The sequence below is a fragment of the Pelobates fuscus genome, chromosome 1, assembly GCF_036172605.1.
Source record: "Pelobates fuscus isolate aPelFus1 chromosome 1, aPelFus1.pri, whole genome shotgun sequence".
NCBI classification, from domain to species: domain Eukaryota; kingdom Metazoa; phylum Chordata; class Amphibia; order Anura; family Pelobatidae; genus Pelobates; species Pelobates fuscus.
In genome coordinates, this window is record NC_086317.1 from 474,319,141 (window position 1) to 474,463,319 (window position 144,179).

Here is a 144,179-nt window from a genome sequence, read left to right on the forward strand (position 1 = left end):
CGTGCGTTATATCAGAGCTAGGTTCTAGCTCTGAAAAGTGTGAGTAAGACTACTTTTATTTTATTTTATTTACCATTTTATTCATCTATATACTGTGCCATTGGAGTTCCTCTTGTTTTTTTCTTCACATATTACCTCCCTGGATTGCAAGTACCCATTTGTGAAGACACACCCCATTTTACGCCTCAGGATCCCTGTTCTTATACACGGCATCTACCATTATGGACTTATGATAAGTGCTTTGGACTATTGCCAATTATCCATTTATATTTCATTTAATATTTAATATTAAATTGTATTATTTTATATTATTTATTATATACACTCTTATATGTTTTACTGTATATTTTAGGCGCAACCTTTTTTTGTTCTATTTTGCATCATTTCTTATCATTAGGGGATTATAGGGGACTCCCCTTTAAGGATTGCAGCCTTACTATTATTTTCTTGTGTGGCAATCTAGCGCTGATTTTTTCTCTTTCCATTGTACAACATGTTAGCCTACAAAATCTCCTGAAATATAATTTGTGGTGGAATACATCATCTTAGCATTTGGAAAGAAACTTTGTCTCCACAGACATTCTGTGTAAGAATGCAGGTGAGCTATAGAACCAATATCCAATTCTCTGTTCAATCTGATCTCATTCCACGTGCATTACGGCTATGGTAACCACATTTTCATAAACAAAACCGGAGACATTTAATATATTTATAGAACTGTAGTGATGTTATAATTTAATGAAATAAAATCTAAACAGTATTTTCTCTAACATTCCTGATCTAGTGGTAACGATGTTTAGACGGCCCCTTTAACTGTCAAATAGTCAAAAAGACCATTTCACTCTAAATTTTGCAGTTCTGTTTTCCCTTTGCTACATTTTTGAGTTGATGAAAGGAAAGCAGCAGTTGAGGGGACAAACAGGCCGACAAGGACAGGAACACAGGTGAAGAATCAGGCCAAGGACAGACAGTGCGATCAATAAAGAGAATCCCAGAATTTGAATATATTGTTGAACTGAGATATTTATGAAGTTGACCAATTTATATACCCTCGGATAGACCCCAGCCCAAAATGATTCTTCTTGACATTTCAGTTTTATTTGTAACTAGAGATTTTATATTCAGTAGGCTTGTGAACTACAATTTTTTTGGGGATACAGGAATTTCAGCCAAATGTCAATTTGACTCGGCTGAATTTAGGATATAAGATGCTGATTTGGAAATTAATCAGAACAAAAAAAATGGCACAAAAATGGGTCAACGATTGTACTACAAAATATATACATACAGGTGGTCCTCACTTTACGACCTACCTGTTTTAAGACGGCCCGCACTTATGACCAGCTCTCTAGTGTTGGGATTCAAGGGATTCCCCACGTTAGACAGCTGGTCTATATTCGGGGAATTTTCCCCAAACATTGATTAGAGGGATTCTCTGCTCTGCTGCATTTGTCTATGTTCGGGGAAATTTCGCTAGTGCGCATGCTCTGTAGCACAACCTCACTTACCGACCAATTTGATTTATGACCGAGTCATAAGAATGGAACCCAGTCGGTAAGTGAGGAGTAGCTGTAATCGAATATAGTCAAAACATTGTTAAACACAGTTCTGCACACCAGTCAAGCCATAAGACTTGCTTTTCACATAGGAATATAAAATTTGCAGTGATGTTACTACTGCAAGGGATTCTGGGTGGGCATATGCACATTAGTTCAACAAAGAATCCCCTTTTTGCTTCATTCCATTTTAAACATGGATTCCTTGGCGTTCATGTTTGCTGTATAAAACAGCGCTAAAACAAAATTCAGGAAGAGAAACAAAGCCAGTGAACCACTTATGCTTTGTATCTATTCCCGAGTTGTGTTTCTAAACTGTTGTATACAGCAAACATGAACTCCAAGGAATCCATGTTTAAAATGGATTAATGAGGCAAAAATGTGATTCTTTGTTGAACTAATTTGCATATGTTCATCCAGAATCCCTTGCAGTAGTAACATCACGGCAGATTTGTGATTTCTGTGAGAATAGCAAGTCTTATGGCTTGACTGGTGTGCAGATATGTGTTTAACAATGTATTGACTAACCACTGACTTCAGGTGAAAGGGGTTTTCAATCACAACTTTTCCCCACCATACCTTTCTTAGTTTCTGTTAATTTAATATAGATGATTATATATTTTGCATTAAACAGATTTTCCTACCATTTGGTTCATAAACCAAGTCAGAAAAAGTAACCGATGCTCCTCTTTGTTCTCCTCTCCTGCTCACGTCTCTCTTAATCTGTGAATAAAAGCAACATTTAATGACTATACCCTATCCATTAATCATTTCTTTAATTGTCTCCATTGGAGGAATCCAAAATCACGTAATAAAACAAATTGATCGTTTCTCTTGGCTCCTGATTTGGCTACATTTTGGCTCCGAGTTCATGAATTCGACTGACCACCTGATCAGTTCAAATTCAGAGGAATTTCAGTTCAGACTGAAACAAATCTCCAAGTCTAATAGTCAGGACTGTCCTTAAACATTCAGGAGGTATCTTCCCTATAATTCAAAGATTAGTCCTTAATGCAGGCTTCTATAAAAAAGGTTTAATTACTACTCGCCATTCAAAAGTGACAATCCAACGTGCTGATTAATTCAGATCATACTCTGCCTTAGCATGTTCTCCACAAACATGTCATGTTCCATGCGCGAGAACAGATTCCCACACTATGAGCTGCTATTACTTGGTTATTGTCTGCGTGGAGAGATCAGGGGTCATGTTTAATTTAGTCCCGAGGTGGCTGCTCAGACAGGGGTTGTTAAAATGAAAAATGGTGCATACGTGTTAACCTCTGGTTTCCAATTAGTCATTGCACCTATTATACACAAAGGTTACTATAACTGCTTCTCGATACATTGCATATTCCCTGAATATGGCTGCTCACTGTTTAACAGACATGCCCCTACTCGCGGTAGAGAGTAGGGGCATCATTTACTAATACTAAGTAATCTTTACTTAGTATTAGTAAATTTGGCTTAAAGACCAATTTAGGTCTTTCAGCCTATTAGTAGATAGCTCCCTAATACCGTGGGAATTAGGGAGTTATCTACTTATTCATTCCTGTCATTACACTGACTGGCTTAGTAACTTACATTTTATATGAATGTATGTTACTTGATTGTTGTAAGTGTTGCAAATGCTTACTGCTGAATCCTAGCTATGTTTGTATACTTTTTATTTAAAATTGTATACAATGTAACAATCTTCTTCTTTCACTGGGTAACTTAGGCAATACTTCACTGAGTACTTAGGCAATACTGTGCTTCGGAACTTCGGCACTTTGGCACTTTGACCCTTTGACACTTTGACCCTTTGACACTAAGGTAACTTCGGGATCTCGGCAATTCAGCACTTCGGCAATTCGGACATTCGGAAGTACCCGAATGTCCGAATTGCCCGAAATTCGGCCGAATTCATATTCGGACCAAAACGAATTGCACATGTCTATTAAAATTATAGAATAGGGATATTTGACAACAATATATAAAGAACCAACGTTAAGACTAGGGATAATAGAGAGGGTTAAGATTAAAGAGAGGTAGAATAGATGACAACTAGCAAAGAATGAATGGAGAATAGAAAGGGCCTGGAACAAAATCTTAGTATCTCTCACTACACTCTGTGCTGTTACAATATTAGTATCTCTCACTATACTCTGTGCTGTTACAATCTTAGTATCTCTCATTATACTCTGTGCTGTTACAATCTTAGTATCTCTCACTACACTCTGTGCTGTTACAATATTAGTATCTCTCACTATACTCTGTGCTGTTACAATATTAGTATCTCTCATTATACTCTGTGCTGTTACAATCTTATTATCTCTCATTATACTCTGTGCTGTTACAATCTTAGTATCTCTCATTATACTCTGTGCTGTTACAATCTTAGTATCTCTCATTATACTCTGTGCTGTTACAATCTTAGTATCTCTCATTATATTCTGTGCTGTTACAATCTTAGTATCTCTCACTATACTCTGTGCTGTTACAGTCTTAGTATCTCTCATTATACTCTGTGCTGTTACAATCTTTGTATCTCTCATTATACTCTGTGCTGTTACAATCTTAGTATCTCTCATTATACTCTGTGCTGTTACAATCTTAGTATCTCTCATTATACTCTGTGCTGTTACAATCTTAGTATCTCTCACTATACTCTGTGCTGTTACAGTCTTAGTATCTCTCATTATACTCTGTGCTGTTACAATCTTAGTATCTCTCATTATACTCTGTGCTGTTACAATCTTAGTATCTCTCATACTCTGTGCTGTTACAATCTTAGTATCTCTCATTATACTCTGTGCTGTTACAATCTTAGTATCTCTCATTATACTCTGTGCTGTTACAATCTTAGTATCTCTCATTATACTCTGTGCTGTTACAATCTTAGTATCTCTCACTATACTCTGTGCTGTTACAATCTTAGTATCTCTCATTATACTCTGTGCTGTTACAATCTTAGTATCTCTCATTATACTCTGCGCTGTTACAATCTTAGTATCTCTCACTATACTCTGCGCTGTTACAATCTTAGTATCTCTCACTATACTCTGCGCTGTTACAATCTTAGTATCTCTCACTATACTCTGCGCTGTTACAATCTTGGTATCTCTCATTATACTCTGTGCTGTTACAATCTTAGTATCTCTCATTATACTCTGCGCTGTTACAATCTTAGTACCTCTCATTATACTCTGTGCTGTTACAATCTTAGTATCTCTCACTATACTCTGTGCTGTTACAATCTTAGTATCTCTCATTATACTCTGTGCTGTTACAATCTTAGTATCTCTCATTATACTCTGTGCTGTTACAATCTTAGTATCTCTCATTATACTCTGTGCTGTTACAATCTTAGTATCTCTCATTATACTCTGTGCTGTTACAATCTTAGTATCTCTCACTATACTCTGTGCTGTTACAATCTTAGTATCTCTCATACTCTGTGCTGTTACAATCTTAGTATCTCTCATTATACTCTGTGCTGTTACAATCTTAGTATATCTCATTATACTCTGTGCTGTTACAATATTAGTATTGTAACGAAACCAATCTCGCCACATTGTATTGGAGGAGCCTGGTTGCCCGCCTGCTGCCTTTGGATTATGGACCGGCAGCTAAAGGGTTAATTTTACTGTGCAGAAGGATTTATTTCTCCCTTTCAGCACAGCAGTTCGGTAGATTTCATATACCGAACAAACAGCCGTTCACCAACCTCCCCAGAGCCGTGGGAAGCCGGCCGGCGTTGTTAATTGGCCACCCAGAAGCTGGAGTGTGCCTCCTATTTACCTCCCTGAAGCTGCGGTTAACCGCAGCTTAATTGCTTGTTAACGTTGTGCCTGCTGTTACACTTTGCGGCCGCTAGGTGGCGGTGTTCTGGAGCTCCCCGGGCAGCCAGCGCTTTTCTGCCCGGCTTTCATGCACCAAAATCGGACACTTTTACATGCAGGCACCGCTGAACCTCCAGCCCCTGGTTCTAATTCGTATGGATTTGGCGAATGCAGGGAAATTCGGTAGTTTGTTTTATGTGAACTGTAGTAACCCAGATAGCCTGCCATGGAGCCTGTTCGTGGAATTAAAGACTTTGGCTCCATGGCAATTAAAATGTATTTGTGTGATCTGGGTGCCATTCACCTAATAATGTGCACCCAGACCTGAGCTATCTGGGGATATGTTACATGTCTGTGTTTTGTGTATAAAATGTGTCTGTATGTATTTTAAAGTGATAGTCTGTTTCTGTGTCACCATGTGCATAATGGAGTCTGGCCTTTGTCCTGGGAGATAATTGAATTACTTCCTTAATTATCTCCAGGGCAGAGAGGAGGAAACCAAGATGCATGGTGGGAAAGTATTGTGGCTGTGTGTACGAAAATGATACATGTCTGTCTGATGTTTCAGTCTTCCATCTGGTCCCCTAGGGGAGTGTCCACCAGGTGGGAGACCTGCATAAATACAGGGGCAGGTAGCCCTGAATAAACAGACCACTGCTTGACTCTCAACACGGAGCCTTGTCTCGTTCTTGGGGGGATTCACTGTATGCTGATAGGGACTGACTGCCAGGAGTATAAGCCGCTTGGGAGCTTTTCCTGTTCGTCTGCTAGCAGCAATTCGTGAGGTTCCAGTTCGGGAGTTTGGAGTGCTACCTTATTCCCTTGTATGCAGTTCGGGAGTTTGGTGCATTCACCTATATCCAATTCGTGAGTTTTGGTGATTTTACAGTAGCTGTGCCTGTCTGTGAAAAGGGGATTATTGCCTAAACGGATTTTAACCCCTTGTCTGCTGAAACGGTCTGTTACAAGTATCTCATTATACTCTGTGCTGTTACAATCTTAGTATCTCTCATTATATTCTGTGCTGTTACAATCTTAGTATCTCTCATTATACTCTGTGCTGTTACAATCTTAGTATCTCTCATTATACTCTGCGCTGTTACAATCTTAGTACCTCTCATTATACTCTGTGCTGTTACAATCTTAGTATCTCTCACTATACTCTGTGCTGTTACAATCTTAGTATCTCTCATTATACTCTGTGCTGTTACAATCTTAGTATCTCTCATTATACTCTGTGCTGTTACAATCTTAGTATCTCTCACTATACTCTGTGCTGTTACAATCTTAGTATCTCTCACTGTGACGAAGTGCCCTTCGCCACTTTGTCCTGGAGAGGCCTGCTTGCCTGCCTCCTCCCCTGCGACTATGGTCCTGGACTATAGTGCACTGCAAACCCTGTATTCAGGCATATGGACTTGTATTAGACTGTCTTTTTCCCTTTATCTATGCTGTAGGTTTGGACTGCTAATATAACCTAACAGCCAGGGGATTTAGGCGAATATATTACATGAGAATGCCATTACTGGAGAATACAGCCGTTCGTATGATTTCATGCGAATTCTTTGTGCTCTGAATAGGTGGCCGCCATTTCGGGACTTTTCCACGTGTTCGCGGCCATCTTGCGTGCGAACAGCGGTGTTTGCCTGTGAACGCATGGAACTGAAAACGGAAGCACAAACAGGCGAATACCGCTAAGACCTCCAGACATCCAGAACTTCGCACGGAAACTACCGAACGACCGGCCGTTCGGTAGTTATACTTAACTTAGTATGGGGATTCTAGCGACCACAAAGATGCGAATGGATGGCAAGAATTTCGTCTATTTTACTGTGCGAACGGAGACCGACCGCAAGGCCAAAACTCATGGAACTATTTTCGGCTAGTTGGTCTGTGCGGTCGGTCAAAACTTTGGAGCCCTGTATCTCCCGAACCATCCATCCGAATGGGCTGATTTTTGGACAGACTGTTCCCCTGAACAAGGGCTATTTGGGGATACCAGATTTAAAGCTGTACCCCCTGGTTTTGGGGTACATCCAGAACTTGGGTAAAATAATGTATGTTTTAATTGGGTTATGTGCTTATCTGAGGGGAGGAGACGTGGGGGTGTTACCATGCATGTGATTGGTCAATTTCATCCTCCCCCTGGGAGTGTCCGGTATGTACCTGATCCTAATAAAAAGCAGGCTGGGTGTTCCAGTCCTCAGACCTCTTCTGACCCTCAATACGTAGCCGTGTCTCGTTATTGGAGGGAACTGCTATATCATACTGGGGATTGCTATGCTCTGCATATTCCCCTGAGCTCTTAATCACTTAGCTCTTTTAAGAGCTTGTTCCGGATACGCTCTCCTGGAGGAGAGGTCTTCCCCACACGGTCCTGGAGGACAGAAGCCGATCCAGGGTGGAAGGAAGACGGCGCGGCTCCAGTTAAGCTACGGCGGTTGTGGAGCCTGCGGTGGTTGTGGTGTCGTCTGCAGTGCTTGGAGTCCTCTGAGAGCGCTAGGAGCATCCATCAACGGAGGGTACTCGGTCGGAGTACACGGAGCTCCGTTACAGTGGTGGCAGCGGTGGGATGGCGTCCTAGTGCGAGGAGAAGCAGCTCAGAGACACGGGTAACGTTTGGAGTTACAATTGAGGGCAACGCTAGCCATTGGGCAGCGCCCCTGGCTACAACAGGATGGCTTCCCTAGGGCGAGGAACAGCATCCTGGGAACACCCAGCAAAACTGGACTATTGGTATAGTCACGTACAGTTTGACGCTATGCTGAAGCGGCGGTTGGATATCTACGGGTCCCTTCTAACCGAGGAAATGGTACCAAGAATAAGGAGAGAACTGGCGGAGTATCTGCAGATGGAAGCAGAATATCGGGCATTGAGGGCAAAGTATTCCGTCCCTGCGCCCCAACAACAGCGTGAGTTACAGGGGGCCGAAGGGGCCGTCCTTCCCCCCCAGCAGCCGTGTGTCCTACAGAGAGCAGAGACAGTTGGTCCCTCTCTACAGCAACAGGACCATGGTAAGGGAGTGGAGACAGGCGGTCTCCCTCTCCAGCGGCAGTGTGTACCCCAGGGGGCCGAAGGTGCCGTCCTTCCCCCCCAGCAGCAGTATGTCCTACAGAGAGCAGAGACAGTTGGTCCCTCTCTACAGCAACAGGACCATGGTAAGGGAGCGGAGACAGGCGGTCTCCCTCTCCAGCGGCAGTGTGTACCCCAGGGGGCCGAAGGTGCCGTCCTTTCCCCCCAGCAGCAGTGTGTCCTACAGAGAGCAGAGACAGTTGGTCCCTCTCTACAGCAACAGGACCATGGTAAGGGAGCGGAGACAGGCGGTCTCCCTCTCCAGCGGCAGTGTGTACCCCAGGGGGCCGAAGGTGCCGTCCTTTCCCCCCAGCAGCAGTGTGTCCTACAGAGAGCAGAGACAGTTGGTCCCTCTCTACAGCAACAGGACCATGGTAAGGGAGCGGAGACAGGCGGTCTCCCTCTCCAGCGGCAGTGTGTACCCCAGGGGGCCGAAGGTGCCGTCCTTTCCCCCCAGCAGCAGTGTGTCCTACAGAGAGCAGAGACAGTTGGTCCCTCTCTACAGCAACAGGACCATGGTAAGGGAGTGGAGACAGGCGGTCTCCCTCTCCAGCGGCAGCCTGTGTTTCCAGGAAAGGAGCACAGCACCCCCTCTCTCCAGCGGCAGCTTCCCCCAACAAGGGGAGACACCAATCCTCCAGACGGCGCAGATGGGACCGTGGTCTCTGTGCCTGACCTACAGGGATGCTGGACAGCCTTTCCAGATCCCCAACTACCCTCACCGGGACACCCAGAGGAGGGGGTAAGTACAAATTCCCCTCCCCAGCTAACTCCTAGCGTAGCACCAGGGTTAACGGAGGCGATGCTAACCCCTCCTGACGTCCATGTTCCCTTGACTACTGAGCCGGACTATGGTCTCAGTACCCCAGCGGAAGAGCTGGCAGCTGGACAGAGCGCAGTCGGCCTCTGCCCTACCTTTGTCCCTGATCCAGAGCCTGATGTCCTGCAGGCTACCCCAGCAGAAGAGCTGGCATCTGGGCAGAGTGCAGTTGGCCTCTGCCCTTCAAGTACCCTCGGCATGTGGCCTCATTACCACAGCCAAATACCCAGGTGCAGTAACTGTGTGTTGTGGGTAGGCTGTTCCTGTACTTTGATGTTGTGGGGGGGCCACTCGGACATCTGTTTATTGTGGGTTGGTGGATCGACTAACGGAGGCACTGACCGACAGAAGGTCAGGTGCCTGGTTAGTCTTCCCCCCAAAGGGGAGATGTGTGACGAAGTGCCCTTCGCCACTTTGTCCTGGAGAGGCCTGCTTGCCTGCCTCCTCCCCTGCGACTATGGTCCTGGACTATAGTGCACTGCAAACCCTGTATTCAGGCATATGGACTTGTATTAGACTGTCTTTTTCCCTTTATCTATGCTGTAGGTTTGGACTGCTAATATAACCTAACAGCCAGGGGATTTAGGCGAATATATTACATGAGAATGCCATTACTGGAGAATACAGCCGTTCGTATGATTTCATGCGAATTCTTTGTGCTCTGAATAGGTGGCCGCCATTTCGGGACTTTTCCACGTGTTCGCGGCCATCTTGCGTGCGAACAGCGGTGTTTGCCTGTGAACGCATGGAACTGAAAACGGAAGCACAAACAGGCGAATACCGCTAAGACCTCCAGACATCCAGAACTTCGCACGGAAACTACCGAACGACCGGCCGTTCGGTAGTTATACTTAACTTAGTATGGGGATTCTAGCGACCACAAAGATGCGAATGGATGGCAAGAATTTCGTCTATTTTACTGTGCGAACGGAGACCGACCGCAAGGCCAAAACTCATGGAACTATTTTCGGCTAGTTGGTCTGTGCGGTCGGTCAAAACTTTGGAGCCCTGTATCTCCCGAACCATCCATCCGAATGGGCTGATTTTTGGACAGACTGTTCCCCTGAACAAGGGCTATTTGGGGATACCAGATTTAAAGCTGTACCCCCTGGTTTTGGGGTACATCCAGAACTTGGGTAAAATAATGTATGTTTTAATTGGGTTATGTGCTTATCTGAGGGGAGGAGACGTGGGGGTGTTACCATGCATGTGATTGGTCAATTTCATCCTCCCCCTGGGAGTGTCCGGTATGTACCTGATCCTAATAAAAAGCAGGCTGGGTGTTCCAGTCCTCAGACCTCTTCTGACCCTCAATACGTAGCCGTGTCTCGTTATTGGAGGGAACTGCTATATCATACTGGGGATTGCTATGCTCTGCATATTCCCCTGAGCTCTTAATCACTTAGCTCTTTTAAGAGCTTGTTCCGGATACGCTCTCCTGGAGGAGAGGTCTTCCCCACACGGTCCTGGAGGACAGAAGCCGATCCAGGGTGGAAGGAAGACGGCGCGGCTCCAGTTAAGCTACGGCGGTTGTGGAGCCTGCGGTGGTTGTGGTGTCGTCTGCAGTGCTTGGAGTCCTCTGAGAGCGCTAGGAGCATCCATCAACGGAGGGTACTCGGTCGGAGTACACGGAGCTCCGTTACACTCACTATACTCTGTGCTGTTACAATCTTAGTATCTCTCACTATACTCTGTGCTGTTACAATCTTAGTATCTCTCACTATACTCTGTGCTGTTACAATCTTAGTATCTCATTATACTCTGTGCTGTTACAATCTTAGTATCTCTCACTATACTCTGTGCTGTTACAATCTTAGTATCTCTAAATATACTCTGTGCTGTTACAATCTTAGTATCTCTCACTATACTCTGTGCTGTTACAATATTAGTATCTCATTATACTCTGTGCTGTTACAATCTTAGTATCTCTCATTATACTCTGTGCTGTTACAGTCTTAGTATCTCTCATTATACTCTGTGCTGTTATAATCTTAGTATCTCTCACTATACTCTGTGCTGTTACAATATTAGTATCTCATTATACTCTGTGCTGTTACAGTCTTAGTATCTCTCATTATACTCTGTGCTGTTACAATCTTAGTATCTCTCATTATACTCTGTGCTGTTACAATCTTAGTATCTCTCATTATACTCTGTGCTGTTACAATCTTAGTATCTCTCACTATACTCTGTGCTGTTACAATATTAGTATCTCTCATTATACTCTGTGCTGTTACAGTCTTAGTATCTCATTATACTCTGTGCTGTTACAACCTTAGTATCTCTCATTATACTCTGTGCTGTTACAATCTTAGTATCTCTCATTATACTCTGTGCTGTTACAGTCTTAGTATCTCTCATTATACTCTGTGCTGTTACAATCTTAGTATCTCTCACTATACTCTGTGCTGTTACAGTCTTAGTATCTCTCACTATACTCTGTGCTGTTACAATCTTAGTATCTCTCATTATACTCTGTGCTGTTACAATCTTAGTATCTCTCATTATACTCTGTGCTGTTACAATCTTAGTATCTCTCACTATACTCTGTGCTGTTACAATCTTAGTATCTCTCATTATACTCTGTGCTGTTACAGTCTTAGTATCTCTCATTATACTCTGTGCTGTTACAATCTTAGTATCTCTCAGTATACTCTGTGCTGTTACAATCTTAGTATCTCTCATTATACTCTGTGCTGTTACAGTCTTAGTATCTCTCATTATACTCTGTGCTGTTACAATCTTAGTATCTCTCATTATACTCTGTGCTGTTACAATCTTAGTATCTCTCAGTATACTCTGTGCTGTTACATTCTTAGCATCTCTCATTATACTCTGTGCTGTTACAATCTTAGTATCTCTCATTATACTCTGTGCTGTTACAGTCTTAGTATCTCTCATTATACTCTGTGCTGTTACAATCTTAGTACCTCTCACGCTATATTTCGCTCGATTTGATACCTTTAATGTCTTATTACTTTTGCCTTCTGTCTCTGGTTTAGTAGGAAATGAAGTCTAGACCTTTAATAATATAGCCCATGGGATTGGAGGGGTGGTTTTAACCTTTTAGCGATCTAAAATCAGACTGGGGTGAAGACCAATCTAATCATTGAGAACTGTACTGCGATGCTGAAAGAGTTAATCATTTCTATTTCTTTTTTAAATACACCTCAAACATTTTATCCTTAAAAAGCACATGAAATAAGCAGTGTTGCAAGATATCACCATGCTCAGTGACCATGATCACCATTATAACCGATGTCACCGGTCCATGGTATATGTTGGTGCTTTATGAAGGAATCTCTTGTGGTTATTGGAAAAGGCCAATCTCCCACCAGAGGTGCTTTGTGGATGTGCAGCAGGCTGTGGTCTGGAAAGGGTTAATCCCAGGACAGGATTCTTGCATTCCCCTAAAGGAGGTGCCTTTGGTGATAGTCTGCTGTGTGCTGCCCTCCTTGGGAAGCTGCTGGGAAGCTGTACTACAAATCTTGACGTAGTTGTGTCATGCTGATTTTCACACTCTCTCTCTCCAGCTTTATAGCTGTGGGACGCAGCTCCTGAAGCCAGCAAGTACTGCTACCCCTGGGGCTGGAAACATGTTCCGTGAAGCCAGAGAAGTTCGCTTTCTCCTGGGATTTTCTGTGCTTTTCATCGCCTCTCACACAGAAGCCAAGACGAAAGTTCGTAAGTAGCACAAAACCCATTCACGTGGGAAATTGGGGAACCACGATAAGACGCTGTCATTGATCTTCACACAGCGAGACTTTTTCTGGTGCCTAACATGTCACAGACAGGTCTGTAGAAAGCCTGAAACACGAGCGCAACAAGTGGGCAAAACATGATAACAGCAGGTTTTGGCATGTAACATGATCGCGCTAGTGTAAATGTTACACCACAGAGGGCAAGACGTGTTAGACGGATTGGTTACGGTGATAATGAATGTAAGCAGTGCTGGGGACAGCTGGACAGTTAGACTTGGACATGGGACGATAAGGCAGCGGAGCTCTCAGGTGCAGGATGGGAGTGTGACAGCTGGAGGAATATCAGGGATTAGAGGGCATCAGGAATAAAGAGACAGAGAGATGAGAGACAGAGAGGTGAGGGCATCAGGAATAAAGAGACAAAGAGGTGAGGGTATCAGGAATAAAGAGACAGATAGGTGAGGGCATCAGGAATAAAGAGACAGAGAGGTGAGGGCATCAGGAATAAAAAGACAGAGAGGTGAGAGACAGATAGGTGAGGGCATCAGGAATAAAGAGACAGAGAGGTGAGGGCATCAGGAATAAAGAGACAGAGAGGTGAGAGACAGATAGGTGAGGGCATCAGGAATACAGAGACAGAGAGGTGAGGGCATCAGGAATAAAGAGACAGAGAGGTGAGGGCATCAGGAATAAAGAGACAGAGAGGTGAGGGCATCAGGAATAAAAAGACAGAGAGGTGAGAGACAGAGAGGTGAGGGTATCAGGAATAAAGAGACAGAGAGGTGAGAGACAGAGAGGTGAGGGTATCAGGAATGAAGAGACAGATAGGTGAGGGCATCAGGAATAAAGAGACAGAGAGGTGAGGGCATCAGGAATAAAGAGACAGAGAGGTGAGAGACAGAGAGGTGAGGGTATCAGGAATAAAGAGACAGAGAGGTGAGGGTATCAGGAATAAAGAGACAGAGAGGTGAGGGTATCAGGAATAAAGAGACAGAGAGGCGATGGCATCAGGAATAAAGAGACCGAGAGGTGAGGGTATCAGGAATAAAGAGACAGAGAGGTGAGGGCATCAGGTATGAAGAGACAGAGAGGTGAGGGTATCAGGTATGAAGAGACAGAGAGGTGAGGGCATCAGGAATAAAGAGACAGAGAGGTGAGAGACAGAGAGGTGAGGGCATCAGGAATACAGAGACAGAGAGGTGAGGGCATCAGGAATAAAGAGACAGAGAGGTGAGGGCATCAGGAATAAAGAGACAGAGAGGTGAGGGCATCAGGAATAAAAAGACAGAGAGGTGAGAGACAGAGAGGTGAGGGTATCAGGAATAAAGAGACAGAGAGGTGAGGGTATCAGGAATGAAGAGACAGATAGGTGAGGGCATCAGGAATAAAGAGACAGAGAGGTGAGGGCATCAGGAATAAAGAGACAGAGAGGTGAGAGACAGAGAGGTGAGGGTATCAGGAATAAAGAGACAGAGAGGTGAGGGTATCAGGAATAAAGAGACAGAGAGGTGAGGGTATCAGGAATAAAGAGACAGAGAGGCGATGGCATCAGGAATAAAGAGACCGAGAGGTGAGGGTATCAGGAATAAAGAGACAGAGAGGTGAGGGCATCAGGTATGAAGAGACAGAGAGGTGAGGGTATCAGGTATGAAGAGACAGAGAGGTGAGGGCATCAGGAATAAAGAGACAGAGAGGTGAGAGACAGAGAGGTGAGGGCATCAGGAATAAAGAGACAGAGAGGTGAGGGTATCAGGTATGAAGAGACAGAGAGGTGAGGGCATCAGGAATAAAGAGACAGAGAGGTGAGAGACAGAGAGGTGAGGGCATCAGGAATAAAGAGACAGAGAGGTGAGGGCATCGGGAATAAAGAGACAGAGAGGTGAGGGTAATGGGAATAAAGAGACAGAGAGGTAAGGGTATCAGGAATAAAGAGACAGAGAGGTGAGGGTATCAGGAATAAAGAGACAGAGAGGTGAGGGTATCAGGAATAAAGAGACAGAGAGGTGAGGGTATCAGGAATAAAGAGACAGAGAGGTGAGGGTATCAGGAATAAAGAGACAGAGAGGCGATGGCATCAGGAATAAAGAGACCGAGAGGTGAGGGTATCAGGAATAAAGAGACAGAGGCGAGGGTATCAGGAATAAAGAGACAGAGAGGTGAGGGCATCAGGAATAAAGAGACAGAGAGGTGAAGGCATCAGGAATAAAGAGACAGAGAGGTGAGGGCATCAGGAATTAAGAGACAGTGAGGGCATCAGGAATAAAGGGACAGAGAGGCGAAGGCATGAGGCAATACATGGAGCAAGGAGATAGGGTATCAAGTAATATAGAAGGCAAGAGGTGAGAGTATTAGGGAATAGATACAGCGATGGCTGAGAGTATTAGGGAATAGATACAGCGATGGCTGAGAGTATTAGGGAATAGATACAGCGATGGCTGAGAGTATTAGGGAATAGATACAGAGATGGCTGAGAGTATTAGGGAATATATACTGCGATGGCTGAGAGTATTAGGGAATAGATACAGAGATGGCTGAGAGTATTAGGGAATAGATACAGCGATGGCTGAGAGTATTAGGGAATAGATACTGTGATGGCTGAGAGTATTAGGGAATAGATACAGAGATGGCTGAGAGTATTAGGGAATAGATACAGAGATGGCTGAGAGTATTAGGGAATAGATACAGCGATGGCTGAGAGTATTAGGGAATAGATACATCGATGACTGAGAGTATTGGGGAATAGATACATTGATGGCTGAGAGTATTGGGGAATAGATACAGCGATGGCTGAGAGTATTGGGGAATAGATACAGCGATAGCTGAGAGTATTGGGGAATAGATACATCGATGGCTGAGAGTATTAGGGAATAGATACAGCGATAGCTGAGAGTGTTGGGGAATAGATACATCGATGGCTGAGAGTATTAGGGAATAGATGCTACGATGGCTGAGAGTATTAGGGAATAGATACATCGATGGCTGAGAGTATTAGGGAGCAGATACAGTGAGAGGTTACTGTATTGAATAGAGAGAATAAGAGGTGATGGTATAACCCTGTAGAGATAATCAGAGGAGATTAAGTAACAGAAACAATGAAACAATGGGATCGGAGACAGTTAGATTGTTGGGTAACAGATACAGTAAGAGTAGTAGGTATTAGAATTTGGTAACATATAGAAAGAAGAGAGGGGTAATGAGATGTAAATATAAACGACAATAGAGACTGAGATTTCTGAGGGTCTTAGGAAGTAGAGGGACCCAGAAGAGATTAGAGACAGTAAGGATTGAGGGCATTAGGTAATAGAGACAGTGATATGTGATGGTATTACACTATAAGAATAGTAAGATGTGGGGATTAGGTAATACAAATAATAAGATTCATAGGGAAAAGAGACAGTAAGAATATTAGGATTTAGAGACAATGAGACAACAGAGACACTTAGAGAAGGAAGGGTATTAGGTGATACAGACACTAAGTGCTGAGGGTATTAGGTGATATAGACAGTATGAGCTGAGGGTATTTGGTGATACAGACAGGAAGTGCTGAGGGTATTAGGTGATACAGACACTAAGTGCTGAGGGTATTAGGTGATATAGACAGTATGAGCTGAGGGTATTGTGTGATATAGACAGTATGAGCTGAGGGTATTTGGTGATACAGACAGTAAGAGCTGAGGGTATTAGGTGATATAGACAGTAAGTGCTGAGGGTATTAGGTGATATAGACAGTAAGTGCTGAGGGTATTAGGTGATATAGACAGTAAGTGCTGAGGGTATTAGGTGATATAGACAGTAAGTGCTGAGGGTATTAGGTGATATAGACAGTATGAGCTGAGGGTATTTGGTGATACAGACAGGAAGTGCTGAGGGTATTAGGTGATATAGACAGTATGAGCTGAGGGTATTTGGTGATATAGACAGTATGAGCTGAGGGTATTTGGTGATATAGACAGTATGAGCTGAGGGTATTTGGTGATACAGACAGTAAGAGCTGAGGGTATTAGGTGATACAGACACTAAGTGCTGAGGGTATTAGGTGATACAGACAGTGAGAGCTGAGGGTATTAGGTGATACAGACAGTGAGAGCTGAGGGTATTAGGTGATACAGACAGTAAGTGCTGAGGGTATTAGGTGATACAGACAGTGAGAGCTGAGGGTATTAGGTGATACAGACAGTGACAGCTGAGGATATTAGGTGATACAGACAGTAAGTGCTGAGGGTATTTGGTGATACAGACAGTAAGAGCTGAGGGTATTTGGTGATATAGACAGTATGAGCTGAGGGTATTTGGTGATATAGACAGTATGAGCTGAGGGTATTTGGTGATATAGACAGCAAGAGCTGAGGGTATTAGGTAATATAGACAGTAAGAGGTATTAGGTGATATAGACAATGAGAGGTGAGAGTATTAGGTGATATAGACAGTGAGAGGTGAGGGCATTAGGTAATATAGACAGTGACGGGTGAGGGTATTAGGTAATATAGACAGTGAGAGCTGAGGGTATTAGGTGATATAGACAGTAAGAGGTGAGTGTATTAGATTATATAGACAGTGAGATGTGAGGGTATTAGGTAACAGAGACCATGAGAGGTGAGGGTATTAGGTGATATAGACAGTAAGATGTAAGGGTATTAGGTGATATAGACAGCAAGAGCTGAGGGTATTAGGTAATATAGACCGTAAGAGGTATTAGGTAACAGAGACCATGAGAGGTGAGGGTATTAGGTGTTATAGACAGTGAGAGTGAGGGTGTTAGATAATATAGACAGTAAGAGCTGAGTGTATTGGGTAATAATGACAATGAGAGTTGAGGCTATTAGCTGATGTGGAGAATGATAGCTGAGGGTATTAGATAATATAGACAGTGAAAGATGAGGGTATTTGGTAATATAGATAACGAGAGATGAGGTTATTCGGTAATATATACCGTGAGCGGTGAGGGTATTAAATGCTCTAGACCAGTGGTTCTCAACCCAGTCCTCAAGTACACCCCACCAGGCCAGAATTTAGGGATTACTCTGTTGTGTCAATAGTGTTTTTTTTTTCTTTCTACAAACATCTTAGACACAACTGGGTAATCCATAAATCCTGGACTGTTAGGGGTACTTGAGGACTGGGTTGGGAACCACTGCGAGTCTAGACAGTGAGTGTTGAGGGTATTTGGTAATATAGACAGTTAGAGCTGAGGTTATTAGGTGATATAGACAGTGCGAGGTGAAGGTATTAGGAGATATAGACAGAGTGAGGTGAGGGTATTAGGTGGTATAGGCAGAGCTGGGGGTATTAGGAGAAATAGACAGTGAGAGGTGAGGGTATTGGGTAACAGACAGTGATGAGAGGTGAGGGTATCGGGTGATATAGACAGTGAGGGTATTAGGTGATATAGACAGCAAGAGGTGAGGGTATTAGGTGATATAGACAGTAAGAGCTGAGGTTATTAGGTTATATAGACAGTAAGAGGTGAGAGTATAAGGTAACAGAGCTGAGGGTATTAGGTGATATAGACAGGAAGAGGTGAGGGTATAAGGTAACAGAGCTGAGGGTATTAGGTGATATAGACAGGAAGAAGTGAGGGTATTAGGTGATATAGACAGTAAGAGGTGAGGGTATTAGGTGATTTAGACAGTAAGAGGTGAGGGTATTAGGTGATTTAGACAGTAAGATGTGAGGGTATTAGGTGATATAGACAGTAAGAGGTGAGGGTATAAGGTAACAGAGCTGAGGGTATTAGGTGATATAAACAGTAAGAGGTGAGGGTATAAGGTAACAGAGCTGAGGGTATTAGGTGATGTAGACAGTAAGAGGTGAGGGTATTAGGCGATATAGACAGTAAGAGGTGAGGGTATTCAGTGATATAGATTGTGAGAGGTGAGAGCATTAGGTGATACAGACAGTAAGAGGTGAGGGTATTAGGTGATATAGACAGTAAGAGGTGAGGGTATTAGGTGATATAGACAGTAAGAGGTGAGGGTATTAGGTGATATAGACAGTAAGAGGTGAGGGTATAAGGTAACAGAGCTGAGGGTATTAGGTGATGTAGACAGTAAGAGGTGAGGGTATTCGGTGATATAGATTGTGAGAGGTGAGAGCATTAGGTGATACAGACAGTAAGAGGTGAGGGCATTAGGTAACCGAGCTACTGAGAGGTGAGGGTAACATAGACAGTGAGAGTGGTAATAGGTAATATAGACAGTGAGAGTAAGGGTGTTAGGTTATATAGACAGTGAGAGGTGACAGTATTCAATATTATAGTCTGTAAGAGGTGAGGGTATTCTATATTATAGACAGTGATGACAGATGAGGGTATTAGGTGATATAGACAGTAAGAGGTGATAGAGTTCATGTGATAGTGATATAAGTAATAGAGACAGTGAGAGATTAAATCAATGCAATATTTTTATAAACTGGATATGGTTTGAGTATTTTCTAAGGTTTGATCACTTAATAGTTTGCACTCCTAGTGAGCAATGTTAAGGATGAAAAACACAGGAACGAATTTCATAAATAAGTAGTTTTTTTTTTACATCACAAATCATGGGTTTAATAACACATGCAATCTGATGTTATATCATAAATAATGGGTTATTACATCACAGGTAATCTGCTATTATATCATAAATAATGGGTTATTACATAACAGGTAATCTGCTGTTACATAATAAATAATGGGTTATTACATCACAGGTAATCTGCTGTTATATCATAAATAATGGGTTATTACATCACAGGTAATCTGCTATTATATCATAAATAATGGGTATTCCATCACAGGTAATCTGCTGTTATATCATAAATAATGGGTATTACACCATAGGTAATCTGCTGTTATATCATAAATAATGGGTTATTACATCATAGGTAATCTGCTGTTATATCATAAATAATGGGTATTACATCACAGGTAATCTGCTGTTATATCATAAATAATGGGTATTACACCATAGGTAATCTGCTGTTATATCATAAATAATGGGTATTACACCATAGGTAATCTGCTGTTATATCATAAATAATGGGTTATTACATCACAGGTAATCTGCTGTTATATCATAAATAATGGGTATTACACCATAGGTAATCTGCTGTTATATCATAAATAATGGGTATTACACCATAGGTAATCTGCTGTTATATCATAAATAATGGGTATTACATCACAGGTAATCTGCTGTTATATCATAAATAATGGGTATTACATCACAGGTAATCTGCTGTTATATCATAAATAATGGGTATTACACCATAGGTAATCTGCTGTTATATCATAAATAATGGGTATTACACCATAGGTAATCTGCTGTTATATCATAAATAATGGGTTATTACATCACAGGTAATCTGCTGTTATATCATAAATAATGGGTATTACACCATAGGTAATCTGCTGTTATATCATAAATAATGGGTATTACACCATAGGTAATCTGCTGTTATATCATAAATAATGGGTTATTACATAACAGGTAATCTGCTGTTATATCATAAATAATGGGTATTACATCACAGGTAATCTGCTGTTATATCATAAATAATGGGTTATTACATAACAGGTAATCTGCTAGTATATCATAAATAATGGGTATTACACCATAGGTAATCTGCTGTTATATAATAAATAATGGGTATTACATCACAGGTAATCTGCTGTTATATCATAAATAATGGGTATTACACCATAGGTAATCTGCTGTTATATCATAAATAATGGGTATTACACCATAGGTAATCTGCTGTTATATCATAAATAATGGGTATTACATCACAGGTAATCTGCTGTTATATCATAAATAATGGGTATTACATCACAGGTAATCTGCTGTTATATCATAAATAATGGGTATTACATCACAGGTAATCTGCTGTTATATCATAAATAATGGGTATTACATCACAGGTAATCTGCTGTTATATCATAAATAATGGGTATTACATCACAGGTAATCTGCTGTTATATCATAAATAATGGGTATTACATCACAGGTAATCTGCTGTTATATCATAAATAATGGGTATTACATCACAGGTAATCTGCTGTTATATCATAAATAATGGGTATTACATCACAGGTAATCTGCTGTTATATCATAAATAATGGGTATTACATCACAGGTAATCTGCTGTTATATCATAAATAATGGGTATTACATCACAGGTAATCTGCTGTTATATCATAAATAATGGGTATTACACCATAGGTAATCTGCTGTTATATCATAAATAATGGGTTATTACATAACAGGTAATCTGCTAGTATATAATAAATAATGGGTTATTACATAACAGGTAATCTGCTATTATATCATAAATAATGGGTATTACATCATAGGTAATCTGCTGTTATATAATAAATAATGGGTATTACATCACAGGTAATCTGCTGTTATGTCATAAATAATGGGTATTACATCACAGGTAATCTGCTGTTATATCATAAATAATGGGTATTACACCATAGGTAATCTGCTGTTATATCATAAATAATGGGTATTACATCATAGGTAATCTGCTGTTATATCATAAATAATGGGTATGACATCATAGGTAATCTGCTAGTATATAATAAATAATGGGTATTACATCATAGGTAATCTGCTGTTATATCATAAATAATGGATATTACACCATAGGTAATCTGCTGTTATATCATAAATAATGGGTATTACATCATAGGTAATCTGCTGTTATATCATAAATAATGGGTTATTACATCACAGGTAATCTGCTGTTATATCATAAATAATGGGTATTACACCATAGGTAATCTGCTGTTATATCATAAATAATGGGTATTACACCATAGGTAATCTGCTGTTATATCATAAATAATGGGTATTACATCATAGGAAATCTGCTGTAATATCATAAATAATGGGTATTACACCATAGGTAATCTGCTGTTATATCATAAATAATGGGTATTACATCACAGGTAATTTGCTGTTATATCATAAATAATGGGTATTACATCACAGGTAATCTGCTGTTATATCATAAATAATGGGTTATTACATCACAGGTAATCTGCTGTTATATCATAAATAATGGGTATTACATCACAGGTAATCTGCTGTTATATCATAAATAATGGGTTATTACATCACAGGTAATCTGCTGTTATATCATAAATAATGGGTATTACATCACAGGTAATCTGCTGTTATATCATAAATAATGGGTATTACATCATAGGTAATCTGCTGTTATATCATAAATAATGGGCGTTACATCACAGGTAATCTGCTGTTATATCATAAATAATGGGTATTACATCACAGGTAATCTGCTGTTATATCATAAATAATGGGTATTACATCACAGGTAATCTGCTGTTATATCATAAATAATGGGCGTTACATCACAGGTAATCTGCTGTTATATCATAAATAATGGGCGTTACATCATAGGTAATCTGCTGTTATATCATAAATAATGGGTATTACATCACAGGTAATCTGCTGTTATATCATAAATAATGGGTATTACATCATAGGAAATCTGCTGTTATATCATAAATAATGGGTATTACACCATAGGTAATCTGCTGTTATATAATAAATAATGGGCGTTACATCACAGGTAATCTGCTGTTATATCATAAATAATGGGTATTACACCATAGGTAATCTGCTGTTATATCATAAATAATGGGTTATTACATAACAGGTAATCTGCTAGTATATAATAAATAATGGGTTATTACATAACAGGTAATCTGCTATTATATCATAAATAATGGGTATTACATCATAGGTAATCTGCTGTTATATCATAAATAATGGGTATTACATCACAGGTAATCTGCTGTTATATCATAAATAATGGGTATTACACCATAGGTAATCTGCTGTTATATCATAAATAATGGGTATTACATCATAGGTAATCTGCTGTTATATTATATAACAGGTAGCAGAGTGTTATGTCACATATAGCATGTGTATAATTAAGAAATTAGAAATATGTTTCCAGCACATTCAGGAAAATATTGTTAGCGGAGAGCAATGGCGTAACATAGTGCTGCTAGATTTATTGTGAATGCACGTACTCCATACTGACCCAAAGTCCAGCTTTATAGGTAAAATTATGATAAAATACCAGAAGCTACATTTTGCTCTCTGATCAGGAGAAATAAAAATAAAACGACACAAACTGCCTGGCCGCTAAAAAACGGACTCTGATAGTGCGGAAACAAAGAACGGAAAAGGGAAAGCCTTGAATATATGTAGCATCCTTACTATTACGTGGCAGTACATTCGGTACATTGTATCCATCTTCCCAATGGAATTGTAATCACACCTTGCTTTTGTAGCTGAGATTTCAGCTGCTTTTACAGTTTCTGATGCTGCAGGCTCTGAGATCGTGAACCTTCAGATTGCTTGAACCGTGGGCTGGTTTTAAAAGAATTGTTGACATTAAAATGTCAGCTTTTCAATGGTGGGTGTCATTATTGTCACAATATAATGGTGCTACACTCATAAGAATGCAGTGTATTTATATCGTGTTTATAGCATTTTACCTCATCATTGTAATTGTGTGTCATTATAGTGCAATTAAAGGTCTTAGGGCTAGAGTTTGGGGGGACATTAGATTAGGGTTTGGGGGTGTCTGCCTTCAAGATGCTGTGTCCTAGAATTTAAATGGAGAATTCAAAGTTCATTTCACATGTAAGACCAAAGCAGCTGAAGGCAGAGCATAACTTGAAGCAGCTGAAGGCAGAGCAATTACTTTTTCAAGTTGACGATATTGACCTTAAAGGGGTACTCCAAGCACCATGACCACTTAAAGGGACTCTCCAGTGCCAGGAAAACATTTCCGTTTTGATGGCACCGCAGAATCCTGCAGTGCCCCTCTCCCTCCCACACCCCTTCAGTGACTTACCTGATTCCAGCGCCGATATCCCTCGGTGCTGGGTCAGGTTCCACCCACGCTCCTCCCCCCCGCCGACAGGAGAGACCTGATGCGCATGCGGAGCAATGGCCGCGCTCGTGCATTAGATCTCCCCATAGGAAAGCATTAATTAATGCTTTCCTATGGAAATCCCGTTATGCTGGAGGTCCTCATGCATAGTGACACTTTTTGTGTTCTAAGAACACGGAAGTCCCTCTAGTGGCTGTCTGATAGACAACCACTAGAGGAGGACTTATCCCTGCAAGGTAATTATGGCAGTTTATAAAAACTGCCATAATTATACTTGCAGGGTTAAAGGTGGTGGGAGTTGACACCCAGACCACTCCAATGGGCAGAAGTGGTTTGGGTGCCTGGAGTGTCCCTTTAAGTCCCTGTATGTGCAGCGTTTTGCTTTGAGATCCAGCACATACCCAGTTTAACCCCTCTGGTGCCGGAGGTGTAACCCCACCTCTGGCAGCGTTATTTGTGCGTCATGATCCCGGATATTTTCCTATACACAGGATTGCATTCATTGGCTGATAGCAGTCAGCTGACACTCTCAGCCATTGAATGGCTGGTGCGATCGACTTCCAGTCCAGCAGCCCATAGAAGACCCTTGGAGCTTGGCACGGACCCAGTTAAGGGGGCAAACTAATAGAAAATGGGCCAGGTACATTATGACTACTACAGTGGGCAGAGTACCCCTTTAAATATGAAATTCACTTTGAATTCTCACTTGTAATATAAACTTAAAGAGACAATATGCAAGGTAATCACTATAGCTTAAAGTAGTGGTTATGGTGCAAGGAGTATGTGATTGCAGCCGCTTCAGTGTGTCAAACTGTTTTCAAGTTGTTTGACAATAACTGGGATTGTCTCCAGTCTCTCCATCTCCTGATGTCATAACAAGGAATTTCACTTCCTTGTCATCCGTACAAATATCTTCTCTACATTCTGTGCTCAGACTGTGCGATGACACGCTTTAAGTGCTTCAACTGTGCAAAACGTACAGTGCCTAAACACGGCAACACTGTGCTGTCAAATCTCAGTCAATTGTTTTACTCATGCAAATATTGTACTCATAAAAAGGAAGTGCCGTGTCTCACAATGGCAATGTAGGCAGACAATGCGGCCTTTCCAATTGTGAAATTGTTAAAGAACTATCCCAAATCCCTATGCACATTTAAACAACTGGAGGTTTTTAATATCACTCCATGGCCATTCAAGTATAAGCTTACCTGCCACGTCAAGGCAAACCTTGAGTCCTATGGTAACAATCCACCTCGCTTCCTTCAGCTTCAGGTAAAAAAATCTCAAATGAGACATTTGAGGGGTATTTTTCTAAACCCGTACACACTTATTATTGACTTGACGCAGCAAGGTGAAAGGTTAGCGGAGGATTCACCTTGATGTGCCGTTACGTGGCAGGTCAGCTTACATTTGAATGGTCATTGGAGTGACACTAAAAAACCTCCAGTTATTTAAATGAACATATGGATTTGGGATAATGCGCAAGTGACTTTTTTCTTAGTTTTTTTATTGTGTGGATTGGGGCTAATGAGTACTATAGTCCAGAAGTACTAACCACCCAGAAGAAGTGGGGGTTTAAGGACATTTGAATAACAAAATCAATACTAAAATCTATTCCTAAAATAAACGCCTTTTGATTTTTGTCCTTGTGGTTTTCCCAGTGAATTTACAATTTTATGCCAAAATAGCCAAACTGGAAACATGGTTATGTTGAATAAGTTTCCAGTCTAACGGAACTCTCCAATTACTGCTGTAGTGGTTATGATGACAGGAGTGTCCTGGCACCATCACCATTTTTGTTTCCACGACTAACGCTGGATAGCCGGAAGTTCTTAAGCAGGAACTTCTGAATGCACTCTTGAGCTAAGCTGTCAAGTCCAGGTCTTAGCTCATTGGCTGTGAGCAATCTAAGTTGGTGGTTAGGATCTTTGATTGGTTTAGATTTGTGGTTATGATTTGGTGGTAGTGCGTGTTTGGTTACAAGTTTGTGGTTAGAAACTTTTGGTTTAGATTTGTGGTTACGATTTGGCGGCAGTGAGTGTTTGGTTAGAAGTTTGTGGTTAGAATCTTTGGTTTAGAATTGTGGTTACGATTTGGCGTCCGTGAGTGTTAGGGACTGGAGCTAACCAAAAACGCACTGCTGCCAAATCATAACCACAAATCTAAACTAATCAAAAATTCTAACCACAAACTTCTAACCAAACACGCACTAATGGCAGCAGTGCGTTTTTGGTTAGCTCCAGTGTGTGTGGTTGGAGGTTAGGAACTGACTGTATGTGCAGTTAGGTACTATGCATGTTAGGTGGCAGCAATTGGTTGGGGTATTTAACAGAGATGTCTGTTAGAGTTAAGTGGGAATTGTTGGGAATTCTAAGTAAATTTTACATTTGAAGAAAAAATAGCAAAAGTGACAACATGGTTTAAAATGGATAATTTTTAAATTTGGCTATATTAATCTCATATTTGAAATTTGCTTTAAATGTGTACTGCCATCAATTCACACTATGAATAGCCCTGTGCTGTGAGTGGTCAGTGGTAATGTGTGCGGTTAGTAACTTGGTACTGGCATTGTGTTTAGTGACCATGAGTGGTTTGTGGCAATGTGTGAGGTTAGTGACTGGGTTCTGGCAGTGTGTGAGGTTAGTGACTGGGTTCTGGCAGTGTGTGAGGTTAGTGACTGGGTTCTGGCAGTGTGTGAGGTTAGTGACTGGGTTCTGGCAGTGTGGGGTTAGTGACTGGGATCTGGCAGTGTGTGAGGTTAGTGACTATAAGTGGTTAGTGGTAATGTGTGTGGTTAGTGACTATGAGTGGTTAGTGGTAATGTGTGTGGTTAGTAACTCGGTACTGGCATTGTGTTTAGTGACTAATAGTGGTTAGTGGCAATGTGTGAGGTTAGTGACTGGCTTTTGGCATTATGTGGTTAGTGACTGGAATCTGGTAGTGTGTGAGGTTAGTGATTGGTGTAAAGTATCCTGCAATCCGTGCAGTGCTGATCCTTGTAGCGTCTCCCGAAATCCAAGCTGAGAAGAGTGAAGTAGTGATTAGAGCTCCCAATCCCCCAAACATGATTCGAGACTTTATGAAGGGGTGAACAATCTGATTTATTGATGGCCAAACTCAGCCCTTTTATGATGGTCTTCCAGCAAGGGAACTCCCACATGGGACCTTGTGGAAGACTGTGACAAAATATACAGCACCAATCAGTGTACAGTACAATTAGTAAACACACCCACAGTAACAGTGTAACCCCTCCTCTCTATCCTGGAGATAATTAACTTAAGTGGTTGCAGAGAACCTAATATCTCCAGGTAGAGAAAAACATGTCCTTTTTATATTTTACAAAACTGTATTAAAATCTATAACTTATATTTAACCGAACATATTCCCCCTGTTCCACATACCCCAAGATGTCTTGGATCAGAGCGCATATTATAGGCGAATAGCGCTCAAATCCCACGAACACAGTTCTCAATATCGTCGCGTAAAGTTTAAGTTCACCAGTTGTTTGGGAAATTCAATCCGAAAAGAGTTCCATAATTGTAGCTACCTGGGGTCGGTATGTGAAAGGAAAGTCCCGAACGGCAAAGTGATTAACGTGTTCTGGAAATATTAACCGTATGAACGAGGACTTGGTACTTATCAGCGGTGTGTGGTGGAATAAGTGTCCGAAAATAGTTCCAGAGGATTGCTGCCTTTCCACCGCTGAGCGTTCGACGACTTTAAAATGGCGACTGCCACGTGTTCGTCAAACGAACGAGGACCACCATGCCTTTCGTCAATTGCCTTGTGGTTAACCGCAAGGTCTGGGAGGTAAATGAGCGGCACACGACCTCAGTGGGAGGTCGGGTGCTTCGGTAGTTTGTTCGGTTCTTTGGAACTGCACGAAATAGGCGTACATACACATGTTTAAACGAAATGCTGTTCCTCTGAGGCTTGTTAAAACAGGGATTTCATTACAATTGGGATCTGGCAGTGTGTGTGGTTAGTGACTATGAGTGGTTAGTGGCAATGTGTGAGGTTAGTGACTGGATTTTGGCAGTGTGTGTGGTTAGTGACTATGAGTGGTTAGTGGCAATGTGTGAGGTTAGTGACTGGATTTTGGCAGTGTGTGTGGTTAGTGACTATGAGTGGTTAGTGGCAATGTGTGAGGTTAGTGACTGGATTTTGGCAGTGTGTGTGGTTAGTGACTATGAGTGGTTAGTGGCAATGTGTGAGGTTAGTGACTGGATTTTGGCAGTGTGTGTGGTTAGTGACTATGAGTGGTTAGTAGCAATGTGTGAGGTTAGTGACTGGGTTTTGGCAGTGTGTGAGGTTATTGACTGGATTTTGGCAGTGTGTGAGGTTAGTGACTATGAGTGGTTAGTGGCAATGTGTGAGGTTAGTGACTGGTTTTGGCACTGTGTGTGGTTAGTGACTATGAGTGGTCAGTGGCAATGTGTGAGGTTAGTGACTGGATTTTGGCACTGTGTGTGGTTAGTGACTATGAGTGGTTAGTGGCAATGTGTGAGGTTAGTGACTGGGTTTTGGCAGTGTGTGAGGTTAGTGACTATGAGTGGTTAGTGGCAATGTGTGAGGTTAGTAACTGGGATTTGGCAGTGTGTGAGGTTAGTGACTTGGTTTTGGCAATGTGTGAGGTTAGTGACTGGGTTTTGGCAGTGTGTGAGGTTAGTGACTATGAGTGGTTAGTGGCAATGTGTGAGGTTTGTGACTGGATTTTGGCAGTGTGTGTGGTTAGTGACTATGAGTGGTTAGTGGCAATGTGTGAGGTTAGTGACTGGGTTTTGGCAGTGTGTGAGGTTAGTGACTATGAGTGGTTAGTGGCAATGTGTGAGGTTAGTGACTGGGATTTGGCAATGTGTGAGGTTAGTGACTATGAGTGGTTAGTGGCAATGTGTGAGGTTAGTGACTGGGTTTTGGCAGTGTGTGAGGTTAGTGACTATGAGTGGTTAGTGGCAATGTGTGAGGTTAGTGACTGGGATTTGACAATGTGTTAGGTTAGTGACTGGGTTTTGGCAGTGTGTGAGGTTAGTGACTATGAGTGGTTAGTGGCAATGTGTGAGGTTAGTGACTGGGATTTGGCAATGTGTGAGGTTAGTGACTATGAGTGGTTAGTGGCAATGTGTGAGGTTAGTGACTGGGTTTTGGCAGTGTGTGAGGTTAGTGACTATGAGTGGTTAGTGGCAATGTGTGAGGTTAGTGACTGGGATTTGACAATGTGTTAGGTTAGTGACTGGGTTTTGGCAGTGTGTGAGGTTAGTGACTATGAGTGGTTAGTGGCAATGTGTGAGGTTAGTGACTGGGATTTGGCAATGTGTGAGGTTAGTGACTATGAGTGGTTAGTGGCAATGTGTGAGGTTAGTGACTGGGTTTTGGCAGTGTGTGAGGTTAGTGACTATGAGTTGTTAGTGGCAATGTGTGAGGTTAGTGATTGGGTTTTGGCAGTGTGTGAGGTTAGTGACTATGAGTGGTTAGTGGCAATGTGTGAGGTTAGTGACTGGGTTTTGGCAGTGTGTGAGGTTAGTGACTATGAGTGGTTAGTGGCAATGTGTGAGGTTAGTGACTGGGATTTGGCAATGTGTGAGGTTAGTGACTATGAGTGGTTAGTGGCAATGTGTGAGGTTAGTGACTGGGTTTTGGCAGTGTGTGAGGTTAGTGACTATGAGTGGTTAGTGGCAATGTGTGAGGTTAGTGACTGGGATTTGACAATGTGTTAGGTTAGTGACTGGGTTTTGGCAGTGTGTGAGGTTAGTGACTATGAGTGGTTAGTGGCAATGTGTGAGGTTAGTGACTGGATTTTGGCAGTGTGTGTGGTTAGTGACTATGAGTGGTTAGTGGCAGTGTGTGAGGTTAGTGACTGGGTTTTGGCAGTGTGTGAGGTTAGTGACTGGGTTTTGGCAGTGTGTGAGGTTAGTGACTATGAGTGGTTAGTGGCAATGTGTGAGGTTAGTGACTGAGTTTTGGCAGTGTTTGAGGTTAGTGACTATGAGTGGTTAGTGGCAATGTGTGAGGTTAGTGACTGGGTTTTGGCAGTGTGTGAGGTTAGTGACTGGGTTTTGGTAGTGTGTGAGGTTGATGACTCTGGCAGTGTGTGTTACAGAGTGTGTGGTTGGAGGTTAGCATGTTAGCTGTAATAACCCCTAATAAGTTTTTATACCCCTCCCCCCCAGCACTCCCAATTTAAATTCCATGTTAACACAAACACCTGTTTGAGCCCATTTAACACAATGCTGGGATGGCCTCACCAGCTGCTTCAAGGCAGCGGATATATTGCAGCTGCTGGTCTCTCCTTGCCTGGAGAATGTCCGCAGCCACTGAAAAAAGAGATGTATTAGTGTAAGTGGGTTATAGGGTCGCACAATTAATCAGCTAGAGAGAACTTTTCTCATATCATGGCATGTTAGTAAATATATGAGCTCGGAATGTTTAGATGCTGCGGATACTGTCTGGCATTGACAACCTCTTGGCAAGTGATTGGCATTGAACAAACCGCCTGTCACTTCTCACATCATTCATTAGTCTGAGTTCAGCAGCTGCACCGAGCGGGGACTCACAAGTGCGATGTAAATAAACATTTCTCAATAGGTCTATTACTGCCTTCCTATAAGGCTTTCCATGAGGCAGCACACATAGTGGCTTATGCACTAAACAAAGATTTGCAAAAATCAGGCACAATAAGCTGAGGTAGAAAATGTCTATAATTCACCTATTTTTATAATCCCAATATTTGGCATTACAATTCCTTTGTGATTTCATGCAACAATTAATATAAAACATGGGAGGGCTGGCAACTTGTTCCCTGGATGGCAAAAACTATTTAATGGCACATAGTTCAATTGATTAACTTCAGCAATAGGCGAAGGACACAAAAGATATGTTGATAGACATACAAGATAATTTAATAGAAACAATAAAGTGTGCTCCCAAGAACCTGCCATTGCCAGTCTCTCTGTGCCATTCCCAGACTGGACAAACTTGACAAATAACCAGTGGGCCGTGATGGCTGTAGGCAGAGGTCAACGAGAGAGGTCAGAGGATCTCCCCTGCTGGTCCATGCAGGGCTGGCACTATCCAGGTCTCCATCTGCTCCCCCACCCCCACACAATATAGACCTATACCTCCAAACACATTCACTGCGTCCCTTATACACTGCATCCCACACTGCACCTTTCACACACACACGTTGCATCCCTTACACACACTGCATCCTTTTCACACACTGCACCCCTCACATATACACACTGCACCCTTCACACACATTGCACCCCTCACGTACACTGCATCCATATTATACACTGCACCCCTCACACGCAGTGCACCCCTCTTACACACACACACTGCACTGATAACACACACTTGACACTCCTCCCACACACATTACAATGCATCCTCACACAAACATACACAATGCAATCCTCACACAAACCTTATACACACACTACACCACTTACACACATTACAATCTAGACACACACTACATCCCCTTATACACACTCTGGATCCCTTACACACACTAGATCCCTTACACACACTCTGGATGCTCTACACAGACTAGATCCCCTATGCACATTCTGGATCCTATATACACACACTCTCTATAGCCTTTATACGCACTCTGGATCTCCTATAGACACACACTGCATCAACTACACACACACACTTCATTTCTGACATATGCACTCTGGATCCCCTATGCACACACTAGATCACCTGTATGCAAACACATTCCTTAAACACACACTCTCTACAGCCCCTATCCATACACTCGCTACATCCGCTATACAAACTATGCCCCCTATACATACACTCTCTCACTTTCTACAGCTACACATATTACACAACAACACAACACACCTTTGTCAATAGGCCATGTGATTAACAAATACCCGGGGCCAAATTATTTACCCAGTCCGGCCCTGCTCTGTGCCATCTATCTGCCCCCAGCTTCTCTGTGCCATCTCAGCTTGATTACATCCCCAGCTCTGCACCCTGATACCTGGCATCCACTGCACATACACCAAATGGCATTCCCTGCCCTTACAGGACCCAGGTGGCATCCACAGGACCTCCCTGGTGTCTGGTGGGAGGCTGTGCAATGCCTGTGTATGTGTACAGACATCCTGTTTTTTTGTGCTCTCCACACTTTTGGTAAAGTCAGAGGTTTTGGGTCACGTGGCTCTCAAACTCTGACCCAAAATACACTCAGAGCGCGAGAGGCAGACAGCCAGGATGTAGACTGTGCACAAACACAGTGCACAGGCACCTCGCTGCCCTCTGCCATTGGCTAGCTGCCATACCCAAAATATACTTGCTGCCGGTATATTCCTAATGTGGCACCAGCAGGACTACTGAGGGCTGGTGCAAAGAATTTTGGCAAAGCTCTATTTTGCCGCCCCTTTTTATTTATCACTGTGTAAGTAAGTTACAATAAACCTTGCTCCCCAAACACATGCTGAAATGTCTGCACCAGTGTTTGTGGCTATAGAGCCACTCATCCAGTCCTGTGGCCCCAGATAGGAGCATTTCACCAGAAAACTTCCTGGTGGGCGACCCCGGCAGGTTAAAACCCCCCAGGTGAATGCCTAACTCGCATAAAGGTAGCACTGGCCCAAGGATTACTGGGCAGGTGAAAACCTGGCCACTTTTGCTAGAATTTTATTACCTCTCGGTCCAGCCCGCGTGTATAAACCACTTTGACAAAACTCGATTTATTGTTGCCTTCAGCATAACTAAAGTGCCTCATAGAATATTAGTCGTCGTTTTGGCATTGAATGTTACTGAGAAATGGACATTATGGCCTTGCAAATCACCCTTTTATTATCGCAATAAGAACAGAATGCATGACACAGGAAAGTGGGGAATGTGGATGGGACATTGCGCAAATCCTCCTTACATCTAGATTATAAACTCGTTGTGCGGAGTAAGGAATAAGGAGAGGCAGGATCATGGTCATAAAAGGGATCCAGTCATATACCCCCCAAGTGTCCCTATTTTAGGAGGAACAGTTCATATTTTGAGTCCAATCCCCTCGGTCCCACTTTTCTATCCTTACAACTCTCCTTTCTAGGAGCTTCACATTGATGGAGTGCATAACAGAGCTCCACAACAAAACTGTCTAAAACTGTTACTATACTCATTTACAAATATACAAATTATTCACATATACAAATTTATTTTTTTTTCCTGTTTTTTTTTTTTGTAATGTATCAAAACAATCTGTCTTTTTGCCACATTTTTTTCCTCAGATTTTTTGCTCCCTCTTTTTTCCCCCTGGAAATGTTAACACTGATCACGTTAAAAAAAACAAGACAAATGAGTACTATTACAAAGACTCTCAATTTGAAGAACTTTTTATTCGTGAAAGAAAAAGACTATAAAAGCTGTTATGTTTTGGGGGTTTTTTTTGCAAAAAACTGAAGGTGATGGAAAGATTTGTCAGAAAAAAAGTGCATTCTTGCACCTCATTTTTAAACACCATCAGCGCCACAATTTAAAATAACTAAACTGGTGCAGGACAAAACTGTTGGGAAATGTACAAACAGAAAAAGATTGGAACAGACAGTGACACATATTGGCAGAAACGGAAGAATGAAAAATGGAGGCACGAAATCACTTTTTATCACTCACCCATATCAGATTTATTTACTAAACTAAGAATTAATAATATAACTAATATTTATATAGCGCCTTCTCTAAGTGAGACTCAACGCACTTTTCAGCACACGCTCTCGGAATTAACTGAATCGGCAGCTGAATAATAGTAGAAGTTCTAATTCCCCAACTGATGGAACTCACTTTATCGACCTCAGAACAATGAAGGGCTGAGTTGACGCTGCCAGGATTTGGACCTGTGACTTTGTGTTTTTTGAGCAGACTCTGTAGTCAGGGAATTTACCAACTGATCTACCTCACCGGCTACTTCAGAGTGAATTGCAAATTCAAGGACCGAGCAGCTGAACTGCAAGCACAGCTGACCAACAATTTTTCTGGTTTGGCTACTTTGACCTGAAATTTGAAATTCCATTTGAATTCACCTTGAATGCTCACTTTATCGAATAACCCTGCCTGTGTCATTCTTTGAAAAGAACGGGGAAGCTTTAGTTTAGTAATTTCTATGAAGTCAGATAATGGGCCCTTCAAGATTAGATAAGGAAAAAAAGGCAGTTTTGGAATCAGATCTGTATAGTGATTGTAGAAAATTTCCCATAAAATATTACATGATGGATGGATGCATGAATGGACGGACAAACAGACAATCTTGACGGGAACGTTGCAGTGAGTGTCAACTGAGAAAAAAATGCTTAAATATACCTACTGCTGGAGAAGCATTTTGGGCTCCTTGTCTTGGGAGCTCACAGTCTTTTCAGTCTTTGTAAGTGGCTCCTTTTTGATTTGTCTTGGCGCACTGACTGCTTTTTTAAAATAATATTTAAAGGTATAGCGAGGTTTAGTACATCTCAGGGACATGATAGGATGTTGTGGCTGAGCGTGATAAGCATTAGTACCCTAAGGGCAAGTTTGACAGTTAATTGCAGTACATTTGGATCACAGCAGATAAATTATTTTGCACAGATAATGAAGTAACAAACTTACTCATAATGACATCGCTAGCCGAGGGGGAGATCCCCCATGCTGTGTCAAAATATCCTAGGACCATAACCATTACAGTGAGCTAAAGTGGTTATGGTTTTACACTGACTTACATGAACTCATCTAATTGATTTAAAGAGGTTTTTTTTTTTTTTTTTTTTTTAGCTAATTTTAACTTAAAGGCCAGAGATTTTTTACAATATGGCTATTTTGACCTTGAATTTGAAATGTGCTTTGAATTCAACTAGAATTCTCTCGATATTGAATAGCCCTGATCATTTTTTGATGCTCCTGGGAGTTTAGGAGTCAGCACACATGCGTACATATGATATGAGAGCCGGTACATCAGCTTCACGGACAGGCACTCGTAATTTAATTCATATAAATATATCCTATTAACTTCCTGATTGGTCTCATTCGTTTCATTTTAGTTTTAATTTTAATTAATAAAATGTTTGCAGCAGCTGAGCTAAATATCCCACATAGGATAAACTGAAAAAGATGGAGTGGGGGGATTGTCCATGAAGCTGCCATTTCCTGGTCTGTGCAGATACAAAGAATTTGGAATTTCACAAGTACATTTTTGTAAAAAAATGTTTTATTTTTTTATTGCATACATTAACTTCATAGATTAAGACAAGCGACAGAACTCCTGTAGAGTAATTTTAAAAAAAACTTTTTTTTTTTTTACATCATTTAAGTTCCCATCCATTAAAAAAGTTAATGTGTTTTGTCATTATCATATTTATTAACCCCTTGTCTCCTGGCATGTAAACTTTTGTTGTGAATTGCAGTCCATGAAGCACCACTTAGCCCTACTCTCCTTGTCCGCTTTAATCTGTAGAGCAATCTGACTGTCAAATTTGTAAATTTCAATCACCTTCGTTCTAAAGAACTAACAAAAATCACTTAACTGATATAAAACTGATCTATCAAATTTGAGATTTTTTTGTAGCTACCATATTCCTTATAGTTTTTCACACATACTGGTTTTGGTGACAACAGAAATAGAATGGGACTATATTCCTCTGCAAAACCTCGCTATCCATGTTTTGTCTCAAATGTTGCATATTTATACTTTTTTCTTGTGTATTCTTCTAAAATATCCAGGAGAAAATATGATGGATTCTTCCAATAAGGTGAGGATTTGGTAAAGAAACAGGTGCTCTTAAACAAGATTAAGATGTGAATGCCTGTTTGTATGAGATTCGTTTTAAGAAAGGCCAGGCCTTTAATGTATAAACCAGAATTGTCTATAGTTTTTACTTTAATCCCAAGCCAAATCTTCATGTTAAACAGAACTCCAGAGAGATTAGGGAGGAATCTTAATGCTACTTGCAAATCCAGGTTCCATTAAGAGGGGACTCGCTTATCCCCATGAAAATACTTAATTTTAATCAACAACATCCATCTCTTTAATCCAAATTATCCATCACTTGTCTGATTATGGACAGAGGTTCAGAATCTTTTTGTTTTAGATCTTTTTCTGTGACAGCAATGAAAAATCCAATGTCAGGCTTGGATTACGATAAAGAAAAACAGATATTATATTGTGTTTTGATCTCAAAGTATAATGTATTTCAGTTTTGTTACGACACTCACCGCCAGATAGATGAAGCCGCCGTTTAGTAAATAATCCCCTTCTCCCGGAACGCAGGTTCTGTACAGCCGACCGTCAAACTGCCGAACGGAAGATACGTGAATGCGGCAACTCCCAACCATAAAATCAGCTGAACTCCTTTCACAGCTAGAAATAACGAAAAGCGCTTTCCCAGTAATAGTTCCCCCCACAAACGAGACCAAGCTCCATCTTGAGGGTCAAAAATAGAATCTCCTTTAATGGGGCTACCTGCCCGGTATTTATGCAGGTCTCCCACAAGGTGGACACCTCCCTAGGGGACCTTGTGGAAGACTGTAACACATATAGGACAGTAGCCAATCGCAGTGGCTTAAGTGTAAGCCCTCCCCATTTTACCCATAAATCCTTCCTCTCTATCCCAGAGATAATTGGGAAGAAACCTAATTATCTCCAAGGATAGAAGCAAATCACCATTTTAAATACAGTATGAAAAATACATTAAAATACATAAATGAGGAAATTTCTACCGAATAGCGCTCAGATCCGATGTACACAGTTCAACCGCCATGGAGTCAAAGTCTCTCGCAAGTCTTTCGGTATACGATTGACTCCATGGGACGGCTATCTGGGTGAAGTCTATACGTACGTTACAAAACTCCCGAACGGACCGGTGTTCGTATGCCTCGACGAAATAGAAGGCGGGCGGCAGCTTCCAGCGGTGTTCGGTAGATAAAGTGTCCGCTTTTAGTTCCATAGAATCGACACCAAACACCGCTGATCTTCCTCGTGTCCCAAAATGGCCGCCGCCTCGTGGTCGGCATACGAATGACGACCACCCATACGGATGGAATGGAGAGGTGTCTGCGGTTAACCACAACATTCTAATTGGGGCCAAAAGGTTAACCAGCAGCACACTCCTCTCCTGGGTGGCCATCCGTTAGGTAATTTCAATCGGTATTCCGGAAGCACACGAACAGGGGCATACGGACAGGAAATCCAACGAAATAAAGGCAAACAGACGAACCAGCAATACTAGTCTGTACAGAGGGATCTGTCACAAGTTTTTTCCAGCTTTGACCATATATTACTGTAGCGGACCGTGGGTAACCAGACTGGTTGCCTCCACTATAAATAAATGAAGAGGCCCATTTTCCCCAGTAACTGGACGACACACAGTTCCAGGGGTACAACAACACTTTATTGGCCATACTCTGCTTTATACTTTCCCCATGCAAGGGGTGGAACACACACAACGACAATGTCCCCTCCTAGGGTCCTCCCCTTCCTAGGGGTCAGTGCGTGTGACAGGAACTCTATTCTCTTTGTCCCCAGTTCCCGCCACCTATCCTGTGACTCTCCGCCACAGAAAGTCCGCCAAAACGGCATTGTCCCCAAGGAAGGTCCCCACCAGTCTGTCATGTATTCATCCGCATATAAAGATGTAATTAATGACATTTACTGTTCTGACAGGAAAAGTTGTGCCGAGCAGCAATCAAATCCACAGGAGGGTTTGTGCTGAGAAGCAATTATGCAAATGGAAACCTGGTAACTGCCTTAAGGGTCAAATGCCAATTACAGCCTATCAGATCCAAAGGAGGGGTATTTAGGCCCAGGTCTCATCCTGCTCAGTGCCCTGTCGTGGTTTCCCTAGTGGTTGTCCGAGAGCGCATTCCTGATTCAAGTTTCTTCTGGTTTTTGACTTTGGCTTTGATTTTGACTTCCCTGAAAATAGCAAGATGAAAGTAGAGAAGAAAGAGCTTGAGAGATCCCTGTGAGTCTTCATCTTGCAAACAATGTTCACTTTTTTTAATTCTAGAGAAAGGTAACCCTTCTTCTGCCTGTTATGTCTGGCTATTCATTGCTAGATAGCACCTCGGTGTGAAACAGGTTCCACCTGCAGTAGAATCACTGTACTGATTGCAGAAGTCACATCCGTATATAGGCCTGGTTTAGACTAGTCAGTTAACATCACTCCTATATTACTAGTCAACTCACAAAATGAGCGCAACTTAACCCATGAGCTCAGATAAAAAAAAAATCATGAGACTTTCTTAATTTACTTCTGGTATAGAACCCTTTCCACTGCTGCAAGTGAAGTCACTTTTCCTCGACTTAGTGTATGATCTTGTGTCCTTTGTACAATACTGTTAAAGAACAGATCACAACTAAGATTTAGTTTTGTAGTTAATAAAGTTTTATCGACAAAGAAGTCTCTTTTGTAACATTAACAATTTCCTTTCTTCAGAACTAAAATCGTCCATTCCCTTCATTCATCATATTTCTTTCCCAATTACCCGGCCTACCTTTTGAGAACCAGTGCTACAATTTTCAATTATTAGGTAAGCAACTTTGTAAATGTTTGTTTCATCGAGGTTTCTTGCACTGAACTGGTTGGAATCACTCTCATTTCATTCTGTAAAAACTCCTAGAAAACTGCAAGAATTTTCATACCGGAGCTTATGGGTCAGGTAGTGAGACACTTGTTGCCTTACAAGACTTGCGGTTTTGGAGAGGCTCTGAGCCAGTCATCTAGCCATTACTCTTTGGCCCTTTTCAAAGTCACTCCCTTGCCCATTTTTCTGCAACACATTAAACTCGAGAACTGACTGTTCACTTGCTGTCCAATATATCTCATCCCTTGACAGATGCCATTGTACGATATAATCAATGCTATTCACGTCACCTGTCAGTGGTTTTAATGCTGTGGTTGATGTTGGTTTTAGACCTTTAGAAATCACAAACGGGCTTATCTCATTGCACTGAAACAAGAATGAAAGATACTTATAAACAGAAAGTGCGAAGAAAATCTGAACTGTCCACATTGTGCAGTCTGTCCTGCATCAGGGCTGTTTGTTGTTTGATTCTTGTGTCTTTTAAACATACTTTTAAAATATATTCTCATTTAATCGTCATCATGGCAACACAATAATGGTACTGCTATGAGAGCTCTTTATAGTGGTTCTTGTATTATGGTGTGCACTGATTCATCCCCTAACCCTTAAAAACACAGGAAATGTTGTAGACTGTGGTCACTTCTGAGGTCACTACTGCGCCAGTAGGATTACAATTTTTCTCTTTGGAGAGACTTCCAGCATTTTGAGAAGAATGTAAGTTATTGCACTATTTACAAGAAAGTCATAGCACACCCTAACGATTAATCCCTCTTTGCAGCAGAAATACTTAGCCTCCACACTGTATTTATTCGGAGGGACTGCCAAACAGCCGAGGCGGTCCCACTCCAGCCAATCCTGGCTATCTGCGTCATGTAATCGCGATGACACAAAGATCACATGACTCAGATCGGCCCGATGTGTGTGGACGCCTACCCAAAATCCAATGAGAGCACTATTAAAGTGAGATTTCTGTGGGAAAAACAAGTCTTATGGCGTGTGTGTGTGTTGAAAAGAGGAAAGCCCTATATTTGACCCTTTAAGTTTCCAAACCCCATAAAACCTGTACATGGGGAGTAGTATTGTACTCATGAGACATGGCTGAATACAAATGTGTGTATTTTATTGCAGTTAAAGCTTAAAAGTATTATGACATTCACAGTTAAAATGCCATGCAGAACTTGGAAAATAACTTTTTTTTACATTTCTTACACTTTTTAGATTTTATTTATATTTAATCATGTTTTATATGTGAATATTTTAAGTGAAATGAAAGCCCTGTTTCTCCTGAACAAAATTATATATAATAAGTGTGGGTAATACAAAAGGGCAACATTGAGCAGACATGTAGCTCAAATTCCAGTTTTTTTGGGGGATCAGTACTTCTATAATTGACCCCCTTACGCACCATGATTATAGCCGTTACCCCGCACCGTGAGTCGAGTCTACATGTAGGAGTAAAACAGAACTGGCTTTATTGCAGCTCTGCAGAGGTATAATTCTTTTTTTTTCGCTCTATTTTGTCCGTACAATTCAAGCAAACTGAAACAACAAAGGCTCCTTGTAAAATACTACCCAAACAAGAGGAACTGCTACCCTGCAACCCTGGATCCATGATATTTACCAATATTTTTTTTTCTAGTCCTCTCTCCTGAGCCCCTTTTACATTTCTTTCCTTTAAATACATGTAACTAGAGTGCTACTTTGTTACTCTAACTAATGGGCTGCATACAGGAGTCATTTCACACATGTGTGGGAGAAATAGCGGGGAGGTATAAGTTAGGGGTCTCGAGCTAGTCATCAGTGCAATGTCAGAGGTTAAAAGACCAATAATTCCTTGCTTTGTTCTATCTTTTCTAATTTACATTGGAGAGTCTCATCTCACTTGAAATGCTTAAATCACCCTAGCTCGCTGTAACCGCAATACGAGTTATACAGGAAAGGTGGTGGGTGCCTTTAATACTTTTCCAGTAGTGGCAGTGGATTGAAGCTAATACAAAAGAGCTGTCCTTAATTAGAGTAGTGGGCCCATGTGTGCAATAAAAATTAGGAAAATAGCGGTTTGACTTTTCCCAATTACTTACTCAATGATAGAGGAGAATAGAGGACCTGATGAGCATGCACGGTGAGGGCTACATGTGTAGCCAGGGTTTAACTGATAGAACCCCACCTTCAGGCTCCCAGGTTACAATTCCAATAATTATATCGTATTTTATGACTTTTATTCAGCATTGAGATTGCTTGGGGCAATCACATCTGACATTTGTTTAAATTACGGAATAGACTGAGGAATCATTAGAATTATCATCTGACAACAACTGGCCGTTCCCCGATCTGTCTCTATTACATGCTCAAACAGAGATTCCAAGTGATATTTGACAATCTAACAAGATTTCAGTTTGGGATTAGCCATTTTTTGCGATTTATTATTATGGTTATTGATAACTTGAGAATTATGGGGAATTCCAAGTGAAACAATCAAACTGGAAGCATAGTTGGCGTGACGCATTTCTCCAGCTTGACTAGTTTGGCCTTAAATCGGAAATTCACGTGCAATTCACTGTGAATTCCCAACAATTCTCACCTTAGTGAATAACCCTGCAATCTGCATATAATAATGCTCTCTGAGAATTCCAAGTGAATTTCAATTTGAAGATCAAAATAGACAAATTGGGAAAATTCAGTAAGTCAGTTATATTTCAAGGTCGGCCTTAAATGTGAAATTCACTTTGTGTTAAATTTAAATTCTTACTTTAGTGAATAAATCTGTGTAGTCTATTAAGTGCCCTTTGCGTGTTTTATCGTACCCTAGACTCTTTTTTATAGCTTGTGCCCCAAGTCTTGCAGTTAAGGCCATATGCAGTGGTAGCAGTTCAACCTGCAGAGATGCTACCACGTAGCTGAACGCTGCTGGAGCAAGTCTTGCACGTTGTCATTCTCCGTTACAAAATCATCTTGTGCTCATATGGTGCAGCCCTCACCACAATCCTACTTTTTCTCTCTCATGAGTTCATGCTCCAACAATCCCAGGCGTTTCTTTGATACCTTCAACTCTCTTCTTTGTCCTGCCAAGGCCATCCCACCAAACTAACCTTTCAGCTGATAGGTTTGCATGCTATGTTCCTGACAATATTAACCAGTTAAGGAAATAATTCTTTCCCCTTTGCTCCTCAACCATATGAAGACCATGCCTTTCCTACCTTTCAGGCCTTCTCCCTGGCTACGGAACTGGAGGTGTGCTTCTTCTTTCCACTCTCCCCACTACTTGTCTGCTTGATCCCATCGCATCTCACCCTATCAGGTCTCCGCTTGTTTTGTACAGTCTTTAATGCATATCTTCATTTGCTCTCTTTCTCCTGGCATTGTTCTATTGACCCTTCTAACTGCCATCCCATATCCCTTTCACTTTTCCCCCAACTTATCTGCAACAACTTAACTGTACTCATCTGGCATGCTTTCTCAATTCCAACTTTCTTTTCGATCTGCTGCCTTTGACTCTGTTGATCATGTCTTTCATCAAACTTTTCAGTCCCTGTGTATCTGTGACACTGACCTTTCGTGGGTCTCATCCTATCTCTCCCAATATTTATTCAGTGTCTCCTTCTTTAATAACAAATCCTCCCCTCATCCTGAACGCATCATCGGTTGCCTTTCTTCCATTTCAGAATAGGTGTCTTCCTGCTTTTCTGCTCATCTCACACCTCACCCCTCTGTCAATCCTTACATTGGCTTCCTGTACCCTATAAGAGTCAATTGAAATGACTAACCTTTATCTATAAAGCTCTAAACAACTCTAGCCCCTGTTACATTCTTCACTACTTTGTTGGTACTCTCCGCTCTGCCGGTGACCTTCTCCTGTCCGCTGCTCACACCCATACTGGTATCCCATGCTTGCAGGACTTCTTTCAGGTGGCTCCTTTCCTTTTGAACAGCCTGTCTACCCTATCAGACTCTCCCCTAGTCCTCAGTCATTTAAGAAGTCCTTCAAAACCCATCTCTTGAAATAAGCTTATGGCCTCCCAGATTAATGTCTATGTCACAAACCTGTCTCTTGCTCACTCCTAAAGGGCCACACTCCACTCTCACCTTCCAGTTATGCTACTTTCCCACGTGTTTGCTATCACTCACGTTGTCCTTCCACCTTATCTAGACTGTATGGTCGTCTGAGCAGGGTCCTCATCATCCTGTAACATTTTGTAATTGTCTCATTTATTATTACATTGCCCACCCTTTATAATATAATATAATATGTAAAGTGCTGTGGAATAAGTTGGCACTATATAAATTCCAAAAATAAAAATTATAATGTGCCAACATATTCTGCATTGATGTTCAATAGATAAACCAAGACAAATGATTAATTCTGACAAAACACATTTAACACACAGGAACAGTAGGTGAAGATAGCTCTGTCCAAGCAAACTTACAATGTATTTGAAAAAGTAGAAGAGAAACAATGAAGTCACAAAATAAAATAAGATAACATTATTTTTATATTAACTTAGCCACACTCTGTGCTTTATGTATTGTGTGTCTATAATTTATTATAGTCTACTATTATTAATTTATTATAGTCTACTACTATGTTATTTGCAATTCCTTTATTACTCTGTCACGCTCTAGGCCAGTGATGGCGAACCTTTTTGAGCCCGAGTGCCCAAACCGCAATACATGTCAACTTTTTTTCCCTTAAAGTGCCAACACGGCAATTGCGTGTGTGTGGGGGGGTGCGTGTGTGTGTGTGTGTGGGGGGGCGGGGGGGGTGCGTGTGTGTGGGGGTGTTGTGTGTGTGTGTATGAGGGGTTCTGTGTAAGTGTGTGGGGGGTGCTGTGTGTGTGGGGGGGGGTGCTGTGTGGGTGTGTGTGTGTGAGAGGGGTGCTGTATGTGTGTGTGTATGAGGGGTAATGTGTGTGTGAGAGGGGTGCTGTGTGGGGGGTAGGGGTACTGCTGGGGGGTATGGATACTGCTGGGGGGTAGGGGTACTGCTGGGGGGGTAGGGGTACTGCTGGGGGGGTAGGGGTACTGTGTGGGGGGTAGGGTTACTGCTGTGGGGGGTAGGGGTGCATGTTGGGGGGTAGGGGTACTGCTGGGGGAGTAGGGGTACTGCTGGAGGGGTAGGGGTACTGTGTGGGGGGGGTAGGGGTACTGCTGGGGGGTATGGGTACTGCTGGGGGTTAAGGGTACTGCTGGTGGTGGTAGGGGTACTGCTGGAGGGGTAGGGGTACTGTGTGTGGGGGGGTAGGGGTACTGCTGGGGGGTATGGGTACTGCTGGGGGTTACGGGTACTGCTGGTGGTGGTAGGGGTACTGCTGGGGAGGGTAGGGGTACTGTTGTGGGGGTAGGGGTACTGCTGTAGGGGGGTAGGGGTACTGTTGTGGGGGGTAGGGGTACTGCTGTGCGGGGGTAGGGGTACGGCTGGGGGGAAGGGGTTCTGCTGGGGGGAAGGGGTTCTGCTGGGGGGAAGGGGTACTGCTGGGGGGAAGGGGTACTGCGGGGGTAGGGGTACTGCTGTGGGGGGTAGGGGTACTGCTGGGGGGTAGGGGTACTGTTGTGGGGGGGTAGGGGTACTGCTGTGGGGGAGTAGGGGTACTGCTGGGGGGAAAGGGGTGCTGCTGGGGGTGGTAGGGGTACTGCTGGGGGGGTAGGGGTACTTCTGGGGTGGTAGGGGTACTTCTGGGGGGGGGGGGGGTAGGAGTACTGCTGGGGGGATAGGGGTACTTCTGGGGGGTAGGGGTACTGTTATGGGGGGTAGGGGTACTGCTGTGGGGGGAAGGGGTACTGCTGGGGGGTAGGGGTACTGTGTGTGGGGGGGTAGGGGTACTGCTGGGGGGGAAGGGGTACTGCTGGGGGTGGTAGGGGTACTGCTGGGGGGATAGGGGTACTTCTGGGGGGGTAGGGGTACTGTTGTGTGGGGTAGGGGTACTTCTGGGGGGTAGGGGTGCTGGGGGTAGGGGTACTGCTGTGGGGGGAGTAGGGGTACTGCTGGGGGGGGTAGGGGTACTGCTGGGGAGTAGGGGTACTGCTGGGGCAAGGGGTACTGCTGGGGGGATAGGGGTACTGCTGGGGGGTAGGGGTACTGTTGTGGGGGGTAGGGGTACTGCTGGGGGCAAGGGATACTGCTGGGGGTGGTAGGGGTACTTCTGGGGGGGTAGGGGTACTGCGGGGGGGATAGGGGTGCTGGGGGGATAGGGGTGCTGGGGGGTTAGGGGTACTGCTGTGGGGGAGTAGGGGTACTGCTGTGGGGGGGGGAAAGGGGTACTGCTGGGGGGATAGGGGTGTTTGGTGGGTAGGGGTACTGTTGTGGGGGATAGGGGTGCTGTGTAAAGTAGGGGGGGCGGCACAGCCATCCTTGGTGGTCCGGTGGTGGTAAGCACTGCAGGGGGAGGGATCTGTGAATCAGCTCCCCTGTCGTCCCGCGCGATGCTGTGTGGAGCGTTGCCATGGTAACGCTCGGCAACGCTCCACACAGCATCGCGCGGGAGGACAGGGGAGCTGCATCACAGATCCCTCCCCCTGCCTCCCGACCCGGAAGCAGAGTAGGCGCCTGCCGTTTCGGGCAGGCAGGTGCCTACTCTGCATTGATGGTGAACCTATGGCCGCGTGCCCACAGAGAGGGCCCGGCGTGCCACCTGTGGCACGCATGCCACAGGTTCGCCATCACTGCTCTAGGCTATAGACAAATAAAAGTGGATGATGTAGCTAAAGTTACAAAGACCCTTTTGTCTACGAGACATTCTGCGAAAATTAGCAAATAACCAACATGTTCATGTGAGAAGCATGTGTCCTCAGCTCAGCCAGCAGGGGGCTCTGTTACACACCATTCTATCAGCTGGATTTAGCTCTAACCACCTGTCTGTTCACACACACACTGAATTTGCTTTGAGAAAAGACACGGGACGCTATTCACTAACAGCAGAATTTGCTATTGGAAATTAAGTCACTTTCATTCAGCCCATTTCTTGTTAATTTGATTAATAAAATCCCTTCCAGTTTCACTTAATTCATTATCAACCAACATTAAACTAACTTGAGCCTGATAGATCTGTGTTATATTCAGATGCATCTCATTGGAGCAGTGAAATTAAAATAGCTGTACCCAAGTGTAACCACATTTTAACCCAGTGGCTGCCAAACGTCCCTATTTTATGAAAAGAAACCACAACGTTAAGATCATAGCTTGGAAGCTTTGGAGTATTTATCGGGTAAGGGAGGGCTATGTAGTGTTAGGGCAGGGCTGCCACTACAACACTTGGGGCACCTTACAACCCCAATAACCTGGCCTTCACTTATATACACACACACACACACTCCTTAATGTAAATCCCGGCTCCCCGCGATTCTGTGTCTTATTCTCTGGCTCTCCCTGCCTCTCTGCATATACCTAACATGTTTCATGTATCACGACTGAAACCCCTTATCTGTAACAGGTATACCACCCCTTCTGACCCTCCCCTTCCTTTGGTTGTTTCTGGACAGAAGGAGTACAAAGTCTCCTCTATACTCTACTCCAGATTTTCTCCAGGGTCTTTGCAGTATTTGGTTGATTGGAAGAGTTATGGGCCTGCCAATCGTTCTTGGGTTTCTGCTTCAGACATACATTCGGGCCACAAAATCCATTCCTTCCATGCCAAATTTCCCCTCAAGCCTGGTCCTGCCAACCAGGTGGGTGCTCTTCAAGTGGGGGTTACTGTCATGGCTCTTCGCGATTCTGTCAGCGTAGCTGTGAAGAAACATAGCGGCTACACCGACAAAAAAAATCAAATACTTACCTTGGTCGCGGCAAACCGCACTAACCGTACTTGCCAGTCTCCAGCGAGTACGGCGTTCCTAGAGACGCTGCAGTTCCGGTTTTAAGAGGAGACTTACCTCCGCACACATCAAAGATGGCACCGACGTGCGTGAGACGTCACATCATAGATGCGCGTGCACGTTTTGGGGTCAGAGGTCATAAACAGCCAATTACAGCCTAAGGAGGGTTATTTAAACCCAAATTACCTTTTTGTCAGTGCCCTGTCGTGGTTTCCACTAGCCGGTTATCTGAGAGTATGTTCCTGATTGCGTTTTTCTGGTATTTTGACTTTGGCTTCGTTTTAACTTCCCTGATTTCTGGTATCCTTGACTTCTGGCTTTCCTCATCGCTGTGTCTCGTTCTGTGTCCCTGACCTGGGCAGGTATTTTGACTATTAAGTCCGGCCATTCTATGGTCCAGTTAAATGTTATCCTTAGTCCTAGGTGTGATACTATTCTGCGTGCTGGATCAACTATAATCCTTACACACACGTAGGAATCCCATAAACACAGAGATAAACACTCACAACACGCAGAGATACTGATACACAATGCCAGACATACACTCAAAGATACTGACTGCCAGATATACACTCTCAGATAGACACATCTACAAACACAGATACACAATTCCACACCACACATATTCCCATAAACAATGTCAAAGAACACAAATACACACTCACTTACACTGCAAGACACATACATTCAAAATGATATGTTTTAAGACAATCTCCTGGCTGTCTTTATCTTGTACCAGGAGGGTGGCGTCCCTAAGTGTCTAGATGTGTTCCATCTGCAAACATCAACACACAATTCTGTGCCTTCTTCACATGCTCGGTGGATGTTGTGTGTTATCACTTCCTCTTGGCACTATCGCACTGGAGGAGAATGGGGGCAGTCAGCACACCTTCGTTAAGGGTCCGAGTTCTGCCATACAGTCTGTGTAGGGGAGAGAGTTCTATCTCCTCATCTGTACTGCATATCTGTACAGGGCATCATGCAGGCCCTATGGTACACTTTATTGCGCAAGGTACAGTGGTTTTTATTGGATAGATATTTTTACTTGACATGTACAAGTTTATCCATTACAAAATTACGTGTATTGGGGGCTAAGTAGTTCTAAGTACTAGAGGTACTATGGTATGAGGTAAGGCCAGCTAACACTGACACTGAGAATATATTTTTTAATATTGTATTTTTTATTAATCGCTACTGTAGTTTTGATCAAAGGCCAACTGCGTTGTCCTTGTATGTTCATTGTACAGTGATAATAAAATGTAATCTGAATCTGTATGTGAGAGAGTGAATTTTAGTAACTGGAGTTTTATCTGAGTACGTGTATTTCAGTAAAGTGAGTTACAGGTATGTACATGTTCATTTATGTGAGTTGGCGCTTATAAACAAAAAAGACAGATTTGTGTGGATTTGATGCCCACAGGGTACAGGGGGTACAGGGGTTTTGTGGGAGGTGCAAGGGAGTACTGGTACCATAACCACTACAATATTGATTATTCTGGTCTATAATGTGCAATTCCTTTGCCATCTGTCCACAATTCCCAGTGAAGTATATGTGGTTTTCATGATACAGTGGAACCTCGGAACTCGAACCTAATCCGTTCCACAAGACTGTTCGAGTTCCGATTTGTTCGAGAACCGAATCAACATTTCCCATTGGAATTAATGTAAAATTGATTAATCCGTTCCAGACCCCAAAAATTACAGCATTTTACATGGGCAGACATGGAATACAGCATTCAACAGTGTTTCAGTTCCAATGCAAGATATAAAAGTAATAAATTGTTATTTTAGCAATGTATGCTACGGAGTCATAAAGCCACTGTGGGATATACTCTTGTTTTTCCGTTTTTTTACAGATAGCCACATTTTTATATTTACTTTACATATTGCCATTTCTAATTGTCCCTTGTTAATTCCCTACCGTACTCCAGACCTGTGACACTATTAGTGGTCTATTAGTAGTACAAAAAGAGATGGAACTGGCAAATGCACCCTTTTCTGACTTGAAAATGAGACATGGCTCTTTGTTGTATGTTCGGGTAGCGAGACGTTTTTTTACTCAAATTTTTTTGTTTGACTTCCGAATTGTTCGAGAACGGGACCGTTCGAGTTCTGAGGTTCCACTGTATGTGGTGTGCTTAAATAAATAATACGTGGTTAATATTTTAATGAAAATATTACTATTTTCAAATAAATATGGCAGCAAGTATATAGTATTTTTGAAATTTAAATACCCAGTACTTTTTTTTTTATCGCATTCAAAGTGACTGCCATAGTTTATCATGTTTTTGGGTGATTCGATCATGTAGGTGTTCTGAGCATGATAAAATGTCACAATGAGGAATTACAGTGTACCAGTGGCCAACCTACAATGAAGGATCAGTCTGAAACCAAAAGATGATTTGCCATATTTTAAATGGTTGTTAGACTGGCCATAGTCCAATGACGGATGTTTATTTGTTTAATTTTATTTTAGTGCATACACATTTTGTGGAAGACTTTAAATATGAAGAATTGGGGATAACTAATAGTGCAATTCCAGTGTCACACAATTAATTGCTTTTATTGTAGTTTATGGTAAATGTTAAAAGAGCAATCTTCAGTTCTTCCGTATTGACATGGGTCAGATTTTCTAAATTTGATTTGTTTGGGAAACCCTAGGATAAAGGAAAAAAATTCACAATTGCAATTATGTATATCAGGCATTTATTATAGATTTCCTGCAACAACCTATCTTACATCCTTCTAATACGACGTCCTGTTATGGTTGGCTGTTATTCACTTATCTATACGTTCTATTCATGTGTTTGTTGGTATGTGATCAATGTTCCAGTGTTAAGGTAACATATCCCTTTAAAAAGTCACAAATGACCTGCTCTCTCTGTGAGATTAAAGTCCATCTGTTTGATAGATTTTTCTGTAAACGTTATTCTAAGATGTTCTATAGATGGTGCCATTATTGTAAGCATAGTGTTAGATTTAGAGATAATATAATTATTAGTTACCGTAGTTAGGAGAATATAAAGAAAAGATGAACATTCTGAGTTAATTGAAGATGGCCTCAGAAAGATATTGAACGAGTTATTGTGACAGTTTCTTGGGGTAAAATGGTACAATAAATAGAGAAATACAGAATGCCTCATAGTTTCTGAATTTCTATCTTATCTATGTCCCCTTAGGGTATTCATTGACTAATCACCAGTAATAAAATAACGGATCAGCAGACGGAAAGAATACAGTAATGTGCATTGCCTCCTTGCCAATAATTGGAAATCTTTTGCCAGAAATAAGTCAAAAGGACAATTCCCAATTCTCTAGAGTTCAACCACGTAGAAGGCAGCTTCCTGCCACGTGTGGATCATTTTTTCTACTGTATATTTTTAAACCCTTTGGTACTTGGGAGAGTCTTTGTGTGGTCTACTTGTGTCTGGTGATAGTAAACAGGTCGTTTTGCTGCCTTCCATGTTGTATCAGAATGATTCATGTTATGCAGATTGGATGATTTCACAGCCTGAAACCTTTCAGTGTTTTCACAATTCAAATTTTTTTTTTCCTTTCCTGTTATTTTCCATTAAAAGAAAACCATTCCTTTCGCCCCATTTATAACTTTCCTTCTTCTAAATAAAGACACAGAGACACTTCCAGAGAATAATATTCATGCCAGTGCGTTAGGTATATATGTTTAGCATTGGTACGTCAGTACAGACGGTGCGTAGAACTCTGCAGTGCCATAAGTGCTGTATTTTAAGCTCTTTTATGAGTTGTATTTATCAATACGGTGTCTCTATTGCATATCGCACTGTGATCTCTACTCTTCAATTTCTAGCTAAATCCATACTGTTTCTTAATAGCAAACATGATCTGAGCAGCCATTCTTGTTTTTATCCCCATGTTCCGAGCACCTTTATTTCCATGAAAACCCATTATTTATATAAATTCCTCCATTACACATTGATACTTTTTTTTTTTAACTAAACCTAGAGCTACGTAGTTTTAGCAAAAGTGACCAGTTTGGTCAAATCTCAGCTTTTATACCAGCTCCACTATTTTGACCTACGATGAGGAATTCTCTTGCTAGAATTACCAGTTTAATTCTAAGCTTTACAAGGCTCGGAGATCTGATTCTTTATCCCACGCTATGTTCAAAGCACTATAATTCCAAAATATCTACGTTCTCTTGACATGTTATACTGTTCCACTGTTGCTGACTTTAAAAGGTTTCTCCACCATGACTACTTCAGCGACTACAATGACTACTTCAGTGATTTGAAGTGGTCCTGGTGCCTGGAGTCTTTTGCTTTGTACCACTACACATACAGATTTTAACCCCTTATGGCAGTGTCATCAGAATCTAATTAATCGGCTTAGAGCAGTCAGCTGAAGGTCTTAGTCAATGCATGAGTCGCATCATCGACATTTGACTTGTGGAGCCCTGCAAAACCTGAATTTTATTAACCTCGGCACCTGACAGGACCAGGTAAAATGATTTGCCATCACCAAGGAATGGCACCAAGATACTCCCAACATCATAACCACTACAGTGGGCTATAGTGGTTACGATGGTTGGAGTAACCCTTTAAGTTTTATCTTGGTTGTCCTCCTTTGGAAGTTGTACAGCTCTTTTATACTGTACGAAGGTCCCTACTTGATCAGGCTCAGTCTCCTATCACCCCTTGTAGGTGTGAGTCCCACACAAGGCTGTCAGCTCTACGATACACAAATCATCCCAAGACCGAGTCTCACAAACACATGTCACTGACTGCTTTCATTTATAAGGTCAACAACTTGCTCATTCTACGTCTCGTTTTTACTCTAATATAAGCTAATATAATCTTCCCACATGAACTGAAACCGTAAGAATGCACGCTCTCCCAGCGCAACAGATTATTGCCTTTGGCTTGACACAAATCTACTTAATGGAATGGAGCTTATTAAAGTCATTTATACAAAAACAAACATGACTTTTGTGAGTGTCTCGTTACTGATGAAGTTAAATCGTGGAGATGGAAAATTATGAGCTAACTAAGGAATGTTGTGCTTAGACCATCCTGTCCAGAACCTCACGATGGCGAGGGCGACTCTGTGCTATTTTTATTCTGTTTACCATTGATTTGTAGTTTCAAACTTTTTTTATTGTTATGAATCAATCTGCTAGATCCAGTATAATATAGATTGTAGTTATTTGGTTAAGCACAATTTGATGCTTATATACTGTGCATCCTATATGACATTTTTCTTTGAAAGACATGTAAAAAAGAATATTAAATAATACAACAAATATTACAGTAAACATAACTAGATATGCTATCCTTTAAATATTCTGGGTATTTCTCAATATTGGGTACAGCTAGCTTGAGGTGTAATGTTTTGGGAAGTTGGCATTATTGGGCTACGGGACATTTACCAGCTATAGTTCTGGTCAAGTTCCAGTCTGTAAATTCAAAGGTGGATTTAATTTTGGATAGTGTAGTTCTGTCTAGTCTAGTGTGTTGATATACGGTTGTCAGGTAAGAAAACATAATGCCAATAATGGGGAGATAATAAAGGCTCTATCTGGTAGTTGGTTTACATCATTTTCTACCTGTTTCCAGAATGTTCCTTTATTTCAGTCTAGCGCATGCTGATAATGTGCTGTAAGGGGTTAGACCGGTACCTTATCTGTATTTGGCTTTTAACAAGGATGTTAGAGTGCTGGTAATTTGACCTTTTAGAATTTTATAGTAACCAATTGTCAACCCTTCTGTTCCCATTTGGAATCTCTCTTTGGTCATTGATTAGTCTAGGTAGGCCTGCTCCCTTTACAATTTCCATTCCTCTCGTAGGGTCATATGGTAGCAAGGCAAAGGTGTTCGAGAAATGGGCATGAAAAGCTTTGTTTATCCCCACCGGGTCTGTGGTGTAGGTCTCATATATTTTTATAATGCAAGTTATTCGGTAGCGACCTGGCTTGGGTTGTACTAGAGGCGTATAATTAGCTGTCCCATTCATCCACCCCAAGGAAAAAATGTTTCTTGAGAATTCTAGTTGTTTTGATTCCAAATATGTTTTTTTTTTTATTGCACCAGTCGGTGCGGCTATGTATGTTAGATAAGCATTTGCCAAATCTATATGGATTTTGTTATATTTCTGATTCCATTGTTTTTTATAATTAGAAACATAGGCTATGATTTGGCCTTTCATCACTGCCTTAATAGTTTGCCAGAATAACATTGTGCTATCTCTATGGCCCAACCTAACATGTTTTTGAATGAGTCTTGTGTTAAATAATTTGGAAATTACCATTGTGGGGTGTTTAAAGTCAAGTCAAGTCAATTAAACTATGATCGGAGATTAGAATGTTGTGTATGCCAGCTCGTGTTACCAGCTTAGAAGAGACTAAAAAGAAATTGATTCTGGATGAGGTGTTATGAGCTCTACATTTTTTGTGTGTTATTCCTGACCTTGATTTTTCGTATCCTCCATATATCTGTATGGTAGTGGCTACTTTAAAAATTAAGAAGTCCCTGATCCACCTGGGAGTAGGATGATGGAGCAGAGCCAGACCTATCCACCTGACCATCTAACGCCGCATTGAAGTCCCCTCCTACAATTAGTCTGGAATCTACAAAAGGAACCAATAAGTTAAGCAATTTCATAAAGAAGGAAGCATTTGACCAGAGTATATCATCTAGTATGAGAAAACTGCCTTCTGGGTCTGAAATTTGTTTATGAACGATTTGAATAATGTATTTGTTTGGTAATATGGCTACCCCTTTTGAATTTGAGCAATACAGACATATTTATCCATCTCACCTTAAGGATAGAGAGGGATTTTATTACAGTGGGTACCTTGAAGAAATACCACCTGGGGGTTATGCTTATGATCGTAGCTTAAGCCCTTGGTATGAGGCTAGTACTGACGTTGGTGTTAAAGGGTGAGACATTAGGTGAGTTATTTGATGGGTATTGTAATACAAATTTACCAACTCCCCATGTTTCAGCCTATGGGGAGATTAAAAAAAAAAGTAATAAGCCAACATGCCTCCGTGCCTAGTAAGAGAAAGAGCAGTAATGGAGAGCATAATAACAATTGACATAAACATAAAACAGTTGAACTTTGGAAACTGTAGTTAGGGCTTGCTGTTTAATGTATTTATGGAGTCCTATGAAATTGAGGTTATTTATTTTGCTCCTGTTTTCAAGATCCCCACTTTTGTTTGAAGTCGTGTGATTACAGTGGATTGTTGTTGGAGATGTGCTTGTAGTCTAGTTGAGGAGTCTTCTAGATCACTGTGTCTGTTTTCAAGGTTATTAAATCTGGAAGAGTTAGCGGCAATTCTCCTGATCGTCAACAGTATGATGTATTGAGTCAAATTTTAGGCCAGAGTGAAGCAGTGATATTGCCCGCTTGTGAAACGCCATTATTAGTTGGAAATTCTGGCGTGAATAAGGCATCGGATGTGGGGGGGCTCGGTGGTACTGATGAGATTTGCTCTGTGCATATGTCTGGTGTTTTTGAGAGAGTTTTCCAATGTTTTTGATGTGATTTGGTCTTATTTTTCTCAGATTGCATGAATTTCTCCATTGTTGAGGAAAGAAAAGAGTATAGGAATAGGCAATTCTTTTAAAGTCCCAGTGATCTTTAAATCATTATAGAGGTCCCTTTAGAAGTGCTTATGTCATTTAAGTGATGTAGCTGGTCCAAAAACAAAACCGTAATGCAGGTTTGTGGCAAGTTCACTCCAAATGAGTGCTGAGTGAAACTTTGAGTGCACAATTTCTAACTTGTGAGCCCATAAATGTCGAAGTTATGAAATAGTGATGGATTATGTTGCTGGGATGATAGAGAAATAACCAGGAGTCAGACCCTGGAGGGTGATAAATTGTAGAAAGTGCTGGGATAAAGTGGCGTGTGGCTGTGATTGCCACATGATGAGTGGCTTGTGATTTACAGCAATAGGTGGGGAGATAAGGCATACCTTCTGCATGTAGTCAGTGGGTCTTGATATTTTGTGGGGGTGCTTTGTCCAGAGCTCGACTGGGCACCTGGGAGCTAGTAATATTATACTTTACTCACCAAGTGGCCAAGATAGTGTCCAGCCTGCTCGATGCAGACCCGGCCCTGGGCCTCTGGGGATTCTCTTCGACAGCAATGGTGGCTGCGGTAAAGTCAGGAGGCCGCTGCCAATGCAGCATTTTTTGCGCTCGAGCAGATGACATAGGGTCTTCAGAGAATGTCTCGGTGTGGAGTTGCCCAACTTGTCTCTGCTTCCCTTGACCCCGCTGCCTGATTTCCCGATTTTAAGAAAGCAGAAAAACAGAGAGGCAGGGAGATTCGGTTCTGGAACAAGATCTGTTTAACCTCTTAAGGTGAGCCAGCGCCAGTGACCTCCTGGCAACATAACACTCCGGGCACCATAACAGCTTTATCTAAATTAAGTTGTGAATTTAAACCTTTCAGCAGTGTATTGCCTTCATCAACAAGTTTTATGCTATGTCCATGAATACAACTGTTTTGGAGTAATCTCTTTAGTTAGTCATCCATATTGTTTGGGAAAGAGCTGTACTGACCTCTTGCGCAAAAAAAAAAAAGTTTACAAAACACGTTCATTTTATTTATATAGCGCTAACAGATTTACTTAGCACTTTACATTAGACGGAGGTACAGTAAGTGCTGCAGATATACACCAGAGGTGCATGTTACGTATATAGTACTAACAGGTGTACTCAGCACTTTACAGGACACGTATTAACTCCTTCGTAGAGTGCGATTAACCTATTTAAGTAAAGTGTTGCTACAAATCTTCTTAGAATGAAAACATGCAAATCTCGAGGAGCAGAGATTTAGGCTGTTGCACACCTGCACAAGCACACGTTTCCCTCAACACGCCGCGCACTCACAGAGCTGAACACATTTCTACGTAGTTAAAAAAAGGTCTATAAATAAATCATTACAGTATTGGTGAGTGATGGAAACCAGCTGAACAAACCTCATTAAAAAAAAAAAAGAAAAGCAAACACGATTAAATTATAAAATGTGTCAATGTATTTTTAAACTACTAGAGGTTTTAATAAATGGCTTTAGGGATAACATGTGATGCCAAAGTAATGTAATGTGCGTAACGTAAAATATGTTCTATAAATCTAGTTATTTATTCTATGAGTCATGTTATACAACCTGTGTGTCCAGTAACTAGTCAATAAAACCCATATTATATCACATGAATGACGTAGTATGTTCTACAGGTTGCCTACCCCTTGTTCTACAGGACTGGAAATGTATTTTAGATAGTCCGTATTATATCCAATAAATCAGTAGTACTCTCTGAGATCAGTTATATAGTGTACAAGTCCCGTGTAATATTAGTTGGATACAGGAATTCGGGAGACTAGATATTTTTCATTATACACGAGCAGTTATATATAAAACGAGCAAAAAGTATAAAGTTGTTTTTGCTGCTATGCCAATGGCATGCCAAAAAAAGCTGACACTAATATATAGATGTATTTTCATCTTACATTGATGATGGCTCCCTAACCTGCGAGGTGATGTGTTTCTTTCTACATTAATGTGTCTACATACCTTCCTATTTAGAAGGGACATTCCCTACTTTGGGCCCAAATCTATTCCATACTAATGTCCCTCTTTTCTAGTAGCTCCGTATTGTTGGTGTGTCTGAGTGTATAACAGAGCTCCACAACAATAATACTCCCAGGGCCGGACTGGGAATTAAAAGCAGCCCTGGAAAAAAATATTTACCAGCCCCATAATGCATCGCGCCAGCATAGTGTTCTCCCCCCTCTGTCTCTTTCTCCCTCCTTTCCCTGTGGCACTCTCCCTCCCCCTCTTTCTCTCTATTCTCCCCCCTCTGTCTCTTTCTCCCTCCTTTCCCTATGGCACTCTCCCCTCCCCCTCTGTTTCTCTATTCTCCACCCTCTGTCTCTTTCTCCCTCCTTTCCTTGTGGCACTCTCCCTCCCCCTCTGTCTCTTTCTCCCTCGTTTCCCTATGGCACTCTCCCTCCCCCTCTGTCTCTTTCTCCCTCCTTTCCCTGTGGCACTCTCCCTCCCCCTCTGTCTCTCTATTCTCCCCCTCTGTCTCTTTCTCCCTCCTTTCCCTATGACACTCTCCCTCCCCCTCTGTCTCTCTATTCTCCCCCCTCTGTCTCTTTCTCCCTCCTTTCGCTGTGGCACTCTCCCGCCCCCTCTGTCTCTCTATTCTCCCCCTCTGTCTCTTTCTCCCTCCTTTCCCTATGGCACTCTCCCTCCCCCTCTGTTTCTCTATTCTCCACCCTCTGTCTCTTTCTCCCTCCTTTCCCTATGACACTCTCCCTCCCCCTCTGTCTCTCTATTCTCCCCCCTCTGTCTCTTTCTCCCTCCTTTCGCTGTGGCACTCTCCCGCCCCCTCTGTCTCTCTATTCTCCCCCTCTGTCTCTTTCTCCCTCCTTTCCCTATGGCACTCTCCCTCCCCCTCTGTTTCTCTATTCCCCCCTCTGTCTCTCTATTCTCCCCCCTCTGTCTCTTTCTCCCTCCTTTCCCTGTGGCACTCTCCCTCCCCCTCTGTCTCTTTCTCCCTCCTTTCCCTATGGCACTCTCCCTCCCCTCTGTCTCTCTATTCTCCGCCCTGTCTCTTTCTCCCTCCTTTCCCTATGACACTCTCCCTCCCCCTCTGTCTCTCTATTCTCCCCCCTCTGTCTCTTTCTCCCTCCTTTCGCTGTGGCACTCTCCCGCCCCCTCTGTCTCTCTATTCTCCCCCTCTGTCTCTTTCTCCCTCCTTTCCCTATGGCACTCTCCCTCCCCCTCTGTTTCTCTATTCCCCCCTCTGTCTCTCTATTCTCCCCCCTCTGTCTCTTTCTCCCTCCTTTCCCTGTGGCACTCTCCCTCCCCCTCTGTCTCTTTCTCCCTCCTTTCCCTATGGCACTCTCCCTCCCCTCTGTCTCTCTATTCTCCGCCCTGTCTCTTTCTCCCTCCTTTCCCTATGACACTCTCCCTCCCCCTCTGTCTCTCTATTCTCCCCCCCTCTGTCTCTTTCTCCCTCCTTTCCCTGTGGCACTCTCCCTCCCCCTCTGTCTCTCTATTCTCCCCCCTCTGTCTCTCTATTCTCCCCCCTCTGTCTCTCTATTCTCCCCCCTCTGTCTCTCTATTCTCCCCCCTCTGTCTCTTGTCTCTTTCTTCCCTGAACCCTCTACCTTTCTCCCCCCCACCCACCTGAGCAGGGCTGGTGGAAGGATTTTTGCCGCCCTAGGCAAAAAACAATTTGCCCCCCCCCCCCCTATGTTGTGACGTAACAACCATATGACTCACCCATCTCTGCTTATTTGCCCAGATTACAGTAAGGCCACTACATGCTGCACATAGGGATGTGCAGTGTATTTCAGTAGGATGTGTACCAGGAAATTATTCCCCTATGTTATTCTTTTAATATTATGTAATGTGAATATTTATTAAAATGTTGAGTGGATGTGTGGTGTGGGTGTGCGTCTTGTGTAGGGTGGCTGTAAGTGTAGTAGCTATGTGTTAGGTGTATGTTGTGGATTTCTGTGCGTGATGTATAAGGCTGGCTCTGTTTATAGTTGTGCGTGATGTGCGTGGCTGCATGTGGGTAGATGTGAGTGGTATCTTTATGTGTAGCTTTGTGAGTAGCCATGAGTGAAAAGTTTGGGCCACTGTGAGTGATATGTGTGGCAATGTGTGAGGTGTAGGAAAAACATGTAAAAAGTAGAGGAATTTCCATTTAGCATAAGATGGGAAGGGAGAATCAGGGTTATCTCTAATTGTATTGGGGGTTTACTGTTGATTGGGATCTCAGGCAGTACATGGGGGTTAGGGGCTGTAATGGATATAAGGAGCAGTAGGGGTGGGTCAAGACCTGTAGTGTAAGTGTCAGGGGCAGTATTGGTTGATCAGAGGCAATAGTGGGGTGGGGTGTTTTGAGCTGTAATCGTGGTTAGGTGCTGTAGTGGTTGCTTAGGGGCAAGAGTGTTGTTAGGACCTGTAGTGGGGTTACAAATTTGTAGGGGGGGGGGGGGGGTTAGGGGCAATAATGGGGATTAGAATCAGGAAAGAGAGAGCCCTAGACTGTGGCTATGCCTAAATGAAATGTTCAGCTTTAGGCAGAGCCACAGTCCAGGGCTCTCTCTTTCCTGTGAGTATGTCATCTCTTACTTTGTCACTATCACTCCACTTCCTTCTCTTATCACCCCTTAGCTGTTCTCCTCAATCCCCCGTTATTTCTGCTCTAACTTACCTCTTTCTGGTGTGTGGTCACTCTCTCTCTCCTCCAGCCCCTGAGCAGCATGCCTCTGCAGTAATCTTTCCTCCTGCAGACAGCTCCTCCTTGCAGTGTTTACCAAGTGCTGGGAGGGAGCCCACAGCATGTGAGTAGAAGGAGGAGGGGACGTGTTGTTACTCCCTATCCCCTCCTCTTATTCAGGACCGAGCACTCCTTCCAGCAAACAGACAGCAAGACCTGGTAGGGAGACTTCTAGTGCTGCCAGGTCTTGCTCTATTAAGGGAAAGTGAGGGGGCGGCCGACACCTCGCCCGGTCAGGGAAATCTTTTTATCTTCCTGCCGGCTTGTTCAGCAGCAGGCTCTCCTCTGTGGTGGCCTGATGAAAGCGCCGGCCCTGCACCTGAGAGGAGTCAGGGGGGGCAGCCACGTTTCATGCTGCAGCCTTGCCTGTCCGGCGGCATTTCTAATGCTGGGGGCTGAAGGAGGAGGGAGGAGCATGTCTCTGTACCATGCTCCCTCGCGGTTCCTGTGCTGGGAATTGTGGGAACCGCGAGGGAGCATGGTACAGAGACATGCTCCTCCCTCCTCCTTCAGCCCCCAGCATTAGTGACAGGAGTGCCGCCGGACCGGCGAGGCTGCCACCCGGTCCGGCGGCTCCAGTGTGGAATGCGGCCGCCGGCCGGCCCCCTCAGAGTGTGTGCCACCGGACCGGCCACCCGGTGGCACATACATTCCCAGCGCAGCCCCCAGCTGCCGCGGCCCACCGGGAAATTTCCCGGTATCCCGGTGGGCCAGTCCGGCCCTGAATACTCCCAGTAATGTGACTGAGTGTATAACAGAGCTCCACAGCAATAATACTCCCAGTAATGTGACTGAGTGTATAACAGAGCTCCACAGTAATAATACTCCCAGTAATGTGTCTGAGTGTATAACAGAGCTCCACAGTAATAATACTCCCAGTAATGTGTCTGAGTGTATAACAGAGCTCCACAGCAATAATACTCCCAGTAATGTGTCTGAGTGTATAACAGAGTTCCCCAGCAATAATACTCCCAGTAATGTGTCTGAGTGTATAACAGAGCTCCACAGTAATAATACTCCCAGTAATGTGTCTGAGTGTATAACAGAGCTCCACAGTAATAATACTCCCAGTAATGTGACTGAGTGTATTACAGAGCTCCACAGCAATAATACTCCCAGTAATGTGTCTGAGTGTATAACAGAGCTCCACAGCAATAATACTCCCAGTAATGTGTCTGAGTGTATAACAGAGTTCCACCTCAATAATATTCCCAGTAATGTGACTGAGTGTATAACAGAGCCCCACTTCCCCCCAACAAAGCATCTTCACATGTGTCTCTCTTAACCCCTCTTTTGAATTTTCCACCCCCTTTAGTGTTCCACATCCCCTCTTGAATGTCTTATCCATTTTGCCCATTTAGTACTGTATGTCACCTAAAAAATTTTAGTGTAGGGGATAGGGGCAGTATATGGGGGTAGGGTTTAAGAGGAGGGTAGGGGCAGTATCATGGGGGGTAGGATCTTTAGAAGCATTGTATGCTTCCCACCTGCCAGTCATCCGGTCATTTGCATCACTGGGCCAGTGCGCCATAACCTGTGCCCCTTTATAGTACCACCGGCCTGCATGGGAAATATGATGCTGTAGTCAGTCCACGCCAGTTTGTTCAGTAATAGTCCACGTAAGTTATTATGTTAGTTTAGTCTACTTCTAGTCAAGATATAAACGAGTCAATTTACTCAATGCATTGCTCACCGCTATGAGTTAAACACTTAAACCCAGAAGATATAAGAGTTCTGATTAGAAAAACTCTCTGTGTATTGTGTTTTATTTCACCAGCTGTGCGGTCATTTCAGTATTAAGGTGGTTAACCAGTCTGATGTTCAGACATATTACTCACAGAGTGTGGTGGATCGATAGCAACATGCAATGGAGGTCATGACCACCAGGCAAACAGTAACGTGTACTGGAAGCTGGTGGGGCCCTAACAATACTCTAACTGTAAAGAGTCAGGTCTAAGACAAACATTCATTTGTCCAGGTAACTGAGCCAGAATGTGGTCTATGCCACTTGTGAGTGATTTTCTGTGGGTTAGAAAAAATAAATAATAAAAATAAAGCAAGGTAGGCTCACTCCAATAATTAATGCAGACTAACTCCAAATGGAGCTAAGAACATGGTATTGGGTGCTCACTTACATGAGGCTCTATCCCAAATAAGTACCAGTATAAGTCCAGTAAGGAGCACAACCATAAATGTGTACATATACAAAAATCTTTATTAAATGGATAAACAATAATTGAATATATCATTAAGTATGAAACAAGAAAACATAGTCATATAATGTTGCAGAGCAACAGCAAGAAAAACTCTGGATATGCCTAAACGCCAAATACGTAGTGCATGAAAAAATAAATAAACAGATGGGCCGCACAATTATGGTTCTGTAGGTAGTCACAAGCCAGTTAGTTAGTGCATAACATCTTGAGGCTTCTATTTACTGTGTGCATTCTGCAGTTCCAATTGTTGTGTGTTAGGATATTGAATAATAATGTTTTTAGATATCTGATATAACAGGCAGTATTAGAGAGAAGATACAGGCTCTGATTCATAATTGTTAAAAAATAAGATCTGCATGGAATTTGGTTGGACAGACCCTGCTTTGGACCCAGGTGCCACCTCTGAGGACAGCAGAACCAGACATCCCCCGCCCCCCCACGGAAAGCACAGAGCAAGCATGTCACAAATCTCTGGCTGGGTTACTCACTAAAATGAGAATTGTCTGGAATGTAAGATGAGGCCAAATTAACAGAAATGGAAATGATTTCCAAGTGAGCTATGCTTCCAGTTCGGCTACTTAGGCCTCACTTTGAATTCAATTTAAATTAAATTTGCAACGATTTTTATTTAGTGTATATCGGGGGGTTATCTGCATTAAACAGCAGAAATCAACACATAGGCAGTTCTGTGGGGGAGGGGGGCTTGACAGATGGCGAAAACAACTGTTTGAAACTTGGATGTCATTTGTGTCACTGGCATGTCCCCGTTCCGTGTCCATTCGTCTTGTCCCAATCACAAATCTCCCAATAATACACACATTCCAAAGGTGCCACCAAAAAGGAAAACATGACACTGACCCTGATTATTCAGGATGACTGACAGGTATGCATGTGTTCGCATATTCTCTCTACACTGTTAAAGGAACACTAAATTGTTAGAAATAAAAACATGTATTCCTAACACTAAAGTGTTTTACTACCTATGTAGGTGTGTCCCCGTATGCACTGAAAAAAAGAAGATTTAGTTACCTTTAAATCCTCGCCTCACCTGTCTCATCATGGCCTCCTTGCCTCACCGGTTGTGATCATCAATCTTGTTCTCATCCATTTTAATGGTTACCCATAGGGAAACACTGGGAGGTGCTGCACCAATCATGATTTGTTCATAGAGATTAATTGAGTCAATGTATCTTTACGGAGAGTGTTCAGTCTCCATGCAGAGTGTAAAGAAGCTGAACGTTGGTCATGCAATCTTTGCAGGACTGAATCCAGGAAGCCCCTCCAGTGGAAGTCGGAGTAACAGCCATGTCAGAGTGACCTTAGGCAGCAATGTAAACACTGCCTTTTCTCAGAAAAAAAAAGTTTAAATTTCTGAGGTTGCAAGGACAATCCATATGCACTAGAACCCTTACATTAAGCAGTTCTTGTGACTATAGTGTTCTCTTCAATTTTGATAATTTTCTTTGTTTCTTTTTTTTACTATCTTACATTTTATGAAATATATAAGATGAGTATTTAAAAGCTGGGAATTGTGGAGAATTGACAAGGGAGTTTATTTTTGGAGGCAAAATAGCAAAACAAAAGATAATGGAGTTCAAGAATTACATTTTGGATACCTTGGCCCAACATTCTGCAGTTCCCTTGTCCCTTATAAACTCTCTGTAAGAAAATTTCTCAGAATGGTCAGAAGGCCAAACTAACTAGTCGATCTGTCTGTTCTGTATTTATTTTATTTTTTTTACTTAATGCGAAATGTTTAACCCCTTAAGGACACATGACATGTGTGACATGTCATGATTCCCTTTTATTCCAGAAGTTTGGTCCTTAAGGGGTTAAGCTACTTATATATGTTGTGATATACTTACCGTATATATTTTGTGACTTTTTCTGACCAAAATTTTGAGGATGTTGTTTCTTTGTTCACCTGTTAAGCAGGAGAATTGCTGTTGGGAAATAAAGACAAATGATCCCCTATAAGTGTTTACAATGAGATTTTTGGCTAACTCTATGGTTGTCCCATTTTTATAGCCAGTATATTTTGATACACAGGGGGCTACACATTATAATAAGCCAGCTGCACAATGTCGTGGTTTTACTGCCAATGTACTGGACCTTTAATGCTGCAACTCTATTTATCATTTCATATTATCCAGGTGGATATCAGTGGAAAATCCTCAGAGTACAACATATTTGGGGATTAAAAATTAGACATTGTCATCAGTCCAATGCATTTTTTTTAAATCAAACCCATCGTTTATGGTAATCCAATCACACAAATTATTTTTACTACAGCAGGTTTTGTGAATTATGGACATAAAGTATTGAACAAATAAAGGGCTGAATAAGAAATATCTATTTTGAGCATTCAATATATTCCACTAGTCGATTTAGTAATGTAAACTGTTTGGCAAACATCACAACATGGTTACTGACTAGCTATATTACACATGAGTTGCAGAGGAATTCACAGAAACACCTGTATCTTGAGCCCAAATGCTTGCTCACCCCTACATTAACAGAGATGTGGAGATTCAGACCTCCCACCCATCCTGTTTTTGGCAAGATTTTCCATCTTTTGGTGAACTGGCCTACATGATTGGTAGCCAGCATGACATGCATTCACACCAGGTTGACCAATCAATTCCATTTAAAGACCAAGCCTTTGGTTATGTCCAGTGATTTAACGTGCATACTGGCATGCCCGATTTTTGCCAGTCCCACCAGTGTCCTGCTTCACATGATGCAAAAGTGTGGGTTATGGTCAGATGTCATGACAGCCATTCCATACAATATTATGTCACCTCCTCTCTACCCATGAACAACGTGCAGCTGAGGCTCTCCGGGAACTCAAATGAAAGTAAAGCCAGAAAGTCTTAAATAGGAATTGTCAATTTCAGAGAATTAACAGGTTTATGTTCATTTACCCCCCAAAAATGTATTTCAGTGTTTACTGGGGTGAATAACACAGTGGAGGTAGGTAAACCTACCTACCTTCTCTGGTTCTCTAACTTTTGACAACGTCACTGCCACATGATGCCAAGATGTATTCATTATTTTTAATCAATTAACATAATTTTCTGCTAACATCATAATGTAGACTCTAAAATATTGATCATTGACCCTAAAGTTCCAACTCGCGCTCTTTTTCTGGATGTTTACCTCATTTTCTGGTGGTGGTGGAGCTGAAGCTGAAGTGGTCCCACTACTGTATGTTGGCCGACCAGGACTGGGAAAGAAAACGTTAAGCCGTATGGGAGAATAAAAAAATCGATTGTCGAAAATACAAAATCGTATAGTTAAAAGATAGTTTTCAGGTATTTTATACAATGGAGACAGCAATACGTTCATGTAATGGATGTCTGTCATCTTAATGCAGCATTTACTACTCTATCCTAATTCTCCTTGACCTGTCTGCGGCTTTTGCACTGTTGATCATCAACAGCTTCTTCTCATCCTCCGCAATATCGGTCTACAAGATATTGCTCTCTCCAGGTGCTCCTCCTACCTCTCCCAGCACTCTTTCAGTGTTTCTTTCTCTGGCTCTGCTTCTTCTCCCCAACTCCTCTATGTTGGTGTCCCCCCAAGGTTCAGTCCTTGGTCCCCTACTGTTCTCCATCTATACTGCCTCCTCTGGTAAACTCATTAGCTCCTTTTGCTTCCAATATCATTTCTATGCAGATGACACACAAATCTGCCTTTCCTCTCCTGATCTCTCCCCGTCCCTCTTGACTAGTGTCTCTGACTGCCTCTCTGCTGTTTCTAACTGGATGGCTGCCCACTTCCTTAAACTAAACTTGACCAAAACTGAAATTCTGGTCTTTCCTCCCTCAAGTGTTGTTACTCCTGTGTCTCCCTCCCTCCAAGTCAACGGTGCTACCATCAGCTCCACCATGCAGGCTCGCTGCCTAGGTGTTCTCTTTGACTCCGACCTCTCCTTCAAGCCTCATGTTCAATCTATTGCCAAATCCTGTCATTTCCATCTCTAAAACATTGCGCGCATCCACCCCTACTTAACGCCAGATGCGACTAAGGTGTTGGTCCATTCCACTGTCCTTTCTCGCCTTGACTACTGTAATCCGCTTCTCAGTGGTCTTACGTGCTCCCAACTTGCGCCATTACAGTCCATAATGAATGCGTCAGCGAGGCTCATCTTCCTGTCCGCCCACACCTCCCATGCCTCACCCTTCTGTCAGTCCCTACATTGGCTTCCTATAAAATATAGAGCTCAATTTAAAATTCTGGTTCTTGCTTTCAAATCTCTACATAATGCTGCTCCCACCTATCTATCCTCCCTTATACACAAGTATGTCCCATCCAGGCCCATTACGATCTGCTGAAGACTTACGTCTATCTTCTGTCCTACTCCCACCTCTGATGCTCGCCTTCAAGATTTCTCGAGGGCTGCACCGTTCCTGTGGAACTCTCTTCCCTCCTCCGTTAGATGCTCACCCAGTCTCCACTCCTTCAAAAAATCGTTAAAAACCCACTTCTTCATAAAAGTGTATCAATTAAACTGTTAATAGCTCCCAACTGATTCCTCTTCTGCAACTGTCACTAGTCTAATACTATCCTTACCTTTTTGTGTCATTTTACCCCACTCCCTCTAGCATGTAAGCTCATTGAGCAGGGCCCTCAACCCCTCTGTTCCTGTGTGTCCAACTTGTCTGGTTACAACTACATGTCTGTTCGTCCACCCATTGTAAAGCGCTGCGGAATTTGACGGCGCTCTATAAATATAATAATAATAATAATAATAATAATAATCATGACCTGAGTTCTGACCAGGACTTGTTTTTTCTGTTGACCTGACAAGACAATTTGCTTATAACCCGATGACTAAATGTCCTTTATTTCTCTTTGTAGGACAAGTCTGTCTGAATTGATATTGTGTTTTGATGTTGCTTGCTTTATACCACTTTCATTATATTTGCTTGTCACACTCTGTCTGTAATCAAACATACCGTAATTTTATTATTAAGGTATTCATGTGCTATAGTAACAGTTGTATTACAATAGTTTGAAATTATAAAAAAAAAAAAACCCACGCAGATCATGTTTTACATTTCATAAACCTCTATTTATATTGATAACCTTGACAGTTAGTTACTGAAGTATGAGTCCAAAGTGGCTTTCCAATTTAAGGCCAAAGTAATGGAACTGCAAGCAAAGCTGACTATAGATTTTTTTCATTTTGACCTTAAAGCGAATCTGTCAATTTTAGATCCAGTTTGGGTCCGGTGGCCACTGTCCTTCGCAACAACCACCACCCTTACAGCAGGTCCTTTTTAGCTCCTGGGACTGTAGGATGAGAGAGAGTTCAACACTGAGGTCTTTGGAGGATCCCATGAGACCGCAGGACCCTCAACAGAAAAAGCCTGAATCCTACAGCCATCACTTGTGACGGTAGCTGGAATTCGACAAAAGTTAAAGGGGGAACTCAGCCTTTCCGCACTTTTTGCCAAACTTAGCCTTAACCATAATACAGATATCTTTAGATTTTCAATCTGTACATCATAAATATTATATCTTTATGGAATATTGAAAAGTGACAGTTCCACTTTAAACCTGAAATTCACTTTAGTAAATAACATTTGTGTATTAACATGTTTGTAGCACTAAGCAGTGTAATCTGCTGAGAATATCAATCAGCAAAACAGTCAGACAGTCCTCGAATGATTAAACCTGTTATGTCATATTCAATATCTCACATTTGTTTCCAGGTCAAGACATGTTCTGCATATTTCACGGTAAGAAATATGGCCCAGGAGACAGCTGGCATCCTTACCTAGAACCTCAAGGAATTGTATACTGCATACGATGCACCTGTTCAGAGGTACGTTCTAGCAACAACTTACCTTACAATGTAACACGTCTGATCACTTATCATAGTGATAAGTCTAATTTCTCATGTGTTGTAAACCTTTTATTTTACATGTAAATATGCAAATTCCTTCCCTGAATAAGCCACTGGTTTCTAAAGTGGAGTAATTAGCCCGTGTTTTCCTATTAATTTGCTGTAGAATCTCATTGTTGATCATTCTTTTCAAATATTACAATGTTGTTGAAAATATATGTTATGTTATAGTGGTTTAAGACTGCAAAAGTCTAACATAGAATTTTAACAAATCCACACACTCCACTGGCCAAATACAAAAAAAAATACCCATGATAAAAATCTGAATGTATTTAATTAAGCATTTTATTCATTGGGATTATATCTGTAAACAGATGCCTTGTCTGCACCCTTGGCAAGCCCTCCCCTTCTAAATCCGCCCACTTTCCAAGCTCTATCCAATCACTTACTTCTCACTGAAGCTCAATGAGAAGTCTTTGCAAGACAGGTGCTCTGAGCAATTGCTGCCCCTTGAATTAAGATCCACTGATATAACAAACCAGGAAGTAATGAAACCGGTTGTCTAATTGACAACCAGATGGGTGTAACCAGGTCCATTTATAAAGATGCCAATTTCTACTGAAATCGGCACTTTTTGTAAAATGAAAAATATAGTGCACGCTTTTTATACATAAAGCATTTCACCAAGCTTATATGCTTTCGGGATCTGGAGTGTCCCTTTAATTTGGCACATTTACGTTGAATTCTCTTATGTGCCTACCAACACTAACGTATCAGGAGGTGATGCTATGGCTTTGATATCTTTGGAAGTATAATAATTCTTTATATGCGGCATTATAGAGCATTTTAAAGGTTTTTTTAAATGAGTTTCTGATCTTTATTTATATGCAAGTTCAATATGTCAACAAATTTATATTCTACTAATATTCAATGTTTGAAATAAATTAACCCCTTAAGGACACATGACATGTGTGACATGTCATGATTCCCTTTTATTCCAGAAGTTTGGTCCTTAAGGGGTTAAAGGAATTTAAAATATTTTGCCTTGTGAGTTTAAATGTTACCCTGGGCGCCTATCTCTCTGAATTCATTGTATTCATTCCATTCTGAGTCTTTTTCAAGTAGTTTGGGTTTTATCCTTCTATTTGCCCTTGACGCTATTCCATATAAAGCCAGGATACTGTATTATCCTGTTCGGTTAACACTATTTTATGACAGATTTACCATCTGGGTTAATCACTAAAGTGAGAATTGATAAAGATTTTAAATGAATCCAAAGTCATTTTTAAATGTTAGACCAAAATAGCCAATCTGGAATAACATTTAAATTCTGGCTATTCTGACCTTAAATTCTCACTTGAGCAGATTACCATGTGGGTGTAATACAATTCTTAAAGGGACACTATAGTCACCAAAACAACTTTAGCTTAATTAAGCAGTTTTGGTCTGTAGATCATGCCTATGAAGTTTAACTACTCAATTCACTGCCATTTAAGAGTTAAATCTTTTTTGTTTCTGTACATGCAGCCTTGGCCAGACCTCCCCCGGCTGTGACTCACACAGCATGCATGAAAAAATGGTTTCACTTTCAGTCAAATGTAACTTACTTTAAAAGTTTGTATGTCCTGCACTCTAAATGTAAAACTTTAATCACACACAGGAGGCTCCTGCAGGGTCCTGCAAGCTATTAACAGTGCAAGAGATAAGAAATTCAAAATTATACAGAATTTGCAATAAAGGAAGTATAAACATTAGATCACGCTTTACAGGAAGTGTTTAGGAAGGCTGTGCAAGTCACATGCAGGGAGGTGTGACTAGGGAGCATAAACAAAGTGATTTAACTCCTAAATGACAGATAATTGAGGAGAAAGACTGCAGGGGCATGATCTATACACAAAAACGGTTGCATTAAGCTAAAGTTGTTTTGGTGACTCTAGTGTCCCTTTAAACATGTGATGCCCCGATCAGTGTAATCTACTAAGGATCTTGTGTGTTTGTGACCAGGTATAGAGATACAAATAAACTTTCAGCAAATGCTGTTAGACAGTCCTGACATATTTTACCTTATAGATTCAGTATCTCCAGTTTGTCTCCAGGTCCAGAGACATGCGAACTTGTCAAAATCAGGTATTTTGGCCTTACATTTGATAACCACTTTGAATTGAATTCCTGATAATTCTCACTTTAGTAAAATAATGAGTCTCCAAACGTTTTTTAGCTAAATGCAGTTGACAGCATTGTGCAGTCAAGGATCTTGCTGGGCATTCATTTAAAAAAAAACAAAAAACACAGGCAAACAGAAACATCTAAACCAGCCTCCAACTGACACAGAAATATATGAATATCAAACATTCTGTATTCAGAATTATTATCTAGTTTATATTGCTTTGAATCTAAAGTGGATTTAAAGTGAAATAGTCAAACAAAGAAATATACTTGACTTTTATTTTCAAATTCCTTTTGAATTCTAACCAGTTTAGACTTCAGTGAATAACCCTGTGTCAATGTGATTCCCCTACTCAACAACTGAATTGTGTTTAGTAAATATGTCAATAGCAATTCCAGGAGAAAGGTAACAATTTTCACAGTTTTGGGCTTCAGCTTAGTGGGTAAACGTGTTAGAGTGTTTGTGTTAGGAAGTGTCACTGAAGTTATAGGACATTCTTCTTTTTTTAACTATTTCATGTCTTCTCATGTATTGCTGGAGGAGGATACTGAAGGAGAGAGGGCATTCCCCAGCACTAGTGAATGCGTGACATCACACATCAGTTCTAGGCAGTGACTGAGCACGTGTGAGATCTATATTTAGACTGGGCAATTTCTACAAACGACTCAGACACACACAGATGTTATTAACTGAGATAATTGACTGAGAGCACTAAGCCAACCTGCCCCCAGCGCTCCCAGCCAATCAATGTCAACGATAATGTCAAATGTTAATTCCGCAGAGATTAATGTTGTCCCCAGTGTATTTCATGTCAAACTGTTTGATATTATACAAGGGGAAGATAAAATAACCAATTCAGCAAGATGCAAGGCCGTCTTTAACGCGAGGCCCGCTGCCCTCAACTATTTATTTTTCCCCCCATTGGTCACCGGTGCAGCCAGGGGCCTAGACACTAAGGAGGCCCATCGGGTGACCCATGCACTAAGGGTCACCCAATGGGCAATCGTAAGCAGGGGCCTGGTCGCGCTCTGTTAAAGGGCCCCTTGCTTTTCGTCAGCCGCCCCGGAGGAAGTGACAGCCGCAAGTCAGTTCCTCCCACAGAGAACAGAGAGCCACGCAGGAAACACCAAGAAGGTAGAGAGGAGTGGGGCTTGGCCGGTAGACCTCCAACAGCCTCAGCCACCACTCTAGACACCAGGAAGTCACCCTCTAAAGTAGGAAATGGGAGGTGGGTGGGCAGGGTCAAGGGTCTTGTCACCCATACACAACATTTTCAACAGTGCTCTCTTTATGAGTAACCCTACCTATCTGCCTTGCAAGTAATGTATTTGTGCCTTATGCTCACATACTATAATCATATTTGTCTAATGACAGCATTCTGAGAATTTTACCAATGCAAAACATTTTTACCATGTTTGTATTTTAGTTTTAATTTGTGTGAAGTTTTGCCATATAAAGGCTGGCATATCATGTCTAATACAATATAACTATTCTCGATACTTGTGCAAAACATGGATAAAGAAACAAAAAGTAAAGGTTTTTTTATATTGTTGATAGCACTATCTGTGACACAAGTGTTTCTCTTTTCTAATGTCATATTCTTGCTTTTTATCCTATATTTAAAAAACCGCTGCACTTATTCCCCCATAAAAATGTTTTTAAAACCGACGAGCAATTTTAAAACCTCTTAACACAACAATATAAAGAGATAAAAAATGATTTTTTTTTAAGGGATCCATTCGCAGAAAAAGCTTCTAAAATTAGGCAAAGCTGACAAATTGTTTGACGTGAAGCACTTTTTCCAGACAAATGGTAGGACCAGTTCCATTCAATCAGTAGGGACACCCCAGGCAGCCACCAACAATGGGGCAATGTACTTTAAAAAATATTAACAGGTAATACTGTGCTTAGAATTAAGTGAGTGCAATTAATCTGTCTGGGGAAAGCTGCCAAGTGATGTCAGTGCTGTCTGGCATTGCCGTCTGGTGTCACACTGTGTGGCTGTGTTAGGAATGTCATCTGAACACTCGCTCCTGCTTGAGAGCAAAGAGCTGTGTCTACATCATTATCAATTAGCTCTTAAGTGCCCGGCGTTCTACTGACCAGCTTCTTCTTCTAAACCTAAGAAAGATTCCTTGTTACGATGGCTGGATGCGGCTGGTGCTTTGAAACCACTGGCCGGGCAAAGAATGTTATAGCTTGTAAAAAGGAATGCTAATTCACACCATTTCAAACCTTTTCAATGATGTGGGATAATAGAACAGCTTTTTAAACTAACCAGGGCTATTACAACACAACAGCACTCTGTAAAGGAACATCAATGTAGAATTTATGGCTTTAGATGGCACACATTTGATGCCAGTAGTCCTTGGCCAGGGCAGGTGACAGTAAACTACATTGCCCATGATCCACTAAGCCGTGCTTAGTAACTCTACCTACCAAAGGACCTGGGAGTTGTAGTTTAGCAACAGATCGTAATCACATTACAATTTTTTTTTTTTTTTTTTAACATTAAATAATTAATTCTTGGGCAGCGTGAAGTTACCAGCAGTGGTGGGCTAAGTCTTCCCCGGTACTGTTTCAGGCCAGTAATGGAATGTGCATGCATAGGAACCGAGATGACGAATTATAAATGCCTCTATTCTATTAACTGGCCCTTTCCCCTCCATGTTTTTTACCTACACATTCTCTTCCATCTCTCTGCTTTCCTTCTGTCTTTGGGACATGCAGGTACCCTTGACAGTCAGCCTTTGCCTATGGTTGCCCATAGTGCCCCATGTGTAAAGAGGCCTGGTTTCATTTATTTGATTTTATTTGGATTTTAAACTTTAATGGAGGGAGATGTATGTTGGCCGGCCCTGTTAAATGGCTGGAACGGCTGTGTGTCAGACATGTGTAGATACATGTGAGCCTGGTTTGCTACCTATATGCATACCTCCCATCATTGCAGATGTACAAAAAGGAACACTGTCATTTTGTGTGGCCAGGGTCTGGGCTGCTATTAGAAATTTTAGATGACCTACTTATAACATTTCTTGCAACTAAAATACAATTTAGAACAAGAACAATGTATCTTATTAGAAAGACTGATTTCTAAACACATTTATTGTAGTTTAAACACACATCACTGGGAGTATTATTGCTGTGGAGCTCTGTTATACACTCAGACACATTACTGGGAGTATTATTGCTGTGGAGCTCTGTTATACACTCAGACACATTACTGGGAGTATTATTGCTGTGGAGTTCTGTTATACACTCAGACACATTACTGGGAGTATTATTGCTGTGGAGCTCTGTTATACACTCAGCCACATTACTGTGAGTATTATTGCTGTGGAGCTCTGTTATACACTCAGAAACATTACTGGGAGTATTATTGCTGTGGAGCTCTGTTATACACTCAGACACATTACTGGGAGTATTATTGCCGTGGAGCTCTGTTATACACTCAGACACATTACTGGGAGTATTATTGCCGTGGAGCTCTGTTATACACTCAGACACATTACTGGGAGTATTATTGCTGTGGAGCTCTGTTATACACTCAGACACATTACTGGGAGTATTATTGCTGTGGAGCTCTGTTATACACTCAGACACATTACTGGGAGTATTATTGCTGTGGAGCTCTGTTATACACTCAGACACATTACTGGGAGTATTATTGCTGTGGAGCTCTGTTATACACTCAGACACATTACTGGGAGTATTATTGCTGTGGAGCTCTGTTATGCACTCTGGCACATTACTGGGAGTATTATTGCTGTGGAGCTCTGTTATACACTCAGACACATTACTGGGAGTGTTATTACTGTGGAGCTCTGTTATACACTCAGACACATTACTGGGAGTATTATTGCCGTGGAGCTCTGTTTTACACTCAGACACATTACTGGGAGTATTATTGCTGTGGAGCTCTGTTATACACTCCGGCACATTACTGGGAGTATTATTGCTGTGGAGCTCTGTTATTCACTCAGAAACAGTACTGGGAGTATTATTGCTGTGGAGCTCTGTTATACACTCAGACACATTACTGTGAGTATTATTGCCGTGGAGCTCTGTTATACACTCAGACACATTACTGGGAGTATTATTGCCGTGGAGCTCTGTTATACACTCAGACACATTACTGGGAGTATTATTGCTGTGGAGCTCTGCTATACACTCAGACACATTACTGGGAGTATTATTGCTGTGGAGCTCTGTTATACACTCAGACACATTACTGGGAGTATTATTGCTGTGGAGCTCTGTTATACACTCAGACACATTACTGGGAGTATTATTGCTGTGGAGCTCTGTTATACACTCAGACACATTACTGGGAGTATTATTGCTGTGGAGCTCTGTTATGCACTCTGGCACATTACTGGGAGTATTATTGCTGTGGAGCTCTGTTATACACTCAGACACATTACTGGGAGTGTTATTGCTGTGGAGCTCTGTTATACACTCAGACACATTACTGGGAGTATTATTGCCGTGGAGCTCTGTTTTACACTCAGACACATTACTGGGAGTATTATTGCTGTGGAGCTCTGTTATACACTCCAGCACATTACTGGGAGTATTATTGCTGTGGAGCTCTGTTATTCACTCAGACACATTACTGGGAGTATCATTGCTGTGGAGCTCTGTTATACACTCAGACACATTACTGGGAGTATTATTGCTGTGGAGCTCTGTTATACACTCAGACACATTACTGGGAGTATTATTGCTGTGGAGCTCTGTGATACACTCAGACACATTCCTGGGAGTATTATTGCTGTGGAGCTCTGTTGTACACAGTGGAGCTCTGTTATACACCTAGACACATTAGTGGGAGTATTATTGCTGTGGAGCTCTGTTATACACTCAGACACATTACTGGGAGTATTATTGCTGGGGAGCTCTGTTATACACTCAGCCACATTACTTGGAGTATTATTGCTGGGGAGCTCTGTTATACACTCAGACACATTACTGGGAGTATTATTGCTGTGGAGCCCTGTTATACACTCAGACACATTACTGGGAGTATTATTGCTGGGGAGCTCTGTTATACACTCAGCCACATTACTTGGAGTATTATTGCTGGGGAGCTCTGTTATACACTCAGACACATTACTGGGAGTATTATTGCTGTGGAGCCCTGTTATACACTCAGACACATTACTAGGAGTATTATTGCTGTGGAGCTCGGTTATACACTCAGACACATTACTGGGAGTATTATTGCTGTTGAGCTCTGTTATACACTCAGACACATTACTAGGAGTATTATTGCTGTGGAGCTCTGTTATACACTCAGACACATTACTGGGAGCATTATTGCTGTGGAGCTCTGTTATACACTCAGACACATTACTGGGGGTATTATTGCTGTGGAGCTCTGTTATACACTCAGACACATTACTGGGAGTATTATTGCTGTGGAGCTCTGTTATACACTCAGCCACATTACTTGGAGTATTATTGCTAGGGAGCTCTGTTTTTACACTCAGAAACATTACTAGGAGTATTATTGCTGTGGAGCTCTGTTATACACTCAGACACATTACTGGGAGCATTATTGCTGTGGAGCTCTGTTATACACTCAGACACATTACTGGGAGTATTATTGCTGTGGGGCTCCGTTATACACTCAGACACATTTCTGGGAGTATTATTGCTGTGGAGCTCTGTTGTACACAGTGGAGCTCTGTTATACACCCAGACACATTACTAGGATTATTATTGCTGTGGAGCTCTGTTATACACTCAGACACATTACTGGGAGTATTATTGCTGTGGAGCTCTGTTATACACTCAGACACATTACTGGGAGTATTATTGCTGTGGAGCTCTGTTATACACTCAGACACATTACTGGGAGTATTATTGCTGTGGAGCTCTGTTATACACTCAGACACATTACTGGGAGTATTATTGCTGTGGAGCTCTGTTAGACACTCAGACACATTACTGGGAGTATTATTGCTGTGGAGCTCTGTTATTCACTCAGACACATTACTGGGAGTATCATTGCTGTGGAGCTCTGTTATACACTCAGACACATTACTGGGAGTATTATTGCTGTGGAGCTCTGTTATACACTCAGACACATTACTGGGAGTATTATTGCTGTGGAGCTCTGTGATACACTCAGACACATTCCTGGGAGTATTATTGCTGTGGAGCTCTGTTGTACACAGTGGAGCTCTGTTATACACCTAGACACATTAGTGGGAGTATTATTGCTGTGGAGCTCTGTTATACACTCAGACACATTACTGGGAGTATTATTGCTGGGGAGCTCTGTTATACACTCAGCCACATTACTTGGAGTATTATTGCTGGGGAGCTCTGTTATACACTCAGACACATTACTGGGAGTATTATTGCTGTGGAGCCCTGTTATACACTCAGACACATTACTGGGAGTATTATTGCTGGGGAGCTCTGTTATACACTCAGCCACATTACTTGGAGTATTATTGCTGGGGAGCTCTGTTATACACTCAGACACATTACTGGGAGTATTATTGCTGTGGAGCCCTGTTATACACTCAGACACATTACTAGGAGTATTATTGCTGTGGAGCTCGGTTATACACTCAGACACATTACTGGGAGTATTATTGCTGTTGAGCTCTGTTATACACTCAGACACATTACTAGGAGTATTATTGCTGTGGAGCTCTGTTATACACTCAGACACATTACTGGGAGCATTATTGCTGTGGAGCTCTGTTATACACTCAGACACATTACTGGGGGTATTATTGCTGTGGAGCTCTGTTATACACTCAGACACATTACTGGGAGTATTATTGCTGTGGAGCTCTGTTATACACTCAGCCACATTACTTGGAGTATTATTGCTGGGGAGCTCTGTTTTTACACTCAGAAACATTACTAGGAGTATTATTGCTGTGGAGCTCTGTTATACACTCAGACACATTACTGGGAGCATTATTGCTGTGGAGCTCTGTTATACACTCAGACACATTACTGGGAGTATTATTGCTGTGGGGCTCCGTTATACACTCAGACACATTTCTGGGAGTATTATTGCTGTGGAGCTCTGTTGTACACAGTGGAGCTCTGTTATACACCCAGACACATTACTAGGAGTATTATTGCTGTGGAGCTCTGTTATACACTCAGACACATTACTGGGAGTATTATTGCTGTGGAGCTCTGTTATACACTCAGACACATTACTGGGAGTATTATTGCTGTGGAGCTCTGTTATACACTCAGACACATTACTGGGAGTATTATTGCTGTGGAGCTCTGTTATACACTCAGACACATTACTGGGAGTATTATTGCTGTGGAGCTCTGTTAGACACTCAGACACATTACTGGGAGTATTATTGCTGTGGTGCTCTGTTAGACACTCAGACACATTACTGGGAGTATTATTGCTGGGGAGCTCTGTTATACACTCAGACACATTACTGGGAGTATTATTGCTGGGGAGCTCTGTTATACACTCAGACACATTACTGGGAGTATTATTGCTGGGGAGCTCTGTTATACACTCAGACACATTACTGGGAGTATTATTGCTGGGGAGCTCTGTTATACACTCAGACACATTACTGGGAGTATTATTGCTGTGGAGCTCTGTTATACACTCAGCCACATTACTTGGAGTATTATTGCTGGGGAGCTCTGTTATACACTCAGACACAGTACTGGGAGTATTATTGCTGTGGAGCTCTGTTATACACCCAGACACACCAACAATATGGAGCTCCTAGAAAAGAGGGACAGAAGGATTTGGGCTCATAATTGGGACGGTCCCTCCCAAATAGGGACACTGAGGTATGTATCTGAGTGCGTCTGCAGCTATGTGCCAGCAGTGACATTGATAGCATCGCTGGTACATCGGCATTATACATCTCATTCTGTAACACTTCCTTCTTCTCAATTTCAGAATCTATAAAAATGTTTTATTACTAGTCACAGCGATTTAATATTAACCGATAGGTTGTGATCCTGACATACATACATGGAATTGTAATTTTTTACATTATTGTTTTTAAAAACACATTCCATACACATCAGTGCATGAAAACAACAAACCCTTTCATAAAATCTTTTATGTTTTTTATCACGCAGGGTGGGAATGTGAGCTGTTACAGAATAAAGTGTCCAGTTCTTCATTGTGTCCACACGGTCACCGAACCTCACCAGTGTTGCCCAAGATGTATTGGTAAGTAGTGACATGGATTTGGCTTCACAATAATCACAGGGTTTTACAGAGACATTCATCCAATTAACCTTTCGCTACCAAAAATATGTACACATTTTACTTTCATTTGCAAAGCGATATGAGCCAAATATAGCTAAAAAAATCTACAACGCCTCATCTACCTTCCTGTAGAAGGATTGATTATCAGCGTGGATAGAAATTAATTTCCCTGCCAGGGATTCATTCTGACTCTCCAAATGTGCTGAAAATGACAGCGTACCCATTGCCCTCCCAGGAAAAGAAACTTTAAATAAAATAACTTTATTAGTGAATTATACCATTATGTTAGTGAAAGCAGTATAAATACCAAGATTTCTGCAGGACTTCTTAAATCCCTGTATTTTACAGATAGATGATTCTGCTGTAATTACTGTGCGTGTTAACATTCTTTTGCCATTGTTGGGAAATATCCTGCCTATTAATGCAATCAAGGTCCTTACAAAAAGCCATAAGCAATATATCTGACAATATCCATCTATATATTTTTGTGACACCTACCTTGAGAATTCAGGTATAATAGCCAAACTGTGTGTAAAAGGTTATTCCGGCATTGATTTGAGGGATATTCTGAGGTTTCAGTTCACTGTGTGTGTGTTGTATGTGGGAGATAATCTGTGTTGTATTTTAGAGTGACTGTCTGTGTTGTGTGTGTGGGGGATACTCTGTGTTGTATGTGGGCTGTGTGTGTTGTGTGAGTATGTGTGAGATGGTAAGTTGCGGGTTTTGAATGTGGGCTGTTTGTATGTGATCCTGTGCGTGATGTGGTGAGGCTGTGTGTTGTGTGAGGGAGGCAATGTGTGTGTGTGTAGACATGTGTTGTGTCTCTAGGAAGACTGTTGTGTGTATGGGGAGGTCATGTGTTTTCATTCTCCCCAATAATTTTGGCATTTAAAAAATGTGCATCGTTTTTGGTTGCCCCCACGTCTACTTAGCTAAACTCTGGAGGGGTGTTTTAGACATACCTGTGTAAATATCTTTGTAGTCTCTGAGAAACCAATATGGCTTGCTCTAGACCTTATCCCCTTGAAGTACCCTTAGAAGAGTAGGATGCAATGGCTAAAGCTAGGGTTGCCTTAAAGGGACACTCCAGTCCCCCCAAGCACTGCAGCTGTCTGAAATGTTTTATGTATGACCTCTTTTTTCATTTCACATTAAAAGCAGATTTCGATAGAAATTGGCCTTTTTTTTTTAGGAATTAACTTTGTTACACCCTCATGGCTTTCAATCAGACAACATGTCCTGTAACTTGTATGCCGTACTGGAGACCGTATCTTCAGAAGGATATTGATACCTTAGAGAGAGTTAAGAGAAGGGCTACTAAACGGGTTCATGGATTGCAGGATAAAACTTACCAGGAAAGGTTAAAGGATCTTAACATGTATAGCTTGGAGGAAAGACGAGACAGGGGGGATATGATAGAAACATTTAAATACATAAAGGGAATCAACACAGTAAAGGAGGAGACTATATTTAAAAGAAGAAAAACTACCACAACAAGAGGACATAGTCTTAAATTAGAGGGACAAAGGTTTAAAAATAATATCAGGAAGTATTACTTTACTGAGAGGGTAGTGGATGCATGGAATAGCCTTCCAACTGTAGTGGTAGAGGTTAACACAGTGAAGGAGTTTAAGCATGCATGGGATAGGCATAAGGCTATCCTAACTATAAGATAAGGCCAGGAACTAATGAAAGTATTTAGAAAATTGGGCAGACAAGATGGGCCGAATGGTTCTTATCTGCCATCATATTCTATGTTTTTTATGTTTCTAACTTGCTGGTTTAGCTTAATGGAGCTAAACTCAAGAGACAGCAATTCAGAGCACCTGCCTTGCAAAGACTTCCCATTGCGCTGTATTGGGAAGTCTGTGATTGGACAGCCATAGAAAGTCTGGCTGGGGTTAGAAGGGAAGGGGCTGCAATGGCAGCAGACAAGAAAAGTACAAATTTTGAAGGCTGTTTTAGATATGAACCTAGCAATGAAAAAAGGCATGCAAGTTTTACAGTGATTTTTTTTCATGTATTTTAAATTTGGCCCATGGAGTTTCCAGTTTTTGGCTGCTGAATGATGGACAGTTGTGGAGCTCTTTTATAGACTCAGACACACCAACAATATGGAGTTGATAGAAAAAGGGACATAGAGAATTGTGTTCAAGATATGGACTGTTTCTCCTAAATAGGGACACTTGGGAGGTATGGAAATTGGAAGTGATCATGGTGTACTGCAAGGAGTGTAAATGTTCAGTTATATATACTGGTAGAAGAGAATTACTGGTAAAATAGGCCTAAAATATGAAATTAATTTTAGGGGTTATTCACAAAAGTATGAATTGTGGGGAATTCGAAGTGAAATAAAAATGGAAAATTCTCAAAAGTCAGTTATTTTTTTTTTAAATTGAGCTATTTCGGCCTAAAATCTGAAATTCTCTGCGAAGTCATGGTAATAGAATCTTTGTCGGTGTACACACCTTCCTGTTGTTTACCTGTGACTTTATCATTGTTTATTTATTACATTTTCTCACGACAAATTTTCTTGATAACCAAAAGGACTGGAGATGACATGACAATATGCCTTTCTGTCTACATATCCGGCCTAGGATTTAAATAGAAAGTAGAAAAGTAAATGTGTTTAATGAAGGCAGTTTCGTGCTCAGAGTGAGATTTTTTTTTTTTTTTTTTGAGGGAACACAGATATCATAATAATGCAAACCTTAGAACTAACAGTTTGTTTAATCCCCGAGACTTCAAAACGTTGATAAAACTGTTTACTTCTTGGGAAAAGATGGGCCCATTAGTCAGGAGCCAGACTGAAATAAAAGCAATCTGCTTAGCGTCAACATCTGTCCATTGATTTAACCTCCGAAGGACAGAGCCAGAGAGGTGCATGGTGTGTATTGTTGGAATGGATTTGGCATACTACTGCCTATTAAAGAGTTAATGGTGTTATTAAATATTTTAACCCTGTCTGTGCTGTTTATCCATCACCTGTCTCCACAGAGCCACACTCACCGTCTGGTCTCAGAGCGCCTGTGAAATTTTGCCAGCATAACGGAACAACCTACCAGCAGGGCGAAATGTTTACCACGTACGACCTCTTCCCCTCACGGCAGTCCAACCAGTGTGTGCAGTGCAGCTGTTCGGTACGTTCAATTACTTCACTGTCACTATTAGTATTTTACCGGTCTGCCATCAATAGAAGCCTGATAAACCCAGGATCAATAACAGCCCAGGGGGTATTGTAAGATTCGTCGCTAACTTTCTTAATGTTGGAAACCAATGGAAGGGTCCTTCCTGGTCCTTCCTCTTCTCTGCAAGCCCTCTCTGTTGGTGTTCCCAGGGTTCTTGCCTTGGTTCCCTACTGTTCTCGATCTTACTTCGTTCCTTGGTAAACTCATGAGCTTCTTTGGCTTCCAATGCTACATATAAAGAGATAACATATATAACATATATAGTTAAATCCCCCCCTCTCATAATATAGTAAAGTGCTACGGAATCTGCTGGCGCTATATAAATGGCAATAATAATAATAATAATAATAATAATAATTTATCTGTCCTCTGCTGATCTCTAACCATCCCTCTTGATTCATGCCTCAGATATAGGCCTCAATTTAAAGTTCTCGTACTTACAAAGTGTATTTGTTTGTGGGTGCAGTGTTTGTGTGAATTCATGTGTATATTTGAAGGTGCATTGTCAGCGTTAGTTAGTGCTAGTGTGAGTGAATGTGTGTATTTCTTTCTGTAATGTCAGTGTGAATTAGTATGTGTGTATATTGCAGCAGTGGCAGTCTAAATGCAATGGGTGTATTTGTAATGAAAGGGCAGAATAATATCTACACACATTTTTATTATTAAAGTGGAATCTGCAAATTTTGTTTTCACCATTTCAGATCAAATCTTTCTACATATGATACCACTTTGAAAACCATTTCTCATGTGAAGTCAATCTCAAAATAAATAAGATTAATTATGTTGCTAGAATCAGTCCAGGTGTAAGAGATTTTCTCTACAAATGTCAGTATTCCCAACTTATCCTTTTCCCCAGTATTCCGACAGCCCTTTCCTGGCCCTACATGTGCCGGTCTCCATATTCCATGACAGTGTGACTGGCAGTGCACCGTGCCCTATAGTCCCTCGTTCCCCTCCATTTTGCTATCAGTGTTACGTTGTGGTCTCCTCCCAGTCGTCCTGTTTCGTCCTCTCTTGTACTGCTTGTGCCCTTCCTTTCAGTTGTGTTTGTTCTCTCGTAAGTTACATGCTTTCTTCCTCTTCCATAGTTCTCTTTTTGCTCACTTTTCTTTAATTTATTTTATATATATATTCTTTCAATACTCACAGAAAGGATTATACTTTTAAAAACTATTCTTGAGGTCCTTTAACGTAGACTAATAACTATGAAAACCAATAAGATCAGCAGTAAGAGTCCATTGCTTTCCTTGGTGACTGAGTCTAGTTCTCTGCTAAAATTCTCTATTTCCGTTTCAGGATGGACAGATCTACTGTGGGTTAGTGACGTGCCCGGAGTTGGTTTGTTCCTCTCCACTTACTGTCCCAGATTCCTGCTGTCCAGTCTGTAGAGGTAAGTGTTCAAAATCCCCTGAACTATTCCCTATATACCAGAATAATCTCTGGCAATCAAGTCCTTCTACAAAAATAAAGGGCTCCTATACTGTAATTAAAACCCCTTCTGCCATGGTAACTCATATTACAGGTATCATTACTAATATCTACATATGGTATGTAAAAATATTCTACAGTATTTTAATTTTTAGAAACACAAAGTATTTAGATATTTTGGCCAAAAATTTATTGAGATTCCTCAAAATTTGCAGTCTCCAGGAATTCTCCAAGTTAGTTTCATTTAGTGGGAGAAATGTTTTAGATTGGACATGGCGGCCCTTTTTGGACAGCCTGCTCTTACAGTCCAGTCCCATAATGTACAGGATTTCCAGCCTAAAAATATGGGGTATCTTTAGGCCCATGAATCGGCTATCGTGGCATGTCATTTTTCATTATTGTTATTTTTTTGCCACAATATAATGGGTTGAATGTTTGGCTAGAAAATAACTTTGCGGTCAGTCTATAGCAGCCCCTGATCTATCTTACTTCCTGACAAAAGCAGATCACAGAGCGTGTGGGACATTTGTAGTTATGCCATTCTGTATTCACTTTTTTTTATACAAATTTTTTAAATGTATCTACCGTAATTTCAAAGAATATTTAAAATGTTAATGGTTGCGGAGTGACCGTTTTTTCGTATGTGTTTTGCAGACAGCTCATATGAAAGATCAGGAGAAGAGGAACAACTCCAGTTAAACAGAGGTGTTGTACGTGACATTTGATTTTCTAAACAAAAAAATGTATCAAGGTTTTTTTTTTTTAATGCAAATGTTGGTTGGAATCATTTAGAACATGTCACAATTTAATCAGATCTTTTGTAAAACCGTAATTGGATCCATACAATTATTTGGTGACGGGAAAGCAGACAATTGCATTTTCGTAGAAAAAAAATATTATCTTGTTTGTAGTCCGACTTTACCTCCTAACATTGGGCATCCAAGTGACTACGCATGTTACTGGTGAAGCCCATAATGGTTGGGGACTGATGGGGTCTGTATGGCTCCCCAGCCTACAAGACCTTGCAGAGAATGCGGCTGAAGTGCTGTCTGCTGGGTCCTAGAACACATTCCCAGCGATAACACGCCTGTCTGAGGATAGTTCCCGGGAGACTAAGGGACAAAATCATGATGGTGGGACAGGAACACAAAAATGGGACTGTCCCGTCAAAATCGAGACTGCTAACTGACGTATCTCTGTGTGAAGTTCTGTTACGACAGAGGGAGGATACATATGTCTTGCCCGAGATGAGGCCTCCAAGCTTCATTGAGGTAATCCTTGCATTATTACCTATTCATTATGTGAATGCTGCCAAAATGCTGCCTCCAGCCCTTGATATCCAGGTCCCCCAGCAGTATTCAGGTTCTAAAACCAAGGCTCAGGATAAACAGAGTGCATTAGGCAGGGGAGCTGATGATTGGCTAGAGCAGACAGCTGATGCTGAAAACCAATGCTGAAAACCAATCAGTAGCTCCACATTTGTAAAATAAGGCTGGGTGACCTGGTGCACTGGAGGCATCCATTGGGGTTCAACTGCAAGGTAAGAGAGAACCTCCTGGTATTATTGATGAAGTTGTTATGATGACAAAGTGTTCCTCTAACTATACTTTTACATTACACAAAAATACTATTTTATCCCACGCTATTATGCTGTTTATCTCATGTTTCAAATTAGTCATCAATTGTCCACTGCCCTGTACCAGTTCTTAATCCTCAGTTTTTGCACAATGACTGCGCAGTGAAATATACCCAGAGAGTAATACAGCTAGATAGCCAATTGAGTTCAGTATTTTAGCATGCTTTATTTTTTATAAGTCCCGTGTGCATACATTAGGAATTATGATTGGACTATAAAGGCAAAAAATAAAGAGTGCTAGTATGGGGCAAGGCAGTGATTCTTGAGGAGAGCACCCAACCCAACACCCAACACAATGGTTCCCCCAAAAAAAGGGTAATTCTGGCTCCCATGCATGCTTGGGTGATTAGCAATCTTGCTGGCCAATCCCATTCAGAGCTGCCTTAGCATAGTGCTACTAAATGCCCTGAATGTCAGTTCACACGGTGCAAGCGTTTCTAATGATGCTTTTATTTCTTCTTATTGGGGGTACCGAAGTTGGACACAAGATAGCAAACTTGGTGAAGGGGACAAAATCCCAAATTTGGTGCTATCCCACTGAACCTGGAGTTGTCAGGAGGTGTGGATGTGCCTGGGGTATGGCATAGGACAGAGGAGATAAGTGATGTTTTGTAATTAGGAATGTTATATAAGAGGTAAAATCCTCACGTTTTTAAGGCGGCTTGCATTGATAGTAATAGAAATTGCCACAAGGAATTATCATCTAAAACATTTTATTACACGAGAAAAATAAACTGTTTCCATTTTTCATTAGTTCCTGGGATCTGTACAATATGGCAGAACAGAAAAACAGAACTCTTTCATTTTTAACCATTCATTAAATGTAGTAAAGGCCCTGAATTGTTACATTTTTATTTTGGAAATAGTTTAGGCATTATTTGGGTTGAATTCCAGAGGTTTCTGGACCAATTTGAATGCATCCATGGAGGTTCCAATTTAAAGATAATTCAAGGCAGTTTGGAGATGACCTCAGTTTGTGGAATGATTCATTTTTATTATTATTTAGACCATTTTCTTAGACTTTGTTATTAAAAATCCAGGCCCTGAATAACCCGTAACGAGCTGTAGGAGAAAACCGCCAAATGTAGGCACAGAAATCGGGGGGTTATTGGTAATGATTGTGAAAGTGTCTGTTTTGGGTCTGCTAGAGGCATTCTCAGGACCAGTGTCTGACTGAGCTTCTCAACAAAAGGTCTCCGGGTGCCACGGCGTCCTCCCTTATCAGCTCATCACTTGGCTTCAATCCCCGGAGCTTCAAACAGAAAGGTGGTGGAGGAGGCACAACAGTGAAAATTCTGATGAAAGAAAAGCATAAAAAAGGTATGCATGCTGGCCCTTTATATAAAAATATAATAATGACAAACTTAAAGGAACACTATAGTCCCCTAAATTACTTTAGCTAAATAAAGCAGTTTTAGTGTATAGATCATTCCCCTGCAATTTCACTGCTCAATTCACTGTCATTTAGGAGTTAAATCACTTTTTCTGTTTATGCAGCCCTAGCCACACCTCCCCTGGCGATGATTGACAGAGCCTGCATGAAAAAAAAACCTGGTTTCACTTTCAAACAGATGTACCTTAAATAATTGTATCTCAATCTCTAAATTGAACTTTAATCACATACAGGAGGCTCTTGCAGGGTCTAGCAAGCTATTAACATAGCATGGGATAAGAAAATCTTAATTAAACAGAACTTGCAATAAAGAAAGCCTAAATAGGGCTCTCTTTACAGGAAGTGTTTATGGAAGGCTGTGCAAGTCACATGCAGGGAGGTGTGACTAGGGTTCATAAACAAAGGGATTTAACTCCTAAATGGCAGAGGATTGATCAGTGAGGCTGCAGGGGCATGTTCTATACACCAAAACTGCTTCATTAAGCTAAAGTTGTTCAGGTGACTATAGTGTCCCTTTAAAGGGACACTTCTTTCATACTCCATGCGCAAACATAAGTTATTTGAATTTCAACCTCATATTCATGGTGTGTTTTTCACATTCAAATTTCTATTAAAAAAGGAAAAGGATTTTGCAGCTTTCTACAGCATAAACCTTTAGCCACGCTCCCTCTTTAAACAAAGTAACTTTCTTTTTAGATGTATTCTGAGTATACACTTAACCCAGCCAATGAGAGGTCAGTTTTAGCTGATCTGTTGACATCACTCCATCTGGACAATCACTGGCTTCTTATTACTTGCACCCTTTCTCTTTAACACGGCTTTGAAATACTATACAGATACAAAGAGGGTAGTGATTGGCGGAGTCAGGTCAATAGCTCCACTTATACTGCTCTTTAATTGGCTGAGCTGAGTATATATTCAGAATATGTTTTTAATAAACAAGTTACTTTGTGAAAAGAGGGTGTGTTGCTAAAGGTACAAACCTAAAACTATTAGAAAACAAAGCATTAGCATGAGGCAAAACCTGTTAAGTGCACTTAAAGGTACACTAAACAGATTGAATATATTTTTTCTACAACATCTCAAAGGCAAGTCGCCTTCACTATCTGTAATCCTACGTGCCCCCATCTCTAAGTGCCATTAAAGATTACTCAAGCCACTCAAGATATTGGGGATGGGGAGGTTGATTCCCTTTTAACAGTTTTGCGGGGAAGGATAAAAGGGAAGGACTCCTCCCCAAGTAATACCGGTTTATGGTGTCTTAGATGAAGGAGCACTCGCTAGAAATAAATACATTTGTTTGTAACACTAGCGATGAGTCGGTCACTAGTGAGGGTCCTTCAAACAAATTGAATTCTTCTCAAAGAGAAGGACTGCACTACTAGGGTGCTTTCATCTCAGCTCCTTGTCAGTCGTTATTATAAACTCTGTCCTTTGCACCTGGCATACAGAGTAGAGGGAAATTAAGCGATGTTTATAATTATTCTCTTCATTTGCATTGCCTGCCCTTTCTGTGCCTTGTTTGAAATGAATGGTGATGTCATTTGCTAGATCTTTAATATAAATTTAAAAGAAACCGAAGCCACTATAGGTGATATCTGCTGTAAATTCCAGATTAGTGACCGTTTTACCTTAATATAGGAAGACATGTGATTAATCCAGTCATTGTACAGCGCTGCGGAATTTGTTGGCGCTTTATAAATATTATTATTAAAAATAATAATAATAATAATAATAATAATTTAAAGGAAGATACATGTGGCTTGATTTTAGGTAATGAGGTTGTCATTGTGTCTCTCTGCAGCCTGTGTTTACAATGGGAAAACCTATTCACACGGGGAGGTCTGGCACCCAGTTTTTCGCACCTTTGGTGCCATCCCATGCATCATATGCACCTGTAAAGACGGGACGCAGGACTGCCAGCGAATCACCTGTCCGGAGGAATACCCATGCGAATTTCCAGAGAAGCAGGAAGGAAAATGCTGTAAAGTTTGCCAAGGTCAGAACAGGTCAACAGTGTGCATTATGTGCCCAAAACCTGCTTTAAAGGGACAGTTCAAACACCATGACCACATGTGTTTCTTGTATATATTATGGTGGAAAGAACGTCCGCTCTCCTTTCATCTATGCTTCTACCAGGGTTATTTACTTTTATCTGTTCCTTTACATTTTTTATTGCTTTGCAATACGTTTGTTTTAAATCGTTTTTATTGTCATCGCATTGTAGTTGTGGAATTCAAACATAGTATTGTAAAAGCATATGGTCGCCTTCGCAGAGGCGTAAACATTGAAGCAGGTAAATTGAACATGTGCAGTTAGTTTAATTAGACAGGTGTGTACCCTGCGTACTTTAAGGTACATTGTCTAGGCGGGTTTAACTTGGTGTGATTCGGGTTTGTGTGGTTGTCCTGTTGTAGTTGGTTTGCGTAGTTGTTTTGTGTTAGTTGGTTTGTGTGGTTGCCTTGTGTTAACTGGTGTGTGTAGTTATTTTTTGTTATCTGGTTTGTGTAGTCGCCTCACGTTAGCTGGTTTGTGTAGGTGCTTTGTGGTAGCTAGCTTGCGTAGTTGCTTTATGCTAGTTGGTATTTGTAGTGGTCTTGTGTTGGCTAATTTGTTGTCCAGGGTTATTTACTACGATGAGAATTGTTGAGAATTCAAGGTGAATTCTAAGTGAATTTTAAATTTAAATCCAAAGTAATAATATCCAATGTAATCAATTATCCACAAACGCAGGAGTAATATATGCACACAGGGCTTAAATCCACAGCCAGCTCACACCTGATTATCTACGGTGAACCCAATCCTTTGCTGTATGAAACGCGTTGGTTCAACCAAACAAAGGAATGCACAAAATAGATGGATAACAGGAACTGGATTTCAAAGTCAAAAGTTAATCTTTATTCTCCTATGTATGGGTATTGGCATTCATTTAGCAACATGCGGCATGCAACGGGACAAAGTGGAGTTTGGTTAAAGTACAAGAGTTCCGCTGTTATCTGTCACTTTGTCACGTCCCATGCTGCATGTGGCTGAATTCATTTTGATACCCTCACATAGGAGAATAAAGAAGATTAACTTTTTACCTTGAAATCTGGTTGTTGTTATCTGTCTGTTTATAAAACTGAAGTAGTCAAATTGTAAACATAGCTGACTTTGAGAACTCTTCCAGTTCAACTAGTTTGGACTTAAATTTGAAATGCAATTTGAATTCCCGACCATTCTTATTTTACAGAATAACCCTGTATATAAACCTCTACTCTACACATATGTTCTATGTGTGTGGATGCATGGCATGCACCCTTTGTAAACAATTAAGTTACTTACATGCATTTTTTTATATCTTTCTATCTGTATAGAGAAAATCAATAAAGTTATGGTGTGGAAAAAAGTGATTGAAACCACTTCCACCTGAAGTCAGTGGATAGTAAATACATTGTTAAACACAGATCTGCAAATATTAAACAAGCCTTACAACTTGCTTTTCCCACAAAAATCTCACATTTGCAGTGCTGTTACTACTAGAAGGGATTCTGGGTGGGCATATGCAAATGAGTTCAACAAAGAACCAAATTTTTGCCTCATTTAGTCCACTTTATACATGGATTCCTCTGAGTTTATGTTTGTTGTATACAACAACTTTGAAACACAACTCAGGAAGAGATACAAAGCCAGTGAACCATTCATGGACAGCTGTTTTGTTGTTAAACAGCATGAGGTTCATAACTGGCTTGCTACTAAGGCTTGGTGTTACTTGTGGAGCACAAACCAACAGAGTTATGTTGGGGAGACCATGTTGGAACTTGTCTGTACTGCAGTTATACAAATGCACAAAAACATGATTGAATATGTTTGGTAAATTTCAAGGAATCAACGGATGCATGCTATTAACTAGTAATTTTTTTCATGAATGAACAGCTGAAGGAAGAATTTGGCTTGTTTTATGTTAATGAAGTTGTAATTTAATCTCTGTAGCTTGTGTTTGTTGCTGGGAAAATCAAAGAGACACTATAGTCACCAAAACAACTTTAGCTTAATGGTATAAAGATCGTGACCCTGCAGTCTCACTGCTCAATTCTCTGCCATTTATGTGTTAAACCGCTTTGTTTATGCACCCTAGTTACACCTCCCTGCATGTGACTTGCACAGCCTTCCTAAACACTTCCTGTAAAGAGTGATCTAATGTTTATACTTCCTTTATTGCAAATTCTGTTTAATTTTAAAAAATCTTATCTCTTGCATGGTTAATAGCTGGCTATATTCTCCTGTATGCAATTAAAGATCAAATTAAAGAGCAGGAGATACAAACTTTTAAAGTAAGTTACATATGTTTAAAATTGAAACCAATTTTATTCATGCAGGCTGTGTACGTCGCAGCCAGGGGAGGTGTGTCTAGTGCTGCATGGATGGAAACAAAAGTGATTTGACTTCTAAATGGCAGAGAATTGGGCAGTGAAACATCAGAGGCATTATCTATACACTAAAACAGCTTCATTAAGCCAAAGTTGTTTTGGTGACTATAGTGTCCCTTTAACTTCTTCCATATAAACTGATGCTATTTTTTTCTTTTTGTAGCTTTTGTTTCGGTCTGTTTCCTTTAAAAATAAAGTATATATTACTCCCAGATAGATTAAAATTGGCAAAATAAAAAACGCACATTACAATTTGTGAGTGATATGACAATGGTTCTGTATGACAGTTTATTATTTATTTATTTTTATTTATTTTTCTGAAAATCGCCTTCTCTGCCCAGATGATAAGATGAATCCCACAGATGAAACCCCAACCACCAGGTGTGTTAAAAGCCCAAACAAGATCTTAGTTTATATGTACATGTCACCCACCACTGGAGGACAGAAAGAAATTCTACGGAAAATCGCCATTGAGAAGGAGGCATCGGAGGATGTCGAAATATACGTTTGGAAAATGGTTAAAGGTAAAAAAAAAAAAAAAAAAATGCTCTGTGAAAACAATTTAAAAAAAAAACATTAAACTAAAATCTCATTTATAGATGTTTAAATACATAAACATTCTCATTTGTCAACAGAAGTTTAGTGTGGAGTTTTTCAGCATCCGGGGGAGGCAACTAACCCCTGTGTCTTATAATTTCCTGTGTGATGAGGATAGTGTCAGGCAAATAAACCTGTTTCTGTAAATAGTGAAAGTGGAATTGTAACTTCGGATATTTGCCTATATGTTTTAGAGAGTAAGCTATAAATAAGGTACAATGAATAATGTCAGGTTTTTTTTATATATATATTAGCCGTAGCATGTGCAAACATTGAACAGAAACTAAACTTGGAGATTTGTTTTGGTCTGAACTTCAATTTGTCTGAATTTGGACCAATCAGATGATCAGTCTAATTCCTGAACTCTGAGCCGAAAAGTACCGAATCACGAATCAAGTGGAACGTGCAATGTCCGAGCGTGTCCGTTTCGGTTTGTGATTCTGAATTCTGCCTGACACTGAAAAAAGATTGAAAACTAGAGGACAGTTACTTAATATTGATTGTATTCACAGATCAAGTTAGAATTGAGCAACATAGGAAAAAGGAGGAATATTAAAAAAGTTCTATTTATATATTATATATAAATCATTTTTACCGCTATTCTTTTTTTTCCTCTGTTAGTTACTTTTACTCATTTGATCTGTGAACCAACATGCTAATATCAGTATACTGATATAAAATATATACATAATACCATATTCATATTTTGGCCCATATTAGCGCCCTTATGGTTTGTTTGATTTGGTTCTTGAACCAGGTCTCTGTTATCAAAATTCTGCTGAATCGGCATTTGGTCAAAATTCCAGTGTCCCAAAAATTTGGGCAAGCAGAATTTTATGGACGTGCACAAGTTGAACAGAAATGCTTATCCACCTTAGAAGAACTGTGATCCCTTAAAAATAATGTTTGGGGATACTGAAAAGTGGAATTTATTGCAATTTGACAAAATTAATTTAGGCTTAGACTGAAAATTATGGGAAATATAGTTTGCAGACATATGGGGTTCCAAGGATCGTCATTATTGACCTTGACACTGACCAGGAGAAGGATATCATATATAAAACTGGGACGAGGTACAGAGAACCAAAATCAGTACTGTCCAGCCCAGACTTGGGACAGTTGGGAGATGATTGACACATAGCATCATATTTTCTACTTTATTGTTTGTTTTGTGATTCTGCATTTGTTCTAATGTAATATTTTTCCATTTCTCTACAGGGATATTCCATTTGATCCAAATTAAAAAAGTGGCAAAACAGGACTTCAAGCAAGAGGCAGAAAATTTCAGACTTGTAACCAGAACAAGTGAAGGTACATTAGTTCTAACATAGACTTCACTTTGCCAATTTCCGTTGTTTTTTTTATCACGTATTCCTGCCAAGGGGAACTACTAGAAAATGTGACATTTGACACACTTTATGCTTGCTGAGCCCATAAATTGCTGCCCTCAAGTAAAAGTAAGCAGGACTGGTCAAATCACGTCCTGATTTGGTGATAGCTTGTTGCAAAGACTTTGGTGAGTCATCAAATGTGTGTTGGTTTTTATATTTTTGGAAAATTTTGAACGATACATGTATCCATTGTTTATAGATAAAATGGGCCATCTTGAACCTTGAGAAAACTCCCTACTGTGGTTCAGGCAGGGGTTTACATGAGTTTCTAGGTATTTATGGGAAGACATTTCCCTGTCCCGCTTTTATAATGCTGTAGTATAATAAGGAATGTTTATTACTCTGTCGTGGGACAAGACCTCCCAAGTTTAGAGATTCCATGGTTGGGCGGATTTTCCTAAAATATTTATGGAGTTCTTCTTTTCCATTTAGTGTGTTTCAGTCTCCTGGGCTCTTACAAATATACATATTGTACATGATACTATTTGTTTTTAGGTTTTTCATCGTAGAATAAACTATGCAAAGCTTCGACCGGCATTTAAATTCTGAAGTTAAACAACAAACAAACCAAAAACACAACCATTTTTAATATGGAATTGCTTGTATTTGACATTCAAATGTATCTAGTCCTGATTTTCTCACTGTCTGTATTAGTGCAGGCATGCTTGTGTAAAGATCGTCTAAAGAGCAAACTGAACATGCGGATTCTCTGCAGGCATATCTGTTTATAACAGGAGACATAGAAAATGTAATACTGATATTTCAAGTAAACCAAGCTGTGACAAAAAACAAAACAATCGTTTGTTTAGGAAAATATAAGGGAGGAGAATATGTATCGTGACTGTAAGACTTCTGATCTTTTATAGATCCAAGAATTAAGGGACTAAGGCTTCCCTTTGCAAGCTTGCTGCCTGAGAGAAGCTGATGTTTGTGCCAGCATGGGATGGCATTGACATTAGGCAGTCTGAATCAGAGTTCATGTGTGCCAGGGTGTACGTAATATGTGGCACAAAATTGCAAATATCCCTCCATGTGCAGGGTTTCAAGCAGAAACACTTCATATATTCATATCATGAATCCTACCACCATGGGCATCCCCCCCAAATTTTTTGTTGTTGGGGGATGGGGGGGGGGGGGAGTGGAGGGTGGCATAATTGTAATGACACTAAAAACAAAATAAACAGGATGCACCACAAAATATAATATACCAAAATAATAAGTAATACACCCTAGAATAAGCACAATAAAAACACAAAAACTAAACAAAATTTAAAAAATATACTGACTTTCCAAATTCTTTTTATAAGAATAAAAATAATAAATACCACTAAAAATAGGGCACGACAGAGGTGTCCAGGTGAACAGTCTTATCTTGTAAAGAGAAATACAGTAGAGATTCTGTCATTGACGGAATCCGTGTGATCATGTATTTAAGAAAGCACAACAAAGAATACAATAATGCATTATGTCAGTACAGGCAGGAACAACATGCCAATATTTGCTATAGCTATGACCAGCTCTAGACCAAAAAGGTACAAAAAAGGTACATGACAATTGTTTATTTTACAATAGTCTTTGACTACTCAGGCAAAGATGAGATGCATTTTACACTCCTGCCCCCTCCCCCCCCCCCCCAAAAGGCATCTTCATCTATGTGTCTCTTAACTCCCCTTTTGAATTTCTTGCCCCCTTTTACTTCTTATCTGATCGGGTGAATGTTATACTGTCTTTAGTGTATCTTATACCTAATTTTTCCCCTTTGTGTCTTACTGTCTTACACCCCCATTGTGTGTTTCTTAATTGTCCCCTTTGTGTGTCTTACTTCCCCCAGTCTCTTATGTCTTTTACTTCCTCCTAGCCCCTTTGTATGTCTATTCCTCCCCCCAGCCCTTTTGTGTGTCAATGTCCATTTACCCAGCTCCTCTATGTGTCATTGTACCCTTCCCTAGCCCCTCTCTGTGTCACTGTCCCTTTCCCCAGCCCCTCTGTGTGTCACGCTCTCAGCTCAGTTTTATCATTGTCCCCTTCTTAGTTCCTCTGGGTCATTATCCCCTTCCCCAGCTCTACTTTGTGTCTCTGTCAGTCCAGACACTCTGCGTGTCTCTTATTCCTCCCCAGCCCTTCCTTGTGACTCATTCACCCCCTCAGCCCCTCAATGAGTCTAATTCTCTGCCTCAGCCCCTCCACATGTCTCAACCCCGCCACAGCCCCTTTATGTGTCTTATTCCCCCACAGCTTTTCCATATGTTTCATCCCCACCCCAGCCCCTCCATGTTTCTCATTCCCCCTCCCCAACCTCTCCATGTGTCTCATTCTCCCACCCCAGTTCCATGTAGCTCACCCCCCCAGCCTGTCCATGCATCTCATGCCACACAAGGCCTTCCATATGTCTCATTCCCCCCCACATGTCTAATCCCCCACAGCCCCTCCATGTGTCTCAGCCCCCACAGCCCCTCCATGTGTCTCACCCCCCAACAGGCTCTCCACGTGTCTCACCCCCAGACCCTCAATGCATCTTATTCTGCCCCACCTGTCTTATTCTTCTCCCCAGCCTCCCATGTGTCTTACTCTGCCCCCCAGCCCCTATATGTGTTTTATCCCCCTACCCTTCTGTGCCTGCTGACTTCCCTGCCAGTGCACGAGGCCTGAAGTTGTGCCACCCAACCACAGAGTGGGTGGGCTGTGGGCACCACTCCTCAGCTGGTCCCTGTGCCCAAACGCTTATTCTGCCCTTTTTATATGGCAAGTACAACATTTCAGGGGGGGGAGGAGGGGCGAGGGCGGGAGGGGGCAAGCTGATAATTACTTCTAGAAGCACAAGTGGTCATGGTCATTGGAGTAATCCTTTAAAATAAGTAGCCAAACAGGATATTATATTACACATGCAGATGTGGTCTGTATGTTTTAGTTGTTTTCACCAAATATTACAGTTGGAGGGCTAAACTGTTGATGTTTGATGAACTGTTAATACAAATTAAAACACAGAGTTAATGGAAACACTCAAACAAACAAACAAAAAAGATTACTGCTTAGTAGATATACATTTCTAATATCAGCTTGCAGAAGATGCAGATATCTTGTCTGCAGCATTTGGAAGCCCTTTCTTCCTAACCCCACCCAGACTTTCTGTAGCTGTCCAATCACAGACTTCCCAATGTTGCTCAGAGAGATGTCTTTAAAAAGCAGGCTCTTTGGACTATTGCTAAAATACCCGGAACAGAACTAGTTGTCTGCTAACTGGTTAGCCCCATTACTGAGGGCATTTCAAACATCCTAATCACTAAAGCGGCCTTTAGTGATTATGTTAATTAGAGAAACCCTTTAACTTATCAGAGGACTGTCTGTTATAAATAATAAGCGATAATTTGAAGGAATAGAAAAATGTTTCAGTCAACGAGAGCTTAAACCTATTTGGCACAAACCAGGGGTTAATACACAGAGTTGTAAACTTTGAATTATTCTTAAAGTTTTTGGGATAAACTGAGTGAATCCAAATCTTATTAAATAAAAGAGATCATAGACAGAGCAGGAAGACTAACAAAGGAATGATATGACATATTTGTCTTTTATTAGTGATCTTTGACCACATTTTTTATTCCTTTGACTGAAGTTTGACTAGGTTTATCCAAGCGTTAGAAATGTATTCAAGGTTATATTTAACATCTGTGAATTGCTGGGAATACAGGCATAAAATGATACTATTGCAAAAGTAACCTCGCCACGGTCTCCCGGAGGAGTCTGCTTGCCAGCCTCTTGCCCCAGGACTATGGGCCCTGTAAAAGCCATGTGAAAAAACCTGGTTTGTGGGATTTTCCATTTGGTTAGGGAACCGAACCAACTCCCGAACTAAGGACCACCCGGGAGCTTGTTATTAGCACCTTACAACGATTCTGCGCGCAGTGTTCTAAGTATTCGTCTGTGAACGCAGGGAGTGGTGTTTGGTCGTCGAGTGCATGGAACTGAAATTTGGACACTCGAACTCCCGAACACCGCTGAACTTCCATCATCACCTGTGTTCGGTTCGGTACGTCGTGGAAGGGCACTGTTCGGTGGAATCGTCTTCTGGATGAGGGGAACAAGCTCCACGGTATGACTATTGACTACGTTTGGTAGTTTGTTCGTTTTTAAACTACCGAACTTGACCGACCGCTACCACTTTTCCACTGGAACTATTTTGGGCAAGAGCCTCGTGTGCGGTTGGTCAAATTATCACTTCCATGGAAAACCTGAACCCTCTGAACCGATCTGGTGAATTTTGGGATATGCTGGTCACTCAGATCAGGGCTATCAGGGGATGTGACTTTTGTGTTGTTTTCATGCGTTTTGGGGGTACTTTTGGGGTGTCTGTAAAATGTGGGGGTTTTTTTTGTGCCTGGAGATAATTGAGTTTGTACAGTTCCTGACTCAATTATCTCTCAGGTACAGGGAAGGGATTACCCTCTTGTTTTGTGTAGGAAATCCCTTGCATTTGTCATAAAAGTCCATGTGTGGCCCTGCATTAATCAGATTACTTCCCAGCATTAAGCCTCGGCTCATGTGTGGGGGGATTGCTATATTGCTCTTTGGACTACTATACCTGCTATACCCCCTTGGAGTAGAGGTCTTCCCACTAGGAGCTGGATCCAGGTGTTGGTCCAGGGTGGGAGGGGGCGGCTAAGGGGACTACAGTGCTTATTGTACTCAGTGATACTAGAAAGCGTGATTGGTGGAGGTACCCAGTCAGGGTACCAGACGATCCGCCACAGATACCTTATAAATATTTTATACCTCAGGCTTTCCTGTCTCTTTAAAGTTGAGTTTCACAAAATGTTTGTGTCCTGACAGATTCTTGATGGTTTATTCAATCTAAGCACTCATGTAGCAGTCTTTCTGTAAGATACAAATCCCTGCCTCACATTTTCTGGTGGGAGTTAAGATTAGGTGTGTGTATAGTACATATGTGGCGATTTAAAATGGTACATTCTACCGCCCGGAATTCATGGAATGTAAGCTCTGGGGTCTTTTCTGCTGCTGTTGACATTTGTGAGTCCATACAAACACTATTGCTCATTTCTGAAACTTTCTGAAATGCCATTACATTTGTACAGGACATTACAATGACATTACAGGCTGAAAAGAGACATCAAGTTCAGCCTTTCAAACATCTGAAGGCAAAAAAAAGCAAAATTCCCAGTCTGGAGCACTTCCAATATTGCAACAAACTAGGAAAAAATCCCTTCTTGACCCTAGAATGGCAGTCAGATATCTCAATGCAACATTAAGCTATTAGCCCACTAATTAAAATGTATATCCCTGTATATTATGTTTTTGCAAGTATGCATCTAATTTCTTTTAAACATCTGTTCAGATTCTGATAAAACCACTTCTTTAGGCAGAGAATTCCACATCCTGATTATTCTTACTGTAAATAAATCTGTCCTTTGCCCTAGACTAAATCTCCCTTCTTCCAGTCTAAACGCATGACCTCATGTTCAATGTATAGTCCTGTTTGTAAAAAGATTAACACTTAACCTGGAATTTTGGAGATACAGGTCTCCATCAGGACATTTCCAAAAGATCTGCCTTTATTATAAATTAATATTAAAAACAAAAGATAATGTACACGGTGCTAGATGCAGTAATAGGCAGCAAAAAGCTAATCATTTAGCTCTAGTAGTGTTTACATTGGCGGTCTATACCCAGCTAGGAAACACTGGGTACAATGCAGGTTATGGTCGTGGGTATAAAATGAGAAGAAAAGCTCAAATAATGAAATACCATCAGTACACCTTTAATCAAGCAAAGGTAAGTATACTTACAAAAGAAGAGCCTTATACTTTGCTCAGAGTGTGGATAGCTTGAGGTGATTTAACTCCTCACTCAATTGAGCTTTTAAACCCTAAATACAGAAGAAGAATCGTTATAAAAATGATTTTCTATCGGCAGGTACATAAAGTGTGAATTTTATTGGGATTAAATGTTTTGTACAAGGTAAGTATACAAAGTAAGTGTAAGTGAAATAACAATCTCTATAGAGAGCAGCGTATAAAAAGAAAAGTGCTTTAGCGGTCCAGAATGTCCCTTTTAAGTGAATCTGTCACTTTTGGGGGTCCTTGCATATTTTAACTAGACATGTGCAATTCCTTTCGGTCCGAATATGAATTTGGACAAATTTCTGGCAATTCGGACATGTCCGAATTGCTGAAGTTCCGAAGTGCTGAAGTGCCGAAGATGCCGAATTTCCGAAGTGTCGAACTGACGAAGTTCCGAAGCACAGTATTGCCTAAGTACTAATAATATACTTACTCAGTGAAAGAAGAAAAATGTTACATTGTATACAATTTTAAATAAAAAGTATACAAACATAGCTAGGATTCAGCAGTAAGCATTTGCAACACTTACAACAATCAAGTAACATACATTCATATAAAATGTAAGTTACTTGGCCACTCAATGTAATGACAGGAATGAATAAGTAGATAACTCCCTAATTCCCACGGCATTAGGGAGCTATCTACTAAAAGGCTGAAAGACCTAAATTGGTCTTTCAGCCAAATTTACTAATACTAATAATTTACTAATAGTAAAGATTACTTAGTATTAGTAAATTATGCCCCTACTCGGTATACCGCGAGTAGGGGCATGTCTATTAAACAGTGAGCAGCCTGTGGCTGCTCACTGTTAAAAAAAAAAAAAAAAAAAAGGTCCCCCTTCCCGAGCCCCCACTCCTGAGCAGCGGGTGGGGGCCCTAAATTATAATAAGGAGGGGGTCCTAATGTCCTCCCCCCTGACCCCCACCCCTGAGCGGTGGGTGGGGGCCCTAAATTATAATAAGGGGGACCTAAGGTGGTCGCCCCCCCCCGGCTCCACCCCTGAGCGGTGGGTGGGGGCCCTATATACTAATAAAGGGGGGGACCTAATGTCCTCCCCCCTGGCCTCCACCCCTGAACGGCGGGTGGGGGCCCTAAATACCAATAGGGGGGACCTATTGTCCTCCCCCCCAGCCCCCACCCCGTATAGGGCCCCCACCGGCTGCTCAGGGGTGGGGGCCAGGGGGGAGGACATTAGGTCCCCCTTATTAGTATTTAGTACAATAAATCCACTATATACACAGCCAATATGTGATAGTGAGAGTGTGTAGCGCTTAATAATTAATCACTTACTCCCCGGCAATTTCTCAAGGGTATGTAAGGTATCTGAGTAATATCCAATCCTTTTGTTGTATGTTCCTCAAGAAAGAACAAAAAGAGAGAACAGGGAAAATTCGCCCTGGTGTTGAAATCCTTATAACTTTAGGTATCAGAAATAAAGGTGGAGGTATTCTTCTCACCTGAATAAGAGCCTGTAACCTGGCTCTGAGTATAATGGCCCGTGAGTCCTTTTTAGGGATGACTCTTTCCCCCTTTCCAGCAGGATAGAAGATATACCAGATGCATGTAACTTGATAAAGGTTTATTCATACGAACATTTAAAACCATTTAAAATACATACAATATCCTGGTAGTTGTCCAAAACGCGTTTCGCCGATCTCACCCGGCTTTCTCAATTGGTGACTTCCATCCTGGTTTGTTATACTTAAATATCCCTCCTTCCGTCCTGATTGGAGGAAACGGACCGCATTCCAACCAATCACGGGCGTTCTTATGGGGGAGTATGAGGAAATTCAGCTGAAGGTACTCTATCCCTTATTGGTGACGTCATCGCGCACGCACGTAAAAACGAGCGCGTGATGTCACTTCCGGGAATCTGAATAGTCTCTATCCATCCCACTACTTGATAATGCCTCCTTCCCGGTCACGTGGGATCCAGCTTCCTCTTCTGTGATGTGGATTCGTGTTCAGGTTTTCATACTTGTAGAGGGTAATTTCGCCATTTTATTCGAGGGCAAAGTGTTGGCAAAAGAATGTCCTTAATGATGTCCACATAAAAGTCCATATTCTTCCCTTTATTTGGGTGGTATGCCCATATTGGAGCATTGTAAACACATAGATAAAAAGATACAAAGTATTAGTCAATCCCAAAAGCATTAAAAATAGTTTTATCATCTCCACCAAAAAGCAACCCAAAACACTGTGCAAAAAAAGCGAGGGAGGAGGGGGGTCTTTCCATAATGGTTACCATGATGATTTCTCCACCTCAATTCATAACATTAAACATTGGCACAGACAGGTGAGGGGTCGTCACAAGGAATCCCCATTACCCCGGTTATCCCCATGGAAACGGGGACGCAGTGTAGAAGAAGGGGAGCTAGAGGAGGAACATATGTACAAAAAAGAAAAGAGAGAAAGATATCCAAACAGAACGGAATCTTCAATCTCTCACAAAAGGAACTGACTAAATCTCAAATGAGCCTATTGGCGAAGGGTTTGAAATTTGCCCCAACGAAACCAATAGACAGGTTCAGCGTTTACCTAGACTTAAATCGTTTTAAACGTAAACTTTGTTTAAAAAAATTTTTTTTGAAACATCCTGCCATCCATAACTCTATAGGTGAACATAATTCTGACATTATTCATACAGACCTAAAAGAGAATTCCACCTTTTTCCCTCGCCACTTCATTTCTGAGGAAATGGTGACGTTTGAAAAAATGGTAATGAATGACATTAATAAAATTAATAAACCCAAATCAAGTAATTACAATCTGAATATTCATGAGAGACAGGCTCTGAAGGAACTAAGAGAAGATGAGTCCCTGGTAATTAAACCAGCAGATAAGGGGGGGGGGATTGTCGTTCTAGACTGTGATGATTATAATAAAGAGGCACAGAGACTGTTAGGAGATGAGCAAACATATCGTATTCTAAAAACTGATCCCACTAAAGATTTTAAAAAAAGTTATAACATTTTAATTGAGAAAGGCAAGATTTTGAATATTTTAAATCAGAAAGAATATAAATTTCTAAATATACAACACCCTAAAGTTCCTGTATTTTACTATTTACCTAAGGTACATAAAAATAAAGATCAACCACCCGGAAGACCCATAGTCTCCGGGATAGGCTCCATTTCTAGTAAATTATCTCAATATATCGACAGATGCTTACAGCCTATTGTTCGCACATGCCCTAGCTACCTCAAAGACACTATCAACATTCTACAAGTGATTAAAGATATAGAATGGAATGATAATTACTACCTCGTAACTGCCGATGTAAACTCCCTATACACAATTATTTCACACACAAGAGGGTGTAATGCAACTAAGCACTTTCTAGAATGTTCCAGAAGATTTCATCAATCACAAATTGATTTTATCGTAGAGGGGATAAACTGGATTTTAACCAATAATTATTTCTGGTATAGGGAGGAATTTTACTTACAAATCTGCGGCACGGCGATGGGCACGAGGTTCGCACCCAGCTATGCGAATTTATTTATGTCACATTGGGAATTGGAGTTTATCCAGAATGACCGTAGATGGGATGCGAACCTCGTGACCTATCGCAGATATATAGACGATATATTTTTTATCTGGAATGGAGACGAGACATCACTAAAAGTGTTTTTAAATCATCTTAATACAAACGAATGGGGCATTAAACTTACAAGTAATTTTAGCAAGAATTCCGTGGAATTTTTAGACCTTAATATTTATGTGGAGCAAAATGTATTAAAAACCTGCACTCATTTTAAAAAGGTTGACGTAAATAGTTACATAGGGGAGAATAGTTGCCACTTCTCCCCTTGGCTACTAAACGCCCCGAAGGCACAATTGCTTAGAATTAAAAGAAACTGCACTGATCAACATAAATTTCATGAACAGGCGGTAAAAATCATTAATGATTTTAAAGAAAAAGGGTACAACGATGGTATCCTAGAGAAAGCCCTTTCTGAAGTAGTGGATGAGGACAGGATGAAACTAATAGAGTATAAAGACACTAAGGACAGTACAGAACCACAAAACGTAAAGTTTATCTGCGATTTTAATTATAGTGGTGGACGCCTCAAGAAGATTATCCGAAAATATTGGCCAATACTAAAGAATGATTCAGTTTTAAACTCGATACTCCCGAACACACCAGACATAGTGTATAGAGGGGTACCAAACCTTAAAAGCACCTTAGTCAAGAACCATTTACCTACAAGAAAATTGACAAACCAGTTCTTTAAAGAAAAGTTTGGTTTTTATGGATGCGGGATGTGTGGGGCTTGCAGAAATTCTAAAAGCAGTAAAAGAGCAATAAGAGAGTTTTGCCACCCACAAGATAAGAACACTAAGTTTAAAATAAAACAAGTCATTACCTGTCACTCTACTAAGATAATTTATATGATTACATGCCCCTGTGGGTTAGCCTACATAGGGAGGACCACTAGGACCCTTAAAACTAGAATTCAGGAACACATCAGAAATATTAAAAATGGGTTTTTAAAACATAGTGTATCCTTACATTTTAAAAATTATCATAATAGTAATCCACATCTAATGGAGTTTATGGGAATACAAAAAGTAATTGGAAATTGGAGAGGCGGGGATCCCATAAAACTAATTGGACAAGCAGAGATGAAATGGATTTTTAATTTAAACACTATGCAACCCTACGGTCTAAATGATGATTTTGAAATATGCCACTTCTTATAACTCCTTTTTACTATATTTTTTATATATATATTTTTTATATATATTTAACAAAATTATTGGTTTCAGATTTTTATAATATTTTTTATCTATTTACTATTTTTTAACCTATATAATAACTTTGTGCATTTTAATGTTATGAATTGAGGTGGAGAAATCATCATGGTAACCATTATGGAAAGACCCCCCTCCTCCCTCGCTTTTTTTGCACAGTGTTTTGGGTTGCTTTTTGGTGGAGATGATAAAACTATTTTTAATGCTTTTGGGATTGACTAATACTTTGTATCTTTTTATCTATGTGTTTACAATGCTCCAATATGGGCATACCACCCAAATAAAGGGAAGAATATGGACTTTTATGTGGACATCATTAAGGACATTCTTTTGCCAACACTTTGCCCTCGAATAAAATGGCGAAATTACCCTCTACAAGTTTGAAAACCTGAACACGAATCCACATCACAGAAGAGGAAGCTGGATCCCACGTGACCGGGAAGGAGGCATTATCAAGTAGTGGGATGGATAGAGACTATTCAGATTCCCGGAAGTGACATCACGCGCTCGTTTTTACGTGCGTGCGCGATGACGTCACCAATAAGGGATAGAGTACCTTCAGCTGAATTTCCTCATACTCCCCCATAAGAACGCCCGTGATTGGTTGGAATGCGGTCCGTTTCCTCCAATCAGGACGGAAGGAGGGATATTTAAGTATAACAAACCAGGATGGAAGTCACCAATTGAGAAAGCCGGGTGAGATCGGCGAAACGCGTTTTGGACAACTACCAGGATATTGTATGTATTTTAAATGGTTTTAAATGTTCGTATGAATAAACCTTTATCAAGTTACATGCATCTGGTATATCTTCTATCCTGCTGGAAAGGGGGAAAGAGTCATCCCTAAAAAGGACTCACGGGCCATTATACTCAGAGCCAGGTTACAGGCTCTTATTCAGGTGAGAAGAATACCTCCACCTTTATTTCTGATACCTAAAGTTATAAGGATTTCAACACCAGGGCGAATTTTCCCTGTTCTCTCTTTTTTTCTTTCTTGAGGAACATACAACAAAAGGATTGGATATTACTCAGATACCTTACATACCCTTGAGAAATTGCCGGGGAGTAAGTGATTAATTATTAAGCGCTACACACTCTCACTATCACATATTGGCTGTGTATATAGTGGATTTATTGTACTAGATTATAATAGGATTGGAGAGTTCCTATTTTTTGTGTGTGAGCTGCTGCACTAAGAGCACCTTATTTTGGAAATTATTTTAAGCGCCTGTTAACACAGATCACTTTGTATACTTGTTATTAGTATTTAGGCCCCCACCCACCGCTCTGGGGTGGGGGCCGGGGGGGGGGGAGGACAATAGGTCCCCCCCATCGTTTTACTTTAGGGCCCCCACCCACCGGGGGGGCTACTTTTTATTTATTTTTTAAACAGTGAGCAGCCACAGGCTGCTCACTGTTTACTAGACATGCCCCTACTCGCGGTATAGCGAGTAGGGGCAAAATTTACTAATACTAAGTCATTTTTACATAGTATTAGTAAATTTGTCTGAAAGACCAATTTAGGTCTTTCAGCCTTTCGGTAGATTATTATTATTATTATTATTGCCATTTATATAGCGCCAACAGATTCCGTAGCGCTTTACAATATTTTGAGAGGGGGGGATGCAACAATAAATAAGACAATTACAAGAAAACTTACAGGAATAATAGGTTGAAGAGGACCCTGCTCAAATGAGCTTACAGTCTATAGGAGGTGGGGTATTAGAAACATTAGGATAGGAAATATCAAGTAGGAGTGAAGCAGAGCTGGAGGAGAGAGCAAAGCACTATCCCATAGGAGAGCAAGAGACAGGTATGTAAGGGAGAGATTACTCTGGGAGGCCATACGCTTTCCTGAAGAGATGGGATTTAAGGCCCTTCTTAAATGATTGAAGACTAGGGGAGAGTCTGATGGCAGTAGGCAAGTTATTCCATAGGAGAGGAGCCGCCCGTGAGAAGTCCTGCAAGCGTGAGTTGGCCGTACGGGTGCGAGCAGCGGTCAGGAGGTGGTCGCGGGCAGAGCGGAGGGTACGAGGAGGGGCATACCTCTGGATCAGTGAAGAGATATAAGAGGGGTTGGAATTGTTCAGTGCTTTAAATGTATGGGTTAGCACTTTGAATTGACTCCTATAGGATACAGGGAGCCAATGTAAGGACTGGCAGAGGGGCGAGGTGTGAGAGGACCGACTGGATAGGAAAATCAGTCTAGCTGCAGCATTCATTACAGACTGTAGCGGGGCAGTACGGCTTTTGGGGAGACCAATCAGGAGAGGGTTACAGTAATCCATGCGGGAAATTACTAGAGCATGGACAAGCTCCTTGGTAGCATCTTGCGTAAGAAAGGGGCGGATGCGGGCTATGTTTTTGAGTTGGAACCTACAGGACTTGGCAACAAACTGGATGTGAGACTCAAAGGTGAGACCAGAGTCAAATATGACGCCAAGACAGCGCGCTTGTAGGGATGGACTTATGTGGATATCACTGACTTGAGGGGAGAGTGAGAGAGGAGGATCAGTATTAGGAGGAGGAAAGACAAGGAGTTCAGTTTTAGAGAGGTTAAGTTTGAGAAAGCGTGACGACATCCAGTCAGAGATGGAAGAGAGGCAAGCAGTGACACGTTGCAGGACGGCCGGGGAGAGGTCCGGTGAGGAGAGGTATATCTGAGTGTCATCAGCGTACAGGTGGTAGTTGAATCCAAAAGAGGCAATAAGTTTTCCAAGAGAGGCAGTATAACGAGAAAATAGAAGGGGACCAAGGACAGAGCCTTGGGGAACTCCAACCGAGACAGGGCGAGGGGAGGAGGTATCCTTGGAAAAGGAGACACTAAATGAGCGTTGGGAGAGATAGGAGGAAAACCAAGAGAGGACAGAGTCACAGAGACCGAGTGATTGAAGAGTTTGAAGGAGGAGAGAATGATCAACTGTGTCAAAGGCAGCAGAGAGGTCAAGGAGAATTAATATGGAGTAGTGACCTTTGGATTTAGCGGAGATTAGGTCATTAGTCACTTTGATAAGAGCGGTCTCAGTAGAGTGGAGAGGGCGGAAGCCAGACTGAAGAGGGTCAAGGAGAGATACCGTGGGAATTAGGGAGTTATCTACTAAGCGGCTGCAATAGAAGTGCCGAAGTCCCGAAATGCCGAAGTTCCGAAATGCCGAAGTTCCGAAGTGCTGGAGTGCCAAAGTTCCGAAGATGCAGAATTTCCAAAGTGTCGAACTGCCGAAGTTCCGAAGTGCTGAAGTTCCGAAGTTGCCGAGGTTCCGAAGTGTTGAAGTGCCGAAGTCCCGAATTGCGAAAATTCCGAATTTCGGAATGCCGAACCGAATCGAAAATTTTCCCCATGCACATGCCTAATTTTAACCCCCCAAGGCATGTCCACTTAGGGTGCAGTGGCTGCTGAGTGCAGAGTGAGGGGAAGATAGTTGTATTTTCCTGAAGCTGTCTGTCTCCAACAGCACCATCTTCTTACTGAGGACTTTCAGCGCCTATTGCTTCATCTACCAGAACCCAGATCACCCAAATTACAGTTACGGAAAAAGCTGTAACTATATATAATAACTATATATATATATATATATATATATATATATATATATATTTATATATATATATATATATATATTTATATATATATATATATATATATATATATATATTTATATATATATATATTTATATATATATATATATATATATATATATATATATATATATAGAGAGAGAGAGAGAGAGAGAGAGAGAGAGAGAGAGAGAGTTTTAGCTTAAGCTCCATTTCATTGAGTGGTCACTTTATTTTTTGTAAATGTATGACCTATAAACAGAATAAAAAAACAAAAAACAAATGAACACGTTTAAAATCAAAGCTATAGTTATTTCAAAAATATTAAGTCTTTCAACTTTTCCAACTGCAATCTATAACATATAATGTATTGAAATGGAAACCTTACTACTTATTTAAAATGGTAGCAAGACGTTGTTACTTTGTGGATAAAACCAAAGAAAAAACATTATTTATGCACAATCCCAAATCCATATGCACATTGAAATAATAAGTTTTTTAGTATCATTCCAATGGCCATTTAAGTGTAAGCTCACCTGCCACGTCAAGGGAATACCTCTTAGGTTAGTCCTACACTAACAATACACCTTGCTGCTTTCAGGTACAAGGTAAAATCTCTAACGAGACAGAGAGGGGTATTTTTCAGAACCCCCAACACACACTTATTTAACCCTAAATTGACTTTGTGGATAGAGCCTTGGTAATAAAGCATGATACAGATGTAGCTTTTGTCTATTTTCATATTCTCTGTTTATGCTATAGATAGGTTGAATGGATATTTAGAGTCAGCCTTTCTTCTTTGTAATGAAGCCTAGTTTGTCTGTCTGGCTTCACTTTGCCACCACACCCACCGTTTGCCTTTAGCATGAAATTATTTAATGCCTTGTTTGCAGTTCTGGCAATCAATGGGTTACAATGTTTGTGCCCCTCGTTTTTGGGACGTTGTGTTCTTTCAAGACATAAACAACGAGAAAGGAAATTGAGTTTAAATGAATATTACCGTACTGGCCTACTGTAACGCTAAGTGGTTTAATGAAATGAAAATATTCTTAAGCCATGGAAAAAATATGGGACAACATGTCTGTACCATACGTAGTCTAACAAAAATAGCTCCAAACTCAATAAATGTAACTAAAGAGGGAAATGCTTTTGGTAAATTGAAGGTTGTGTCTACCCTGACACAAGCAGACTATGTTGTAGATTATTGAGATCCAAAGTCTAAATCTTTTTCTTATACCTGACCTGTATTTTTAAAAGTTTAAATGTTGCATTTCCTAAGGTCCCCACAAACATTTGTGTTGACAAGGTTAAAACCTTCACCATTTAATAATCATATCTCACTCTGGTGGTAGAACTTCATTCATCTTTTCAATTTCTCTAATCTGGTTCCATTGCTGTACCCTCCAAAATCTCATCCCTCTTTCGTAGATATATAACATTTGGAAACCAGCCTCGATCCACTCCTTACCATCACGCTGACAGCAATGTTTGTGATTTTAAAATTACATCATTTACACTGCAAATCTCTAATTTATGATGGGCAACCACAATCCTCTTGGCTGAGTTTTATGAGTCCCTTACGCAGCGTAAGGAAGTCTGGACTAAGTGTGGAGCAGTCTCTGCTGGCTCTCATAAATCAGTCTCTGTTTTTTACTGAAACCCTTGCTGTACAGAGTGAGAATTTCATGACATGACTTGTAAAAAGCTCGGCAGCCAAAAAAAAAAGAGAGAGAGACAGGCGTAAGCATCAGCGCCAGCTCTCGGGCTGGCATACCAGAATCTGCCAAACCAGATAGTAAATTGAATTAGTAAAATAAAGACTTAGTCAATGTAGCATACATTAATATTTGCTATAAATATAGCCAAGGCTTAATGAGCACATTGTAGACACAACCTCTCACAGTCTTACACGGCTATACAGGAACTATGGTGGGATCAGTCTGCTTTGAGTGCTCAACCTGCTTTACTTTGAGACATAAAGCAGTTATGGTACAAAGATTTGCAACTAATATATGAGACTTTTTAGAAGCAAGTTGACTGCCCAGAAATGTCTTTTTTATTTCCATTTCTTTTTTTCCGAAAATTTGTCTCAGTCTGTGTCTTTGTTGTACTAGACGACTAAAATCTGGGAATTACCTAAGTCTTACCTAAATCACAATACTGGGAGATGCTTGATGTGTAAATGAACCCTAAATCCCAATATTTATGTGAGGTTGGGTGTTTTATCATTTCAATTTCATTGTTGTAAAATAATGTCAGTACATGTAAACTGTGATTAGTGGCCAGGCACAGAGATGCCTCACATTCCAAAATTTTAGGCATGGGTTCTAGACTTTGGAATTGTTTTTTTAGACTTTTTTTTTAGCTCCCTGGGGTTTTTTGATCATGTTTTCATTTTGGAATCAATGTAAGACTTGATTATATTTTACATAAACCAATGTCAGAGCTTCAGAAGGCTTACGCAGTAAATATTGGAATATATATCGTTTTGTTTTCATTTATATTTCTTGTATCTGTCATTGTGGAATGTCAGATGGAATGTCTAGTTGTTTTAAACCCAATTTGCCTATCTTGTTTTATCATAACAGGTCAGTGGAACATTTTCAGGCCCCAACCTCCTGACCTAAATATGACGGAAAGTCCGGAAAAGGAAGCAGAGAACTTATAAATACTAATACAAAATCAGAATTAAAGTTGAACAAGCAGCACAGATCTGAAAAGACCACAAATGTAAAAAATAAATAAAAAATTATATAAAATATACAAAAGTGTGAGATGGTTGGAACCCAGAAGAGGACTCTTGCATTGAAGACTCTAAACAGTTTACCTGCTCAGAGTATAATGAAGACTGTCGCATGTGCACAACTTCTCTGGGGAGATAAAATTGATAACGACCAGCCAAAAACTATAATCTTTACTGCGATTGTCCCACGTTTTTTACCTTCCCCAAGGGAAGGCTGAACATTTTTATCCAGCAAGCCCCATTCATGTGGAATAGGTTGGAATTCCGTAATTTCAATTCTACATATTTATGATTGTCTTTACATGTTTACCAATGTTTGAATGTCCGTACCATATTTTCAGGAAATAACAATCCTCCATTTTTTTATCGGCTGTATTTCCTTGACTTATCTACACAGTATATTTATGTTGCATGTAATGTCAACTGCTTATAGCAATTATCTCCACTCCAGTCCTGGAGGGTTGAAGCTTGCTGGACTTTCAAGATAGCTGTTAGCACATTTCTCGAAAACAAACTGGGTTAATTGTTTAATTATTTATTAGTGATAGCGATCCTAAAACTATGGAAACATTATATCCTTCGAGGATGACGTTTGTATATGTCTGGCTTCCAGCCAAGGCACTCTTCAAAACAAAAAGGCATCTTGGAGTCTCTGCGTCACAAGTAAAAATTTTATACACTAATGACCACAAAATAACCATTCATTCAAAAGTTAAGGTAATTGCAGTACATAGTAAAAATTCTTAAATCTGTAACACCTTTCAACCTCTCCCCCTGGGAGAAGTTTAAATTAATGACTGCTGACTACAGAAGCAGTTAACGATTGCTTGGTAATAATAAAAACACAACTGTAAGTGAATATGGTCTTAATTTTGGTTTGCTACCGTATTTTGTATAATTGAATAACGAGTCAAGGGAATTTATTCTAAAGGTCATTATATAAAGCAATATATTTTCCATCACAGGCACAGAGAGGTTTGTTTTTTTTCTAAACTGGGAAATGTGGATAATTGACAATGATGTTGCATATTTGAAGGACAAAACTGTTGTTAATATGACAATCATTTCATTAGGTTTTGAAAGGAAATAGATTTAAAAAAAATCTACTTCCTTTCCAAAGCCTGCAGTTAGTCTCTATGATCTTCCCCACTTCTGTGGTGGGAGTGAGAAGACCATAGAGTCTGACTGTCAGTTTTCAAGCACTGTCTGACCCAAGATGCATGTATATGGCTGAAGGATCATCTCATATAATAAAAGCAAGGATTTGTTTTTCTCATTTTTTATAAATTTTTATAATTCATTAACAAAAACAACTCTCCTCTTAAAACTATTAAACAATAGTTTTGAGGTGACAGTTGTCCTTTAATGCCATACAAGTTGGGAAATAGTTTGAAAACAATTTGAAATCTATTTTTCGATTCTCTGCATTTATTGGTTTAGTGAGCTACCCCACTTCAGTCATTTTACCGCATAACTAATATCAACCTTCAGAGCGTATTCAATATTTAAAAAAAACAATAATCAAAGGTTTAAAAAAATATCTATATGGCTTTAAACAGCACAGTTCAGAAATGTTGAGCAGACTAGATGGGCCGAATGGTTCTTATCTGCCGTCACATTCTATGTTTCTATGTTCAAGATATTTTCCAAATTTTACCTGGGTTATCCACTAAAGTGAGAATTAAAATGTAATTTTAAAATTAAACACAATTAGATAAACTAGAAAGTAGATTCTGGTTCAGCTACTTTGACCTACAAACTGAAATTCTCTTTACATTCACTTTTAATTGAATTCTTTAGTGTATGATCTTGTACCTTTCATTTGATATTGCTTTTAGTTGGCACTAATACCTCATGATGCACCCAAGAACATTGTCACTGTGCATTCTTAAATCCATCGTCTGGTAAAGCTTTCTGATAGGGCAGTTAAATGCCATGGTAAAACCAGAAAATGAATGGCCTACAGGTCAACACATTTATAACAGATCCAATGCTAAGCTACTGAAACCCCCCAAATGTCTATTGCTGATTGTTGACAAATTATATACCTATCTAGTTCTTTGTGATGTGTTTCTTTGCAGGAACTCCAAAATGTCCAGTTTTATACACAGTTTCACACCAAATCGATCTTAAATCTATTATGAAAACATTTATTTGAAAGAGTATTCTGAACTGAAAGTGCTAAATATGACATAGAATTTTTTAGTTTTTTTTCCTACCTTAATGTGTGATTTAAAAAAAGAAGTAATCATATAGGGATAGACTATTTAACTGTAATATTGTCTACTTCTGTAACTTGTCTACGGTCTAATGAAAAAATAATATATATATATATACATATATTTTTTTTTTTAAATTTAAAAAAGCATATTTTTAGGAACTTGATGATGATGGTTGAATATAATGTTTGACAACCAGTTAAAGGATGAAATGTATTGTCGTGTCCTTGTCTGATAAAGAAATGAATACTATATTTTCATGGCCATTTAACATACCATAAATTTGCATTCACTGATTGATGCAAGTACTATATTCTTAGATGATCATAGAAAATATGCACACATTATAATTACAGGCTACAGTATTTTACTATCATCGCATGAAAATTAAATATATTTATTTTTGATATTAGAGAAACATAACTTTCTCTTGAAAATGTATGGACTATCCTTTTTTTAATTGAAAGGTATCATTTTCACCACTTGGTCAAAACATATCATATATCATAATGTATTTGCATGGTAAATATTTTTTTGTGCTGAAGTCTTGATAATGGGAATGCCATAACATGCACAAACTAATAGAAATAATTCACAGAAATCTTACAAATACACAAAACCTGGAATTAAACCAATTATTTGCAAACCAGCCTCTAAGGCACAGCAATGGCCCAGGTTATACCAGTATCTCCATGAGATTAAAACACGGGCCATTTGCATGCTTTGAAGATTGGGTTTGGAAGCCCTGCACTAAACCACACAATGTTGTATTTAAGGTAAATATGGATTTAAAGAAACCACAGTGTTCTACATTTATAGATGAATCGTTGTAAATTCCATTGTCATACTTAACAACATACCAGATTCATAATAGGGAATTCGACAGTCGTGGATGCCAGTTTTTTGTGCCTTCTTCTTCAGGGCAAGGAATGTCCTAGTGCCTCTACCACTCATTAACTCAAATGACCCTCCTGTGATAATTTATTTTTGGTTATTTTTGCCTTGTTATGCCCAATGGGCAGTAGCCTTAAATCTGTTCAAAACCTACAGGGGTAGATTGCAGGTCCTAAAGATGATTTTGTTTTTAATTTTGTCCTTTATTAAGCCTTTAGTGAAGTCTACATTGAAGTTTTGGCTTGAGTGGTTAGTGTCCTGGGTCTAAGACTATTACACTCTAAAAGGTTAATATATTTTTTCATTGTGTCCTACAATTATATATTCATTGGTTTGGAAACCAAGCACTAGACACTTAGATACCTAGATAATGTATAGCAAGCTCAGATGTATGTATTTTAAACAATATCTACTGTATTATACTCATGGAGAAGGTACATGTCCAATTGGACCAAATGGACACCTTCGAGGCAAGCTATGAAAATGTACATGGTGAGCTGGTCAGCGCGGTAGAATGTTTAATTTATGCCGTGTCAACTGTTCCAGGCCTCTTGACAAATCAATCTATTTATTTTGATATCTACTTCTATCTGAAAAATCTAAGTAAAGTATTTTCTGAAGACATATTTCTTGTTTCTGAATTTGATGTTTGTTGTTAAAATTTATAATAAAGTAAATATTAAGCTATATCTATCAATGTGCTGTTGTCTGTATGCAATAAACCACAAATATCATTCATACCAACAGTCAAAATGCTAGATTTTACTTAAACTAACATTTCATCTAAACAGAAGTCACAAAGCATCATGGGAGCTGGAGTCCTGCTTAGCACTCTTGTGTCTTATATACCTTAAACATCTGTGTTTTTGTTTTTGCTTCTTGCATCCAACCTAATACCTAATATATAAAAATATATATATATATATAGTAGACATAGTAACAGTCAGAATACCAATACCATTCCGTACCCCCCATTCTCATCATGCTTTGGGAGCAGTTTTGTATATCTTACTTAAGGTTCACTTGAAAACGGAGGTCACGTGTCTTTTGTTGTATATCACCCTGGGAGTCCACTTATTTAAATATGTAGACCTGAAATTGCTGTCTTTCAGACTAATCATCCAGTTAGTTTTAAAGGAAGCCTCAGCACAACTCAGGTTCTAATAAAATGCATTTTACATAAAAACAGATGGCTTGAGACCACACTAACAGTAGTCTGTCTCAACAGATCTGATAAATACATTACTAGTCTAAGAGTCCTGTATTCTAAAAGGCATAACAAATTAAACAAAGACAGAAACTGACACAGTCATATAGATACACATACACACACACTCATACAGACACATACACACACTCATACAGACAGTCATACAAAGACACACACACACACACACTCATACAGACACATACACACACTCATACAGACACAGTCATGCAGAGACACAAACAGAACACACACTCATACAGACATAGTCATACAGAGACACATACACACACTCCTACATATACAGAGTCATACAAAGAAACATACACTCATACAGGCAAATATTCATACTGAGACACATACACACACTCATACAGACACATAGTCATACAAAGACACATACAGAACACACACTCATACAGACATAGAGTCATACAGAGATACATTCACACACACTCACTCATACAGAGACATATACACAAACTCATACAGACACATACACACACTCATGCATACACAGATTCATACAGACACATGCACAGTAATACAAACACATAGTCAAACATACATACACACAAACACACTGACATTAAAGGAACACTATAGGGTTAGGAAAACAAACGTGTTCCTGATCCTATAGTGTTAAATATACTATCTACCAACCCCCATGTCTTATTCCCCTAAATATAGTAAAATCTTACCTTTATTCTAGTCTGCTGGTGCTGGCTTTGCCCCTGCTTTGCCACCTTGGCTAACATCATCAGAAGTGATGATTTTAGCCAATCACAATGCTTTCTCTTAGGAAAGCATTGCAATGGCTGAGGTAGTCAATTTTGATGATCTCAGCCAAGGAGGCGTGCTGGGGGAGAAGCCAACGCCGTCCTGGTCAATCAGCATCATCTCACAGAGATGCATTGAATTAATGCATCTCTAAGAGTAAAGTTCAGTGTCTCCGTGCAGCGTGTGAGGACACTGAATGCAGCACTGCCCCAGAAAGCACCTCTAGTATCCATTGGAGGAGTGGCCACTGTAGGTGTCTCTAGGCTGTAATGTTAATACTTCCTACAGTCCCTAGGCTGTAATGTAAACACTTCCTACAGTCCCTTGGCTGTAATGTAAACACTGCCTGCCAAAAGCCTGCAGTGACTGACTATACTCAACAGAACAACTACATACATTTGTAGTTGTTCTGTTGACTATAGTCTCTGTTTAAGTGAACTTACTTCCTGAAAGGGCTTTATCCCTGCTAACTGGTGGCATGAGAGAGACATGAGGAGCAGCTTGAATTAGTTCTACACACAGCTCCCTCGTGGCCCAGTCTGTAGTGATGTCACGCATCACTAAAGTCCGAGCTGATAGAAACGGCGAGTGAGTGTAACTGTCCGGTGCGGTAAGGTGAATTATTAGGGTTAAAATGATCCAGTCCTGTCCTATGTTAGAAGAATAAGAGGCGTAACATTTGAAATGTATGAAATATTGTCACTTTAAGTGCGGTCTCTAGAAGTAAAAAAGCCCCTAGTATAAAAAAACGAAAACCTCCTGGTAGGAGAGTTCCCCTCTCCCCAAGTCAACATTAATGTCAGGCTAATCAAAGATCCTTGATTGAAGACAGATACAGTTTATTCACTAAACAGTGTATTGTGATAATTTAAAAACAAATTTCACATGGGTTTTCAATTCACTACAATTCACTGTTTAGTGAATAAGCCACTAGCATTTGAAGTGTTGAATTAATCGAGAAATATTTGTCTCTTTTTTAATTAACATTATTATTGCTGTAGTTATTTTGAACACAAACCAAGCAATGAATACATTAAATCTGAAACTGATAGAGGTATTAGATAAGACCCCACATGACTGACCTTTCCACATGATGAAATGTGCGGATGTGATGTCAGATAATATCGGACCCTCTGTCAGCACTGTCTTAGTTAAGACAAGTGCCCTGATCTATTCGACATTTCATGCAAACTTTGCCAACGTCAATATTGCCGGTCTTCCAGTCCATGCTTCTATTAATAGCTGTTTTACTATGGCTTTCTGAGTTAAACTCCCTGGGGCTTATTTGCTAAGCTGGGAATTAGGGAGACAATGATAGAATTGTATATGGTAGGCTAAAAAGCAAAATGATCTATTTTTCCAGGCAGGAAACTCTCTGCATTTTGTTGTGATACAATCCAGAATTTAAAATTAATTTTTGGAGGAATTTGTACCATTTGATTTACATAACGTACACCGTGAAGGTGCGAAATATTTTCATTGTGATACAAGTGAAGGCTAGACTATGAAACCTAATATATTATTTGCATAAATATGTCTTCCTTGTTGCTGTGAAACTTCTATTCACTGTGAGCATTTAAAGTGTCACATCAGCTCAAACTAAATACACCGGTTTTAGGAAGACTTGATAACTTGTTAAATAATATAATGAAACAGGCAACACCATGAAGTCAAAGGAGCTTTAAAAACACTTCCTGGATAAAGAGTCTATCGGCATTGGTTTACAAAAAATCAATTCCAAACTTGGAGCAATGTGAATTTTTTGTCATGTAAAAAAGTAAATAGAACGAATATAGCACACTTTGCCAAGAAAAGTCCTCAGTGACTGGGTAAGGATGATTAGTTAGAGACTCAACCATGAGACCAACTGTAACTCTGTAGAAGCTGGAGAAAAGATAATTTATAATGGGAAAAATCATGAGCAAACTATAGCCCGAGTGCCCCACAAAATGGTGCTTCACGAATGCATGGTAAGGAGAAACAAATTGCTAGAAAAAATATGTCAAGCCCCGTTTGGCCATTGTTATGAGGCATGTGGGAGACATTTATTTATTTATTTATTATTTATTTATAAAATATTTTACCAGGAAAGATACATTGAGATTTCTCTCGTTTTCAAGTATGTCCTGGGCCCACAAATCATTGCATTGTTACAGTTAGTGTACAATAAAATACAAAAACAATATTAATATACAATATATACACAATTTAACATAGAACAGGTAGGAAATATATAATCAACCATGACAGGTGCATTCTGTTTTGAGGTATGTAGAGAGGGATCTCTTAAAGGACTTTAAGCTTAGGGAAGATTTTAATTTGTGCGGGAGGTCGTTCCACAAATGCGGTGCTCTGTAGGAGAAGGAGGATCGGGCTGCTTTCTTTTTGTTTTGAGGTAGACTAAGTAAAGTGTTGGTACTGGATCGGAGGTTATAGGAAATGAAAGAACGCTACCAAGATACCAAAAATAAAGTTTTTGACTTGATCGCAATATGTGGAACTAACCAACACTGCTCATAGAATCTGAAACCACCATCGGTGGGGTATTGTGGTGGACCGATAGCATCATGTTGTAAGGATGTATTTCATAAACAAGGAGTTGACAGCTGGTCAGGATTAAAAGAACATGGATGCCAACAACTGAAAGCCACCAAGATGACTAGGATGGAGGATTAATTTCCAGCAGGATAATGACATTAAACACACCCACTGCTTTAAAACCAATAACCTGACTGCCTTGGAATGTCCAAGTCATAGAACAGACCTAAGTCCTACTAAGAATCTGAGCAAAGACGTGAAAATTGCGGTTCATCAACAGTCCTCATTCAACTATTAGGGAACCTGAGTCTAGAAGAAAGGTCAATACATGCAGGATCCACATATGCAAAGCTAGTAGAGGCGTAGCTCAAAACAGCTTACATCCCGACACGGGTCAGCAGATAGGGACAGGTGGGTGGGCCATGAAGGGAATGCCCCATTGAAAGGGCATCTCCTAAGTATAGTACTTCCAAAGGACAATTCCCTGGTCAACCCAGATGTGGGACCTCAGGGAACTAGATTAGGATTGTGGGACATTTCCCTTACATGGGACTATCCCACTGAAATTGGGACTATTGGAAGGTCTGAAACGCTCAACCAAAGGTAGTTCTATTCAGAATTTACTCCATGGGTGGATATTTCCACAAACAACAAATGTGTGCTTTTTTTCTTCAAGTTATATGTTAAGTTTTGTATATATTGTGTATTTAATATTGTTTTTGTATTTTATTATACCATAATGTATCAATGCAATATTTTGTGGACCCAGGAAATACTTGAAAATGAGAGAAATCTCAATGTATCTTTCCTGGTAAAATATTTTATACATAAATAAATTAACTTTAAGTCATAATAAAGGTTTTGAGTTCTTATGTACAGTATTCATGAATCGTTCCATGTTACTATGATTGTACCCAAAGTGAAAGGGGCATCACTGACTTAGCTTAAAGGATCACTATAGTGTCAGGAAAACAAACTAATTTTCCTGACATTATATCATCCTTGGGGGACCCTCACCCAGTGGTGTATCCTGGTTTTGTGCTGCCCTAGGCAGGACAAAACTCAGACGCCCCCCTCCCCCTGCGCCACCCCTCCCCCTGCGCCACCCCCACCCCCACCCCCACCCAACCTTTCCCCCCGCATTCTAAATACACACACACACATTCACTGACAGATACGCATACACTAGCTAACAGAAACACACATACACTAACAGACACACTCACACTCAGTAACAGACAAACACACTCACTAACAGACACACACTAACAGACACACACTCACTCACTAGCAGACACAAACTAGCAGACACACACACTCACTAACATACACACTCACTAACATACACACTCACTAACATACACACACAGTCAGACACACACACACACTAACAGACACACACACTAACAGACACAGACACACACACTAACAGACACAAACACTAACACACACACTAACAGACACACACACACACACACACTAACAGACACAGACACACACTAACAGACACACACACTAACAGACACAGACACACACTCACCCACCCACATTAACACATTTTTTTAAAATTTATTTTTAACACATTTTTTTACATTTATTTTGAACACATTTTTTTTAAAATTTATTTTTAACACATTTTCTTAGAATTTATTTTTAACACATTTTTTTTAAATTTATTTTTAACACATTTTTTTTACATTTATTTTTAACACATTTTTTTTTTATTTATTTTTAACACTTTTTTTTTAATTAAACCCCCCCCCCAGCCTCCTTACCTTTGGGAATGCTGGGGAGGGGGGGTGTCTCTTCTTCCCTGGTGGTCCAGTGGCTGCTGGGCGATCGGGCGGCACTGCCTGGCGGGTGGGCGGCCGGCCGGCGAGGGAGCACTTCCCCTGAGCTGTCTGCTCAGCTCCCTCGCGCGCCTCAGAGTGAGGCTGGGAGCCGGAATATGACGTCATATTCCGGCTCCGCCTCCCAGCCTCACTCTGCGGCTGGCGAGGGAGCTGAGCAGACAGCTCAGGGGAAGTGCTCCCTCGCCGGCCGGCCGCCCACCCGCCAGGCAGTGCCGCCCGATCGCCCAGCAGCCCGCCGGCATGTCTGTTAGCCGTAAGGCTAACAAGACATTTGCCTTGGGCATTTGGGGGCGGCTTTTTTTGCCGCCCCCTGGAAAATGCCGCCCAAGGCAAATGCCTTGTTTGTCTCGCGGCTAATACGCCCCTGCCCTCACCCTCAGGGTCCCCCTCCCTTGGCGCTGAAGGGCTTAAAACCCCTTCAGCAGCTTACCTTAATCCAGCGCCAGGCTCCCTCGGCACTGGTGACCTCTCCTCCCCCGCCGACGTCAGTTCCCAAGTGGAGCGGAATGCACATGTGCGGGAAGAGCCGCACGCGCATTCAAACAGTCCATTTGAAAGCATTTCTCAATGCTTTCCTATAGACGTTCTGCACGTTGGATGCGAATTTTGCATCCAACGTCGCAGAAGCGTCTCTAGCGCCTGTCAGGAAGACAGCCACTAGAGGTTGGATTAACCCTGCTATGTAAACATAGCAGTTTCTCTGAAACTGCTATGTTTACATGTGAAGGGTTACAAACTAAGGGACCTGACACCCAGACCACTTCATTGAGCTGAAGTGGTCTGGGTGACTATAGTGTCCCTTTAATGAATCTTCTAAAACAAATAGGCCAAGCAGTGAAACAATTATAACTTGGATTAATATGTATTTAAGCTGGTAAAGAACAGCCTTACATTAGTGTTTATAATTTAAATATTCATACATAGCTGTAATTCAATTGTAAACTAGTCAGTGACGTTTTTAACCTATTTACTTTAAACAGCCCGATCTACACAATATTTATTTTGCATTTTGAGGGAAGTTGGCATAGCATCGCACAAATTATGTCTCACTTACTAAAAAAATCATTGTCACCAGTACCAGCGCTTATTTCATATCACTTTACTATGTATAATGAGCATGATACAAAAATTTTAACATTTTTAATAAATGGAAAAATAATTGTATTTGAGTGATTAGGTAAAATTAAAAAATTCTTGTATGAACATAATCCATATAGGTATAACTGTGTTTTTATCTAATCTGCATTCATAAAAAAAGAATTAGAATAGTTTTTGTGTTGACCTGTGTTACATCTCAAGATGATCACGGAAGAGCTTTAATTGGTACCCTTTATCCCTTATTCAATGGTTAAAAAAAGTATGAATCATTAATGCACATGCCAAAGATTGACAGCAAATAAAAAATATAAATCTTGTGGGTATTCCATTGTATGCATTCAAATATTTTGTTTTATTTTACCAAGCCAATTTAGTAAGTGAAGTGCAAGATCTTTGGATCAGTTAAATAAAAAAAAGATGAAAATGTGTTGGCTCTTCCAACATAAAAAGCACTAATCTACTGCACTAATATATGTAGTTTAGCCCACCAAGTGTGCACAGCCAAGGGCCCCTTTAGCTTTAAAGATGTAGTTATGTTTATTATTTCTCAGTGGTTTAAAGATAGACCACCAACTCCCCAATCATGATGACTTCCACATGTATTTATAATGTTGGACATTTCCACCCCCCTCCAAGAAGATGCTGTTCTTTCTCTGCATTGTCCGAAGCTCATCTTCTCATTGAACCATGGAAAGTTATGGCCAGTTTTTCTAGACTTCAAGCCTCTACTTTATTGAAAGTGTGTGTATGTGTGTTTTATTGCAGTTATGTCTTGGGATGAGGTTGTTTAAAGCAGTCTATAAATTGTATAATTAAAAGTTAAAAAAAGAGAACTCTTTTTGGCAGCAACCTTCAGTCTCTGTGTCAGTTGAAAGGATGACAGTGGTGGTGGGGAGGGTGTGGGATGGCAATGAATCACACATGCAGCTTGTTAACAGGCTTTCCTTGCCACTCAGTCTTTGGCATATGGCCCCATGCAATGTTTGCTACTTTTAGAAGACATGATTTCAGGAGCTGTGCTGACAGCCGACTTTTGATGGAGAGAACGAGTAAATGGCTGAGCAAGACAGGAAGCTTCAACAGAAGCCAACATGATCATGCAGTCCAGTTGTAAATGTTAAGAACACCTGCTGAGAACTATAAGCCACTTCTTCTCCATGTGCCAGCACAAAACCAAGCCTTGTCGCCGCTCCTGGACGGCACTGATGTCATCTGGACTCTGTCATATGTCCCTTTGAGGAACAGAATGGGGATGAGGACATTATAAGTCTGTCCAGCTCCCACTTGGAGTAGTAGCCAGACACCTCCTGCTATGGTCTTCCAAAAATAGGGTGGATGGAGACAAACATATGGCTTTGTCTTTTGACAGGATGTCACCAAGTAATTTTTATTATAATAAATTAGGACTTGGCACATAAATTGAGATGTGACACCATGAACGTGTCCTGCCTTGGTGACTACTCATGTAGTCAGATGACATTTCCTGGCTTCCCCAATATTCACAAAGAGCTCATACAGGAGTCATTCTACATGAATTCTCTTGTAGGAAAAAGTAATTGTTGGCAATATCCATAGTTGAGATTCTCATATAGCCATTGCAGTGTCTCCATGGAATGATATAGTATTTGTGATATTATACACATAAGCAGAATATGGATGGTGGCATACGTTCTGTGTAAAAGCCATAGATAACAATTGCTGAAAAAAAGTTCCATAAGCAAGCAATGGACTGGATGATGGTGTTGGGAGCTGGGACCAGCAAAAGGGAGAAGCCAAGAATTTGAACAGAAATTGTGTAGAAGCAAAAATTATGTATCCCAATGTTTTGGATTCAGCAGTAAGCAGTATAAACCCTGCTCTGTTGCACTAGTGATGTCCCTTCTTGAGGTTGTATGATCATCAGTCAACATTTTCTTTTCTTTTTTGTTGGCTCTGACCATTAATAGCACACCTCTCAAAAAGCTCTTGATTGGGATATGGTTCTTGTTACTGTGAGGTGTACTTCAATAAGTTATCCAACCAAAGGAAGATGCCATAAAAAGTAACCGGTAAATTGGATCATGTGCACCATCATCAAGGTCAATGAGGAGGACAGTGGGTGAAATGGTGGCAATTGATAGGAGATAAGATTTTGTGACACTGGTGTGGTAATGGGGTTGAGCTGGACAATTGAACTAAGGAGCTCTCTAGGATCATGATATGCATACTTTTTATGTGATCATAACCATTTACTAAAATATTAGTAAATCTTAAAAGTATTTCACAATGGGCAAAAATTAGCACCCGAAGGTCCCTGACAGAAATACCAACTGGGCAGTATGCCGGGACAGCGCTACAAAACACGGACAATCAAGGTAAAACCGTGATGTCTGGTAACCCTATATATATTTTACTAATATCTTATTTCATGTATGGCTTTATAGCTTCCACTGTGTTTGTGGAAGGAAGCATTACACAAAGAAATTAGTAAAAAGGATTGACAGCTAAGAAAATTTAGGATTTTAGACCGTTAGGAAAGGCATTTTGATAACTAATAAATCCTGAAGAAGTGGTTTTATGCTACAATTTTAAACATTTTATAGATTAGCTTTTTTTTCTTTTGCCTTCTTTCAGATAAGCAGCAGGAAGACGGTTGTGTGAAAGGTTGTACGTGGTGTCGGTGAACTAAAGTTTTTCTTTCCAACAAATATCTCCCTCAATTAATGACAGCATATATTAAGAGAACTGCCGAGGCTAAAAAAACATAAATATTCTGTGCTGTATGTTTAGAGACTAGATTGTGCTGAACACATAGTATATTTGGTTATTAAATAGACATTTTATTTGATAAACTATCGAACAAGGTGGATGGAAAGTAAATATTAATTATTGCATTATTGGTGTACCCATGCACACCCTACTGCTGCCCACACTTTACCCCAATAAGATAGGGCAGAAGGAACCATTAGGGCCCAGTGGTTAGACGGGGCTTGGGCTCCATTCATTTGCTTTGTCCCACTCTCTATCCCTATGTGAAGAATTCAGGAGGGCTTTAACTGGTCATTTGCATGGGGCTATGTGGGATCTTAATCCTTCTCTGCTTTAAGTACTGACCTACACTTATATGACATTTTTTAAATAGTTAATTATCTGTTTGAAGATAAAGATAATTATTTATCATTGCAAAACATTTTATCGTTAGATGAAAAATGTGTTGACATGGAGGGGTGCAAAACCAAGGAGTTGTTTAGTTGAGTGCAGCCCACTGTTTTCATATATATTTGGGAGTCAAGGCCATCTCCTTGGATTTGCACCCCTCCCTGTCAAAGGTGGCTCATTCTAGGGCCCTATTCAACCTTGTACTGCAGAGAGCCCCAGATGGAAATTGTTTCCCCAAGCAAGTGGGTTAATCTCATAAGAGAAGAAATTACGTTGTTAGAGTAGGACCTGCCAAGAATGAGGTACATTGATGTTGTCGCAGGCTCAGGCAATGTATGATCATATACTGTAACTAAACCCGCATTCTTTGCCTTGATTAGGTGTTTTGGAAAACTGGTAGAATCTGCAGACTTTGAGGTTGCTGTGTGGTGGATGAGTGAGTGCGCTTGATCTTGTGTATTGTCTGAATTGGCCTCAGCAGTACCCCATTGATGCATGTTCAGGTGAGTATAGACCCCTGCCCAGAAGGAAATCCAGGTTTCTCTGATACACTGGAATTTGCCCGCGTGGGGGCTGAACAGCAATATCGACTACAGGTGTATACCTTAGAAAATGAAACTGGAGGAGGGGTCTACAGTTTAATCAGTGGAACGCTCTGGAATTAAGACAAATATAAGGTCTTGTGCATACTTTGGAAAATAAAATTTGGTTCCTCTACTGAAAATAATCTAGATAATGTACAACTGTGGCCAGTTACTTACATACAAGACAACTACCAGTATTGAAAATGTTGCAGATTAACCTTTACCTAAGAACACAATAGGTCTGCCCAATTTGTCTTTAGGCCCTTGTGTTCGACCCTGTTGGAACTGGAGGTAGGACGACTCTTAGTGGGCGAATTGGGTTTGATAGAACATAAATTGGTAGAGTGGAAGTTTGAGGTGCCAAATTAACAAAAGATGGGAACATATCTAGTTTGCTAGGCGAAATATGTGAGATCAAGTAAATGCCTGTAAAAGAAGTTGAGGCCTGAATATGGTTAAATGTGTAATGAGGGGTTCTTGGGAATGCAGAGAGTAGATAGGAACAAATTGTGTGGGCCTAACAAGGCCGAGAGAAATAGTCAATAGTATGATAGGGTTGTAGTAGACGCCCTGTAAAGCTGGAAATGTTGTATGTAATTGTCAATAATCAAATAAGGGTCTGAAATTATGTCGTAATGGATTGCCCATGGAGGACCGTATGTAACGTATGGAGTGGAGGCCTAGTTGAGAGTGCTAAATGTAAGTCTTATGTCATATGCAATTGCCTAAATGAGGCGCCGAAATTGTGTCATAGAGGACTGCTGGCGGAGGGCCATATGTAAAATAGTGAAGGCCTAGTAAGGGTTGTTTGCTGAGGGATTGCAGCGGAAGGTCGAGAGTGGTCGAGAGTGCTAAAAGTAAGTCTTATGTTGTATGTATTTGCCCAAATGAGGGGTCGAAATTGTGTCATAGTGGAGTGACTGCGGAGGGCTGTATGTAACATATGGAGTGAATGTCTACTGAGGGCTTCGTGTAGAGGTATTGCAGTGGAAGGTTGAGAGTGCTAAATGTAAGTCTTACGTCAAATGTAATTGCCTAAATAAGGGGCCACAATTGTGTCATAGTGGACTGCTGGCAGAGGACAGTATGTAACATAGTGAAGGCCTAGTAATGGTTGTTTGTTCAGGTATTGCAGTGGAAGGCCGAGAGTGCCAACTGTAAGTCTTATGTCATATGCAATTGCCTAAATGAAGGGTTAAAATTGTGTCGTAGTGGACTGCCGTCGGAGGGCCGTTTGTAACATAGTGAAGGCCTAGTAAGGGTTGTTTCTTGGAGTGAAGGCCTAGTGAGAGCCTCATGTAGAGGTATTGCAGTGGAAGGCTGATAGTGCCAACTGTAAGTCTTGTATTGCCAGATGGATAATAGGCTATGAGATGTACGAATTATGGCATGAACAAATGTAGGTTAATCTTACCTAGGTTGTGTGAGTAAATTGCATATGGACTGAATCTAATCAATCTGGTGGTGGATTGTTTTTTTTTTTTTTTAATATGTTTATGTTATTTATTTTATTTGATAGGGCAATATATAACCCCCGATCGTCAGGAAGGCTAAAATTAGTTTGTAGCGGTAAGCCCACCAGGACTGTATGAAGCATATGTAGAGAAGACCTAGTGAAGGCCATGTGTCAAAGGTATAGGAGTAGAAGGCCAAAAAGGTCAATGTGATTCTTGAGTAGCAAGGTGATCACGAAAGGGCAGTTTGAGGATTAAAATAATAGGACGTTGGATGATTAATGGTTTTTAAATGGTGGAGCAGTTGCAATTTACAAATAGTGAAGCAAAATGGCAGACCTGCTCCATATCATAAAGTGTAGAGGCTGTAATGGCAGGACTGTTAATTATAGATGATAATGATGAGACATTTGAGTAACATGGTACCAATGATGGAAGGATGGATGGATGGATAGGTGGGTATGTGAATGTATGGGTATGTGGATGGATGGCAGGATGGATTATGGATGTGTGGATGGAGTGGATGGAGGTATCACTGTAATGCTATATATGATTGAAATACCTTAAATACAGAATTTGCATTAGTAGTGAAAATTGCCATATCTTAATGAGGGCCAAATATGGACTGAACTGCAAATGCCACCATAGTTAGTGAAAGGCTGAATGTAGGATGAATATATGTTGAATGTCATGATGAACAATCTTATGGTTTTATTGTAAAAAACGTGCAAACAACAACAGGAAAAGCCGCGGCTGAGCTGGACACGGTGGTGGCACTATAAGCTTTGAGGGACGCAACTGCTTTTTACTAAAATGAGGTAAAATTAATTATTGCGTAGGCCGCATTAGGCCAAGACCAGCTTGTTTGGAGTTTAGATAGTTTGTTTTGACGACCTTTGAATCGGGAGTAGATGGTTCTTATCTGCCTAGATGGGCCGAATGGTTCTTATCTGCCGGCACATTCTATGTTTCTATGTTTCTATGTTTCTATGTTCTGTACTGAACCGGGCCGTAAACGTTTTTAGGACTTTTTTGCATGAAAGGTTGTTCCTGTTTTAAAAATGTTTTTTATTTACACGTGTTTTGTTAGCTTACAAGTTGCACTACAATTTGAAAACAATATGGTTAAACCAAAATGATTAAATTGAGGTGCACATGTAAAAACTAAATATGAACATTTTGTATTTTTATTTTGAAAGAAAAAAAACAAAACAATACTGTTTCTCGGTTACTTTGAAGATTCTTCTATGAAGATCTACTGGCACACTGATGGTAGACTTGCTATAGCAGCAATATCACTAGCAATTATTCCTGTTGATTTAAATGTGCCCAGTGGCGTACATACCAGCGCCCCTGCGACCCGGTATGTACGCACTGGGCCAGCCTCGTCTCCTGGGGGGCCCAGGAGCCGGCCATCTCCGGGCCCCCCGAGGCTGGCCCTGCTTACAGTCAGGCTGGCCCTGCTTACAGTCAGGCTGGCCCTGCTTACAGTCAGGCTGGCCGGTGCGCGAGGGAGCACTCTCCCCTGAGTGCTTCCTCTTCAGCTCCCTCGCGCACCGCAATGATACTGGAGCCGGAAGATGACGTCATCTTCCGGCGCCGGTATCAGTACGCTGCGCGCGAGGGAGCTGAAGAGGAAGCACTCAGGGGAGAGTGCTCCCTCGCGCACCGGCCAGCCTGACTGCCCGCCGGGTGACCGGCCCCCCAGGAGCCCAGCAGCACCACTGGACCCCAGGGAATCCCCTCAGCACTCCAAAAGGTAAGGAGTCTGGGGGGATTAAATAAAAAAAAAATGTGTTAGTGTGTGTGTGTGTGTTAGTGTTACTGTGAGTGTTACTGTGTGTGTTAGTGTTAGTGTGTGTGTTAGTGTTACTGTGTGTGTTAGTGTGTGTTAGCGTTACTGTGAGTGTTAGTGTGTGTGTTAGAGTTACTGTGTGTGTTACTGTTACTGTGAGTGTTACTGTGTGTTACTGTTACTGTGAGTGTTAGTGTGTGTGTTACTGTGTGTGTTAGTGTTACTGTGAGTGTTACTGTGAGTGTTAGTGTGTGTGTGTCTGCTAGTGAGTGTCAGTGAGTGTGTTACTGTGTGTGTCTGTTACTGAGTGTGTTTGTGTTAGTGAGTCTGTTTGATGTCTGTTAGTGAGTGTGTGTTTGTCAGTGAGAGTGTATGTTTTGTAAGTGAGTGTGTATGTATGTCTGTCGCTGAGTGTGTCTCTGTCAGTAAATGTGTGTGTCTGTTAGCTAGTGTGTATGCGTCTGTTCGGGACAGTGTGTGTGTGTGTCTTCAGCACTTACCTTTCTCCAGCGCCGGACTCCCTTGGCGCTGGGGATCCCTCCGCCTCTCAGCTCCGAATGCACATGCATGGCAAGAGCCGTGCGCGCATTCAAACCGCCCATAGGAAAGCATTACTCAATTTCCTATGGACGTTCAGTGTCTTAGAATCGCGGAAGCTCCTCTAGCGGCTGTCAGTGAGACAGCCGCTAGAGGCTGGATTAACCCTCAGTGAAACATAGCAGTTTCTCTGAAACTGCTATGCTTTTAGCTGCAGGGTTAAAACTAGAGGGACCTGACACCCAGACCACTTCATTGAGCTGATGTGATCTGGGTGTCTGTAGTGGTCCGTTAAGTGTGTGTGCATCTGCATGCACTGGTGTACATACCGCGGTCGCAGGGGTCGCAACCCTGCAACCCCTGCGACCAGGTGCCCGCCGCCATGTGTTGCGGCCCCGGCCTGCGCAGAGTAAGCGTGCGGGGGGGGGGGGCCCACGGATCAATTTTCGCACAGGGGCCCCATAGGTCATGTGTACGCCACTGAATGTGCCCTTACCTGTTGTTCTTGTCAATGAGTTGTAAAACAAAGTGGAAGATGTTGATGGATTACAAATAATAATATGAGATTATATGAAAATGACACGAATCAGCCCTTTCCTGCAAAACAAATTGCGAAAGGCAGCCTTGCATATCACCAGACGACAGAACTAACATAAGAAAAAAGTTAAAGATTTTTAGACATGACTGTATATGACCAATCCAGCATTTTCATCTCTTTCCATTCTCTCTCTTCGTACATAAAAATTCTCAGATTCCAAGATGTTCATGAACCCATAAAAATATCAGGAGCAGACTTGTCCCTTGAGTTTACCACCATTATTAACAGAGAAGACTTAGGAGTCATAGCCTATTTACATCATCCTTAGCACAAATTCCCCAGAAACTAATAATGCACCATATAAAATTCTTGGCAACAAGTTGACCATCAGGTTTACATTTCCAGAATGACTGTGGCCATTGAGGAATGACCCCCATATTTTTTTTTGTAGCATATAAGTCTCCTTCTTCTGTCGTCTACACCAATTAATTAGATGGTACCTTCAATAGCACTTCCAAGAAAATTGCATCACTCAATCTAAATCCACAGTGCTGACAGCATAAAACTGATTACTTGGTGGATTTAAAAGATTCGACATATGAAGCACAGCTGAGATGAAAGCAAGACCCGATAACTAAACAAAGATATCAAATAGCTGCAGGCTTAGCTGGTCGGGGCAGGAGGGCAGCAAAGGAAGAAATGATAAAGTATTCAGCATATGTTAAAGAACGGCATATTTTCAAGCTTATATAGATCAAGAGGGGAAATTGTTATAGGATTAGAGAAAGCTCGGAACAGTCATTACTTATATCTATAATGTTACTTGTGGAAAAACACCCCAATCTCAAAGGGCTTGTTTATAAAATGCTTCTTGAAATTAATATACAGTTTGCGAACAAGGTTAAAATACAAACAGTGCATAGACTATTCATTAGATTTAGCGACAAAGATGATTAAATGTGGCTAACTAATGATAATTACAAAAACATTTTATATGTTTGTTTAGACTTCACGGAAAAAGCATCTAAAAAAAACCACTTGTATATTAAAGAGAATAAGTTTACTCATCTTCCTGTCCTCGAAAAGCAAGCTTTAGGATAGTTAGAAGTAATTGTGATGGACCTTGATGTCCCAATTCCTCTGTCCACAATACTAGCCAAATGAACACTATACAAACATGTATTCCTACCTCTTCATTGTTAGACTATCTATTTAGATCTCCAAAAACCCTTCAGAATGGAGCACCAGCTGCGCTGGTCTCGCCGTGACTGGCCCTGCCTCCATGGATGAGATTATCAATCTTGACAATCTCAGCCTATCCCATGCATTGGCTTTTTTGCATGTGCAGCAAAACGACATGCCAATCAGCATCTCCTTATAGAGATGCATTGGATCAATATATCTATATGGGTGTCTAGCGCCTCCATGTAGAGTGTGGTGACTGACATAAAAAGCACCTCTAGTGGCCATTCAGAGTGACTGCACTTAGAAGTGTTACTACTCAGCAATGTTTTTCTGAAAAGTCAGCTTTTTACATTGCTGAGCCTGCAGGAACATACTATAGGCATCATAACTTCTACATTAAGCTGTAGTGGTTCTGGTGACTAAAGTGCCCCTTTATGTAGGACCAGGTGTTTCCAGGTGTTTGTGACCCTATGGTCTATGTGTGTTTACTATGAAATTATAACGTTGAAGTGTGTTCTCAATCTATAAAGAAATACCCAACCCCTCCTGCCCTCATTAAAAAATCTAATTATTAATATTCTCTTATCTGTCTTACATATTGCTAATTAGATAAACAATATAGCAATTGTAATAGAATAATTCTTATGGTGACCATCATTATCTAAGTATGACCACTAGGTCTAATTTCCCCTCGGAAAAAAAGTCCCAGAAAATAAAAAATATTTCTCAACAAGTACTGCGTCTAGATGGTGCCCAATTTATTGAGACTGAGTTGACGATGACAAGAATGGACATTTGATATGGACATCTAACCTCTGAGATAGTTTTGTGACAATCCTCTGTAATGTGATTTGAGGAATGCACATCCAGCCAGTCACAGTACAGTGCTCGGCAAACTTCCCGCTGTGACTGTTAAGTTTGATGGATTGGGTGACCTAATAGGCTCAAATACATTTATATTAATGTCTATAGGATAACTGAACTCTACAACCTGAGAATCCAGCAGAGTGAAGAGTTAGGGTTTACCCTACCCTGCCCTTTTTGGTTGGATGGGCTCTGCTCTGTTTTAACTTCTTTATACAGCTAAGATATTCAAGGGCTGGGGAGAAATATATACAAGGAAGCCCATTATTTAGCCAATGATATATTTAAAGCATGATTGATATGGCTAGCTATCAATAACTTAACCCTTTAGGGTTTGCAGCAGATAGTGGATGTCCTACCCAGTGTGCATGATTCATTGTTCCTTGTAAAAATATTGTCAAACAATATGGTGGCATTCATTCTTTATTTCAATAACAGTGTCAATCAATGTGATGTGTGTAGTGAATGCATAGAACGGCTACTCAGTAGAGTTGCCATAATAGGCTTCCAAGATGAACTGCATCTGGGAAGCAATGGGTTAAATCTTGTTTGATGCTCCTGCATCAAGATCAAGGATCAGTAATAAAAGGCATAATGCCAACATTGACGCATCTGCACTAAGGTCAGGTTGTTCCATTCGGAAAGACACACTGGTGTCATAATCTAACCTTCCTACTTGGAAAGACGCACTCTAGCATTGCTACTCAGAATAACTCACCGCGTCAAAAAATAACTCACTAACACAGACACACCTAATACTTCTGCTTCTATGCAATCTGGGTAACTGCATCGAAATGAGATACCAGTGCTTCGAAATGATGCAGGAGCATCAATACCTGGAATAAAGGACTCTAATAGGGACAGTATAATTATGAGTTCACTGTCGCGTCATTCTAGCCAGAAGTATTATTTCATTCTGACAACCGCGACCTTTTATAATATTTCTATCTTGACGTCTTGACCACTGCACTGTGCATGTGTCAGTGATACTAAACCCCTAGAAACATCAGATATGTGCCCTTTTGTGTTTTTTTGACCAGTAAGTGCCTTTTTTATTCTTATTTTATTGTATACCAGACCATTGTTTGCTCCTGACCTTGCCTTTTGCCTTGTCTCTTGCATTGTGTTTGTTCTTGTGTACCAGACCTGGCCTGATTTGACACTGACATTTGCCTTATCCCATGTTCCAGTGTGCCAGTCATTGGCTAAGTTACTGACTTTGTATTTGACTTATACTACATTCCTGATTTTTAATAGTTCATATTAGTTTAGCATTGTTATTTTCTTTCTGAATTAAATGTATTGTTGATTTAGTTCTGATAATTCCACATTCATTCTAGTGTTAGTCCGGCAAATCTAACGCCCCATCTTACTATCCTTTCCTACTTTGCCTTTGGTTAGGTTGCTGCATTAAGCTGCTGTGTATCCCTTATGTATCATTACACCCAATCTTATCATATAAGCTGAGAAACAAAAGACATTTGCAATGTCTATTATGAGTTTAATAAATGATTACTCACATGGAAGTGATTTTAGATGCTATTTTGTTTTTGGTGCATTATGTATGCAATATATATAATGTTTGGTCTCAAACTAACTGTCTTGGTTCATAGAGAAGAGCTGATCTAGTTACAATGAGATCAGAAACACCTGTACATAAATATATTGCATTGTGTATTTGCACCCAGGTTTTGGAATATTTGAATTGTCTATCATAGAACTGGAATTTGTATAGCCCCCTTCAAAAAGGCTGACCTAGAACCCGAGATGAGCCAAGAAAAGTGGAAATAATCTCTGATAAAACCTAAATAACCCTGTAATCCATTTTCAGAACCATATTGAATTTGTAGAGGATTTCCATTTCCCTTACTAAAAGCTTTTTGGGGGCAAAAATAATGGTATCTTGCTAAAATAGTGAGTATTAGTTTTTTTTTTTCTATTAATTTTCTCTTTTTTATTTGTATCTTTTTGTTGGTGTATGTAATGTTTGTAATATATTTTGTATTTGTATACACTGTGACAATTTATTGTTCATAATTAATGTTCCCTTATTAAGTTTTGCCTTTGTGTGGTACAAAAATCATATAATTGGTGTTGGTAGTGCTAAGATGGAGACAGAATTAAGTTACATGCCCAGCTAGGACAGCTATTTCCTCCGGTTGTGTAGGAAATAATATGAAACCCTCATTCAAATAAGGAGACAGTAAAATCTTAACAGATGGTTCTGTTCTGACAACAGTATTTTTAGTAATTTTTAAACAATTAATGGCAAGGCAATGAATAATATTCCTCCATAAGACCAATATCAAATAGTCCACCAGCTTAAAGGGTTACTCCAATAATAAAACAAAGCTTTATTAGAACACGTTTTATTTATTTTTTTTTGGGGGGGGGGGGGGGGGGGGGAAGGAGGCAGGGGGAGGGTTTGGATAGCCGTTGTGGCTACTCTTCTCCCCTTTTCTTTTTTAACTTTTTTAATATTTTTAACAGGTCATGTTACATTTTAACATAGGACCCCTTATTTGATAGCAACTTCACAAGTCTTGCATCCATTGAACTTGTGAGTTTTTGGACAGTTTCTGCTTGAATTTGTTTGCAAGATGTCAGAACAGCCTCCCATAGCTGCTGTTTGGATGTAAACTGCCTCCCACCCTCATAGATCTTTTGCTTGAGGATGCTTCAAGGGTTCTCAATAGGATTAAGGTCAGGGGAGGATGGAGGCCACATCATGACTTTCTCTCCTTTTTTTCTCATAGCAGCCATTGATGCATTGGTATTCTTTGCAGCATGAGATGGTGCATTGTAATGCATGAAGATGATTTTATTACGGAAAGCATAGTTCTTCCCTAAAGGGACCGACCAGCTCTCTTCCCATGATTCCGGCCCAAAACATGACTCCACCACCGCCTTGCTGACGTCGCAGCCTTGTTGGAACAGGGTGGCCGTCCACCAACCATCCACTACTCCATCCATCTGGACCATCCAGGGTTGCACGGCACTCATTAGTGAACAGGACTGTTTGAAAATTAGTCTTCATGTATTTTTCTGCCCAATGCAGCCGTTTCTGCTTGTGAGCATTGGTTAGTGGTGGCCGAATAGAAGGTTTATGCACAGTTGGAAGACTCTGGAAGACTCTACACCTTGATGTCCATGGGACTCCAGAGGCACCAGCAGATTCAAATATCTCTTTGCTGCTATGTAATGGTATTTTAGCAGCTGCTCTCTTGATTCGATGCATGATCTGGCAGAAATCTTCCTCAATGTGCCTTTATCTGCACAAACCCATCTGTGCTCTGAATCATCCACAAATCTCTTAACAGTGTGATGATCACGCTTAAAGGGAAACTCCAGTGCCAGGAAAACGATCCGTTTTCCTGGCACTGGAGGGTCCCTCTCCCTCCCACCCACCAATCCCCAGTTACTGAAGGGGTGAAAACCCCTTCAGTCACTTACCTGAGGCAGCGACATGTCCCATGTCGCTGCCTGCTCCTCCCCTGCCGCTCCTCCTACTGGCTCCGTCGGCCGGCGGGCGAGACTGATGCCGCCCACCGGCCGAGGAGACCTAATGCGCATGCGCGGCAATTCCGCGCATGCGCATTAGGTCTCCCCATAGGAAAGCATTGAAAACTAATTTCAATGCTTTCCTATGGGGATTTGAGCGACGCTGGAGGTCCTCACACAGCGTGAGGACGTCCAGCGACGCTCTAGCACAGGTTTCCTGTGCTATGGACCAGGAAGAGACCTCTAGTGGCTGTCTAGTAGACAGCCACTAGAGGTGGAGTTAACCCTGCAAGGTAATTATTGCAGTTTATAAAAAACTGCAATAATTACACTTACAGGGTTAGGAGTAGTGGGGGTTGCCACCCAGACCACTCCAATGAGCAGAAGTGGTCTGGGTGCCTACAGTGTCCCTTTAAGTTTTCGTGAAATATATAATGTTTTCATACCTTTTCGGCAGCAAGGAGATCCTTTTTTTCCCCATATTGCATGAAAATGGTGCTCTGCTTACTAATGTGGAACACCCTCCTTTAGTAGTTTTTCCTTAAATTGGGCTCACCTGGCAATCTAATTATCACAGGTGTCCGAGATTGTTTTCAGCGATCAAAAGAGCCCTGAGATACAATGCCATCCATGAGTTAAACTGAAAAACAAAATATTTAATCTTTGTGACACTTAAATAGAATTTGCATAATAATTTTGAACAGTGTGTAGTGTGGGCAGATGACGTGTCCCACAGGGACTTCATCTACCCACACAAAGATGGCGGCACCCAGAACCTAGGTCCGGGCAGAAAATAAAGATGCGAAAATAGGTAATATGCTTCTTGAAATTAATATACAGTTTGCGAACAAGGTTAAAATACAATCAGCGCATAGACTATTCATTAGATTTAGCGACAAAGATGATTAACCCCTTCAGGACCGCTGACGGTTCAGGACCGTCAGCGGTAAAACGTGCGTTTGGACCGCTGACGGTCCTGAACCGTCATAACGGTTTTGGGCTACTTACCTGATCGCCGTCGGTCCCACGGCGGCGATCAGCTCTCCTCCCGGTCCAGGGGGACTGCCTGTCTGCCCGGGCAGTCCCCCCTCGGCAGATCAGGACCCCACGGCCATGTGATCACTCGATCACATGACCGCAATAGGGGTCTTTGTATCTGCCTGCAGGGGGACTGTCTGTGCTGACAGGCAGTCTCCCTGCAAGTGAAAAATCAAAAAAATAAAGTTAAAAAAAAAAACAATCAGTGTAAAAAAAATTATAATATGTGTATATATATATATGATATATATACATGTATTATATCTATATATATAATATATGTATATGTATCATATATATAATGTCACACTAAGTGTATTTTTATATTTATATATACGTATATTAATATAAAAATACACTTATATTTAAATTACACACGAATATATACAATATATATAATAACTATATATATGGTATATATATATTATTATAAAATACAAATAATATGTTAATAAAAATAAATAACAAAAAATAAAAATTATTTTTAATAATTAAAAAAAAATTATATATATATATTCAATTTTATTCTAACAGTATTTTGATATTGATATATATATATTTATATCAAAATACACTTAGAATGTAATGATATATATATCTATGTATAAATAAATAAATAAAAATAATACGAAATATACATATGTCCACATACAAAATTACATTAATAATTTCATAAATATACACGTAGACGTCAAATATATAAATATGTATATATATTAAAATTCTACGTGCATATTTATGTAATATTTTTACCTAATTAAGTAATTTTAATGATTGCAATTTGAGGGACCTGCCTGCCAACCCAGGCCAAAAGTCCAGATAATTTAATTTGCTAGCACTGTGCTTAACCCTGTAACTTTCTATGACACCCTAAATCCTGTACATGGGGGTACTGTTTTACTCGGGAGACTTCGCTGAACACAAAAATTAGTGTTTCAAAACAGTAAAACATATCACAGCGATGATATTGTCAGTGAAAGTGAAGTTTTTTGCATTTTTCACACACAAACAGCTCTTTCACTGAGGATATTATTGCTGTGATATATTTTACTGTTCTGATACACTAATATTTGTGTTCAGCGAAGTCTCCTGAGTATAACAGTACCCCACATGTAGAGGTTTTATAGTGTTTGTGAAAGTTACAGGGTCAAATATAAGGCTTGATTTTTTTTATTGAAATTTGTCAGATTGGTTAGGTTGCCTTTGACAGCGTATGGTAGCCAAGGAATGAGAATTAGCCCCATGATGGCATACCATTTACAAAAGAAGACAACCCAAGGTATTGCAAATGGGGTATGTTCAGCCTTTTTTAGTAGCCACTTAGTCACAAACACCGGCCAAAGTTAGCGGTTTTTGCATTTTTAACACACAAACAAATATAAATGCTAACTTTGGCCAGTGTTTGTGACTAGGTGGCTACTAAAAAAGACTGGACATACCCCATTTTAAATACCCTGGGTTGTCTACTTTAAAAAATATGTACATGTTAGGTGTGTTTCGGGGATTTATGACAGATAACGGTGTAACAATGTCACTATTGATACATTTAAAATATATATATATTGAAACAGCAATTTCCTACTTGTATTTATAGGCCTATAACTTGCAAAAAAAAGCAATAAAGCATGTAAACACTGGGTGTTTTTAAACTCGGGACAAAATTTTGAATCTATTTAGCAGTTTTTTTCATTAGCTTTTGTAGATAAGTAAAAGATTTTTCAAGTAAAAGTCCAAAAACATGTTTTTTTTTTTTATTTTTCACCATATTTCATTATTTTTTTTAAATACAATATATGACATAATATAAATACTGGTATGTAAAGAAAGCCCTTCTTGTCTTGAAAAAAACAATATATAACTTGTATGGGAACCGTAAATGAGAGAGCGGAAAATTACAGCTAAACACAAACACCACAAAAGTGTTAAAACTGCTCTGGTCCTTAACGTACAAACATCGCAAAAACAGGCCGGTCCTGAAGGGGTTAAATATGGCTAACTAATGATAATTACAAAAACATGTTATATGTTTGTTTAGACTTCATGGAAAAAGCATCTAAACAAAACCCACGTGTATATTAAAGAGAATAAGTTTATTCACCTTCCTGAGTAAACTCATTTGGGGGTGACTAGGGGGACAATTAGATGTAGTGGAGTCGGGAGGGGGTAAAAAAAAAAACAGGATTCGGCCATGACAGTGCCGCTTTATGCTCACACGTCCTTGTCCTCTGTATCTGTGGAATTCTTTGGAATTTACAAAAAAATACAGGAACAAATCAGTCACAGTAGCAAAACAGATACAATAAATTGACAGAATGTGTACGCTGGCTTATCATTTATTTGACTCAGAATATTACTTCTATTACAGGAATATTTATATACTAGCAAAATAAGCTGTGCTCTCAAATCTTTTTCGAAATATTGCTGCTCGTGTTTCTTAAACTTTGTATTAAACACCTATCTACATCACAATGCATTTCATCAGAGCTAAATTAAAAGCAATTAGGGATATAGAAGGCAAATGAACAGATGCAAATATAGGCTTTAGTTGTATTCTAAAAGGCACACTTTATATTTGAGTTGTGTGCCAACAGTTTGTTTATCCCAATGCTCAATCTGCCTCTGCTATATTCCATTGACTCCTATGTTTAAGGACCCGGAGGTCCGAAACGCGTTAGGAGGTTCAGCGTGATCTATTTATCCCCCTGTTTATTCCTAATAAACTTTGGTTTGATTTTTCTGCGCCGTTCTTTTTTTCTTTTTTTTTTCTTTACTCATATATTCCATTCAAACAAAGCCAACAATTCCTCCAATAATACCTTTTTTTAAGGGAAGGGCTGCCGTATTATTATTGCCTAGGGGTGTCTAATACATAAATCCGCCCATGCAGGCACTCCAGAAGAAATATCTATTTGTTTGGGCAAATAAATACTATGGAAATTGGGGGAAAGCTTTTAGTGAGTGTAATATTTCAAATTAATAAAAGGATGTAAGGTGTCTGTGACAGCCAAACAGTCTACGTTCTGTATTACAACGTTTAGAATTGGCTAGCTCCACTGCAGACGAATACAATGTGCTTTTAATTTCACTTGCTGAAATTCTGAAACATTGTGAAGTGAAAACAGGAGATCACAAAAGATGTTTGTTTCTGCTTATTCTACTGGTGGATATTACATAGTTTCAGCAGCAGCTGGAACACGGCTGGTGCTGCGGTGATGTCCAAGTCTGTCAGCTCCCCCACCTGCATTCAATCTTCTCTAGTGTTGAGAAGCACCAGTTGCGCTGTGGTGTCTTGGACAGTGGTAAGAGCCAGTTTGAGTTTTTGCAATTCAGTTTCCTCTGGTCGATTCCTCTGTCTAGTTCAGTAGCTGAATTTGGACCCTTGAAGGATATGTAGAAAACTCTTCTTTCTTTGCACTGTGCTGTTCAGTGGTATGAAAGAGAAAGTAGCATTTTTTTATATCATGATGCCAATACCCCTAGATGTAAGGCTAATTAAAAAGCAAAATAAAATACACAATTTCTAGATAAACATCCAATTTGAGGAAAGGAAAACATTGTTAAAATGAAATAGAAAACCACTGTATTTGGCAGCACACACAACCCACGTCTTCGAAAGTGACCAGGGCAATACATTTGATGAAACAGAAATTGCAGGTCGATGTCAGTCTTGATAAGTAAGGCATGACATATTCAGTAAAGTCAGCAAACTTTAAATACATACATTGTAGTGCGACCCACATAATTCCATTATATTTTATGTACTTGAGATGTTATTGTTGTACTGGTTAACTTAACTCAGTACCATTTGGGATCCGGACTGACTGAACAGCTTCCCTCCCACCATCCCATTTTTCTAGGTTCTGGCTTATTCGTCCTCACGGCTGGTGGGGACGTGCCCTTGCCAATGATAATGGCTTGGTCTCAACCTCTTCTGTCTCTTATGGTAAACTGCAAGGTTACCAAGTTGGACATGCCCCAATGAGCTAAATGCTGGCTGGTGGTGAGCTTTAATGGTTAAAAGGGAATTTTGGTATGACCAGGGGAGGTGGGAGCCTTTGGGTATGTTGTCTTATGCAGTTGGTCATTTAGATTGGCAAGGATGTTTTGATTAAAGTTTTGTTAGGTTTTATATACTGTATGACACTGTGTCTTATTTGTGTTTAAATGTAATGAACTGTTTGTTATACTTATAGATTTATAATTAAAGATGAATGTGTTATACAATATTTATATGTTTTTGATAAATTCTGTGGCTTGTTTCACTCAACGTTGGTGCTTGTCTTTATTGGGGATTTACAGGTAGGTTGTGGTGATGATTACCTCATCCAGTGCCCACTACTTGCATACATGTGAGTTATTAAATTTACCAGTCTGAGATATTAATTCAGGACAAAGAAAAACTCAACTGGAGTGAGAGTTCAAATTGGTGCTCTATCTATCAAGAGTGGTTTGTTGGAATCATATGGGAGATGGAGTATCCAATTTTGAAATCCTGAGAGTAGGGTTTGTTGTTTAATGGAGATCTATGAAACTGAAGCATTTTTCTTCTGCTCCTATTTTCAAGATCCTGCCCCTTTGTTTGGAGATGTTTGATTAGGGCAGATTGTTCTTAGAGTTGGGCTCGTAGCTTAGTTGAGGAGTCTTCCAGGTCAATGTGTCAGCTCTTCGCTGACACGATTGCCAATAGTGTGATGTATTGAGTTGAATTTTGCTTCTAATTTAGTCCAAAAAGAAGAGGCATTGTTATTTGGAAGTTCCGCTGTGTATGAGGCATCAGATGTGGCAAGGCTTGGCGGAGCTGATGAGATTTCCTCTGCGCATATATCTGGTGTTTTTGAAAGGCTTTAGGGTGTTTTGAATGTGATTTGGTCTTATTTTCCAAGAAGGCAATTCCCTTACAGTCCCATGCATCCATTACGAGCCCAGCAGCTTTTAGATCATGATGCCATAAAAGGGCACTCTAATATGGCTCTTGTCATTTAAATTATGTCAGAAATATAAATTATGTCAGAAAGATAATTTTGCATCACTGCAAAGGGTGATAACTTGATATGTCATCAAAAAGAGTATAAAATAAAAGAATAAAAATAAAGTCTCCAGTTTAGATGTTATGGGTCTGGGATGGAATGCTCCTGTTGTGATGCAAGTTCACCTGTAAGGGAGAATCTGAAGAGGTTGGAACAGTAGAGGGCCAAGTATCCATGTGTTGTTAGGCCTTGTACCATTGTAACAGGTCAGCTCGGCTTACCTTCTGCCCAATGTGTAATTTTTCTCTCTGCGTTCAACTGGACATTTGAGAGCATGTGGTGAGGGTGTTTGAAGCCTCTTCAGTCTCTGTTCCAAGTTTGTCCCAGCCCTGGACCTCCGGGTGGTCTATCACCTCACTGACGTGATTAGGTTCTAGCCTGATTATGGCTTAAAGTGTCTTCTAACACTGTGGTGTAGAGGTGTACGCTGTGAGGGCACAGGATGGTGTGATTGGACCACCACCAAGACAGCTCTACACGGACCACTCTCGCCTGCATTCGCTACCAGTGGCTCCTCCACCAGAAGTCTCGTATATAATTTTTTAAAAGTGAAATATGGATTTCTTTTGATACCCTATATGTATACATAATGCTATATTAAATAGGAAGAAATTCACACAGTTTCTACACCAAGTGCAAATAAGGAAAACTATTCAAAATAGATACACTAATTAGTCCTGATTGTTAAAACACCCAATATGTCTAGGATTTTAATTAATTTTAGCAGGTATAAAACAAATACTGCAAGGAGTGAATTACAGTTTTAAATGCTAAGATTACACATTTTATAGTAGTCACAGAATCAAAAACAGCTACACATAAGTATATATTTGTAGCAAGTACATCTTGCAGGCTATGTAGTTATTTTGACATTTTGACTGTTTTAAAGGATCACTATAGTGTCAGGAAAACAAAGCAGTTTTCCTGACACTACAGTGCCCTGAGGGTGCCCACACCCTCAAGGTCGCCCTCCCATGGCGCTGGTGACGTCTCCTCCCCACTCGACGTCAGTTCCCCCGTCCGACATCACTGGAGCCGAATGCGCATGCAAGGCAACTGCCGCGCGCGCATTCAAAGTGTCCATAGGAAAGCATTTCTCAAAATGCTTTCCTATGGACGCTCTGCGCGGAAGACAGCCACTAGAGGTTGACTTAACCCCTAATGTAAACATAGCAGTTTCTCTGAAACTGCTATGTTTACATCTGAATGGTTAAAACCTGAGGGACCTGGCACCCAGACCACTTAATTGAGCTGTAGTGGTCAGGGTGACTATAGTGTCCCTTTAATGCAACCATTTTATCACAAACCTACATCAAATTAATTCATTTTTGTGGTTTGTTTTCACACCTGTTTTATTTTAGAGAAATTTAGTCGATGCATGTTCCATTACTGCAAACACCATATATTTCTATCCTGCTGCTGTTCTTAAATACAATGATACCCCACATAACCCCCTAATCCTGCCCTTAATTTAACCCTTAATGCAACATTTAATAGTATCCATAATCCAAGCGATAATTAAAACCCTAGTCCAATTTATAATGTAACCCATAATCTAACCTCTATACCTACCCCCGATTCAGCCCATAATCTAACCTCTAATCCTACCATAATCCAATCCTAATTCTACCTGTCCCTTTTTCCACAGCACTGTCACCTTACTTAGCCCCTGTCCCCCTCCTCAGCCCCTGTCCACCTTACTCAGCCCCTGTCCACCTTACTCAGCCCCTGTCCACCTTACTCAGCCCCTGTCCACCTTACTCAGCCCCTGTCCCCCCTCCTCAGTCCCTGTCCCCTTCCTCAGCCCCTGCCCCTCTTCCTCAGCCCCTGCCCCTCTTCCTCAGCCCCTGCCCCTCTTCCTCAGCCCCTGCCCCTCTTCCTCAGCCCCTGCCCCTCTTCCTCAGCCCCTGTCCCTCTTCCTCAGCCCCTGTCCCTCTTCCTCAGCCCCTGTCCCCCTTCCTCAGCCCCTGTCCCCCTTCCTCAGCCCCTGTCCCCCTTCCTCAGCCCATGCCCCCCTCCCCCCTCCTAAGCTCCTGTCCCTCTTCCTCAGCTCCTGACCCCCTCTTCAGCCCCGTGCCCTTACTCAGCCCCTGCATACAAGCGTATCATTTTTTGGGGGGTGAGGGGGGGGGGGGCGGGGAGTGGATCTTGGGTGAGTTCCTGCACTTTTTTACCCAGGACTTGACCCCTGATTAAAACCCTAGTCCAATTTATAATGTAACCCATAATCTAACCTCTATACCTACCCCCGATTCAGCCCATAATCTAACCTCTAATCCTACCATAATCCAATCCTAATTCTACCAATAATTTGACGCTAATCCAACCCATAATCCTACTCATAATCCTACCTGTAATCCCAGTGCTAATCCCACCCCTAATCCCACCTTTCAAGGGATTCCCTCTGCTAATGTCAATAGATGGATTTTCTAGCTCACACAGTGCACAGGGCTCTGTGAGCACTCTATAGTGATTTCAGAATGAGAGGAGAGCTCACTGTCATGCTGCAGATTCTCACAGAGAGATCGGTGCTGAACAGCTGGCAGAGCCCAGCACTGATTCTGCTGTAGGGGACAAGCAGGGAGTTCCTTTTTTAAACATTGGAGGCTGCGGGTAGGGAAAGAAATACCACATCTGAGCAAGATCGCTAACTGTGGCCCCAGTTGACAGAGGGGACCCCTGGGTATTACATTGAACCCCTGCTGACAGTATTGCGGTCACTGGACATTAAAGCCCTTAACTGCACGACGGCATGGACCGTCACATGGTCCTCAACTGGTTAAATCCACGGCCTCCCACCATCCAGCCAAGTGCCCCCTTAGCATTGTTTTTTTTCGAGGGAGGTAAATCCAGAAAATAAATTAACACTTCAGGTTCACATCTAAGGCATCGGGAGATGGAAATCAGTGTTAAGTATTATTTAGAATACCAAGTATTAATAACATTGCTGTGATTTTTATGGCAATAGATTTTTTCCACCTGGGTTAAGAAATACATTCCACATCTGCCGAGGTCTGTAACCAGACGCTAATTGAAATCTTATGCAGAGCAGTAACCAATTGTAAAATACAAAGCATGCTTTTTAATTTTTCTTTTTTTTTGTACTTTTTTTTTTTAACAGAAGGCTGGGAACAACAAGCATGATAACCCAAACATGGAAAATTGCCAAGCTGCCGAGGTGGTGATATACAAGATCTTGAGATGACATGGACAAATTGGAAAATTATCACAAGCGCAGTATTGAGTAAGAGTTATGAGACGAGGACAGTAAATCAGCCATCATGCATCTTAATACCTTCCTGCAAATACAGGATGGTCAGACGCACGGATGTGAAAGCCTCTTTAGGTATCCGAGCTATTTCCTATTGATCAGCCGTAAATGTCCAAAGCTCGGGTATATGTTACACATGAATCTGTACAGATAATCCGATGACTTGAATAATCAGATCCTGTTTCCGGGAAATGTCGTAGAGCCTGAAAGGTTAACGATTCATAACCAGCTTAGAATGACTGTGTCCAATGTTTATCTTAATGGGAAATACCAATGGCTTGTGTCAGTTCCCACTTATTTATATTTCATAATTTACTGTACTGATATTTTAGGAAACTGCATTTTGTCTATCAGGTATTTATATTTCTTCTTTTCTTTTTATTTTTTGCTGCAGAAACTCCAGGAATTTGTATTACTGCTTCATTGCTTATTTTTTTTGATTTTTTTTTTTTTTTAATAAAGATAAAATGTTCTAAAGCAGTGGGATGTAGAGCTAGCGCATAAAATTAGGACAAAATAGAAATCTCATGTAAAGTAGGTGAAATATACCAAAATAAATTAAAATTTTGTGCATTTACACAACTATATATTTTCATGTACTCAGGGCCGGCGCGTCCATAAGGCGGCACAGGCGGCCGCCTTAGGGCGCCAGAGGAGGGGGGCGCAAAAATCCGAATCCCCTGCCTCTGGCTGGAGACTCAGATTTGTAAACTCACCTCTCTCCCTGCAGCCAGCACACAGCAGGAGCCTGGCAGTGAAGTCAGCCGTCCTCCTCTGATGATGTCAGAAGGGGGCGGGACTTCTACTGCTTCCAGACTCCCCAGCGGTCCTGACTGCAGCTCCAGCCTCCAGTGTAGCCCCTCCCAGCCGACCACCAGGGGTAAGGTTCTCCCTCCTGGCCCAAGGTAAGCCTCTGGGAGGGGAAGAACTTTTAGCATTTTTAAATCAAAACATTTTTTTGCAGCCCCTTTCTACAGCCCCTGCCCCCACCATACTCTCCCAAATCCTTGCACCGGCCCTGCATGTACTCATTAAGCATTTGTAGAGATATTGGAAGTCTAACTATGTGAGGAAACGAAGACCATACAGACTGTTACCACCATGACCACTTCAAAGAGCTGAAGTGGTCATGGTGGTTGGAGAAACCCTAGAAAGAGGAAGTTACTTCCATAGACGTGACAGTTCCTGACCTCAATAAATGCTATTTCAGCCTTCAATGAAGTGGAGGTAAGAGGTCACGAGAAGCCTCTGAATGGCTGTTTCCCTGTGAAGAAACAAAGTCTCAAAAAAAGAGAAAAAGTGGACAACTTGCAAAGACTGCTGATATAACCCCAATTAATACATGCACTTTAACAAAGATTTAACAAATGCCTTCACAATCTCTTTCAATCAAGGGACTGTAAGGGCACACATTGCAAATATAGTGGAGAAGGGGGTACATATAAATATGATATTGAAAATAATAGCAAGTGTCAGTTATCCTTTAAATGTGAACTTTTATTTATTTATTTATAAAATATTTTACCAGGAAGGCTACATTAAGATTTCTCTCGTCCTAAGCCCACTAACATTCCATTGTTACAGCAGGGTACAATATAATATTAAAATTACCAAATAATATCAAAATACACATACAGTGCCTTGCAAAAGTATTCACCCCCTTGGCATTTTTTTGTGTTTTGTTGTCTCACAACCTTGAATTAACATGGATTGTTTGAGGCATTACATCATTTAATTTACAAAACATGCCCACAACAACGGCTGTTGTCGAGCGCGGGGCAATTTCCGCGCATGCGCATTAGGTCTCCCCCGCCGGCTGACGTCGGTGGGGGAGGAGAGTTGGCGGAGACTGACCCAGCGCCGAGGGACATCGGTGCTGGATACAGGTAAGTCACTGAAAGGGTTTTAACCTGGGATGGGAGGTGGGAGGGAGAGGGGACCTGCAGTGCCAGGAAAACGGTTTGTGATGATCTTTAATGATGTTGATGTGTTTTCCTGGAAGGTAAGATTAATGATGTGTTATTTACTTTAAGCAACGTACGGTGCTGGTGAGATAGATCAGTGGGCTATTTCTTTGTATCATAATTTGTAAATGGTAGAAAGGCCAAAAAGTCATCATGGTCTGTAGGATGTATGTTGATGGCGGTTGCAAGTTAAACATTGTTGAAATTGAAATCGGGATAGTATGACTGCTGTGAGGTTATCACCCCTGGACCAGTTATCTGTCCCTGTACCAGGGTTTGAAACATATCATATGTGAACGTAAAGGTTAACGTACGTATCTTGGTAACCAAGATGGTCTCTAAGAGAGTACCTGGAAAGTACACCCTACAGAGACAGGACAACCAGATGACTATGAAATGTACGTAGATAATAGGGAAAGTGGAAGGAAACTCCACTTACCCTTAGTAATAGATGGTGTGTGTATTTGACTGTAAGGGAAAAGCCTGACTGTGACCTATGAGTAATAAATGTAAATCTGATATCTATAAACAGAGGAACAACGTACGAGATTACAGTATACCTGTGAAGATTAGGGAGAACAAGTGAGGTACTTCTATACGAACAGAACAGCCAACAGAAAACGTAGAGAAAGAACGTAAATGAGCATGAAACATAAATTGATTAAAATGGTAGAATGTAGGGTGGACCATGCATGGGTCAAGTATAAAGAGCCAAGCCTCTTGATGTC

At 40.9% G+C, this 144,179-nt stretch overlaps 1 protein-coding gene across 1 annotated transcript; it reads left to right on the forward strand.

Annotated features, from left to right (window-relative positions):
• The first annotated feature begins 12,794 nt into the window (after positions 1 to 12,794).
• Positions 12,795 to 108,033, forward strand: CHRDL2 (chordin like 2). The gene is made up of 11 exons (XM_063444987.1): positions 12,795 to 12,953; positions 66,482 to 66,594; positions 76,883 to 76,976; positions 80,013 to 80,155; positions 81,500 to 81,593; positions 82,286 to 82,341; positions 84,416 to 84,587; positions 86,465 to 86,659; positions 89,411 to 89,593; positions 90,885 to 90,977; positions 107,812 to 108,033. Exons 1-11 carry the CDS (start codon positions 12,866 to 12,868, stop codon positions 107,889 to 107,891), a joined length of 1,311 nt encoding a protein of 436 aa, XP_063301057.1. The 5' UTR covers positions 12,795 to 12,865; the 3' UTR covers positions 107,892 to 108,033.
• The last annotated feature ends 36,146 nt before the right edge of the window (positions 108,034 to 144,179 follow it).

Excerpts from the sequence above, each read along its gene's own strand:
- CHRDL2 (XM_063444987.1), top strand. The coding sequence starts at position 12,866 with ATGTTCCGTGAAGCCAGAGAAGTTCGCTTTCTCCTGGGATTTTCTGTG. Across the intron at positions 80,156-81,499 it reads GTGTGCAGTGCAGCTGTTCG|GATGGACAGATCTACTGTGG; the intron begins GTACGTTCAATT and ends TTTCCGTTTCAG. Across the intron at positions 81,594-82,285 it reads CTGCTGTCCAGTCTGTAGAG|ACAGCTCATATGAAAGATCA; the intron begins GTAAGTGTTCAA and ends TGTGTTTTGCAG.